The 144,179-nt window shown below is 30.3% G+C and overlaps 3 protein-coding genes and 1 long non-coding RNA gene across 5 annotated transcripts; 3 read left to right on the forward strand and 1 right to left on the reverse strand.

Annotated features, from left to right (window-relative positions):
• The first annotated feature begins 13,511 nt into the window (after window positions 1–13,511).
• LOC147816729 (uncharacterized) lies at window positions 13,512–14,390 on the forward strand. Its single transcript, XM_087157268.1, has one exon. The coding sequence runs from the start codon at window positions 13,512–13,514 to the stop codon at window positions 14,388–14,390; it is 879 nt and encodes a 292-aa protein (XP_087013394.1).
• Window positions 14,391–14,481: 91 nt separating this feature from the next.
• On the forward strand, window positions 14,482–15,444 carry LOC147816730 (uncharacterized). Its single transcript, XM_087157274.1, has one exon. It carries the CDS (start codon window positions 14,482–14,484, stop codon window positions 15,442–15,444), a length of 963 nt encoding a protein of 320 aa, XP_087013400.1.
• An 11,551-nt stretch (window positions 15,445–26,995) lies between these two features.
• LOC107448922 (uncharacterized) lies at window positions 26,996–56,188 on the reverse strand. Its single transcript, XR_015428860.1, has 13 exons — window positions 55,898–56,188; window positions 55,206–55,283; window positions 53,921–53,975; window positions 52,576–52,644; window positions 48,871–48,951; window positions 47,550–47,614; window positions 42,468–42,597; window positions 40,246–40,380; window positions 38,087–38,260; window positions 36,185–36,255; window positions 33,863–33,931; window positions 32,214–32,330; window positions 26,996–27,443 (listed from the first exon to the last, which is right to left on the reverse strand). It is a non-coding gene; the product is annotated as an uncharacterized LOC107448922 (long non-coding RNA).
• A 140-nt stretch (window positions 56,189–56,328) lies between these two features.
• Window positions 56,329–77,317, forward strand: LOC147816731 (dual specificity testis-specific protein kinase 2-like). Of its 2 annotated transcripts, none has more exons than XM_087150472.1 (8): window positions 56,329–56,734; window positions 57,302–57,404; window positions 58,720–58,802; window positions 60,660–60,744; window positions 64,298–64,408; window positions 68,446–68,584; window positions 70,893–70,949; window positions 76,778–77,317. In XM_087150472.1, the coding sequence occupies exons 3-5, from the start codon at window positions 58,735–58,737 to the stop codon at window positions 64,340–64,342; spliced, it is 198 nt and encodes a 65-aa protein (XP_087006598.1). In that variant the 5' UTR covers window positions 56,329–56,734; window positions 57,302–57,404; window positions 58,720–58,734; the 3' UTR covers window positions 64,343–64,408; window positions 68,446–68,584; window positions 70,893–70,949; window positions 76,778–77,317. The 2 variants fall into 2 exon arrangements, with proteins under 2 accessions (XP_087006598.1, XP_087006596.1); XM_087150470.1 differs by having other exon boundaries at window positions 56,329–56,524.
• The last annotated feature ends 66,862 nt before the right edge of the window (window positions 77,318–144,179 follow it).

The raw sequence follows: 144,179 nt of genomic DNA on the forward strand, positions 1-144,179 counted from the left end.
TTTTTACTCAAAATAAAATTTTACTGTTTTTTCACGGTTTAAACTCTTTAAAGAAAAACTTGAATGCTCTAAGAATTTCTATTTAGTTTAAATAATCAGGATATAATGTTTAAAAAATTGTTTTGTTAAAAACCTATATAATAGTCCATGCATGTGAAAAATCTGATCAAAAGGGTTTCAGAGTGTTCACATTTTCTTTTTTTGCACTGTACATAGCTGCTGTTGGTAACTTGAAAATTTGAATTGATATTTGAAAATTGATATTTGATTGAATTGATATTTGATTGAATTGATATTTGATTGAATTGATATTTTCAGAATTTTGTTGAATCTAACATAAATTCCACATCATAGTCAGATATTTAAACTTTTAATGTTCATAGATTTAATTTACGTTTTCTTAATATTGGTGATATTAGTTTAAGTACTTATTTTCATTTGCAGCGACCAATGGATTTATCAACTATTACTCGAAGGCTGTTGAGTCATTGTCATATTTCTGGTAATGATTTGGATACAAACAAATTGGTGTCGATTTCTCGTCTATATAATGGTGAACATGGTGGTAAGTTTTTCTTATAATGATTTATTATACTTTTAAACTTTTTTATTATCTTCTAAATTTTAATATCTTCAATAAGTTTGTACAGGGCTGACTTGCCTAAACCACTGTTTATTTAAACCTTTTTTTCAAATCAAGCTCTTTTAAGAGAAAATCTTTTAAAAAACTTAATTTTCTATTATATAAATACTTTATTTTAATATACCTAAATGGAAAATAGTTAATTTTTTCATTAAAATCTTTTAATACTTGAGTTCAATTGTTATTGTGAGTCTGAGTTACTTTAAATAAATGTGTGACTTGTCATTTTTAAATGTTTATGTATGATTGCTCTTCTGCAAAAATATATTTATGAAATAAATTTATGTGAGTAAAGTTAAAGCATGATGCCACAAAAATTCTTAAAATAATACCGACCATCACTAACAAATAATGCAACTATAGATTGCGTTGAGATAAAAAGCTTATCTGTTTATAATGTTGTTACATAATACGTTACATAATAATGATTATGCTTACTTCAATGAAAAGCAGTAATGGAAGTGCGGTGCTTTTCTGAATTTTTCAGTTTATTTTTTAGTTTACTTTTCCAATTTTTTTTCTTTTTAAATAATTTTAATTTAATAATTTCAATTACATAATTAATTTAATAATTTTAATAAATTTTAATTGTATGTATGTGAATTAGAATTTAATATTTTCCAAGTGTAATGCACTGCACATAGCTGCTGCACATAAAAGAGAATAGTTCGAAATATAAAATATTTTCAATGTATATTATTTAATTTGATGCAGTAATATATATTATAAGAATCGTAATGCTTAAGGCATTATCACGTTAAAATTAATATCTTAAAAATAATTTATTCGTTATTTATTTTTAACATAGTACTAAAATATTCCCTTACCTCATTTTAATTCATTTGTTTATATTTATTACTAAAATAACATTTTGATATTAAATTTTTATTTTTTGCTAATAATGTATAAGCATATTAAAAATCTTTAGTTATTCTTTTTTTTTTTTTGTTTACCATGTTGGCATGTTTTGAAAGATATTTTCTTATTGTTTATTATAAATATTAGTTAATAATTGAAAAAGTTTTCATGATTGCATTTCATTATAGCTTAATTACTTTAAATTTAAGGCAGAAAGTATTATTTTAAAATTTTTTTAAAAAAATAAACCAAAACAGCAGAAAAACAGGCTATCTGAATTTTTAATAAAGTAGTATTCAAATATATTAATAAAATATATGAAAGTTTATAATTATAATATTATTTTATTTTTGTATTTCTTTCTGACAGAGTTTTAAACTTATGTGAGACCAATTTATCTATGACAACTATTATCAATATGTCAGCCATTAGATTCTTTTCCAAATGTTAAAAAAAGTGCAATTAAAATTATGATTATAATATAATAGAGTTCTGTACTTTTATTGTTATTTATTGAGCAATTTTTTTCATAATTATTTATTACCTAACAAAAACTGTTCCTATTTCTAAATTTTTCCAACTAATTTTAAGTAAAATCATTAATAAATTATTAGATTTTCCTAATTTTTCCTTTTTTTGTGGGTTTATTCAAGTTTACTTAGTTGTTAAATGAACTTTAAAAAATTCCTAAAACAAGTGATCAATTTGAAGCTTATTTTAATATTTTGAATTTTTTATTATTTTAAGATATAAAACTCTTTATTTTAATGTCAATAAATAATTTGAATTTTTTATAAGTGAAGAATCAATTCAGAACTCTTAATTAAATTCAATATCTATCACTATTTAAAAGTAAATTCCAAGTATGATAGACTTGATAAAGTACTTAATATTCAAGACCATTATTAATATCAGTTATGAATAGAAAATATTGCAGTCATTTTAACTTTATTAATAAGTGCATGTTCATTTTTTTGGCATATTCATTTTATTGGCTTTGGAAGTTCTTAAAGTTATTCACTGTGCCTAGAATCTACTAGTATGTTATGAAACTGATCTGGTGATGTTGATTTTAATGAATTATCTGCAAAATGATAAAAATATGTCGCCTGCATATGTTTTTCAATAAATAATTTTAATTAATATTGAATATATTTAAAATGAAAAAAATATTATTTACACACGAAACTAAAAAGATTTTTAATTTCAGCTCATACACAATGGCATACTGTCTTTATAATATTTTCCTTTGTAGTCTTAATAAACTATCAGAGACCTTCGTGGCAGAATCGTTGTGACACGGCGACATTGTTGCAGAACGTTAGAGTTCTTGCTGAAAGGTTTTCTTTTCTATAGAAATTTTTATTCTATTTTTTTTAAGCAGCTGTTACTTTTGATTTCCTCATAGCTTTTTAAATCCGATACTTTTAATGCGATATTATTGATTATAAGTGAATCTCGAAATAAGTACACGGCCCTTTTTGAAGAGTCCGATTCGCTTGATTTTGCTGTCGATTTTTTTTTGGTAGTTAAAGCTACGGATTTCACGATTTTTGAAAAAAAAAATTTTTTTAGTGTTATTATGAATTGCAAAATGCGAAAAAGGAAATAATACGTGTGTTTTTCCCCTACAATGTAGGAGAATATTGCCCATAATATTAGAATAAAAAAATATTACATATTCAATTTTAAAAAAAATTTTTTCCTTTGATCTCAAAGGTTTTTTTTTTGAAGTTGACGCTTCTATTCCTTTAAATTAATAATATTTACATTTGTTATTTTAAAATTATCTTTCAGAAAGATATTAGTATTAGAGAGAAATGTCGAAGAAAGCACGAAAAATTCTGCCACAGGGGGACACAGCACTGTTGAGTGGTGGTACACTGTGATTTCTCTGAAAAGATTAATTTTTGACTTCGAAAAGTATTCGACATAAGATTTTGACAAGAAAATTTTCGACATATGAATTCAAATTCATATTAGATGAATATGTAATGCTAAGGGGAAAAATAATTTTTGACATACAAGGATTTTCGAAATATCACAGTATGTATCCACAACAGCTTTGTGGACGAAATAATAATTTCAATTTCATATGATGCAACAAAATTTGCTTCTGCAAAGAGTAAATTAACAAATAAGGAACATGGATATTAATTTTTAATTATACATTGAAAATTTAGGATAGCTGCAAACAATTAGGAAACAAAAAAAATCAATTATTTTGAAAAGGATCATACATTTCCATTCTGTCTTATTCTTAATCATAAAATATAGTATACTCTTGATATTTCGAAAACCCTTGTATGTCAAAAATTATTTTTCAAGGTCCTAGGTGAAAATGTTGCATAATTAACTGTAGTTACTGTAACTGTACATTAACTGTAGTTGAACAGCCGACCCAATTTTTTTGGGTGTACGACTACTAATGTTCAAGTACGTAGCCTTGTAATTTTGAACCCAGTCCAGAAGACAAGGGAACTCCTGGTTCAAGTATTGAGAGAAATTTGCCTTCGTGGAGGACTTTTTGATGGAACTGACCCGCATTTGCGTTACATGGAGAGGAAGACCACGAAAACCTTCCACGGTTAGCCCGACAAAAAGGGAACTCTAACCCATGATCCGTCAACCACTGTGGATATTTTACATCAGCACTGTGGTAGGTGCAAGCTGGATGCGGAATTCGTATCGACCAGACATCGCTGGGATTCGAACCCAGTTTGCCTTTTAGGAGAAAATGTTTGTAGTTATCATTTCCAGTAATTCGGTAAAGACTGAGTGTTTAATTGGATTGCGCATTGTATCTTCCAAGCCAACTCTAAAATGTAGTCGATAGTTCAGGTGCAGGTTTTGCAATCTGTTTTTTAACATCCTGCAACATAAAGAATAAATTTTTAAAGCCCCCTTACATCGCTTAGTTCTGTACGCCAAATCGTACCGTATTACCCCTAAAACCGTATAATGAGTAAAAAGCAATTTTCTCTTTTTAAAATATGTGTGTTTAATTCTTCTATTAAATAATTAATTTTCAAGATATTTGGATCAACTGAGAGTTTTAAGACAACGCATTACATTCTTATTTCTGAATAAATAATCCTAAACAAAAAGTTTCTCTCAATCCTGTACAATTTTACCAAAATGTTATATGAACTATCAGAAGTTTAATAGACAAACAAAGAAAGTTTTTTTTTTCAAAAGGTGAATATTTATAATGTACTTGGACTATAGTAAAATAAACAAAAATGAGCAAGAAAGAAAAATCTGTTATAGGTAGACTTGTTTGTATTGTAAATCACTGATTCAGAAACTAGATATAGAAATGGATATTAAAATATTTTAAGTCGTTCCAAGTTCAATAGATGTAAATACAAAACTAGTCCTTAGTTTCAAGTCTATAATGGTCTAATATATTTCTAGACAATGGTCTTAGAATGACTTTCGATATCGGACTGAGATTGGGGTGTTTAGTGTAAGTTTTGTATTAATAGATCCTAGAATGGCTTTATATTCCAGTCAAATATTTATTTTTATGTAGGACTTTTATAGTTTTGCAATATAGAGCGACTATTGGGGTGTCTGAAGGATTTAATATTGGTCCTTTACATGTAATGAAGAATAATGGTACTGCAGACACGAGAGTGGTTGCATAGAATATTTTTTCCTTTTCCATATAATGAATAGTTCGTTAAAATAAAAGAAATAATTTCCCGGAACAGTTCGAATGAGCTTTCACAAAAATGGGAAATTTTCGTTTCAAAAGTAAATCAGGGATAGAGCATTCGCCTTCCAATGAGGTGAACCGGGTTCGAATCCCAGCAATGGCTGTTCGATATCAATTCCGCTTGCACCGATCACAGTGCTGACGTAATGTATCCTCAGTGGTAGACGAATCACAACTTCGAGTCCCCTGCCAGGCTAACCCTCTGAGGTTTCTCTCTCCATGTAACGCAAATGCGGGTCAGTTCCATCAAAAAGTCCTCCACGAAGGCAAATTTCTCTCAATACTTGAACCAGGAGTTCCCTTGTCTTCTGGACTGGGTTCAAAATTACAAGGCTACGTACTTGAACATTAGTAGTCGTAAACTCAAAAAAATTGGGCCGGCTGTTCAACTACAGTTATAAAATTATGAAACATTTTCACCTAGGACCTTAGTGTCTCAGGGATAGAGCATTCGCCTTCCAATGAGGTGAACCGGGTTCGAATCCCAGCAATGGCTGTTCGATATCAATTCCACTTGCACCGATCACTGTGCTGACGTAATGTATCCTCAGTGGTTGACGGATCATGGGTTAGAGTTCCCTTTTTGTCGGGCTAACCGTGGAAGGTTTTCGTGGACTTTCTCTCCATGTAACGCAAATGCGGGTCAGTTCCATCAAAAAATCCTCAGAGAAGGCAAATTTCTCTCAATACTTGAACCAGGAGTTCCCTTGTCTTCTGGACTGGGTTCAAAATTACAAGGCTACGTACTTGAACATTAGTAGTCGTAAACCCAAAAAAATTGGGTCGGCTGTTCAACTACAGTTATAAAATTATGAAACATTTTCACCTAGGACCTTAGTGTCTCAGGGATAGAGCATTCGCCTTCCAATGAGGTGAACCGGGTTCGAATCCCAGCAATGGCTGTTCGATATCAATTCCGCTTGCACCGATCACAGTGCTGACGTAATGTATCCTCAGTGGTAGACGAATCACAAGTTAGAGTCCCCTGTCAGGCTAACCCTTTGAGGTTTCTCTCTCCATGTAACGCAAATGCGGGTCAGTTCCATCAAAAAGTCCTCCACGAAGGCAAATATCTCCCAATACTTGAACCAGGAGTTCCCTTGAAGAAAGGAGGAAAATTGAAATTCCAGGAGAAAAAATTGGAACCCCACCTATCTAGGAGGCTTTGGTCGTACCGAGTGCGAAGTGGCATAAAATATCCTCAGTGGTAGAGGTATCATGGTTTAGTTCCCTGACCGGCTCAATACTGGCAAAATAATGGCCCTTTAAAACTTCGTTGAGCCAAGATTGATGAATATTGGCCCAATGAGTTCCCAAGTTGCTCATTTATTTTACATTAATGTGTATAATACAATCTTTAAAAATTTTAGCATTAATAGATTTTGATTAATAGACATATTTAAATGTATTCCATTATCAGTTACTAGTTCATGTAGGAAAAAAAAATTAATGAATGTATTGATTTTTTACTCCTTTGTTTTGCAGGAAAATACTTTTCTCTTATTTATTATTGTGAAAATTTTATGTCTTTAGCATAGTTCTTACAAACTATCTGACGTAATCAAAATTTCATGTGCTATATGAATTTTATTTGTAATTAATTTTATATAGTATCTATAAAAACTAATTAATAGTTTTTCACTATAGTTCTTGAAAAATATTTCAAAAAAGTAACTAAGTGATCTGAAATTGCTCTTAAAGTGTCATATTTGTAAGATAAATTATGAATCCCAATACAAATTGTGCCAATTTCAAAGTTATAAATATATAAAACTGTCACTTTAAAAGCTATAAATGTTTTCTAAGTTACAATAAATGTTTAAAATGAAGAATTTTATCACGAGCAAATTTGAGCCTGAATCATTGTCTCAACTCTTTATTTCATGAATAAAATGTTCTTGTGGTAAAGTGCATTGATTATTATATTTATTCAAGACAATGTTTTTATTAGTTTAAAAATATTTCTTTAGTGATGTTTAATCTCTTAACTTAAAGAAAATATATATTTTTTATAGGTAAAGTATTTATGGAACTACAGTTGTGCGTATAATTTATTGGCAATTGAAAATTTCGTCTCCGGTGTTCTTAAATACCACTAATCTACATGGGAAACTCAAGCATCAGTACTGAAACACCACCAAGTATTTATAAAACGATTTTAATAAAAATAATTTTCCTTCTTAAGAGTGTAAAAGGATTCTCTCCAAATATCCTCCTGAACATTTCCAAAAATGGAATTTTCTTTTCTGCTTTTAGATTTTTATTTCATGAGCAGATGCTTATTTTTCAAATGAAAATGTTTATATTTTACTTTACAGTTAAAAATCTAAAAGATAAATTTCGAAAAGTTAATAATTTTGCAGTTGATTCACAACCATGACTAACTTTGCATCTTGGTGATGATCAACAATTTCTAGCATTGATTGGAGACTATAGTTCTGGGAGTTTAATGATAAAGTGCTTCTTATCTGTGAAGTCTGATTTGCGACCCATATATTGTTATGTTGTTAATTTGCTTATTTTTAATGAAATTACGTAAAAAAATTGTTTGCCTTTCTTTTTCCTCCGTCGCATACTGTAAATGCTTTCTTTTCTGTCTTGTGTAGTCTGTATTGCTTCTTGTTTTGCATCTGATACATACCGTTCTATAATTTACTGTTCTTAAAATAGGAATGACTTAATATGGAAGCGACGCTTACTCCATATTTCAATGTGTGGATTCAGAGCACAATTCAAATAAGCCTTCATTTAGTCTATTTGAATAACTATTGTATTTCATTTTCAGTTTATTTCCCTAATGTTTAATTTTTTTGTAAACATTTCATATGCTTTCATTTTTTTTTTTGTTGAAAATTGGAACTTTTTTAAAGTTACATTTTGATTTTACTCTACTTTTTCATCCATTGATGAAGGAAGTTTCTCTTTTCAATCCACTTCGCCTCTTTCTTCCTACTGTTTCCAAATTTTACAGAAATGTGTGTTCAATGTGACTACACGAATATTTTAATTTTTCAAGTTTTTTATGGCATAGAATTGCTGTTAAAAGTATGTTATTGTAAATAAATGTTTTATTTAAATACTTAAATTTTTTAATCATTCCATTTTGTCTAAAAAATTTTAAATTTTAACAGTTTTTTCTTGATTTATTTTGTTTTAACACTTAATTATGACGCCTTTTTTTACCAACTTTGTTAACTGAGTTAACTTTGTTACATAAAAAAATTAATACTGGTTTTGTTATATTTCCAATGTTTAATGCATTTATAACTCTTTTGCTAATTTGACATGGAACTTTTTCTTTAAAAAAAAGGATAGAGAGAGAGAGAAAGAAAGAAATCAGATATTAATATAACCATTCAAATAAGTGCACTGATTGTTCTACAATGTTTTAAGTGCATATTGAACTTTAAAAACATTTTCTTATGGGGAAAATTAAATATTTAGTCCGTTTTTCTTACCAATATTGCTTGAAGAAAATTTTATTAGTTCTCATTTCGTGTTTGAACATGAAATTATCAACACGCATTTTCTATAAAAGTTAAAATTTATTAAAAATGTTATTCAGAAAGATGTCCAACACATTTGTAACTAAAAGAGTTATTATTTTTTGTTTTAATGTTTGAAATCAACTATTTTAGCATCTAAAATAATTATAAATATATTTCTTTCTCTTTGATAAATTTTGTTCCTCTTGGAAAGAACGATAAAAGGATTAACTGATATCATAAATGCTTATAATTTTATTTTCAGATTTTATATGGCAAAAATAAATAAATAAAATGTCATGAATTTTGATTAATTTTGTCATGAAATTTCTTCAGAAAATTACTTTTAAGTAAAGTAAAAGTTTAAGAAAAATTCTTTTATGGTGTTTTCGGTTTTTAGATCAATCTTTAAGATCAGAAGATTTTTTTTCAAGAAAAAGATCAAAAGAATTTTTACTGTAAAAATGTATTTTAAAAGTATTGATTCAATAATTTTATTTCAGACTTGAATTTCACCTCCATATCTTTTCCCCTCTTCCTAGATTGTATTTTTAATTTTTGTTACTTGTTCATTTCCTTAATTATAGATAACAATCTGAGCTAATGTTTGTTTATTGTATAAAAATTGGAAAATACCACAAAGGCAATCAATAAGTATTTGAGAAACTCGTTCAATATTGATAATTCTATACATGAATCGCAATTTTTGAAATATATTTCGTGCATATTATTACATATTTGCTCAAATAAATTATTTCTTTTTTTAGTGTGGAGGTACTAAAGAAACATATATTGGATACTAAAAATTATCAGTTGAAGAATGAAGCAGTTCAGTCGATGACTTTACATCCAAGCTGGAGAATAAAAGGTATTTGTTGTGCTTGTATTTGTCATATAAATTATCTTGCAATCATTTTAGTACTTCATTTAAATAAATATTGAGTACTTAATTCAATGAATATTTACTAAACTAAAATACTAAAAATATGCATTCAAATTATTAGTACTAATTCAAAAACATGCGAAATATTGTTTTTAAAGTACATATAAATGTTTCAATAAACAAAACTAGTATGCAAAAAAAAAAAATAGCAAACAAAGTTAGCATTAAGCTAAAATAAAAATATTCTCAAACAAATATGCTAAAAATATTAATAGTAAACCTTTTAATTCAAAGAAATCCAAAACCTACAGTTCAGAAACAGTTAATTTTTCACTGAGAAATATAATTGTCTCTGTTTGCATTAAGAGCCAGTGATTTAACTTACATTTTGAGTTTTTAGTTTGACAAGATCTTAAATAAGCAACCAAAAAGCAGTAATTCAATAATTGCATTTTAATTTTTTTAATGAAGTGTGTCTTCGAAGAAGTTTAATTTCAAATGTATATTAATGTAAATTTAATAATTCATTAATGTGCTATTTAAATAAATAATCCAACATCTTAAAATACATGTAAGGAATCTTTATACCTAGTGCTAATTAATATATAATTCTATTTCTCAATTAATATACTTCTTTAGGGCTTTGACATAGACAGGTGAGTTTTCTCACTTAATTCAACAAAGGCTAATCCTTTGTAGTAAACAGTCTTCCAGTTAATGTCCTTGAAACCAGTTGTTCCAAATTTTTTTCTGACTGCAGTATCCTAAATGATTAACCTACTTTTGGCATAATGCTGAATTTAAGTTCATTGTCAATTAAAAACCTAATCAAAGAAACACTATTAATATCTTGAAATTTTAAGATTAAATTTTTTCATCCTTTTATATATAATATTTTTTAAAATTAGATTTTATGCTTAGACATTTGAATTCGCAGCTCTGCACTGTTGGAAATTTCTTGGAAAAGATGGTTAAATAACAATTTATTTCATTGTTATTTCACCATATTCAAACAAAACAGTCAAATCACCATAAATAATATGGTAATCAAACTGTTAACTGTGAAAAAAATCGTTAATTGACTGCTTTCACATAATATGGTCAAACAACCAGAATTTTATCGTACCAACTAAGCCAACCTACACTGTTAGAAATTTCTGAGAAAAATAGTTATAGAAAAATAGTTTCGATTATAATAGAGAAAAATAGCGATTCTTCTATTAAGTTGCTTACCGAAAGATTTGGTAGGCAAGATTTAATTATTAGTAGTCATATGAATAAACTTTTATCAATTAATTCTGTAAGAAATTCATATGATATTAAAGCTCTACGTAAGTTCTATGATGAATGTGAAGTCCACATTCGCAGTTTGCAATCAATGAATGCAACAAAAGTTATGGTAATTTACTCTGTCCTGTTATTTTACAAAAGCTACCAGAGGATATAAATTTAGATTATAATAAAAATAGAAAATCAAGTGTAGATTTTGACATTGATGAACTCATTTCATTTATTAGAAAAGAGGTAGAATGTAGAGAAGCCTCACATGTGTTGTCTAATAGTTCTAAAAAACAAAGTGTTCATTTTGAAACACAGCAACGATCGGAGAGCCATAGTAAACGTAATTATAATCGAAAGTTCTCATCTTCCTCAGCATTAGTTTCGGCATTTAACAACATATTTTGTTTGTTTTGTAATTCCAAAAATCACGAATCGAAAGATTGTTCTCTGACCATCGAAGAAAAAAAACAAACGCTGAAAGATCAATTTCGCTGTTTCCGGTGCTTAAAGAAATACCACACATCCAAAAAATGTTGGAATAAATGTATTTGCACATTATGTAAGAAACCGCATAGCGAATTAATTTGTGATAAATCAACAATAAATAATGAGTCGAAAGAGAAAAACGATACTTTGGCATCCGTTACAGCTTCATGTGTTTCGAAACGAAAACAAAATGAAATGATCTATTTACAGACTTCTTTAGCGTATTTGATTTATGGTAATGTAAAGAAGTTGGTTAGAATTTTATTTGACTCTGGTAGCCATCGCAGTTTTTTGAAACGGGATATTTGTAATGAGTTGAACCTCAGGACCATTAAAACTGAACGGTTGCATGTTTTCGGTTTTGGAGAAAAAATTTTCAAGGGGTGTTCTTATGATTTAGTGAAAGTGAATCTTCAGAACAAAAACGATAAAAAATTAAATGTGTGCATTGAAGCATTTGTAGTAGAAAAAATAACGTGTGGGAAAATAGCAGCACCCCATGAGAGAATTAAACAATTAGCAAGGAAAAATAATATTTTCCTTTCGGATACCGGAGAAATTGCTGATATAGACATTTTGATCGGCGCTGAATTCCTACATGACGTAATCTTTGATACGTCTTTGAGGCTGGGAAAAGGACTCGTTGCAACCGATAGTTTATTTGGTTTTGTGGTTCAAGGGAGATTCATGAATAATTGCCAATTAAGTAGGATTGTAAACAATACTATAATATCTGATGTTGATTATTCTTTGTTTTGGAACCTTGAAGGATTAGGAATAAATACTATGAACGAAGAAAATGTTGATAATAAAAGTGAATTGTTAAAAAGGTTTTAATTCTGATTTGCATTTTGAAAATAATAGGTATAGTGTACGACTTCTCTGGAGACCAAATACAAAATATTTGTTAAATGATAACTTTGAGCTGGCTTCAGAGAGGTTTGACAAATTAAAGAGGAGAATTAAAAATGATAAATCCTTGTTTGAAGAATATAAAAAAGTTATAAAAACTTACGAAAATGAAGGGATAATTCAGAAAGTTAAAAACACTGATCCCCAAAATTATAAACAATGTTATTTACCTCATAGGGTGGTTATAAGAAACGATAAACTAACTAGGAAATTAAGGATTGTATTTGACGGTTCCGTACATAAAGAAAATGAATTGTCTCTAAACGGCCAAATTTATACCTAGATATATATGAACTTATGCTAGCGTTTCGGGAAAACAAGATTACTTTTATAGGGGACGTTCAACAAGCTTTCTTACAAATAGGGATTAATGTAGAAGATCGAGATGTCACAAGATTTCTTTAGTCAGATGACCCCGATAATGATTCGTCTACAGTAATTTATAGATTTTGTCGCGTACTATTTGGTGTCAACTGTAGCCCTTTTCTCTTAGCGGCAACTATTAAAGAGCACATTAAAAAGTTTGCAAAATCAAAGCCTCTTGCGTATGAATTACTTAATGAAAGGGTATATGTCGATGACGTAATAGGGGGGAGTGACAGTACAGATACAGCATTTCAAATGAGTTCGGATTGTGTTGAAATATTTCGGGATGCGGGCATGGTATTGAGAAAGTTTCAAACAAATGATAAAAAATTACGTGAATTATGGAAGAATGCAGGAATAGATGTTCAGAATGAAAAGGAATCGTTAGGTCAATCAGGCTTTCCATTTAAAGTTTTGGGAGTTTGTTGGGATCCTAAAAAAGATGTATTTTACTTTGAGTCCAAATATCTGTTAAAATTGATAGACACAGGGCAAATAACAAAACGATTTATTTTGAAAATCATTGGGCGTATTTTTGATCCAGTAGGATTTTTGGGACCCTTTACAATGCTTCTAAAATCTCTAGTTCAAAGCATTTGGAAAAGCGGATTGGAGTGGGATCAAGAGCTACCCTTAGATATGGAAAATCAGTGGCGCGAAATATGTAAACAATTCGGTGAACTTAATGATTTGAAAATACCGCGTTATTATTTTTTCGAAGCAGGTAACAAAGAAATTATAAGTTCACAGTTACATATCTTCTCTGACGCCAGCTTAAAGGGTTTTAGTACAGTTGCATATATCAGATCAGAAACTAGTGATGGGCATATTTCTACATGTTTTGTTTCAGCTAAAAGTAGAATTGCGCCCCTCAAAATGATTACATTACCAAGACTTGAGCTAAAAGGTGCTCCCCTCTCTGTTAGATTATTTCGAACTATTACTAGAGCCATAAAAATTCCTTGTGACAGTTTCTTTTGTTGCGATTCCTCTATTGTGTGTTGTTGGATAAAAACTCCTGCCATTCGTTTTAAACAATTTGTGCGAAACCGATTGGAAGAAATTCAAGAGATTACTCAACCTAAGGACTGGTTCCACTGCCCCGGAATTGACAATCCTGCCGATCTTATTAGTAGAGGTGCTTCTATGAGTATATTGAAGAATTCCGACATTTGCTGGAAGGGGCCACCTTGGTTGTCCCTTCCGACCGAAATGTGGCCAGAATTGAAACTCTTCAAAGAAAATGATGAACAAATTGAGTATCGTAAAAATGAAATCACAGTTATGAAATGTGTAGATGGTGAAGAACTTGAGTTGATAAATATCGCTAACTTTAGCAACCTCGAAAAAGTTGTTAGAATCATAGCGTGGGTAGTGCGATATTTGAACTGTTTAAAGAAAGTTAAGCCGAATATGGCCATTTTGACTGCAGAAGAGCTCCGAAATTCTGAAGATATACTAGTTAAGCTTACTCAAGCAAAATTCTTTGAAAGTGAAATACGAACTCTCCAATCTAGTTTGCCTATTCCAGCTTCTTCTACTATTTTCAATTTAGCTCCTTATCTTGATGAAAAAGGTATCCTGAGAATCACGGGAAGATTGGACGAAGGAGATTGTTCTTTTGATGAGAAAAAGCCTATAATCATACCAAGACAGTCTAAATTTACAGAGTTGCTTGTTAAGCGAGAACACGAAAATGTATTTCATTCTGGAGTAGAGAGCACTCTAGTACAAAGAGAGCACTCTAGTACATAGATTTTGGGTGCCTAAAGGAAGACAATTAGTAAAAAAGGTTGTCTCGAAATGTTTGATTTGTCGCAGATACACAGCCAAGCCTTCTACCCAAATGACTGGACAGCTTCCAAAAGATCGAATTAGTGAAACTCCTGCTTTTACCGTATGCGGAATTGATTTTGCCGGACCAATCTACATCAAGGGTGAAAATGGAATAAAGAAATCATATATAGCTTTGTTCACATGTGCAGTCACGAGAGCAATACATCTTGAATTAGTCACAGACATGTCTACTTCAAATTTTCTGCTCGCATTCAAAAGATTTCTCTCTAGAAGAGGTGGTTGTCATACAATCTACTCCGACAACGCCAAGACTTTTAAATGTACCGATAAAGAGCTTCAAAGATTATTTGATATTTTGGAAAATTCCGAGTTCAAAAACTTTCTTGCTGCTAAAAGAATATCCTGGAAATTCATCGTCCAACTTGCCCCTTGGTGGGGAGGATTTTATGAAAGATTGGTAAAAAGTGTCAAAGAGCCTCTAAAGAAAATACTTCGAAAAGCTCTCTTAAATTTTGAAGAGATGACCACTATATTGACTGAAATCGAAACCATCGTTAATCTTCGACCCTTGTCCTACGTCACTAACGAAATTGGTGAACCGGAAATTCTTACCCCATCACAATTTTTAACCCCTGGTAAAGAAAAGGCAGATTATCCAGCCCATTTCATAGAAACCATCCATAGAGAATCCACCAAAAAGATTCTTATAAAAAGAAAAGAATACCAAGCTACATTATTGGCTAATTTATGGAAGTGCTGGAAGGAGCGCTATTTGTTTAATTTGAGATCTGCACACAACTTTACTTCTCCTAACCTAACAAAATGTTTGAAAGTGGGAGATGTGGTTTTGATGGAGGGCACCACAAAATCAAAACTATTATGGGACATAGGTATTATAACTAAAGTATTTCAAGGGCGTGATGGACTTGTAAGATCTCGCCTTATTCGCAAATCCAACGGCGAATATAAACGCCCAGTACAACCTATTTATCCTTTAGTACTCAATGACTGAAATGAACAATGATAAACTTTAATAGTTTATGTTTTTTTTATATTTTCTTTCAAGTGAATATTTGCATCTCATTTCAAATTTATTTGCATTTAAATGTTATTTTTTTAAATATGTTTATGTTATTTTTTGTCTAATTTTTATGTTTGAAATTTTGGTAAACTCAGAGGAGTTCAAGTGGGGAGTGTTGAGGATTCATGATACCAGATGGCGCTGAGCGCAAACAATTTTTTTATTATTTTTTCTTCACTTCTTAAGTTTCAGTTTGGATTTAACCACTGAACCACAATGAAATAAAATCCTTTTAAATATTACAATTTGTGTAATTATTGTTGAATTCGAATTACTTTATTATGTTCTAACACCAATCTAAACCAGACCCCGTAAATAGTCCTCTGGCTTTTGCTGGAAACTCGTGACATATAATCTGCAAAATAGAGTGTTTTATGTAAATTATTAAGCCGACCGGCCTGTGTAGGAGTTAGGGAACTGCCCTTGCATCAGAAAGGTTCTGGGTTCGAATCCCGAGCAAGGCATGGATGTTCTTTTCTTATCTGTCCTTACTGTGGGAGCAACGTTGGCCCACCTAATATGGTACCCCTGAAAGAGTGGCCAACAAATCTGCCCTTCACGTGCCTGTATGACCTAGTTCATTATCCAGGTGGGCATTGAAAAAAAAATGTAAATTATTAAGTCCCTTGTAAATTATTAGAAGAAATAGCCCGCCTGAAAGGATGCTTGACTAAACTATTTGATTGAGAGTAGCAACATTTTATCTGATAGACAGTGAAAATGCCGTGATACACTAGAGAGGGAGAAGAGAATTAAAATTAGCCAGATTTTCATCAGTTCTAACCAAACACATCAATTAATGTCGTTGATGATTTTCGATTATAACTCTAAGGCCACACATATGAGAACTATCGAAAGACAACTGTAATCAATGAAGTGCTAAAATGTGCAATTATAACGGTTGTACGCTTTCTGATGCGTACATTTTTGCAGGAAACAAAATCTATGGATGAATTGAAATAAATATAATAAAAATCCTTTTCTGCAATACCTTGTATGGCATTTTATGATAAAAATGTCTTAGTTTAACGTTTGTCACGTTTGTTTTCTTAGAAAATTTTGTTAGTGTTTACTAAGGAGTAAGAGAGATCGGAAAAAAAAGAAAAAGAAGAATATTGCCATTTCAATGTCGAATTTTTGCCTAAGCAAGAAAAAACTCCGGGTACTTATCCTCCCCCTCAGTTTTATTGCTGTTAGTAATATGAATAGAAAATATGTGAGAGGAGGACTAGGAGCAAAAAATAGGAACAAATTAAGGAAATAAAAACTGTAGCTAACAGCGCAGTATTTTACGACTCCTGTGTTTTCGGATAGAGACTAAAAACTTTTTTTTATACTTATAGAGATAAGAGCACTTAAAGTTTGACCTTATAGTATTTTTACTTATCTTTTCTTCTTGATTGATTAAATGTAAGGTTTAATGGCACAAAATCCAAAACAGGGCATGCTGCGCCGAAAAATACCGTAAAACATTTTAAACGGCAAAATGCACATAACACTTTAATTGATAAAATGGCATAAGTAAGTGAATAGAACCAGATAAAATGTATGAATACACTATAAAATACACGAATTAATTAAAATGGTATGAAGGTGGTAGGTTGTTTTCAAAAAGGAATATAATTTTCTGCTCTATACACAGTTAAGAATACCAAAATGCTCAATACTGTTACGATAATGATGCCATCCAACAAATCTTGCATCCATAAAATCGAACACCGAAAACACGTTAAACGATTGGTTATTGGAATGAGGAGGGGAGGTTCTCCAAACGACAAATGAAAGTGCGTCATCTGGGTGTGACCAATTCGATGACTGGAAAGTATTATGTCTGCACTACGCAAGCGCAGTACTGGCAAATGGCCGTAATTGGATTTAATAATCTTTTCTTTGTGATTTAGAGACAACCTGTTTATTTGTTGTTTTCCTTAGTATCCTCTTTAATCATCATTTTGCGTCTACCCGCATCTTCATATTTGATTCGTTTTTTGTTTTCTACTTCATATATAATATCAGTAGATGCTGGTATTTCATTTCCTCGCTGCATTAGCTTTATTGATTGGTTTATGTAGTTTACCTCCGCTTGTTTTTCCATTTCCTTTTTCATCCTGCTATTTAACAATGCTTCACTTTTAGCAAGCATGCTTTAATTTACTCTTTGTTGAAATTCAAAAAGAAAATAGTTCAAATAATGCCTAAAACTTTTACTTTCTTACTACATAATGTTGAAGATATTTTATCAATTTTTTTTGCATATTTATATTTCTTTTCATAGTTACTCTTTTGAGATTTCATGACTGATTTCACTTGCTTTAAACCAGACAATCTTGCTTGCCGACTTCAATATTTATATTTGATGCTTGATATAAAACTCTTTTGTGTTTTTTTAAGAGTGTTTTTATTTTTTTATTTGTCAGTCTCATTTCTATAGGGGAGAGTGGGGTCAATTGTAACAGGGTACGATTGTAACAGAGCAAAAATTTCGAGTGTCGGGTTCTAGATTTGGTTCCTAGGTGGCGCACAAGGTGTATTTAATAAATCTACATGTACACCCCTGCTGGCAACCATTTTTATGTACTTTTGAAAGAGTTACATCACAAAAGATATTTTCACGCTACGTAAATACTTTTTCTGGTATTAGAATATTATATTGCAGCAAAGTAATTTTGTTTAAACAAATAAAAATTATTAACCGAATATGTAAGTGGACACCTTAATTAACATTTCAAGAGAAAAAATATTAGTTTTGTTAATTAACTAGCATAGTTTTTAACAAATGAAGCTGAAATGGCGTCTTGGGGACGATTGTAACAGCTGAAAATAAAATTCATAATTTCAATTGCAATTGTTTAACCCCTTAGGTCCCATTTCTTATGTTTACAAGCCATTACTTAACTCTTTAAGAACCACCAATAGTTTCCTATATCATCTATATTAGGTTGCACGTGCATTATTTTATTTGTCACCTTTCACAGCATAAATTAAAATTTTTAACCCCTTAAAGTTAAAAGTTTAACCTTTTAGGTCTCTGCTCATTATTATTTTTATTCCTAAAATATCACTACTATTTTGATCAATAAAAAAATATATCACAACTACGATAATATGCATAATTAACTATGTTTTAGTTGAATTTATGAACTGTTACAATTGACCCCGTAAGTGGGGACAATTGTAACAAGTGCACGACTGTCAAAAATTGTTAATAACTAAAATAATAACATTTAAAATAAGGTATATATTTTTTTTTCTAGTAGAGGATAGTCTACTTTACTCGTCTTTCAATTAATACTAATAATATATTGGAATTTTTGTTTGTTAAAAATAGTTAAGTAAAAAATGTTACAATTGACCCCACTCTCCCCTACTTATCTAGATACTCGAAAGTGACTCGTTCAATTTAATTCTGTTTTTTCCTTCTTTGTATCGTATTGCATAGTCTTGAATAAAAGTTTTTGGAATTAATTAAAAACCAAACTTAAAATGTATATATATATATATTATCATTCGTCACTCTTTAATAAAAACTAGGGGGCTCCGCCCCCTGCTCGCTACGCTCGCCAACCCCCAGAACTGCTTCGCAGTTCCATTGCATATTACTTCGCCATCTTATAAAAACATTTTAACAAATTTAAATTTTAAAATAAAAATGCCAGATATTGAAATCAATTACTTAATGAAATTTATACACTTCTCTGCCCCCTTCACAATTTGATTATCTTTTCTTCATGTAGCTGAAAAATTTGGAGCTGTAGCAGAGAATATATCTCAATAAGAAATGCTTTCCCGTTTAGAATTCCGCCATTCATTTCTCTGACGTCTGCCAGAGATATTTCGACGCCTGATAGCAGGCATTTTATTTAGGCAGCAGGCACTAAATAAATAAAAATAGAACTAAATAACTAAGATATCGTTTTAAATCTCAAATCAAAATAATTGTAGAAAGTTTGTTTTGGTTTGAATATTCGCACGTTTGTTTTGGTTTGAATATTCGCACGATGCCATTGCCATTCTATTGTAACGAAACAAAAAATTTATCATGAAACTAAAAATTTATCAAAGGAACTAAAGATATTGAATTCTTTTTTAAAGAAATTCAGTTCCGTTTTTTTTATCCACTCTTATTTTTGTTTATCAATCTATTAATTCAGAAATGCTTTAAATCAAACGATGCTTACGGAAACAATGCTTATGCGAACCACCCGAAAAATGATTTGCTGAATTCTCATTGGTTGAAACTAAATTATTAATTTTATTAAATAATTAAAGGCAATTTTCATAATTTTAGACCTTATTGCACATCTACATAACAATACCTTTAAAACGACACCTTATTTGTTTAATTCTGTTGCGTAGTTTGGGAGTTTTTAGCGAGACAAAATATTGCTAGCCTATTAATATATAGATTTATTAATTAATTAAAGGAAATTTTCATAATTTAAGACCTTATTGCACATCTACATAACAATACCTTTAAAACGACACCTTATTTGTTTAATTCTGTTGCGTAGTTTGGGAGTTTTTAGCGAGACAAAATATTGCTAGCCTATTAATATATAGATGTCAAAATATTACGCCTTTCTTTTAACATGTTTTATCACATTTCTTTCTGTTCCCTTTTTTTTCGTTACTGATTTTAGTTTTTAAAAAATTGGTTCCGGATTCGCAGTTTATTACGTGCATCACAAGATATACCTTAAAAATGGTGCTTAAATTAATGGTTAACTTAAGTATTTATGGGGCAATTGGTCTATATGGGAGAAATCAAGTGTAGAATCTACAAATGAAAAAAATATTCGATTGGTTTAATTGATTAATTTAGGTAATTAAAACCTTCTTCCTCATCGTCTGTCGAAGTTTTTTACACACTGTTTTGATCAAATTTATTTCGTAATTTTTAATATGCTCTTTTTAAAAATGGATGAATTTTTTTAATTAGTAAAAAAATTCCTTTAACCATGAAAGATTTCATTATTTCGTGGAAAACAAGTCCTCTTTTATGGACAATTTGCTAACATTTTGTGGACAACAGCATTTCTTTTCAATAACTGACTGCAATATTTTCAATCAGAAATAATTTACTTCATTAGTTCTTTGTCATTGAATCATTACTTTTATTAACATTTATTCTGCCAACTACTCACTTCTACAATGTCTTAAAAATATTGCACCATTAATAAATGTACTATTAAAGAAGTTATTTGTCTGCAACGAGACATAATCCTGTGCGAATTTCTTTCTTAAATATGAAAACACAGGGCAGTGTTTCTTAAAATTTTTGGTGCAAAGGACCCCTTTTAAAACTTTGTAAGAAGTCACGAACCATCCCCCTGTGAGAAAAATAATTGCAAAAAACATCAATTATTAGAAAATTTTTAATTTTATTATTTTAATAGCACATAAATTTTTAATGTGGAGGCTGATGTTCCTTAATTTATAAATTTAATTGAGGAATGGTTTTCGACAAAGCAACGCACATTCAATCGATTTCGATGTTCCTGTAGCTAACGGAATTATAGCTCGATTTACAAGCAAGCTCTAACAGAAGACTCTCCGAGTGTTTTTGAATCGAAATCCATTTTTAGCGAGGATTTTGTTCTAAGATCGATAAGCTCATCTTTAGCAAGGTTCATATCATCGATACAGTCAATATCACAAAGAAAAGGATTACGAATCCCCAACTCATCTTTTATATTTATCTCATTCAAATTAAAATATTTTTTAAATAAAACTTGAAGTAATTCCAGGTGCTCAGATTTTATTTTTTAAGTTCTCCAGTAACAAATTATCTTGCCAAGATGCATTTTCAGAAAGTACTTCGTCCAACATTTGAAAGTTTGCATATATATCATATTATTTTTTCAAAGTGGCATTTTCAATAAGAATGCTTGTAATTTCTCAAGTGCATCCATAATGGTGATATCAGGCCCTTGAATTAAAAGACTTATATTGTTCACGTGGTTAAAAATATCTTTTATTTTTATGTGGTTGTAAAACCTTTTTTTTTTTTTAATATTTAAAGAGTGGGTTATCTTTTTCTTCTAGAAAAAGTGATACTTCTGTCGTCTACATGACAATTCGTTTCAAAACCTGCCCTCGTGACAGCCTGCGCACTTCCGTGTGGTACCTCATGTTCTGCGTCCATTTCTTGACACAGTGTTTTAAAAAGACGATGATTAAGAGCTCTACTTGGAATAAAATTAACAGTTTTAATAACTATTGATAATACACTGCTGGCCACCGTAAATGCGACACCATGAAGGAAGCTTGCAAATAACATGAAATTTACCACATGCTTTAGCGGAGGTGAGATATGCAAATGATTAGAATTTCAGCGCAGACACACATTGCGCGCGCCTGTGGCGCCACTTCAAAGCGCTATTTAAGGCTTGTAGATTTCGACGATTTCAAGTTCGGAAAACAGCGATCATCTTTTGATCTAGTATCAGAGTTCGACAGAGGAAGGATAGTGGCCTACCGAGATCGTGTATTATCTTTCAGAATCAGTAGGTCCCGCAGTGGACTGATTGTTAAGACACGGTTCCCAGTAGATCACCGAAGTCAAGCATCACTGGCTGCGGTCAGTGTGCGGGTGGGTGACCACTTGGATCAGTCTGCGTAGGGACCGAGAGTGTGCGGTATTGGTCCTCGTCAAACTGTTCTACCGTAAAGTGCTCGACTTCGCGCGCAGGTCGTCGGGCTACCGAAGCGGGGGTGCCATCCCCTCTGCTGAGGATCAAAATTGTGATGGCATGTCTTCGGATCATCCTCAGGGATGTTTCCCAGACCGTCGCCAATAGCCCATTGTGCAGCTCTAGTGCGACGTAAATGAACCAATCAATCAATCAGTAGTCGTGTTGGATGAAACTAAACAATTGTAATGCGGATATGTGATTGTTGGATGCAGGAGACGTGTTCGATTGCATCCACCTCAATGCAGCATTTCACGCGATGACGGGCGAATTGTGCACATGGCAATGACTGGTCGCTCAGTCACAACACAAACCATAGCACAGCACCCCAGCGGGCCGCTGTAAAATTATCAAACATTGACAGGTGATAAAAAGGTTGTAGAACACTGCTGTAAGGATCTCTTTTTTAAAAATTACTTTGAGGGAAAGTTGACATTGCTTGCACAGTTTGGAACTTCAGTAGCTTTCGAAAAAATTCGAAATTGTGTCCATAAGTTGCATTAAGTTCCTGATTGTCGAAGTTTTCATTTTTCATGCTCAGCTCTATCCTTAAATTTTCTTAGCCCCTAGATCAGTTTTGCTGCAACGATCTTTTTTCCTCCAGGCACAAAAATTTCCTTTTGGTGGAATGCTTATTCGTAAAACAACTAAGCGTAGTTAAGCATTTTATTTAAATCAAATGTTTGATCGCAAGATGAAGTAAGATAAAAATAGAATAGAATTCTACTCCATACTCAATTGGAATGTTCTTAACGGTCTGGAAAATGAATTTTAATTCGAATCGTCTAAATGAGTTTCAAAATGTTCATATCATCTATTGAATTTTCAGAATATTTAAAAAAAATTCCTAACAATTACAACTAATTTTCGGATCATTGATTTTCTTTTTGTGAAGATGAGTATCTATCATTGAACCTTCTGTTAAAACTGTTATAAACAAGCATAACAGCCTTTGACAACTAAGAAAAAATTATTAGATGTCATTGACACCTAATTTTTTCACGGGAATTTCTGTAACCCTGGATTAATTCCAAAAGTGAGGTCATTCATGAACATTCTGAACAATTCCAGCAAATTGGTCACCTAGATCACCGGACATAAATCGCATTAAAAACTCGTGGAATAAAATGGAGACGTCAGTTCGTAAAGAAAATCTTGCACCACTACTCTTTTGTAATCCTGGACATCTATTGAGGCTGCAGGGCTGAATACTTAATGAATAAATGCCACGTCGAGTTAATGTCAGAAAAGATCTAACAAAATATTTCAAAAATAGAGCATTGGTCGAGTTTTCTATATAATCACCACTTCATTCAGTGTTTTTTTTATGTTAAGCTGCGATAGTTATATCCCCATGTCATACATACCATCTATGAAAAAAGTGATAGTCCTCATCTGCCGTCACAGCAAAGAGTCGAAATAAGTTGCCTTTATTCATGCCAGACTGCAATAAACTCCAACAATTTTTGTCAAATACGAAATGGGAATCGTAAGAGAGTACGAATTCACCTCGATGACTCTCACTAAGATATTTCACAGCAGCTTCAATGGCCTGTAGCATGGAGTCAGTGACTGTGTTCCCTATTTTTCCGAGAAATGTGATTGGAGGTTTTAACTTTCAACTTTTACCAATTACTATTTTGGTGTCCAACTGTGTTTTTTTTCCATTTTATAAATTTCCCTGTTATTAAATTTTCATTACGGTGGCTTTTACTTACACTGCAATTTTAATAGGATCCTGTTTTTGATCTTAGCTAACTGGTTTTTAGATTGTATTGCTTTGGCGTCTTTTGGGTACAATTTTTACTTTTACATCATTTACTTTGTACACTTTTTACTTTTAGCTTAAATTTTTGAGCTTAATTTTCATTCTTATCTGCCTGTGTTTTATGATATGCAAGTGTGTAGAAGTTGAGAGGAAAATATAAGGGTCTGTTGACTTCCTTTCCTGAGCTCTGCTAAACATGTGAGGGTCCTTTGACCTAATTTTATTATATTGTTTGTTTGGTTGTTCTATTGTCATTGTCCCAAGTGGCTGAACTTGTACGTAACTATGTATCAAGCCATCTGATGTACTTAGATATAACCCTGTTGCCTGGAAATTCAATTTTGTAACCATTTTGAATATTAATAAATGCCACGGTGGGACTTCGCCGGGTTCCCCGACCGGCATGGACTGAGCCTGCGCCCCTCTCCTGAGTGGGCCTGCAGCGGCGACAGGCCAGATATTTGACGCATACCCTAAACAAATAGGGTGGGTCGTGCACAATACAACTTTTCCGAGAAACGTGATTCAATTCTTTTACCAGGTGCAATTCAAATTCAACCCTTTCTCGAGGACATGGCATGAAGCTGGTGTAACATGGCAGAACTGTCACAACATTTACAAAAATAAAAGCGTGATTCTGTAAAAAAATTGACAAATTTTCAACCTTTGGCTTGCATTAAATGTTATTAAAAACAAAGACATTTTTGTATTTCTAAAAAGAATATTTCACTTTTCTAAAAAAATATTTTACATTTTTATATTACGATTCTTTTTAATTCTGAAAAATATTTTCAACCCTAAGAATATTTTTATTTACATATTTTATGATCCTAAATGAGTGTCTAATTGAGTTCTTCTGAAAAATTATTTTACTTCATATTTTAGCTTAAGATTGCAGTATACTTTCATTATTGTACAGAAAATGAGTAAATATATTGATTTATAATTTATATCATTTGAGAATATTTTATTCGAAATGCCCTAGAGGGAATCTAAGAATAGTTCGGAAGATGTGATTGAAAGTAATGTGGAAGCATTCTAAATATTTTTAACAAGGTGGATAATACGAGGAGAATATTAATAAGTATTTCAATACAGTATAGAACCCGTTATCCGGAAATCAGAAAACCGGAACGAAATTCGATGAATTTTCTCGCCATTTTTTAAAAAAAAATTTTTTTTCCTCATAAGATTTTACGATTTTTCTTTCTTTTTTTAACGATGTTTACCTTACCATCATTTTGGAAATAATCATTAGTCTATTACTTCATCGTTTTTTCTTATTTTTAAGATTATTTCCAAATTTTTTTTTTCAGTTGGGTTTAACAATGAAAAAACGGCTTTTTGTAGCGATTCAGAAAACCGGAAAAATCAGTTATCCGGAATAGCGATGGTCCCGACCGTTCCGGATAATCGGTTCCCTACTGTACTTCTGAAAGAATGGACTTCATTCTCTTTATCAAAGTCGTTGCAAAAAAGCAAGTTCATTATGACCGTCATAGTCTAAGGTTTTTGTTTTCTGAAACTTTCTTGATAGGTCTTATGTTAGACAGTGTTCATATTTTTTAATTTTATTATCGTGAGAACTAACTATCGAAAGCTTCATTTTAACCTTGAGTTTGATGTAGCCATAACCTCACTTATTTGCCTTTTATTTTAAACAGCATCTTATTTCCCTTATTAGACAGATTTCTATCCCTTTCTTTGTTTTTTTTTTTTTTAAATAACTGTTACATTATAGTTAATTTTTTTAATAGAAGAAAACATAGTAATATTCTTAAAATTGTAGTTGGAAAGCAACTTTTCTGATGATTTTTAAGAGTAATTTGTTAGTATATTTTTCAACAAACCAGTATCAGTAACTTATTTTTACAAGTTCTTAAGATTCAAATGGATAGATAAGGTATATTTGAAAAATCTTGAAACCCCAATTTTCTAATTTTAGGACCTATATTGTTTATAAAATCTATTAATGCAAAAAAAAAAAAAATTTAACTTGATTAATCATTAATTTTTAGTTTAGAAAATTCTTGTGTACTTTTGAGGGGAAATAAATATTACATTAAAACAGTAGTTAGGTTTCAGCATAGCTTTTGAATTAAATATTAAAGAGCTATGTGATCATGTTATTAATTAAACATTAAAAAGCTATAATAAAAGCTGTTTGATGAAGATCATCTGATCAGTGAATTCTAAACAGCAATTGCTTTTGAATAAAAAGATAAAAACAATAAGTAATTAAAGTTTTTGAAATAGCAAATTTAAATTAGGTTATTTTTTACTGTTCATGCTTGATAAGCTCTACATTTGCACTTTTACTGTATTTGTACTGTGCAATTAATGGATGGCTCAATTTAAAATTTTAATTAAATTTTATCTTTATTTGATTAAAAAGTGAAATAAAAATTGCAAAGTGATGAAGATCTATCGTAGACTATCCTAAACCTAGATGTAAAACTTGAATAGTGAAGGATCCTTAAATTCAAGCTTATTATGGTACTCATCTATAAATAAAACAGTTTATCTACTCTTCTCAATTTCAAAATTGTAACGATTGGAAAATGAAGAAATTTTTGATGAAATTTTCCCTAAACACTACAGAGCATTCCTTTCCAAATACTTTTGAATCGCTCTTTTGGAGATGGTTATTATGGGTGGTGAGTGCAAATTGTGTTTTGTGACACATTGTTCTGTCTTTTTATAAAGAATGTTAAATTAATTTGTCTTTTTTAAGATAGTGAAAAAGTGCTCTCTGTTTAAGAGAGAAACCAGATGTCATATTAGAGATATCTCTAAATGCTGCGTCTGCTGTACTTCGGATACTCTAAAAAAACACACACACATCCAATAAATAAACTAATGGACAATAAAAATTTCTCACACAAATAATTAGAGGTAGGTGACAGTACTTTGAAACATTTACCAAGCATTTTTTTTTGTCATGTTATAGTTTAATTTCTCATTTCAATAAAAAAAATAAATGAAACACAGCTTAAATGTCATAAAACAAACATTAGAAAAATCAAGTTCATAAAATTTTATTTTATGGCTCTAAAGGAGAGTAAGATGTATAAAAAATAAAGCAAAATTTTGAAAGAACAAAAAACAGGGTATGATAAAAATGAATGGAGATGTACAGGAGATGTTAGTTTTTATATTTATATCAGCAGCAAATCGCAACACAGTGTCCTTCAGAAAAGAAACCTTAAGTGGTCAAAGCAAATATTCGTACAATGCATTAAATTATCCAATACCCTTTCTAAAATCTCACTGCTGATTCCTAAGCAAGGCTTTTTTTTCACTGTATAAAATTATGGTAGCATTTCTTCAGGAGACCAAACAATTGATTATTGCATGGTACTATATCAGATGTATATAGAGGACGGCTAAGAATTTCTCAGTTGATTTAAAACAGCGGAGTTCCGGGGAGTGTAAATGCTTGAGGCAAAAATCCTCCATCAACAATAATCCTGAAAGAGATAAGGAGATAATTTTCTGGAGGTGACAAAAAAGTTTAAAAAGAAGTATCATATTGGAACATACATACAGTAGGGGGACCGGAAAGTAATGTCGTTTTGGTGGATTTGATATTGGGTATCAAGATTTTATTTTTAATCAGTAATGTATTCATTCTCGTTAGCAACAACTTTTCAATGCCGGATCAAAAATAAATCTAAAAAAATGAATTGGTTTTTGAGACTAATGAATATCTAATGCACCGAAACGACATTACTTCCCGGTCCCCCTAAAACAAAAAAATTAAAATCGATATATTGAATTCAATTTTATGTAAATGTAAGTTATTGTTTTGTAATAAACGTATTATTTCATATAAAATAATTCTTAAATGTAAAATATTGAAATTTTAATCTTCAAATTCATTATTTAAGTTTCTCAAAAATTATATTTTATTCTTCAAAAAATGTTTAATGTAAGCCAAGTATTCAAATTCAATTTCCCAATAAAAATATATGCCAGTAATCTATTACTAGCTATTTACAAAGTTTTAGTGTAATACTAAATCGTTGGTTGAACTCCTATATGAACCACTGATTTGAAACCAAGCAGGTGTTTACACATTTTTTTATCTTTGGGTTGAATCCAACTACTCAACAGTCTTTTTTGAATTAATGGTTTAGTCAATGTGAGACATAGACTTGGTAGCAACATTTATAACAGGTTACATTCATAACAAGTCTTATTTTTGACTATGTACAAAAGAATTTAAAAAAAAAAAAAATGGCCCAGTATAGCTGAATATCATTTGCAGGTTCATGAAAGATTCAAGAAAACTAACCTTCGTTTGAAAGCCTTTTAACACAAGAAATACGAATCTTGGAAATTCAGTGCTATTGAAAAATAAAATAAGTTTCTTCATTCAAATATATTGACTTCATAGTTAACCAGATACCATAAGAGGAAGAAGTGGGTACTACTTTTCTAAAATCATATTTGTAAATAACACAATGATTCAGTTATAATTTTTTCATAATCCCAACAGCGAAGTAGGAAGATCAAATAAACTTTCCCTTTTATTTTGAAGAAAATTTCTTTATAGATAATATTCATTAACACAGAATAGAAATCGGATGAACTGTTTCTGAGGTCTAGGGACAAGTAAAGTAACCTTTTACAAAATCAAGTGTGACTTACAAGTAGTTTGTCTCAGTCTTGAACACACTTTCATCAGTATCAAAACAAATTGAAAACAATTTTAGAAATTGCTCAACTTAAAGATGACGAAGAATTCAAACATATATTTTGATAATTAGATTTCACATAGTTATTTTCATTCTTTCTTTTTTTATCTCAGATATTTAATGTATTAGAAGTAATAAATGGACATTGAATTTTACACTAAAAAGTCAGTAGAGCTATTCATGATTTTTAATGGATTGATTTTTGTTAAACAATCATGAAAATACAATGTTTTCTTACTTTTTCCTATAAAGCATCATTGCAACAATATGAAACAATAATATTTATACTTTTGAATTATTTAGATATATAATGATATTTAGAAATCAAGATGGTTTCTTAATGCAGTAAGAAGAATAAACAGTGATAAAAACTGAAATTAATTTCACAATTTTGTAATATAAAAATTTTTTGAAAACAAATCAGAGTGTAATATTTTGTTAAATCCTCTAACAATAACTGTATATTTAATTTTGATCATTAGAAAACACTTTAAATATTCCATAACTTTCTTTAACTGTACATTTTTCTTCTCTCATGACTATTTCTACTTCTGATCTCATTGTTTTCTTTGAACCTGGAATTCACCACACATACTGAGAATCAACAGAATTTCTTGAATTTTTGAAGAATATTGAAAGGGTATTTCAATTATTTTTTTCCAAATCTGTAAAAGGAGTGCATTATGGTGAAATATTGGGAAATAATATAGTGAAGAATGCATATTATTCTAACTATATCTAAGTTATATTTCCATTTTGTCACATAATTTATTAATAAGTGCAAAATTAAATCACTTTATTCTGTGCACTTCATTTGCACTTTTTGCAGAGCACCCTAAAATATACTGTAGGAATGCTTTCACTCACTACAGTTTTCCTTTTTATAAAAAAAATAGAGAACAATGTAACTAATGTGAATTATTCATAATAATATAATGAAATATTGTAATTGAGCAAAATTATCATAACATTATGAACAAAAACTTCTTTAAGGGCTCGTTTAAACATTTTGCAAAAATGCTAACTGACTGAATTTTAAGTTTTGAGAAACAATTAATGCAAATAATAATGTAACTTATAAATTGGTCAAATATAACATTTATTGCATTAATTAAGTTAATACATTACTACATAAAAACAGCAATTGCACAGAAATTAGTCAAAATAATTTACAGATTTGCACAGAATTTTTATTACAGATTTAATAACATATTTATGCAAATTTTTTATAAATCTTATAAATAAAAATAAATACTAGAAAGAAAAAAACGTTTTTCTGAAAATTGAAGTTATTACATATTATGTTTGTAGGGAGTGGATGTATTTTGAAGAGTTTCGTGACAAGTAAGAAAGATAGTATCTGAAATTAACAGTTATTGTTCACTTGTGACCTACTTAAGAATGAGAGATTATTAGGCAAGATTCCTTCATGTGCAGTAAGTTTCTCATTTGAAATATTTCATTACGTTTGAATGTTTTCTTTTAATAAACATGTCATAAAAGATCAATAATTAAAAAGTTCAATTGGTACTGATGCATTAAAAAATAATAAGTATCAATTATTTAATATTCTTTCATACCAATATTTATTTAAAATTTACAACTAAGTTCATGACTTCCTGAATAAATGTGACTTCCTTAATAAAGTGGGGTTGCAATAATTTTGAAACAAAAGCACAGTAAATATGCACATTTGTATTAAAAAGAAATTTTTTTCCTGAACTAAAGTAAAACAAATAATATTAAATTGAAAATACAAATCTTTCTATTATTCAAACTGATTACTTTAGAAACTGTATTAGTATTCATAGAAAATTGGATGTTCTTAGTACAAATAAATCAGGAATATCAGGACTAAAAGCTAAAAATAATGATAAACCATTTTTTTAGACAGGAATTCAGAAATTTGAGGACTACAGTCTTTGATATTATTAAACTTTATCATGTATTTAATCACATATTTAATCATGTATTAAATTTTATTATGTTAAAATTAATGAAAATAGTTTATACATTATTTATTATCAAACTATTAATGAACTATTTATTATCAAACTATTAATGAAAATAGTTTATACATTATTTATTATCAAACTATTATTATTAACACTTACTTTTAATATTTTACATGTAGTTCATGACATTTTTGTACCTTTTCATAAAATCATGATTATAAAATATATATGATATATTGCACTTAAAATATATTATAATTTGTATTGATTCAATGGATAAAAAAAAAGAAATATTTCATAAAATTTAATTAAATACTAATATTATAAATTTTATACAGCTAAATAATGATGCTAATTAAATAATACTTAAAAATATAGCATTTTATGTTACAGAAAAGTAAGGGGGAGGGGGAAATCATTCTTTAACTTATATTATTAAAATAAAATTTAAATGCTGCACTTATTTGCATGCTAAATGGATTTGTAAAATAATACTTTTTAAAGCATACTTAAATTATTCAGTTCGTCTTTTCCTTTTTTATTATTATTTTGTGAGCATATTTAAGGTGGATATTTTTGATTTGTTTATTAAAAACATTAATTAATATTTAATAGAATAGTTAAATGCTATGAAATACATTGAACTGATTCCCGAAATTTTAATTATGGGCTTAAGACATTGTTCCACAGATTGTTTTGTAAAAAATAACAAAACAAAAAAAAACATAGTTTAAACCAAGAAAATCATATTATATTTTTGATCCAGTTACAAAAAATAATAATTCCCTTTTTTGCACATATCTTCAGAGTTTATCAGGATATTTTTAAAAGATGTTCCCTAATTTTTATAAGAGAGCACTTTCATTTTGTGTCACTTGGCATACTTGAATTTGCTATGCATATTTCTAAATTGAAGTGGAAAAAATCCAAATATCTTGACACAAATTTTTTTCCCCATCTTTAAAACATATATTCTCCCTTAAAGCTTGATTTAATAAAAAGGTGATGATTTTATTCTCTGAAATTAGCTATTAAAAATCAGCCAATTGCATAATCCAGTTATTTTATCAGTGTTATCCCTGTATATATAAATATAGATATATATATATTTCCTACGGCAGGCACTGAACATTTGTTCTTCACCTTGGAAGAGGCTAGAAGTGTTGCTTATTCAACTTTACCCGGTGGGCACCTGTGAACCTAAGTCACGGAGGCGAGCAGCATTACCCACGCCACACTGCCACTATATATATATTATATATTTCTAAATCATTCAAAAGCTAGTTATAAAATCGGCAGCTTTTAAAAATTATAAGTCAAAATCGAATGAATTAAAATCGATAGTCAGTGGGTAATGTAATTACTGAAAGAATTACAGTAGAGTATGCTTTATAATGGAGAGAAATTTAAAATGCCTTTATAACAACAGTCTTCATAAGTTAAACGAAACTTTGTGCATTTCAGACAGCAAATTGGTCCATTCATCTACAACCCTTTTAAATTGCGTAAAAAAAATTAATTAATTAAAATTAAAAAATAAATTAAATGAAAAAAAGTAAAAAAAAAAGTGGATGGAGAAAATGACCTGTGACTAGCCATTCTGGTCAACTTCACTAAAATCTTTTTCACTTCCATTATGTTGTTGGAAAGGACCATAGACAATGTTACAGCATAATTATTTTTCTCTAAAATTTCTGCATCTCTAGAAATAATAAAATTAAAAAAGATTACATAAAGATTCATTATAGAGAGTACAATAGAAAGTAAAAATTAAACAATTTTAGTAAATATATTAGAGAAAGATAAATTTACAGATATTTCAGAAAAATCAATATGCAATATTATCATTATTGATAGTAACAAAACAGAATATGAAACTTAAGTAAATATATTAAAAAACAAAAAATTTAGAGAAGTTTCAGAAAAATCAGCATGGAACATTATGATTAATGCTTCAAAAGTATTGTTAGTTTGTTTTTAAAGTTTTTATATTTCTAAAAAAAAATAATTTTGTGCTTTTAAAATATTTTTCAAATTCTTAATAACTTTTTATATAACTTTATATAACTTTATATAACTTTTTATATATTAGAGAAAGATAAATTTACAGATATTTCAGAAAAATCAATATGCAATATTATTATTATTGATAGTAACAAAACAGAATATGAAACTTAAGTAAATATATTAAAAAACAAAAAATTTACAGAAGTTTCAGAAAAATCAGCATGGAACATTATGATTAATGCTTCAAAAGTATTGTTAGTTTGTTTTTAAAGTTTTTATATTTCTAAAAAAAAATAATTTTGTGCTTTTAAAATATTTTTCAAATTCTTAATAACTTTTTAAGCCATCATTGAAAGTATTTGTTACCTGTTTTTATAATTTTTTTTAACTAACATACAATGAGCAGAATTTTAAGCAGATGCATTTTAAAGAGTAATTAATTTTATTTGCAATAGCAATTTCATAAAAAAAAAAGATTAAATGTCTATTTCTGGTGTCATGAGTAATAAACTGCATAAAATGAAATCTACGATCGCATTAAATTTCTTCAAGAACCTGAGAATGCAAACATACTAATTTACTTTAAGCTGTACATAAACTTTTTTTAATGATATTTACATAGTTAACTGAATCAATATTTACCACATGTGTTTCTTCAAATCAGCTACACTTGATGGTAAGCTTCATAACTTACGATGCGTTCTGAAATAGAAGTCAGGTATTAGAAAAATAATGGTATAGGAGAGGTAAAAACTCAATAAAACATTTAAATATGTAACATCTATTTGAAACGCTAAAATATATAGCAAATTTTCTGTTATTATCTTTATTTTCCCATAAAAATACAGATTTGTTCATAGAATAATAGATTTCAGTAGTATACAAGCTGTTTCTAAAAGAAAAAAAATTCCTCTGATTGGAATGGAGAAAAGGAAAGTATCATTTAAAGAGATTAGAAAATTGACGAAAGTGACAGAAACTTATGAACTCATTACACCACTACATTTTTTGAGACAGAAATCCCATTGACTATAATATCTTCATTTTTTTTAAAACTATTTTTACAGAATATTAAATAGACATTTCATATACAATATGTATGAAGGAAAAAAACTTTAAAAAATGCAAACATTTCATTCTTTTACAAAATAAAACAAAGAAATAAATATGAAAGGGGGACTTGATGATAGAGATCTTTTAAAAATGATGTAACTTCAAGATACTTACTTGTTGAAGTAATCAGGCAATGTTAAAAGAATTTCATAAACAGCTGCAGCTTTATTTAACTTGTCAGTTCTAGGAAAAAAATAATAAGATTGATATAAAATGACACCAGATTTATGCATACATAATTTTAAAAAAACATTTCGATTCAATCAAATGTAAATTAACAAATTATAGCATAGAAATACATTAAAATTTATCACTAATAAAACTAGTTATCGATAATCAATCACTAAATAACTAAGTGTTAAAAATATTCAGTTAATTTACAAACTTTTAAATAAACTCATAATTATTACATGCATTTGCAATTTTGTTTGCAAACTGTAATGTACCTCTTTATTTCCTAATTTAAATTTCTAATCACGTATTTATAATATATGTGTAAATTTACCTACGACAAATCAAAAACATTTTGCTTCATTTACAGATATCTCTAAGATTTGTCTCTGATGAAACATGTTATAATCAGACTCACTCTAAATAAATAGGTGCAACACATATTTAATTAAAGTGCAAAAATTTTACCTAATTATGCTACACATATCCAGTTCAGTCTACAGACAATAAATTGTAACTAAATTTAACTCTATATTATACAAGTGGGAATTTATTTATGGATAATTTAAATATAAATTCTCACACAGATCATTCAGAGATAAATTATGATTTGTCTCTAGAAAGACAAGTAATTCTTATACAAGCTCTGAATAAGCAGGTATTGAACGATAAAATAAATTTAAAAATTAGTTAACAAACATCTATCATCTGTAAAGGTGTGAAAAATTTTATAATATTAATAAACATCCCTATATTTTTTTAAATTTAGTTTTTGCTATTTAGTAAAAGACACTCCACAGAACCTTCTTTTTTAATGAGATATTGGAAAATTCTGCTACTGGCCAATTGCAGCATTTTTATCAGTGGCCACTTTTTAAAACATGTGATCACTCTTTAAAAACTCAAAATGTTTAACTATAAAAAGAACTGTTGATATTAGTAATGTGAATGGAGAGCTGAGTGTAGTGAGTTCGATCCTGGAGGCAGACAAAACAACTGACGTATATATGTAGCAAGGTGCAAGTTAAATCTAGTGAGGCTGAAAGTCCGCTCGTCGGTTGTCGTGAGGACGTTTGGTGGAAAGGGTACCAGCTCAGAAAATGCCAAAGTCGCCTGATCATTACAAAATTACGTGCTATTCCTACCATGGCTATTAAAAGATAAAGCCCTGAAAATGGGTGAATGGGCATGGGTGGATGATGGTGAGGTTAATAAAGAAAGGCATTTTGAAACATTTCTCAAAATATAGTAAGTAGTACACAATCCATTTTTTAAAATATTTAAAAATTGTGAGAATCAAGCGAAATATAAAGTAATTTTCAGAAAAATATATTCATAATAATTTCATATTAAAGAGAGAAAAATTAAATGCACATAGGATGTAGCTTTGATGAATAAAGTTGCAATCGGTAGACAATTTTTCAATTGTCACTTGTTATATTTAGTTGCCTTCTGGCTGGTAGCAACTGTTAATTTTATCGTATACTATTGCCTATATTAATATTCAAGCTGAATCTCCTTAAAAATGCCTAGATTCAAATGTAATTTTTTAACAAGTAAATCACTTCAGAAATGAACATTTAATGCATTTCTTTAGAGTGACGCAATTAATAATATTGCCAATGTCGTAACACATTTAATTATGCTATTACATAATTAACCACTGTGTGCCATGACAAAGTTTTTACAGTGGCATATGCTAACTTATCAAAAAACTTAAAAACCTGAAAAAGTCATCTTCATTAACTATACCAAATTTTACATCATTAGGCTGTCAAATATTTTTGTAGACATTGACAAAATACATTTGTAAACAATTGTGATTGATTGAGAACAATCAAACTAGAACTAAATGCAACTAAGAACTCATCGCAATATAGATAAATTTTGCAGAAAAACTACTAAATCGAAAGCCATATTAATTCACCACTACTAGTTAATAATTATTTAAAATCAAATGTTTCAAGCATAAAGTGCTTTAGGTGTACCAGTGATCGTTTGGTTTTTAGGATACACAGCTCAGCTACTGTAGTATACACCCATCTTCAATAAGTTAAATGATTTCATAAAGAGTTTAAAATGTTTCATTAAATGTTTTTAACTTTATTTTAAGGTTAAAAAAAAACTTGCACAAAACTGTTTGTTTTTAGAGCTACCACACTTGTCTTAATCAAACACCTAAAATGAAGACATTTCATGGAAAACTTAATATGAATAAAAATATGAATAATATGAATAAATACGATATGAATAAAAAATACTTGCCTCTCGCGTGCATAAACACAGTGAAGTCCAAGAAAAACCATGTCATCCAATTCACACAAAATTGAACATGTCTAAAAAAGTATTCTAAGATAAGCATTTTTAGGTTAAAAAAAACAATTGCAAACTCATAAAAAATTACCTTACATTAAGTTGAAAAAGTTTCTTAAACTAAAATAAGATAAGAAAGCATTTAAAAACTTTGTATGGTAGACTCTCAATTGTCGGGGATGATCGGGGAATGCCATTTCTCTGATAAAGTTACATACCAAAGGATGTAATTGTATAAAAAATTTTAAAAAATGAATTACACAAAATACAACATTTTTTATGCATTAGGACAATAATAATTTAATTAATTTTAAAAGAAAAGAATACAAATTTGAAAGTAATTTATATTTTCTAGAGCAAACATTTATTCGAGATGAAGAAGAGGTAGCCAATGCAAAAAAAAAAAAAAAAAAAAAAAAAAATGTGTATAACTTTTTATAACAATTTTTAAACACATTGAAACATGTCAGTTTTGGTTGGTGAGAGACAATTAAAAATCCACTCTGATCGGTTTGAAAAAGTTCCCCATGAAAAAAAATTGCAATCGCCGAAAATTGATCACAGGTCACCCATTGGCAACAATGGTCTTGGCATCATTTTTTTTCTAGCTTCAACTCTAACCTTTGGAATCGTTCCATCAGTTTGGGACCCTCTTCATGTGTGATACTCACCTGAATTAGTATTGAAAACGATCCACTTTGAACTGTAGGTTAGAATTTCTAATTCTTAATTAAAACAAAAACATCATTCGAATTATGAAATTCTCTTTTATTCACAACTCAAGAAGTATTTAAGGGATCTCTCTGGTACTATATCTCAAAATTAAACTCACCAACTTAATGCATTTGAAAGTTAAAAGTGAAAAAAACAATTGTAAAAAATTATCAAACATCAGCAGTCGCCATAGCAACATGTTCACTATTACTCTTCAACACAGTTGAAAAATGTGATGACGTCCAAATAAGGTGCGCATGCCATCAAACCCAAAACAACATCCACTTTGCCAATGGGTAAAAATAAAAAGTGGGTTTTTTATCCTACATTCCTCATCTTTAAGGTCATCCCTAATAACTACTCATTTGAATAATCAAGATCATGGTTAACTGAGAATTATATTTATTACTTTAAGACAAATGTAATGTAAAATAATGTTTTCAAAATGGTGGTGGCTCAGAGAATAGATCACTCGCTTCCTAATGAGGTAACCCAGGCTTGAATCTCAGAATTAGAAATTTAATACGAGTACTGCTTCTAGTATGCACCAACTATGGTACAAACATTAACTATCCGCAGTGATGGTAGACCAATCATTTCCTCTACGTGTAATGCAAACATGGGTTAGTTGCATCAAGAAGTCCTCCACGAAAGCTAATTTGTCCAAATTCTTGATCCAAACCCTTATCTTCTGAATTAGTTTTAAAATTACAAAGAAAAAAAATAACAGAGTTAAAAATTGAAAGTCATAAACTCAGAATTGGACCTGCTATTCAACACCATATATAAAATAAAATATTCACGTCATTACTATTGTACAGATCTCAGGAGAATTTCTCCAGTCAAGTTTCACAATGCGAATGGCATTATGGCTACAAGAGAAAGTCACTTCCAAGAGGGGTGTGGGATGGATATTGTTATTTTGATCTTGGCACAGAATTGACACTTATGTTTCCCCACTGCACCCCATTGGAAATGTGCTCTCACATGTTACAATAGCAGCAGACTGCTCTAGACTTTTAGTCTGGAAGAGTTCTCTTGAAACCTGCACAGTATGAACAGTTTTAAAATAAACATAAATACATCAAGTTCAATGACCCAGTAATAATCATTAAAAGAAATATTAAAAACAAAAATTACCTCTGATTTTAAACTTTCGATAAACACCTTGCAGTAACTGAAATAATTACTTGACATATAGAGAATGCAATTTTTGAGGAGAGGTTTTGCAGATCCTGAACTATATTTTTCACACTAATTGACTTAAGGTACAAACCATGAATACAAATGAGCAATGAAGTTTTCTTTTGATGTCTAAAATTAAAAAAATACATAGCATATAAACCATTAAAAATAAATATAAAAATAAAGTAAACTATAGTTTTACTAACTAAGGCAAACAACGTTAAAGAGCACAAAAATATTTAGAGCACATAAATATTTTTGTGCTCTTTAACATTGTTTGCCTTAGTTTGTATTTTAGCACAAAGGTTGTCCACTTGTGTATTTATAGTTTTACTGCTGAAAATCAACATGGTTTTACTTGAATCTGGCTACAAACATTCAGAAAAAAAATTTCATTGACCTTTACTTCATTTCCTCAGACCGATATTAACAAATTTCATTAATTTTTATTATTGATAATAAATTTTATAATTGATTTTCCAGTTCTGCCTTATTTGTGCAGATAAATTACAAAGAAATTTTAGTTACTCTTGAAGTTTAAAATCTAAAATGTTGGAATCATCATGAAAAAATATCAAATAATAACAAATAACATGGCATATTAAAAAACAAAATCAATATATAATATAAGTTATTGAAATATCCACGTGAAAAACATTTGTTGATTCTTATCATAAATATCTGTAATGAAAATCAAGTTTCGGAAATTAAATATTTTAAATATAAAATATTTTAAATATTAAATAAAAAAAAAATACTTCCATGAATAAAGGAGTGCATCAGCAATTTTTGGAATAAAACCAAAAACATTTCTTACTAGTTTATTTATCAATACAAAGTGAAAAAAAAACCCATAGCTTCAGAAAATTTCCTAAGAAAAAATTCCCCTACTCTAACCCAAATAAAAGCTTGCCCTTGATTTTTGAATATTATAATAGAATTCCCTGTAGTTGTTTTTTCTAATTTTCTTGCTCTTTAGCCATCCCGTCTAATTAAAATTCTTAGTATCTTTACAGTTTTGCTTGATATATAATAAGTAAAAGAAATAATAACTGTACTTTTATTGTTGTAAATAAGAGACACTAAATGAACAATACCTAATTAAAGTAATTATTTCTTTGTTTCTCCTATTTGTCCCTTAAATTCTTAAAATTTATGTTTGTAAAATACAGGAATCCAAACCTACAATGGTTCTTTTCCTTTTAAGAGGAGCTACTTTATCTTAGTTTCCTGTAATGATATTTAAATACAAAATAAAGAAGTTTATCCCAAATTTATAAGTCAAATTTTTCTAGAATATAGATTAACTTTCTATACATTCAATTACAACGCAATTAATTTAATAATTCAATATATTTAATTGTAATATATAAGTTTCAGAACAAGGAAATTAATTTGTTCACAAAAAGAAATAATTTTTCAATAAAAATTGTTACATAATTTTTATAGATGATGTAATTTATTTTCAACTACATATTTGTTCCTATTTTTTTTTAATTGATTTTATAACTAAACTGAAAATTATTCTTAAAATTAAAAAGTACAGAGATTAAAATTTGCACTAAAATCACATTAATCATGTGAGACTTATCTCTAAATAAATTGAACAATTAAATATAACGGGTTCAACGAATATCTCATTACTGAAGTATTCTGCATCAATAAACTCGAAAGTTAATGATCATCCTATTAATGCTTTAAAATTTTAACTTTTAAATGCTCGACTAGAAATTTTTTTAGACTTCTAGAAAACTTTTTGTGCCGAACAAAAAGATTTTGCTAGACATTAATTTTGGCTGAATGAAAACAAAAAAGAAATTTTTTTGTCTTTTCTAATACTAATATAAAAATATTTTTCTTGATGTGATTCTGAAAGAATACAATGGATATCACAGGGTTAAGATAAAAATAATATAAATTGCTAAATGTTTGAAATAAAATATTTTTCACATTAAAATGATAAACAAAGAAAACAATTATGAATTGTAGTAAAGAAATAAAAAAGCAGTAGTAATAAATCTTAATCCAATCGAATAAATTATTATATAAATTCTTTTTCTTTCTAGGACGTAATTAATACATTTTTTAAAAAAAATAGCAAATTGATTACTTACTGTGGACATAATGAGCTTAACTTTTTCAGAGTCACTCAGTTTTTGAAAATCAGATAAATTTAGGTCTTTTTTTATTCCACAATCATAAATTAAAATTTCTGAAGTCTTCAAATCATCATACAATTTATCCACACCCTAAATGATGACAAAGATAATTTAGCATATGGTTGGGAAAAAAAAGTTCAGTCTTCTTCATTATAGTATCATTACAATTAAACAAATCGTGAATTGAAAATAAATATGGTTATAAGCATAAAAAAGTAACAAAGCTATTAAATATTATGTAAAAGTAATAAATATAATGTGACACGAAATTCACGTAAAACATATTTTAATATGTTTTCATACAAAAAAAAAGATTTTACATATTAAACTGAATTTAAGAAAAAAAATGTGACCACAATTCAGATGCTTTAAAAATCAACATTCAATGAAGTATTAAAACAACCATTTTTTTTCTCAAAAACACTTCCAGCTTTCATAACTAAAATTTATATCAGTTGTTTAAAGTTGATAACAAGAAAAATGTTAAATCATGTAACATTTGATCTATAATTATAAAATAAGAGGCACCTCTCTTAGAACTCCCGCTAACCTGAGAAACATTAAACTGCTAACAAAACAAAAAATTCTAAGACAACAAGAAACGTTTTACAGGAGCCTGATATCATATGACCCTTCCTAGGGCTATCAAGATTTTATGTTTCAGATTGGACACAAGTTTCTACAGATTCACTATATTGGACTTGTAGACTCTCCTAACTGCATTTTGAGTGAGAAACACGTTGACATGAATGATCTTTAGAACGGTTCCGCCACCCAGGAAGCCTGCTTTTATTGTATTTCAAGAAACACTCCAACCTTGAAGATATCTCTTTTGGCATTCAATTGAAAAACTTATGCTTCATAAGCAAATACAAGGTTGTAATTAAAAAAATAATTAAAAAATTAACTCGAAAGAAATTATGATACACGATTCATAATCTACTTTCACAAGCTACACAAAATAAAAGTTAAAGAAATAAAATATGGGAATAGAATTAATGTTAATGTAAATAATATTGCTTATTATCTGCACAAATAATGATGAATCTAAACAATATGCTAAATAATAACTCAGAAAGATATTATCAGTATGTAACTAACACATTTACATCAACCTTCTTCAATGGAATCTTCATCAAGGTATCCTTTTAAAATTTGAGAGGTCTCAAGTTTAGGCTTCACATATTTCTTTTTTGATCTAGTTACACACTTAAAGTAAATATTTACACTTAATTGTCGAAATATAAGATGATTGGGCTTCAATGAGTATGGTAAATCTTTCATAAAAGCATGCATGATTGCAATGCTTTTTCGTAATTATCCCTTGTTAGTGATAGTAAAACTGCCTTATGTTTTATTCTCAGATTTTAATGTTTTATTCTTGTCTTTCATAAAATATTTTGCTCACACCAAATATTTACCATTAAAAAAATTCCATTTTGTAACAATAAAAGCAATAGATTTAAAATTTTAATATCCTTAATTGAAGAGTTGAATGCCACCTTTGGCTACATGTCTGAGGCTGTAGCAAAATAGAAAAGAGAAGTCCAGCTCTTCGAATACCTAACTAAAGCATGAAACTGCTCAGTACGGTATGCTATACCAGAACATCAACTTCAAGGCAGAGCAACATACACTGATTAAGCAAAGCATCAAATGTACTAAGATCCTACGCATGAGTAGGCAAAATGCCGGGGTGTATATTACCTGAATCATTTGTTGTTTAGGTATGGAGACTCCCACTAACCACCCTTTTATTCTATTTCAATATGCACTAGCAGATATAACAGCATGAATGATATAACATAATTTTAAAAGAAATAATTTAATAAAAAGTACAGCACTGTTTATAAAAAAATGCAAAAACAAACCAAAAATAAAAAGAGAAAGCTTAAAAAAATCAGCAGTGGTTAAGGGTAGAGGCGGGTGTAAACCCGTTTCAAGAAGAGTTCCTACTGTTGTAACCCAAAATGTTTCCTCCTCTGCACTGTAAAACCATAAAGAGACTAGTTTATATTGTGTCTATAGAAGCTAGCCATTTTTTCCTATGTAGATTATTTGGCTGTAGACTCCTCACCCCTTCTGTGCACACCTTTGAGGGCGTTACGAGGGAAAAATTTCCCTAAAAATTAAACATTATTGATAATAAAAACATAAGAGTGTATTAAAATGTTTACTTGTATGCTCCTTTGCATTCCAAGTTTCAAAAGTTGAAGAGCATTATCTACAAGTCCAGATCTTGCTTCAATTTGCTGTGCTCTTTCAATAAACCATTCTGTAACTACTTCAGATAATAATGAATAATTTCTGGAAATAAAAATAAAATCACTTTTAAGTTAGTTAGAATTCTATAAAATAAAATTAATTACATCAGAGAAATTAGAAAAAGCTTTAATTCAATCTTTTCTTAATTAAATGTTAATTAAAAATTCACTAAGTTCTCATTATCTGTAGTAATTGTGATTGTACCTAGTTTAAGAAATCAAAATATTTGGATAATAGAAGTAACATTGTTTTTAAATCTATTTCTAGCAGTTAACAATAAAGATATTTTATTTTTAAATCTGTTTGCACTACTCTCCTAAATAGCAGCGTTCCTTCTCTCTTTTTTTTTTTTAAATAAAACATTTGTACAAAGCTGCATCCAATTCTGAATCATTAACTGATTTCAATGTTTTGTATTCCTTAGTAAGAACTTCTCCTGATTCCATTTGCACTATGATAATAAATTTTTTCTTGCACAAATAACACAACATTTTTTGACAGCAGAAGTAGGTGCCATAATGGTCAAAATAAACAAAGTAATATTATAGAAGAGTGTTGAAGCTTCAAATAATTTTCACTTAACTAAATTTTCATTTTCGATAATTACAATCAGATTTATCATATAAAGATAAGCGTTAAATACACAAATGTTTTTTCTCCATTTTTGAATCCTGATTTTTTCATCATAAAACAAGATTAATATGACAGTTAATTAAAGTAAAAATTGCAAAAAGTAGAATTGCAGTAACATCTTGTTGTTCCTCGGTACAATTTTACTTGAATCAATTTTATATCATAAAAAAAAATTTAATTCTTTAAGGCACTATATTAAGAAAATATACATTGCAGATACATTAATCTTAATTGGTTATAAAAACAGTCAATGTAGAATTGCAATAAATGAAGGAAATATGAGCTTTTACATCTGAAAATTCCCTGTAATATTTATTGGATATCAATTAATTAGGAATGCAAGAAGAAAGACAAGAATTAAAAAACCTTAATAAATTAGAAACTCCAATGTAATCTAACCAGTGAAATATTCTACTCTTTTAGAGAACAAACTAAAAGCATTTTCACTTCCAAATAAAAAATAACGTTATTCAGTACTGCCTCATCTTTACAAATTCTGACCAGGTCAGTTCATAATGCTTTAGTAGATCTGGTTTACTAGTAGAGATACGTCTGGTTGTGGTGCTAATGCACTACATAATGTATTTAGATTAGGACCATTCACTACACTTTATAAGTTAAAATAGGTAATTCCGTTTGGTCTTAAGGCAAAGAAACTGATTGTTTTAGAAAAAGAAAATTTTTTTATTGAAACCAAAAGACACATATCAAAATTTTATGTCATAGAACAAGTTTAATGCTTTTAAATTCAAGACATAAAAATATTGTAATAATACGTTTTGCTAAAATATACTTCTTGTGTTTTAAAAAGCATTCTTTTACAGCAAAAGACAAAAACATTAAAACATACGCAAATGTTAGAAAATATTCACAAACATCCTCTCTATACTATCCAAAGATACAATCATTTTTTTTAACAAATCTGAATCTTTATTTTCTTAAAACTAAAATATTTAAAACATTTTGTCTTTTACCAATTAAAATTCAGTTTTTTTTTCTTTAAAAAAAGAATTATTACTAAAAAATTTACTTTCTATCACAAAAACATTTGCTATGATGACATCCATAGCTTAGAAATAAAAGTAACACTCAGGGTGGCCACTCAAATCAGATTTCAAATTTCCCTGATTTTTCCAGATTAAAATCTTAAAATTTCCAGGTCCGTGTTTTCTTTTTTCTTTTATTATAAAGTGTAGGGTTTGTACAAGAAAAGTGTCTGTATTATAAAATATTTTATGCAAAATGTCATTTTTTAAAACATATAATCTTGAGGGAAAAAATTTTTTTTGACAAGATTTTGTTTTTTAATTTTTTAGTGCAACATTAATTTTTTAATAATTAAGACCGGTGGAGAAAATAATATGTTTAGCTGGTAGAATATATTGTTTTTATTGAATAAAAATTTTTTAATGTGTTACTTTAAGTAGTATTTGCTCAAAGTGTACCTGCAAAATGGCAAAAACAGAATGACCAATAAAACCTTGGATAAGCATTGTTTAATATATTTTCTTTAAGCAATGGAAAACCGTTTCAGGTTTTTATATATCAACAAATTTTTATAATTACAGTGGCTTCCAAAAGTGTTCGTTCACTTATAACTTTTATTGAAATGGGAAATAAAAATTCAATAATTAAAATGAATATTTCACAATGGGTATTTGATTATAAGATGTATAATCTAATCTTAGCAAAACGGCATGGAAAATTTTAAAAACAAAGCAAAATTAAATTTTTAAGATATCAATAGTCAAATAGCAACAAAAATTTTACCCCACGAAAGTCATCGTACAGTTAAATGTTTTCCGATTTCAGAATTAAAATTATCGTCAATTGCTTGAATTTTTTTATTTAATTGTTTTTCATTTAATTTTTTATTTATTTATTTGCAATTTAGTATGTAACTTATGATAGCAAACTTATAGCAAAATTATATTTTAATTTTTGCTCGCTAACTCCATAATATTTTATTTCATCATTTAAAAATGCCTCGTGGTCGTAATAAAACAATAGACCAAATTTGATTATATGTCATCATAAGAGGTATATCACTAATGAATACGTTAAATTAGTTTATTGTGTCCTATGGTAATATGTGATAAAATGCTTAAAAGAAGGACTTCATATCAGAGATTAAAATTATAAAATTGGTGGAAAAATTCATGAATTTCCAATTGAGTGTTATAAAAGTTTGGATAAAATTTTAAAAAAATATTCTGCACAAATTTCACCCGACAAAAAAAAAACTAGTTACACGTATTTACAAACTTATAAAAGCTATTGTAGATGCGAAAGGAAACTCTACTAAATGTTAAATTAAACGAAAAATTAGAATATTTACTAATAGACAGGTTTTTTTTTTTTTTTTTTTAGTGTGATAAAGTTTTTGTCATTTTTTGATGATTGATTTCTTAAAAATAAACTTTTCCTTTGTTTTTAAAATATTCCATACAGTTTTGTTAAGATAAGAATATATTTTTTATTATTAAATATTCATTCTGAAATATTCTTTTTAATTAATGGATAATCTTATTTCATTGACAGTCATAAGTGTACCAACACTTCTGAGAGTCACTGTAATTACATTTCAATATAAAGCTGTACTGTATACTGCATTATACTGTATTTTATCTTACCAATGCTTTTATAAAATTCATTGATCATATTTTCTTTAAGCCAATATTTCAAGTCAAATTTTTAAATAATGTTGTTTTGAGATAGCATTATTATTTTAAGAGATTCAGTATACAAAAATAAATGTCACAAATGTGAAATTGTCTAATTTTTTGTTCCATACACTATCGGGGGAGAAAAAGATAAAATTTCTTAATTTTATACTTTTTTGATTTTTTTTTCTTACTTGAAATTAAAACATTTAAAGAATTCCAATCTAAACACACAGCTTCTTAGTTTAGCGTTTAGCATAGTTAATTGTTTTTGTGTTTTAAGAACTAGAAACTTGTACAGCACGCAACTAAAACACTAAGTTTCATTTTCCTTCTTCCGACTAAACACATATGAATAAAAAAAATTATATTTTATGTTTATACATCATTTAATATGTTTCCTATATAGTACTTAGTCATTGTCAGCTTTTTAGGGATAGTTTGGGAAATATCATGTCTGGTATACAAGCAGCATTTACAAACTTTCGATATTGTGATAACCATACAATTCGAATTTTGAATCAAAAATCAAATATTTACCAACAAAAAAGTAAAATTAAAATATGCTATAAAAGGTTAAAATGAAATAGAAAAAATTAGCATTAATGCAACAACACTGCTGTCAGCAATTGTAAAAACATGTTTGATTGGTTGGTTTGCTGAGAAAAAATAATTTACAGGTTTCTTTGACTGGGAGTACAAAAGCTTTCAGAAAAAGAGTGCAATATAAAATCTATTATTATAAAATTATAATCAACTAATTTTTGGAGAATTTTATTAAGTTAAAAATACAAAAACATTTTGTCAAAATGGAAAAAAATTACCACCACAGCATCGGAACAAACTTGAGCCATAAAAAGATTCAGCCTACGGACAAAATTTAAAAACAGAAGGAAATATCTTTACCCCTTCTTCCACATCCAGCACAATCTTTGCTTTTCCTAAATTGCACAGTCCCATAGTGATCAAAGGTTTCTACATTTGTTTAGCAACCATGGGAGAATTTTATGTGACATTCTAGTTTAACAGGGTTATAATGGAGCAAATTTCAATGCAAGCAAAGTATAGCTAAGTTGAAGACATTTTAACTGTTTGGAGATACATTTCCGTCTAAAAAATGTGGGTATAATGGATGAAATAATTTAAATTAAGAAAAATAGTAAATAATTTAAATTAGTGAAATAAAAAAATATCTCAGAAAAAATTTCCAGCTCTTCTTTAAACTTCCCTAATTTTTCCAGGTTTTCATCCTAATTTCCCTGATTTTTTCCAGTACAAAAAAATTCCCTAATAATTCCAGGTTTTCAAGGTTTCTCAGGTGGATGGCTACCTGAACACTATAGTTAACACTAAGTTCTTATGGTTTCAATTATCAATATTATCAGTATATCAATGTAGTTAGTTAAATTTCTTCTTATCAAATTATTCATATAATTCTTCTTCGAAATTATATATAACAGCAGATGCAAAAAATTCTTTTTCTTCTACTTATGATAAGATCCGCTATTTATGGTAGTATACACTTTGAAAACCACAGAATTAAACCAATGCATAGTTTCGCATTTAACAAAAATAGTGTTTTTGAAAATTCTTGAATTTAACAGAATAAAAGTATAAAAGATATTAAATTATATTGACACATATGCGTAACATTATTAAGCGTATATATAATATAAGTAACCAAAAAAATTATAATACCTATATTTCACTAGCCCTTTGTTTTTTCATAAAATTCTTCTATGTATTCTTTGGGGTTAACAATCCTAGAAAAAATTTATCGGTATTAACAACACCACAACTGATTTTTTTAAAGTAAATAATAGCAAAAATAAATTAGTACAGTTAAAAATGCCTTATGTTTATTAGCATAGAAAAAAAGGAAAATGAAGCTTAAAATTTTATAAAATGGATTTCATTCTTCCTAATTAAAAATATTTTAAACTTATTTGAAAAAATTAAATAATTGAAATTTTCACTGAATAGAAGGACCAAAGTTTTTCTTTTAAAAATTTATGTAAGATCCATTTTAAATCTTAAAATTAAAGTTTATTTGCTGATTTGAACAGGAAATCTGACTTAGAAAGTACATTAATATTTATTATTTTGAAAATACTCATAATTAGTAATAACATAACAACAGAACAAAGTTTAAAGTAAATGAATACATTCTTAAAATAGTTTATGCATTTCGATTGAAAATTAAAAAATCAAAACATTTTTTGAATTAAAAAAAATGAAAATTCCAAATGAAATTTAATGTACATTTGCTTTAATTTATATACTTTAAATAAATAAATAAAAAAAAAACATTTTTCTGATTGATTGAAAAATTAGAAAGAGTCGCATCAAAACTGGGACTTAACGGCTACAAGACATACATTCTTACCACTAATTAATGTAAATAAGAATACATCAAAGTTACTTTAAACTTAAACTCTGAAATAAAAAATTTATCTTAAACAAACAAAAAAAAACAACTAACAAATATCAATACTTGGCAAAAGAGTAATCTAAAAAAGAAACACAAATGATTTGCAAATATTGGTTTCTTTTTTTATAACACTTTGTCAAGATAATACTTATTAGATAATTAAATTATAATTTGAATAAAATATGCACAGTGAAATTTTGTTTTTCAAAAAAGTTTTTTCCCCCTAAGTGGCTAAATTCATTTTAGCGAAAATATGTAAACATGTAACTTAAAGTGTGAAAGTACATTAAAATATGAATACCCATTAACACAAGTTTTCTTTGCAAATTTGCAACCAAGCAGTTTTTTTTATTGAATAATAAAGTAATATTCAGAAAAATGAAGAACAAGTTGAGCAAGGAAATAACCAAGTCTAATCTTAAACTAAAATCACACCGGGATGTATAAAAAGATGGATATAATAGCTTCATCTTTTGCAGAGCTTACAAGCAATTAAAAAAAATTGTTACAAATTAAAAACCTGGTTTATTTATTTTTTGATTTAAAAAATTTGAATTCAAATTAACAACTAATAAAGAGAACACTTACTTGTCAAATTCATTTTCACACCAGTCAGGCTCTCTAACTTTTTGTTCATGCCATTGATAAAAAACCATATCTAAATCACTGCTAAGAAAAAGATAATAGAATAAAACAATTCATTTCATTTATCATTACTTTGAAGAAATAATTTAGCTGAAAAGACAAATAGTTCCAAATGATGGGAAAAGACTAAAAAATCTTATAGTACAAAATAAAAACAATAACTTTTTAAGGACTATAAGTTGCACTACTCCGGTACAAAGTTTTCTTTTTAATAGAATTGATGGCAATGTAAAAAATTATAAAAGATTATAAATTTTTTAAGAAAGAAATATTAAGTACATAACATCGATCATGCCTTCTGCAATGTAAAATCTGATTTGTATATCATTTGAATACAGTATCTAAAACAATAATTAACTGTCATTAGAAGCATTTTTTGTCTTGAAAGCACAAATTGATTGCCACTTGTTAAGGCAAAGAGGCTAACTTGGAATCTGGCCTACAGCTTGGTAAAGCCTCCTTAGACAAATGCAATCTTTTAGTCAATGGTCCTTTGAATCAGTAACTAAATACTCTTAATTTTTCTTCTTCTAAAGAACTTAGACTAACATTAGTAGTTTCATACGAAAAGCAACAGTATAGTGTGCAAAATAAAATAAAAATGAACACCTCAATATCTTTTGGCCTAATGATTTTATCTTCATGTACTAAGATGCTAAATTAATAGAATTATTAAGATAACAACTTAGGGCATAAAAGACTATAAAGGTGATCGCTTCTATATTTTGCACATTGTATATAACACACTTGTAACAAACAAATTAATAAACATTAAATTTATAAATTTATGAGCAATCCACAATAGGAACTTACTTGTAATTTTTACTTTTTTTAAAGAACTTAGACCAATATTTGCAGCTTCATTCCTAAAGTAACAATATTAAGAAAGCAAACACTTCAATATTTTTTGACTTAATAATTGGATCTTTATTAGATAGCCTTGTAGAGATTATCTTAATGATTTGATTAAGATAGCTCCTTAGAGCCAACCTTTAGATCAAATGTTATTAAGGTACTTGCTTCTTTATATTGCACACCCTACATACCACACTATTAACAAACATTTAATCTATAAATTTATGAGGGATCCACAATAGGAATTTGTACAGAGGTAACAGAGACTCGGAAGGTGAAGTGGTCTCAGGAAAAATAACTGAGTATTCCCAGGCGGTGCTTTTGCTACCATATAAGTGAAAGGCGTTGCTACCGCTTCCCAATTAGAGTAAAAAGAAAACTGAAGGGTCGCTTTCGGGCCACAATGGGATCGGAATTGTTTGAAAAACTTGGGATCAAAATGCTGTTGTGCTGCAACAGCACCACCTAGGATTATCTAGAGAAAAAAAAACTTAAACAAAGTTAAAAGCTTGACGATGTTCACATTCACGAATTAAAATATAATAAACATCCCCATAGCAATCTTGCAAATTTTAGCTAAAAATTTGAAGCACCCTTAATTGATATTTTATTGTATCCTGATTGAATCCTAGGTAGTATTCCTCGGTCAGGTAAATCCTAGGTTTATGGTATTCTTATTGAACTATCTAGTCTAAAATATTTACATTCCTAGACATATATTTTCTACCTAAGTGAAATTTTTTTTTTCAAAATTAAAATTTTATCAAACCTAGGATATGCAGGGCAATATAATTTTTAATTCTTGAGGCCCGTGCACATAAAATATTCAGGAGTTGTTAGATGGTCTAGGGAAAAATTAAGAAACTTTGGCAACAGCCAGTTGCAGCATTTTTAACAGTAGAAACTTTTTCAAAAATAGAACATTTTAAATGGTTAAAAATTGTCAATAAATAATAATATCAGGCATTCTCTCGAAATATGGTAAATATTACAATTGTAAAATTTTTAAAAAACAAGTGTGAAATAAAATAATTTCCTAAGTGTTAGGAAATATTCATATTATTTCCATATTTATTTAAAAAAACAAAACCACATTCACATTTTTCATTCGTTTCCACATTTTTAATAAAAGGTGGCTACTGGCAAACAAGTTTTTAATCACTATTTGTAATAGTTAGCCACCCTGTGGCAATCGTTAATTTAGAAGTAAGCCCAACCAAAGATTAAATGTTATTGGCTTAATAGTTGTTAAATTTTGATTCATGAAAAAATTTGAATGAGAGATGACATCGATTGAGAACATAGTGAATATTTTATCTGGCATTATAGCCGCGTTGAACAGTGGACCCTTTTTTGGGATTATAATTACCAATGTTCAACTCCATAGCCTTGTAATTTTGATCCCAATCCAGAAGACAAGGGAACTCCTGGATCAGGTAATGGGAGAAATTTGCCTGGAGGACTTTTTTTGATGGTATTAACCCGAATTTGCATTACATGAAGAGAAAAAATACAAAATCTCCCACTGTTAGCCTGACAGTAAAGGGACTCTAACCCATGATCAATCTATCACTGAGGATATTTTACATCAGCACTGTGGTCGGTGTGAGTCGGGTGCAGAATTTGCATTGACCAGTCATTACCGGGATTCAAACCCGGTTCACCTCATTGGGAGGTGAGCGCTCTATCCCCTGAGCCACTGTGGCTATCTTGAGGGGCATACTTTAGATATTCTAAACAATAAGTGCTGAAAATATTTAAAATTACAAACACCAAAAGGTTACATACCCAGATTAAACCTTTCTCTATGAAATATGGTATCTTTGTATAATCATAAGATATTCAAGATGAGTACTTTTTGTGCTCCATACTCGAGCTTTATTTTATTTCAGAGAGTTAATTTTGCATTTTCTTAAACTTTCTCAAGAAATAAATTGTACATTATTTACCAAAGTAAAGCAGGAAAAAATATGTATGGCTTTGATTGGAATATTGATGCTTAGAGTCTCAAAATGAAAGAGACCAGTAAAACAAAAAATAGAGGAATATTTAATGCAAAATTTGGTTAAACTTTTTTAGTCATTTACATTTCTGCAGTAAATAAAAAAAAGTTAACTTGATTCCATGATTCTCAAAAGGAATATATGTACATAATTCAGCTACTGTAAATATAGCTAAATCTTACAAGAGATTGGCTAGTAAAGAGTACAAATTCTTTTTAATTGCTTCTTACGCTATTTTCATAGCAGTCGTATAACTAACAATAACACTGAATTAACAATTACACCCAAAAGTATATATCAATATTAAATTTTGACAAAGTGTAATGTCTTTCAGTAGAAAAGGGCTAAATTTCATTGATAAGAACATTAAAACAATTCAAATCTAAAAGTCAGACAAGAAAAGTTATATCATTCAACTTCGTAGTGCTCGTTAAAAGATTTTTTTAAGAATTTTAAATCCTTAGTTTACTTAATTTTAAAATATTGACATTGATTATTCTCGCATTAGGCTCTAGACATGATAACATATTATAACATGAGCATAAATATTAGTATACAAAAGTAGAAATAATTTGTTGAGTAATGTAAACATGTGTTTAATTGCCTTTAAACCACAGAGAGAAAAAAATGCTAAATGAAAACAAGAAAATTTTATTTTAATCAAACATTAAATGACACTTAAAAATTTATGAAACTCATTACTTCTTTAGAAATACATAAATTAAGAGACAAAACATTATGAGAAAAAAGTTTAAGAATAAATGTAGAAATAAAAGAAAACTAATGCTACCTCATAAATAGTTAGCCTGTCAACATAATTTAGAAGTAGTTGCATAGTTGCTTCTGTTCCAGATTAAGTCTGAAAATTAATAAGAGATATTTATTATTTTGCTACAAACTGATTATGTGTGGACCCTGTTGTAAAAAGTAATAATAGTTTAGAGATAAAGCAGATTTTCCTAAAATATATATTTATTACAACATATTTCTGCAAGGAAAACTTAATTGTTTAGAAATTGGAGAACATTACTGTAACAAAATGGATTAATCACTTTTTAACCTATGAGGTCTTCTCATATAATCAATTTATGTTATTTTATAGTAATTCTTAAAAATGTGTGCAAACAATGTTTTACTATGATTACTTCTACACCTTCTGAATAATACAACTTAACATAATTTTTTTACATTGTTTTCGTTAAAATGGTTACACAATTGTATGGATTTCAAAAATATGTGGACATTCATATTCAATGCCAAGATCAAAGAAAAGCCATGATCTCCAATGAAACTGTTGCTGAAAAATTTAGTGTTAAGGGATTCTGAGATTTGTACAGCATTGAATAAAAGAATGGTACAATCCTCTTCTCCCAATAAAGATAGTATTAACTCAACACATATTTTATTTTATATCATATTATATCATATTTATCATATTATATCATATTTATCATATTATATCATATCATTTTATATCATATTTTATTTTATAACTGGCATTGAGTAGTCAATCCAGTTTCAGGTTTACAACTATCAATGCTTAACTATGTTTTCTTGTAAATTTTGAACCTAACCCAGAAGACAAGACAACTCCAGGATCAAACATTGGGACTAACCAACCCTTGTGGTGCTCACAATTTTTGCACAGAACTTCCTTTATAACACCAAAATAGAAAAACTGTGTTTCAGAAGATATCATTTTTAACAATTGGAAAACATTTTCTTGAGAGTGTAGTGACAGATAAAACTAGTCCATCAAATTGAGAGAAAAAAAGTAATTAAAAACAAATTCCTCAAAAAAGACGATATTTTACAAGGTCTAATAAGCAAATATACTACATTAGAGAATAAAAGAAGGATAGTAAGTATGTAAGTACAAAGTATTAGTAATCATATGTGTTCACCTTTAAGACAAGTCAAAATTACTAATGCATATTTCTTCGAAACATATTTCACAATTTTGTTAAAAATATATAATTGATATGTTTTAAAACTAAATTAATAACGATAAAACCAAATTGAAGAGAATTTAATTATTTCAAAGAATAATTGACTTAATATAGCTTAATTAGTAGATTGTATCACTACAAGGTTTCAAAATTAAAAAATTAGAACATAAAATGATAATTAATTACCTAAAAAACTTTTTTACTTTCATAATTCCAAACTCCTTTGTTAGTGTCAACAAAGCTAAAAAAAAAAGAAATTAAAGTGTTAATACCAGCATTTAAATCTTTTAATTGCAATTTTGAAAGCTAAAGAACTAAGTGAACTTGTAGGTGTCTCACACTAAGAAAAGAACATGAAAAGAATATATAATACACTTAATTTATAAGCTACAAAAAATCCAAGATGTCTAATAAAATCAAAATTAAAAAGTTACCAACATTTCATAACCATAAATACTCATTTCAAAAACATATAAATGTAAATTTTGAATATTTTCGCTGGATCAAGGAATCTAGCATAAAATTCCGAAGTCTAAAAAAGTTAAAGCTTTCCAGAAAGATCAATGCTTCCTTATTATGAAAAGCTCCAGAAATATTTTCTCTCAGAATTTTAAGATATAGTAGCTGTTAGGATATTTTAAAAGATTTTGAGCACAATGAAACTTTCAAAAAAAATTATGTTATTTATGCCCACACAAATTTTATACCAACTATAATGCACAGAAGATTTAGTAGCTTTTGAAATGAGCTTTGGTTCCTTTTTGATTTGAGGCAATATGACATAGTATCTGTTTCAGTAGTAGAAAAAATAAAACTAGAAATGTTTTTCCAAAGAAAAAAAACTATTTTGCAAAAATTTAATGAATATTTTCAAGCAAGGAAGCATTGACTGCAAGGAAGCATTGATAAATTTTTTCAATAGCTTCTAAATAATGTAAGTCCAAAATAAAACAAACTTATTTAACCAAGATGACTTGAATTAATCAATAACTCAAAAAAATGGTAGGTTCTTCTTCTTGCCTAATAAAGTGTTCATAGTTTGTTCATTAGAAAACGAAACTAATTTCAACACAATCGAGCTACAGATCTAACCTCACTATCAGATCTTACCCTTTTCCTCCCATCATAAATTTAATTAAAAATATCACAACTTAAAATTTGCTTTACTGCAATTGAGTGAAAGGAAAAGCCTTTTCAATAAATACAAGAGGTGGATATTTCCGTATCATGATCTGTCGCGCCAACTAGAATTGACAAGGTGACAAATAGATTTGAAACTAGCAATTTAAAAAACAAAACATGTGGATGTTTGTCCAGGGATTGCTACGAGTTATACTTTACGAGTTGATCCCTTTTTGTGATGTTTTTATAAGTTTGTCGCGGGCCACTGATGGAAGTTCCCAAGACTTGAAAATTATTCTGTCACAGATTACAACACGGAAATCTACTCAACAAGGAAGAAAACACTTACTTTATTATGTTTATTAGTTGCATTCGGAATCCACACTTGTTCTTCAGAAACTTTTTATTTTATGAATTGCAAGCTCCTCTGGAAAAAAAATAGTTCATCAAACATCAAATTTAATTATTTTTTACCACAATACAATAACCAAATTAAGTGATATTGATTTTTATGTAAATAAGGGGATAGTGAGAAACCACAACACTGAGGAATAATATGAGCAATTGCTGGAAAATCTTTCTAAACAAAAGAAAAAAAATTTATTAAAATTTGAAATAATATACCAGGGTAAAAGAAACGAAAAAAAAACAAGGAAATTTTACTACTTTGAAAAATAGCTAATAGAACAAAGGATTGGTAAAAGGTTGAACTGTTAGAAACAAACAAATAGAGTAAAATAAAGCTGTAACAATAGTTTCAACTACTATTGATATTAAAATTAATTTGATATTGCAATATACTTCTTAGAAATTTTATATAACTCCATTTGGATCAAAAATTAGTAAACATAAAATAAACCACAAGATTATATTTTTCACAAGAATAAAGCTCAAAAATTCTAAAATAGGCAAGATCAAGAATAGACAGGAGTTCAAGATTTGCTGTGATATAAATCTACTTATAACATAGACATACAAAAAGAAATGAATAGTTTTAATTTCAAATAAAAAGCAGACGAGTTGTAGAATGTTTAATCTTACAACATTTGTCGGCGAAAATTCTTCAACCCATGCTCAAAATTATCTTTTCCGCACTGAAACAAATCTTCGTGTTTCCGCTTTTGTGAAGTCCATAATAAAGTGGAGTTATTATAATCAATGCAGTTTTAAGATTTCGCTTTTGCCCTAAAAGCTGTCTTAACCAAAATTATTATTTTGTTGTTTGTTTCACTTATTCTCTGCATGCTTGTGAGTTCAATTATATAATTACGGCTTAAAAGCCATAAAGTATTAAGACTTTATTACGGCTTCCACAGCAGTCATTTGTATTTGTTTATTTTATGCAAGAGCTATAACAATTTTTGAGCTTTATGCTGCAAAATTATGAGCTTTTGGCTTTTTAACGCATTGCAGAGATTTTAACTGTACTACTATGTAAGCTATAATTTAATGTTATATTTTTTTTTTTGATCACAGCCAGTGGGGAATACAGCCAGCCAGTATTTAGCCTGTTTACACATTTTAGCAAGTCAATAATTAAAATATTTGCAACACAAAACACATTGTAAAGTACAAATAATGTTATTATAATGTGTTGTGAAAGAGTCAAATATCTTAAATCTCATCACCATCAAAACAGAAAGGGGAAAAAAGACAAGACAGTTTTCTGTAATGCATAGCTTTAGTGTTTTTATTGAGAATAAAAACATTATTCAGTGCTAATAATATGCTGAAATTGAGGATTTCTAAATAATATGTTATCTCAGTAATAACGACCTCACTTTTGTATTTGATTTTTAATTAAGAATCACTATTGGGAACATAACAGGAACAAGTTCCCTGGAAACATCATGCTTATTTTGCTGCTAACGACTATTGGTACTCAAAACAGCAATAAGTTGATCTATATATTTCTCACTATGTTTATTCAAAAGTTTTTTGTGGATGTATAATGTAATGAAAAATTTAATGTTCTTTTATTTAAATACTTATACGTTAGCGTATAGCGTTTTTAATAAGTGCTTAAAAGTTCATGTTTTTTATTTGTTTTTTTAAAAGCTCTTAAAGGTGGTTTTTCTATTCAGGATTTGAAAAAAATGTGAAAATAATTCTATCTTTTGAAAGGAGATTTTTTCTTTGCCGTTTTAAATTACGAAAAAAGCATGATTTTCACAATTTTCTCTGCAATATTTATCAAAAACTAGTTATTTTATTATGTTTATGGTAAGTTTTTTAAAAATTTTATTCAATTTTATTGATTTTGTGTTTATAAATTAGGAACTTAAGCGATAGAAATTTTTTTTTTATGACTGTGCAGATCCTAATTATGATTTTTTTTAAAGTGATTAAAAATATTTTTTGAGTGCTTGAAAAGTATTGAAAAGGTGCTTATTTTTTGTTGAAAAATGTGGTTACGCACCCTAAAATAAAATATTGTTTATGCAGGTTGATGAGGACCTTGAAATCAAAGCTTTTTATGCTGGGCATGTGTTGGGTGCAGCAATGTTTTTGATGTTTTGAAGTAGGGTCACAATCAGTAGTCTACACAGTAAGTCTTTTTTTTACTTCTCAATTATTGTCATCGTAAATAATTAATTGGATTATTGTTACTTATATTTATTTTGATTGAGCTTTTGTGTTTTTGAAATGAGAGAAAAGATAGGTTTTAAGTGTCATCAATTTTGGACACTTAAAACCTATCTTTCTCTCATCAATCATTTTGGAAGGCTGTAATAAATTTATTTTATTCACATTAATTTGCATTTCTACAACACAATACTTACCCATACTTGTCAGATGTATTTCAGTTTCTTTTTTATACAGTAAAGCCTACTAAGTTTATGTTAGGTCTAAGTTGACCTCTTATCAGGAACAAACAGGATATTTTTTATTCTTTGGTATTAATTTAGGTCAAAATGAGTGAAAAATATTATATTTAGCGCTTTAATAATTCATGATTATGATATACAACTGTATCTTTTCTTGTGTTAAAGATTAAATCTTCCAAACACTGCTCCCTTCCGAACAATAATTTTTCAAGTTTGCACTTAATTGCAATTATTTATATTTAAGAGGAAGTTATTTATCATTGAAATTTCTTTAATTTACAAAATAAATTATTGATCAATTTTCATATGATTAAAAAGAAATTCAAACTACTTTTTTTGGATTTTATATTTTAGTGTAAATATAATTGTGATAATCTTCTAACAATTTGTTTTCGTAACTATTACTGATTTTCATAGTTGAAAAATAACAAAATATATGTATTTGTAATTAGTGAGTTTGTAATTAGAATATATATATGAAAGGGACACTGGCGTCCCTCCTGCATCAAAGAGTCTGAGATGAATTGAGCTTAAACTGTGCCCGGCACAAGTTCAGTTTAGTTAAAAGGTTTTAGGTTAAGGCTAAATTTCTCTTTCACTCAAGTTCTCTTTTTCTGAAAGTTAAGGAATTATACAGAAATCCTCTTTGTTCTTCTCTTAATAAGTATGGAAAAAGGTAATGACATATAAACATTTAAAAAGAATTAAATCTTTTCGTATGATCCCAAAATCTATAGTCTTTAATATAGCTCTTTGTTTCTCTCATTGCAAATTATGGCTTTAATTTGACATATCGTTCAGCATGCAACTGTAATTCTTTCAAATTAAAGTTTTTTTACTTCAAACATTTGAAATCTTTTATCTTCATAAGTTACTATAATGTTCTAATTTTGCTGTGCATTTTTAATATATGAGACATAAAATTTTTTTATCATTTTAATTTTAATATTCATTTTATTTATAAAGAAAATTTGAAAGTTTTGACTTATATTATTATTGTATTTGATTTGTAAATAGTGATACTTTGTTCTACAGAATGTCCTCATCAAAATGAATGAAGATGAGATGACTGCAGCTGTTGGTGATTTTGGCTTAGCAAAGAAAATACCAGATTCAAGGTAAACACTAACTGCCCACGAGCCTGTATATATTTGAATGTTTATAGAACATTATTTTAATATATTTTCTGTATTAATCTGTTAACTGGGTGCGAAACAAAATAGCCAAACTTCATAAGGACTTCAGCAATAGATTATTCTTTTGAAAAAATTGAATTCTTGTCTCCACCTTTTATACAATTGCTAGTCCATCTTAATTTAAACAACTTTCCAAAACTTTGAAAAGACTAACTGTTTAAAGTTAATTTTTAATTAGCTTAAGATAAATCTGATTAGTTGTAACTGTCCTTCTTAATGCTAAAAAACTTGTAACCATTTTGATAAGGTACCCAGCTAATGGATAAATACCTATTTTTCAATTCAAAACTACCGTTTGAATTTCTGGTTTCCCATATATGATGTTAGCACTTTTTGATTTGTTGATTCCACTGATGAAAGTACCAACAGATGGCGATAATTTTAGTTTTTTTTTATTGTTACAGTAAAGCACATTTTATCTGTATCACATTTATCCGTAATTTATTTGCAGTCCCAGTTTATTCTTAATATATGCTTTGTTAAAATAATTTGTTTATATGACTGAAAAACATAAAATATTGATTGTAGGTTTTTTTCTGTACTTTTTTTTTTTTTTTTCTATGTAATCTCTGAATATTTGCCATGGATTTCAGAAACTCTCAAGGCTTTCTCAACTCTAAAATACAATTTTTTCCCCTTCAAATTTTTTTTCTTCTTAATTGCCTATGTGTATGGAAAGAATTGTATATTTTTGTGTGTTCAAATTATTAAGTCATCACCAGCATTGGCATGACAGCCCTTTGTGAGCCTGGGCCTTCCTCAGAAGCTTTTCCCATTCTGCCCTTCTCCCAGTAATTGATTTCCAGTTCTTTATTTTAAGGTTTTAGGATGGCAAAATCCACATCCACATATTCTTTCCATCTCTTTTTGGGCCTTCCTCTTGGCCTTTTATCATTAAATGTCATCTTAACAATGGCTATTGCATTGTCAAAATTAGTGTTCTTATGAAATATTAAATTTAAATTGTTTGATTTTCTGTTATACATCAATTCACTTCGGTCCCCTGAAAAAAATGCTTTGTTGTATTATTAAAATTTAAAAAGATGAAGGAAGGATAGTCATTTTAGAAGTCCTCTTTTATCCTGTAGTGTTCTTGGTGATCATGAATGCTGTATTTATCCTAGTGGTAGTAAACTAAAGCAGAAATTTTAAAAGAAATAGAATTTTTGTTAAATGTTAATGAGCTTTTGTGTATCAGACTTTTCATACATCAATTTAAATCATTTGCATGTAGTGGTGAAAAATTTTATTTTAAATTTAGTTAGTTAAAATATTAATACTTTACAATTGCTACCATTAAAAATATTTTCTGTAACTATGAAAATTCTGTAATTGTTAAAGGGTTTGCACATTTGTGACACAAACTTCTATGTTGCGCAATAACTGTTGCAGCATAACCGCTAAGTGTCTATGAAGAAAAAAAGATCTGATTTTTCTCTTTTTTTAAATTAGAATTTTTTTGTAGAATTTGTTTAATTACAATCAAAATTAGCATGTCTCAAAAATATATAACAGTTTTAAAAGCATTTTAATAATTCAATATAAGCTTAATGTGTATATATATATTTTTAATAAAAGTGTAAATATCTTTTTAGCAAAGTCTAAATTATGCATGCTAGTATTTCAACTTCTTTTGTCCTTATTTTGAGACTTTTTCTGTTGAATTATAAATTTAAATGGTTTTTATAATTAAGCTTAATTATTTTTTCTAAAATATTATGATGTTATTTGTTCATTTAGATATTAGGACGTTATTAAGGAATTATTTGTTTATTTTAGGGATCGTAGTCAACGTTTACTAATTGTTGGTTCACCTTATTGGATGACATCTGAGTCTTTAAAGGGAAAGTGGTATAATAAAAAGGTAAATATTTTTTAATGAAATTAGCTCTACTTTGTAATTTTCAGTGTTTCAATGACACTATTTTTCCCTGTCTATTTTATTGCTCTGTAATTAAAAAAAGTTACTGATAATATTTAGTATTTCGAACTTTTCATAATTTGATTAAATTTAAGTGCTTATTTAATCATTCATATGTTAGCCTTATGGTAACATACTTATAGAACCTTATACCTAAAATGATGGGAGGAGACAGTTATCTTGGTAGGCAGTGCCTGACTAAGGCATGGGCGTACGGGGCAGTTGCCCCGGGCCCCACATATGAGGGCCCCCCAAATAGAATAGAAAGTTTATTTTAGGTTTCCTTCTTTAAGGAACTTTTTTTAAACAAAATATCAGTACAGTGTAAAATCCGTCATTTTTATGTTAGCTTCTTCATTAATCTATCGTATGATCACAAAAATGAATTTTTCGTTGATCCATGGCTTTCTAGCGCGGAATTTAAGTAAATTTCGCCATTACGATGGACAAATTTTGCCAATCAAAAGACTGTATTCTTACATATCGCAAAATGGGATATGTTTACTAAAATACAGGATTCTGATTGGCTTAATTGAGCCATCGTAATTGCAAAAATTTAACTGAATTCCGCCCTAATGTCAGCAAGGATATAAATTTTTTGCAGCTAGATGACAAAGTTTACAATTAGAAAACTGCATTCGGCATAATGGACATAGAATCGTCAGAAAATCACTAAAATGGGCAGAACGATATTTCGTCAGACCATTGGAGGAGGGGGGGACTTAATAGCTTTTTTAAGATTTTAGTTAATTTTCTTGCTTATATGTGTAGAATGAGGTGAAAATTTAAATACCTCCATAAAGTTCGGTTCTTCTTTACTAAAGTTGTGAAGCTGAGGGGGGGGGGAAACCCAAAGAAGTTTTTGCCCCGGGCCCCAATTAGGCTAAGTCGGGCCCTGTTGGTAGGTATCCCATTAATCCAGGTAGTTAGGGTATGAAATACCCTTTAGTATGTATGAGGTGTCTCAGTTTCATTATGGAAAGGGTATTTCAAAATATCAATTATTAAAAAAAACTTGATTATCTAAACAATTAATGTATAAGTATAAAGTGCTCAGTGCCCCTTTTTTGTAGATCAAATTGAATAAAATATAGTTTTTGATATATTTCTTATTAAATTGATTATGATTATATTTCAGGTGTCTAATTGATTTAACGTACAATCTGGGAATGTCTTTACTTCCTAATGAGTTACTAATATTTAGCTAGGGAAAAAATGTTACAAATTAATGTCAGCTCATATTTGTAACTCTTTATTGCTATAAACATTAAAAGCTGTCATACACTAACATGTAGTATGCTTTTCTAATACAAAATGAATACTAGTGGTCTATTCTATTTAAAGGGCTAACTATGTTACTCTGATGATCATTGTAAAAACCTGTTTACTGTATATCATATTATATTACAGCATTGTTATAAGTAGAAGATATTCAAACAGATTTCATGTGTGTCTATTTTGTTTATATATTATGTCAGGATTTTTTCAGATCAACGTAAGTAACAATTTTAAAAAATAGTGTATTTGTTCTTGAGCTATGATTAATTATAACTTTTTATGATGCTTAGTTTTTAAATTGTTGTAATCCTTATCAGTTACTGAATCATATGTTCAAGTGTCAAAGAAAAGTTAAAATATTCAAATGGAGAGCTAATAATTTGTAATTTTATACAGTTTTTTTTCTTCTTTTTTTTTCCATTTCAAAAACTATGGCATGAGCATAATCAATTAAAGGATTTAAGACAGTATAGTGCAAAGTCTCACTTTTTCTAAATATATTTTTCTATGTGACAGTTCTTTAGTATTGTTTCCAGAATTTCTGAAATTTCTTTTAAATAATAGCACAATTCACTTAAATATCGTGTTGTCTGTCTATTCAGAAATCACTTTAGTTGCATTCTTCCAAAAACTCTAATTTGGCTTACTATATTCTCCCAAGCTCTTCAGCTTTACAATGTGAAAAAATAAAATTTATAGATGAGCCTATTTCCAAAGTTCTATTTTAAGTGCTTCCCTGTGCCTTCACTTACCTGTTTAAAAAGAAAAAAAGGAAGAAGAAAAAAAAGGTTAAGACAGCAAAGTGTTTTGTTGGCACGGGTTCGAGTTCTGCTGGGAGCTCCATCTTGGTAACAAATTGAACAACTTGATTGTTTATTCTGCAAGGTGCATGTTAAACCTGTCATGAATAAAAAGTAATTATGTGGTATGAGTTAATAAAGAAGTTTTCCAGATATTTAGGGTTCACACCAGCAATGAAAATTTAATGGCCAATAGAACCACCTAGTTAAAAAAATTTTAAGTTTTTAAAAAAAATTTTAATGATGGACAAACTTGAGAAAAAAGTCAATCTGTACAATTTACACATCAAAAATTATTGCCATCTATAACACCCCAAAACTAATTAGATTCATTAGCCCATAATGATTGAAGGTAAGTATTTATTAAAATTAAGTATAAGGAAGCTAAAGATCGATTAAAGTCAGATCGATAGATTAAAGTCATATTTCATAGATGGATATATTAAAGTCAGGTGCAAGCAATTTAGATTTTAAATATTTTCTTATTTGTCAATTAATTCCTTTATTAGTTTTTTGCAAGTTGTAAGTGTTTGTCAATTTAATTTCAGTTTCTATGCTCAGCTTTGTTTTTTTATTAATATTCATTGTGTCTGTATGCAATACTTAAATGTTATTCAATTTAAACTTATAAGATTCCAAAGATAATTCAGTTCACTAAATCTCAAAATGAAAACACGCGTTTAGTAACCCCTTTTTGAAGAGTCCGATTCGCATGATTTCGTCGTCTATCTTTTTTATCGGCAGTTACTGCTACAGATTTTATTTTTTTTATGCGATTATGAATTATAAAGTGCGAAAAAGGAAATATTAGTGTGTTATCTTTCTACAAAGGGCTAGAATATCGCTTATAATATTAGAATGAGAAAAATCACATATTCAATTAAAAAAAAATTTTATTTGCACCAATTTTCATTTATATATTTAATTAATTTAACTTTTTTGAAGTTACAGTTATTTATTTTCTTTGAAGTCTGTACATTTGTTATTGTTAAATATCTTGTATATTTGTTGTTGTCAAATATCTATATGATATTGTTAAATATCATATTAGTATTAAAGAGGTATGTCTCAGAAAGCCTGAAAAAAATTCTGCCACACCGGATACTACTAACATAACTTATGTTATTTAAACTGTGTACCCTAATTTGGTTCATTTTGACCACTGGCTAATTTAATCTTGATACTTAATTATGCTTGGTTTCACTTGAATGATTTTACAAGAATTATCTCTCTTTTTTTTTTTTTTTTCAAGTATAACAATGTGTCAGATTTTCATTATCTTTAAGAAGAAGAAACATATCAGAAGTGCTTGATACTAAAAGTACCTATTTATTCTTTAATATCTGAAACTAATGCTTGTTTTTAAAAAACTTAATTTTAATTAGCATAAGTTATTCAGAAATATTTTCAATTTTCAGTATGATGAAGATGTAGGATGCAAAACGAATTGTTTTTTAGAATGATTCAACTGAAATTCCACCACCTTTTCATAGCCATAAGATTGTTTCTGAGTCTTTTCTTTCTAAAAGGTAAATTTTCATTCCTAATCTAAGCATAGAAAACCTGTGCTCAGAACTCTCTCTCATACCGATTATTTACTATGCATTTTTATTTACATTTTTATCATTCAATTTGCAACATAGATTTAAACAACAGTAATTATAAGAACTAGTTAGATTCTTGATAAATATGAGAACTAAATTATTTTCTTTTCTAAATTTTTAATTCTGTGATAAATTTTTTCTTCTAATATTACAGAATTAGAACATGTTTTGTATACTACATAATTAATGTGAAATATACATTACCTGCTGTAAATATTTTTAGTAATTCATATAAATATTTATAAAATCAGATCAATTAACTAGAAGTGCTGTTAAGCATATTATTTGTTTTAGTGTTTTAAATATTATTTTTTTTTTTAATTTTAAATTTTTTTTTAACTGGTCTTAACTGATGCTAATTCATTTTACTTTATATTAAAGATTAATTCACTACTTTATTTTATCTAACTGTAAAATTTATTTAATGCATTCAATAAATTATTTATTAAGATGCAGTGAAGTTAATAAGTATAACTTTTATCCGTTAAAAAAACTTTCAATGTATCTTTATTAATTATTTCTTGATATAATTCAGTTCAAATAATAGTTTTTTTTTTTTAAGGAAAGAAAATAATCCAATATTTTTCTTCTAAAAAATATTTTTCTTTTATTGTTTATATCTGTATGTCTTAAAAGTTTGTTTTTATTCTGTTCATAAAGTTAGTTGTGTTATGATAAAAAAAAAAAAATTAAAATTCTTTTCACAGTACTTTTATTAATTTTTCATTGTAATAATATTTTTAAACATAGTCATATTTTTTTAATTGTATTTCAAATTTTAAAAAAATCTATATTTCAAATCATCAGTTCCCAAAAAGTGAGATTTGACTGCAACTATACAATTCATGTCCCAGATGAGTATGGGTCTCAGAACCTTTAGTAATCTTTCTTTTTTCAATTTTTGTAATAAACAGCAAAACTGGTTTGATTACAGGAGGAATCTGAAAGGAGTTGAAAGATGATTGTTTAAAGGAAACCTGCAAATTTCAGCCTCAAATTAGACCTGTTATGGTGTTTATTACCCGCACCATTGTGTAGTTTCTCAGATTTGATAGCATTTTTTACTCATTTAAATATCAATTTTCAACCCAGGTGTGTGTTGTTTACATGTTTTAATTTCACTTTTGATGAGGTTTCTAAAAGTACATGTCAATGAGGCCTTATGAAGCACTGAATGAGCATGTAAAATATTTTTTTAAATACCACTATAATACTTGAAAAATTCATTCAACTAATTTTGGAAAATTAGTTGAATTTATTTTTATTGATAGAATTATATATCAAAATAAATCAAAGACTTAATCTTTTAAAATGATGCGGAAAAGTATTAATAACAATAGGAAAAATTTTTGGTAAATGAAATGATTTTGCAAATTATGCTTGTTACTGATAAAGTTTTCTCAAATTCACGAAAGGAATGACAATGCTCAGCCTGTTCAGGTGATGACAATGCTCAGCTAATTTTACATCAACATAAGATTTAAGAACATGAGTATTGAAAATATATTTTTGAAGTATAACTGTATGTCTAAAATTGTTTTGAATAATAATTTTGCTTTAATATTTAACAATACATAAGTGTATATTTAATATTTTGTTCCTTCTTCTTCTTCTACTTTCAAATCCCCATTTCTAGCCTAGCTAGACAAGGTCCATGAGATTGTTCACCTTCAAAAAGTTTAAAACAAGTAAGGGTCTTTCAATAAGGTCTTGTTTTAAAAGACAGAGGCAGTCCAGTAGATGTTCAGGGGATGCCTGGGCCAAAGAGCACTTGGTGCAGAGGGCAAAGCACTTTTCTCCTCCAGAGTATATATTCCGGTTTTCATTTTTAAGTGTTATTTTCATCATCCCCTGATTTCAGCATCAATCTTCAATTGGTCAAGTATTCCATAAACTTCCAACCTACACCGAAATTTCCATCTCAACATAAATGGGACCAGAAATATAACATCTCCATAGCGACTATGTGATCGTTGATATCCGCCAATGAAAACCGACATTCTCTTGATTTCGGTCATTCACTGTATCATACTTTTGCTTTTCTTCTTGCTTTTGTCCCTCTCTTTTTGTAAATATTCTGCCTACTTACGGGATTTTCTTTAATATTTTATAGTTATTCATTTCTATTTATTCTTCTGCACAAGAAAATGTATTTAACAAGTGCCCTGCAACAGGAACATGTCACACCCCCAATACTTAACTATTATTAAAATATAAAATAATTTTTTTGTGTCAGTAATTCACTGTATCTTAATAAGCTATTTTTGAATACAAAATTTCATAACTTGGTCATGCTTAATTTAAATTTTTCTGTTAAGGTATAAATGTAACTTTTTGTTGCAGGTGTAACTATAAGAGTAAAATGAAATAAATTTACCTTTTGTAATGAAGATTAATAAGCACTTTTCTACAAGCAAACACTCAATAATTAAGATTATTTATATAAGATTATTTATATAAGTTCAGAGTTTTGCTGAATAATTTCCTCAGCTGTACAAGACCATGAAACATAAAGATTTTTGACACAGTCTTTTTCACACATACATAGTGTCTCTTTATAAATTGAAATAGACAAGTTGATGACAAAAATTTCATTAAAATATGGAATAGTATGCACTTTACAGTAAATATGCTATATTTCAACCATATTTAAAGAAATTTAAATTTACATACTTATATCTTGTGGATAGAGCAACTTATGATATTTTTTAATGTTATATTTTTTTGTATATAAAGATTTAAAGCATATTAACTGTACAAATATAAAGATACTATACATATATAAAGATTAAAGTAATATATGTCTATCTTACCATCTCAAGTGTTTTCTGATAATTATTTTGTTTCAGAAATATGCTCATCATCTGAAGGTAGAATCGAATGAAGATAGTTTTTAAAAATGATTCATAATTATGATTCTTTTTTTTACTGACCTTTTTATTTATTTTCATTTAAAATTTACTTTTTGTATTTAAAAACTTGTTTTATTTTCTTTTTTTGAACAAAAGATTATTTTTTAATTTTCATCATTAGTAGTTATTTTGTTTCCCTGTGAATTGCTTGACAAATAGCATTAAAAACAGTTCAAAACCCAAAATAATTTTTATTTTATCTTACAGAATATAAAGATATGTGTCATTTACAAATCTGGTAAATACTTCATATTCTCCATGTAAACTTAACTGAACCAGCTGTTGTTATAAATCTTAAAATAAAATAAAAATTATTATAGTTGTTTTCCAATAATATTATTCAATTTTTCTAATGTGTAATATCAACACATTAGCAGTTTTTACTTAAATGAACTTTTATTTAAACATAGAAAAGAGAGATTTTTAAATTGTAAAAATTTGCAATTGTTTAACTATATAACATTTAAAATTGTTGTCAATCCGCTACCTACTTTCTGTTAATTTTTTTTAATACATATATTTTTTAATCTTTTAATGAGATACTCTCAGCTAAATTACCTTTCTTCAAATGATATTATTATTATTTGTCATAACCAATAAATAGTTGCTTACTTTTTACTGATTTAAAGCAACATATTTTTTTATATTTCAGTTTATTTTTGATACCTTTTAAATATTTAATATTCTTTTATAACTTACTTATATGTTTAGGTATATTTTGCATGACAAAACTTTTTTTTTTCTATTTTTGTATTAAATAAACTGACGATTGATTATATTGCTATCCATATCAACATTAGTCAATATACTTGAACACTTTTGTCCAAAAAAAGCCCCGCTAGTCATAGTTTTTCACAGTATATTATTTAGGGAACATTTTTCCTGTAAAGAAAAACTATCATATCCTATTGACTTGATTGAAATGATCATTTAAGTGATAATGATAATTACAAGAAATTAAACACTTACAAAAAAATAGAAATACCAATTTTTTAATCAAACATTTATTATTTTGAATGCCTATAATTTTTTTATTCTCTATTTTTTCAGTTCATAATTCGAGGACCCATATTGACACAACTTATTTAAAAAAACGCTAGTGAAACAGATTTTGGAAGATTCAAAAAGTCCATCTAGTCCCCAACTTCTTTTGAAACCAAGTATGGAAAATATGTGTTCCTTTCAAATGGTGAATATATATGGTGATAAAGTTTATTATTATCCTTTTTTTTAATGCTAGTTGTAAACAACTTTTGACTTATTGAGTACTTGCAATGCCTAAAGGTTTTTTTTTAATCTATTTTACTCTCTCTTAAACTCTTTTCTTCTTTATTACTCAATATGAAAGATGTATATTGAGGAGAAATGTCAATAAAAATTGACTCAGAAGCAAAATACTTTCCCTGTATAGATTATATAAACTGCGAACAAAGAATTGTAAGTTATTAATTTGTAACATAAGACCAAAAGAGTATATTGCTTAACTGTCAACTCTATTGGATTTAACATAATTACTAACATAGTACTAACATAACTTACGTTAATTTAAACTATGTATCCTAATTTAGTTCTTGATCATTTTTACTACTGGCTAAATTAATCTAGATGGTAATATATTAAATATCAGGCTGTTCCTAAATTGTTTCTCTCTTTCTTTTTGCACAGAATAATGAAATGAATTTTAAGATAATCTTATCATTTGTGTGTATGTGAACTTCAGACAGCAGATAGAAATACTGTTGTTATTCACTATGTATAACAAAATAACATTAAATCAAATGAATAAGGATGTAAAAAAATACTTATTTAACCATATAGCCTACAGATTTACTTATCTGAAAGTAAACAAATAATTTTTTAAATATATAAAAGTTTACTTCTTGCCTGTTACTCTTGATTAAACTGCCAGACTCTACACAAAATAAAAATTAAAAGTAAGAGCATACAATAATTTTTGATTGACCAGCCATAAAAACTTAAAAATACAATGTTGATGTTAATACGAAGCTGTTATTCTAAGAGGGAAGCTTGTTTTTAAATTCCATTTGAAAGTAAGATGAAGGTATTACTAATAAATAGTTTTTTTCACTCAGCAGCAGGTCTAAGAGATATTAAAATAAAAAAATAGAAAGAATTTAATGTGAATATGTTATGACAGACTTAATTACAAAATAGTTGTACCAAATTTATATCTTTTAAAGTTGTAATAGTAACTATATATAATAGTATAATATAATAATATATAATATATATATAAAATATATAATAGTATCATATAATAGTATAATAGTAAAGTATAAAATTAAAAGTTATATTATGTAAAGTTATAATATATAAAGTTATAATATATTTAAAGATTAATAATATCTTATATCTTTGAAATCCCTTTCCTAAAATTATGATTAAACAGAATAAGTGTTCATGTTCATTTAATGTGAAATCATAACTGTAAAGTATTGCAATTTTTTCTATTTTCATTACTATAAAAAGTCCTAAAATTCCCTATGTGTAAAATATTTAGTTCATTATGCAACAATTATCATGAAGTTTGTATCATTTTGTAAAATCTACTGGATTTTTTTCTATCCATGTTGGAATCTATGTCTTAATGTTCACTTTTAAATTTGTGTCCCATTCATTTTGTCCAGAAACAGCCTTTCACTAAAAGAAAGTGGGAAAAACTTTCATAAAAAAAAAATGAAAAAGTGGATGGAATGAATAAAGAAAATAACTATTTTCAATTTATTTATTTTAGTTTTCTGCAGAATTTTAAAATACATGAATCATTTAGATTTAGTTGCATACTAAACAACATTCAATTACAAAAATAAGAATGGTATTTAATTTGTAATTGTGAATAACTTTTGTTATTTGCAGTAGTATGCAATCTTTAGTATGTGATTTCTTAATTCAAAAGCATTAAAAAAATTGAATATGATATTTTAGCAGTTTATGGCATAAACTGTTGAAATATCATAATAACTGCCTTTTTAAAAAATATAAAAATTTATATTTCATTTCTAACTTTTAAGTAAAATATTAAAACTCTACAATCATTTTAATTTCTTTAGAAATGCATTAAATTTTTTTTATTCCTAAGTGTTGCTTTTTTATTATATTGATGTATTAAACAGCTTGGAAATTAATACTATTATTTAAACTTCATTGCAATTAAAAACTGTTTTTTCCAATTCGGTTGTAAGAAGCATAATTTATTTCTTACTGAATCTAGAAACTTGAAACAACAACATTTCTTCTTTATTTATATGTTAATTTTAAATTACTTTAATCTCTATTAAGTTATATTTATTTAAAACTAGCATGAAATTTAAATTCTTCTATGATTCATTATATTTTGGTAAAAAAAATTGCATTCAAAAAATAAATGTTTTAATTTTTTTTCTTTTAGGTCTGGTAAAAAATACATTTCTTTTACATACTTTTCTTTTACATACATACATACATTTCTTTTACATAATACGTGCATTTTCTTTTAGGTTAGGTCTTATAAAAAATACAAGATGTCTTGCCATGACAAACAACAAAATCTTATTGTAGGTAACATTTAAATTGTTTTCTAATTGCACATTTTATCTGTATAGGTTTTATTTTTTGGTTTTATCATAGCAGTTGTTAATTAATGTATTTATTTCCTAATGCTTCATACTACAAACATGTAAAAGTTATATTAAAAACTTCATGTGAGTTTTATGGAGCAGCTAAGGTTTTATTTTGCAATGAGGGATAGCAAAATTCAATCTCAGAAACAAACTTTTCAAATTAAGTTTGATGTTTGAATTAATCCTAGAATGATCTTTTTTTATATAGAGGCTTTTCAATTATTGTGCTATGAGAGTTGAATTTTAGTCTATCAAAAACAAATGCTTCATAGTGGCTATATTCTGTTTTGTAACATTTTTGTCTAAAGTACAAATACCACAAAACGGAATTGTTTATATTTAATTTCATTAATAACACTTGAGAGAAATTTTCCATTGCATGAAATTTTTGAAGGATTATTCGATACTTTTGTATCGAATACAGCTTTTCTATAGACAACCTTTTTAGTCTATTTTTTGTCGAAATGTGCAAATTTAAAAATGTTGTTTAAAACATGAGATACGTTATACATGGTGTGTAGCGTTTTTAAAAAGTCCTTAAATGTGCTTACTTTCGATTTTTGTTTTTTAAAAGTGCTTTTTTCAATGGATGTTTTTAAAAAGTGCTTAATTTTCCCTTTTCGAAAATGAGATTTTTTTTAATTTACCATCTCGATTTCCGCCACGTATGCAAAAGCGTGGTTTCCACATTGTTCTATTCAATGTTTTCACAATTCAATCTAACATAATGCATTTCGGCGTACCCTCAGTCCGTAGCGTATGAAGGCGACAATCATTTTACATGTTTGCTGAAATACTTGCGGGTCAGCATTTGCGTATCTTGAGCTGGGTTCTGTGAGATTCTTGCACTCTTATGTACATATCTGCTGCAATTGGCAAAAGATTCCCAAGTGCAGGCTTCATTTTCCACCTTCTGAAATCGAACTGAAAAATCTCTCCATCTTTTTATGGTGGTTTATATAATCAAGAAAAGAGTTGTTGTTTTTTTTTTATCAGAAACTTAGTTATTTTATCATGATCATGTAAAGTCTCTTTAAACTATTTTGCATTTTGTTAATGTATATAGTGCTTAATGTTCTTTTAGTGCTTAAAATGTGCTTATTTTTTGTTGAAAGATTTGTCTATGCACCCTGTTATATATTTCATGCAACAGAAAAAAAATTTCTTATTTTCTGTTGCATGGAACTTTTGAATGATTCTTTCATACTTTTGTATTGCTATATCAGGGTGGCTACCCACCTGGAATTATCAGGGAATTTTTTTTATACTGGTGAAAACCTGAAAAAATCAGTGAAATTTGGGTAAAAGCCTAGAAAAATCAGGGAATTTTAAAGAAAAGCAGGAATTTTTTTTTTTTCAATTTAAATTAATTTTACCATCGGTTATACCCCCTTTTTTTAGATGGACATTTATTGCCAAACAGTTGGAATATCATCAACTTAGCAATACTTTACTTGTATCAAAATTTGCTCCATTATAACCCTGTTAAACCTTTGACCTCTTTGGAGAATATAGGACTGTACAGTTTAGAATGGGCAATGATTGTAGGGAAAGAGGTTAGGATATTTGCTTCTGATAATAAAAGTAGAATTTTTTACCCTTCTAGTCTGTGGTCTGAATCCATTTGATGTTCTAGTTTGTTCCTATGCTTTTGGGATATTTCTTTTTTGACAAAATGTTTTAGTATTTTTAACCTAATAAAATTCTCCGGAAATTACTTGGTTACAACTTAATAACAAAAGATTTTATATAGCACTAGCTTTTTTACTCTCATTCAATGAAATCAGTGGATTATTTCTCGGCAAAGCCAATCAATTGCACATTTTCTTGCAATCACTAACAGCAATGTTTGACAATAAATCGTTTCAATTGTTGCATAAATTCTAATTTTCTCAATTTCATTTTAGCCTCTTATTACATATTTTAATTATAAAAAGGTTCTTTTAAGTACCAGCTACAGTAGAGAACCATTTATCTGGGAAATGAGAAAATGGGGAAGAATTTTGCTTGGTTTTCCTGCTATTTTGAAGTACAGTAGAGAACCATTAAACTATTTCTCCTTTTACCTTAAAAATCTGGCAAAGACTGAGAAATGTATAAGAAATAATTTAAACGATGTATTAACATAAAATCTCAAAGGATTTTATTCATGTGCAGGCCAATAAATGAGCCAAACAATTAAGGTCCAAATATAAAAAGTGTTAATCGAAGGAAAGAGTTCTGTCGCATGATATTGCTTAATACAGCAACAGACATGTGATCTATATTTTTTTTCCTTTACTTTTTTGTTGCTTAAATTATCTGAACTTAATATAATTCTAATTAGTTATGTGACATATCCGTAAGAAATTACTGTAATCGAATAAAATAATCAAGATTTATTAAAAAAAAACTCATATTTATGTAATTTTCATGTTCAACGAGAATATATATTTTTCTTAACTATAGAAAAATTGTTAGCCAAAACACTATTACTTTCGCTGAATTTACAATTTATCGCATTCGGCAAATATTTTGCTTGGGCTCTACGTGTGTATTTCTTGGAACGAAGGAGAATGATACTTTGTTAGGGACAGGTTTCTAGTTGTAAAAACAATAAACTAATTTAAACTAAAAAACTATGTGGTTAGATCAGAATTATTTAAATATTTTTATTTCAAATAAGAAAGCGAAATGAATAAAATTTAAAGAATTTTATCATCTTTTTTTATAGAGTGTGCAAGAAGAAATTTGACAATTCTGCATTTGCAACATTCATTTGTGTATTCTGACTATCTCTTATAATAATGCTAATTCCAAACAAACTACATTATCTATACATTGATTTAACTTTAGATACTGATTTAATTAAAATATGATCAATGAATTTTATAAAGAGCACTGTTTAGATAAAATAAAGTACAAAATAGCTTTTTATTGAAATATAAATATAGTATCTCTCAAAAAAGTTCATACACTAATGACTTTCAATGAAATAGGGCTCTGTCTATTAATTAAAATGAATATTTCAGAATGGATATATATATATATATATATATATATATATATATATATATATATATATATATATATATATATATATATATATATCAATAAAGAATATACTCTATTCTTGGCAAAACTGCGTGGAATATTTTAAAAACAAAGCAAAAGTTAATTTTTAAGAAAGTCGTCATACACATTAAAAAAAACTCTGGCTATTGGTAAATATTCTAATTTTTAGTATAATTGGAATATTTACCAATTAAATTTACCAGTAGCAATTTTAATATAAAACAAAGTTACAATAACCAAATTTTTGGCTCATAATTGTAAATTATATTTTAAAATATTTAAATAAACAGGTTTATTCATTATGCCATTAATAAATGACTAATTACCTTATCCTTATGATCTGCACCAACATACAAAGACACCACCACCATGCTTAACTGTTCCAACTGTTTTGGATAAAGTTCCTCTCTGCTTTATAATGCACATCAAAACCCAATGTATTAAGTTTGTTTCCATTCCGATTAAACATTATTACTACGTTAGGAATCTATTTATCATTGAATTTGCAAAGTATAGCCTCATCGAAAATGAAATTTAAGTAGAATATTTTTATTAAATTTTGCAGAAATTCTTACAACTTTCAAATCTGAATTTATGAATTTTTTCGCAAATTTTATAATTTTAATCTCAGGTCACGCTGATATGAAGTACCTCTTTCAAGCATTTTACCTCATGTTGCACAATGGAATGGGACAAAATAGACTAATTTAGCAATATTCATTACTGATTTACCTCTTATGATGACAAATAATCATGTTTCAAAGGTTGTCAGTTATATAATTATGACTACGAGCCACTTATAAATGGTAAAAGAAAATATTATGGAGTTAGCCAGCAAAAATTAAAATGTAATTTTTCTAACAAAAGTTTGATACTAAATTGCAAATAAATAAATAAATGAAAATTAAATGAAAATAATTAAATAAAACAAATTAAAGTGATAGACAATAATTTTAATTCTGAAATCCTAAAGCATTTAAGTGTACAATGATTGTAAAGTAAAATTTTTGTTACTTTTTTTATTGAGTTCTTAAAAATAAACTTTTGCTTTGTTTTTAAAATATTCCATGAAGTTTTGCTAAGAATAGATTATGCATCTCTTTATTAAATACCCATTCTGAAATATTCATTTTAATTAGTGAAAAGAGCCATATTTCAATAAAAGTCATAAGTGTGCGAACACTTTTGGAAGCCACTGTAAAAAAAAAATTTTTTTGAAGTATAATTGCTTACAATCCTTTTCTCTTGCTTAATGAAAATATATTAAACAATACTTATTCAAGGTTTTTTTTTTTTTGGTCACTCTTTATTTTACATTTGGTACCTACTTAATGTATTATATTAAAACATTTTTTATTCAATAAAAACAATGTATTCTACTAGTTAAAAATATTTTCTCCACATCTGTCTTAATTTTTTAGAAATTTTTCCAAACATTAAAAAATAAAAAACAATATCTTACTAAGTTACAAATTCTAGGAAACAATATCTTATTTACGAATTAATTTAGTACGATTATTTTTTCTCGGTGATATATTAAATATATAAAATTTTAAATAAAATATTTCATAATATGGATACTTTTCTTGTACCTATCCTACACTTTATGAGAAAAAAACATGACGACCTGGAAATTTTAATATGTTTACATGAAAAAACCTGAAGAAATTCAGGGAAATTTAAAACTGGATTGAAGTGACCACCCTGCTCAGTGTTGGTTGATGTAAATATAATTGTATTTAATGTAAATTTTTGTCATGTAAAGGTTTGTTTAATTTCAATTTAATCCATTCTACAGTATTTTCCTGATTTTAAACTGGGTCTTATTATTATTATTATTGTTGTTTATTTAACCTTATTTTTCATCTTCTCTAATTATAATTTCCTATTTACAATACCAGTTTGCTTTTTACATTTATATAACTATTCTGCTTTAGATATTTGAATAATATTTATGTCATTTCCCTGAAAATGCTCATACGTCATGAATTTTGCAGAAAATTTCCTAAATTGTAAAGGCATATTTTACAATAAAAAAATTTCGAAGGATAAAAATATTTTTTTAAGATTTATTGCAGTTTTATATTATTATTAGTTTTAAATCTAAAAGATTTTAATAAAATTTACTGGGGTTTATTACTTTTTTATTTACTTTATCAAGTATTTTTCCAAAAAATCTATTCTCAGCTCTTAAGCTTTTTAACTTATTGTAAATATTTTGGGAATGTATTATTTAATATTTGGCCTTGGTTTTACAGACTACTGTAGTGTTGCTACAGCTTACTAGTTATGCAGCCTGTTCTCTCTTTTTTATAATATCTAATCTTTTCCTTTTACAGTCTCTAATTTTAGATTGATTTTTTTTTCTTTCTATTTTTATATTTCAAATCTTTGAATGTTTGCATTTTTAAGTCCAGGGGGAAATTTATAATTTAAGTGAAAAAATTGAAAGTTGTATGGATTAAGAAAGGTATTTATTAGTAAAAGACTATTATCATGAAAAATAAACAAATGACTTTGAACTGACAGAGAGTAAATATAAACTATTAAAATCTTTTTTAAAAAAATTCATTTAATTAAAAAGTAGGCCTACAAAGATTTATCTGCAGATAATTGTGTGTTAATTTTTTTGTCATTTTTACAATAGTGTGTTTTTTATAATTCTTATTTTATATATTTTTATATATAATTCTTATTTTTATATATAGGGGTGCAGCATAGATCTACCTCCTAGTGGTGCACCCTGGTAACGCTTTGTGGCTAATTGATCTATAACTTTGGCTAGTACAGACATCAAAGAAAGCTGTCCCTCTCACTAATGCCAAGCGCCTAACCAAGAAAAAGATGATGGCTCTCACTTTAAACCAATACACAGAGAAAAATTCTGATGGAATAATCTCAAAAATCTTCCTACGTGGCCAAAACGTAGGGCAGTTGGTGAGTTTCGACTGACTACCGGACACGACTGCCACCTCTAACATTTCCATCAAATTCATGTTGCTCGAGAGCCTTTCTGTACGCTTTGTGACCTTCAAGCAGAGATGGATGCAAACCACGTTCGTCTTTGCCCGGCACTAGGGGATATCCCTTTGTGTGACTGTTGCTGGCGCGCAAGAGACTTATTGGGGTCATGGACTTTTCTTGCCACGTTTGTTTTCTGTTTGTTTATTTTGTTCCTCCATTGTGGTGAGTGGTCTTTTGTAACCTTGGCCATTGGAAATAAAAATAAAAAAATTATATATTGCTTGTATATTAAGATTATAAATTGTATTCTTTTCATGTTAATTGTGCTTCTAACATAGGGAAAGTATTGTAAATAGAGAATAATTTTTTATACATTTTTAGATGGTTATACAAATGTTTCACTGAAAAGTCTCACTTTTTCTGCAAATCAAAAGATCTTTCCTCTTTGCCTTAAATGCCAACAAAACCAGGCATCACCTGAGCACATCTTGATCTGTTTAGGGCTGGACTGGAACGATATTCATTCCTCTCCCATTCTGGTTTCGGATTTTCTCAATGTCAACGGATTCATTGATCTGGTCTGACCCCGTCAGACCAGATGGGAATTAGCAACAACAACAACAAATGTTTCAGGAAAGTGGACTGCATCATAAAAAGCTTTAATCTTTTTATGTTATTTTATTATCTAAATCTTTTTCTTAATTTATTATTCAAAACTAAACATTTTCTCACACTTAATTATTCACTCATAATTTTATTCACACATATAAATTTTATTCTTTTCATGTTCATTGTGCTTCTAACATAGGGAAAACATTGTAAATATAGAATAATTTTTTATAAATTTGCCTGGAACTTTAATATATATATATACATGTATATATTATTGCCATTCATAAATTTCATGTTTGAAGTACTTATTGATTTTAATTTTATAGCTGTTGATTTGAAGAAGAAAAACAACATTGTAAAAACTTACAAATGTTAGATTTCTGACTTTAATGTTTTCTTGCTGTTGGATTATTATCATGAACTATTTTCTTTTGCATAAGTTATAATTTTACAGCTTTGCTTTTCTTATTAATCATTCATTTAAATAACTATATTTAAATTTCCGTTCACAATTTTTTTTTATAATACAGTTTATCTTGAAATTCAATTTCATAATATGTGAGTTGCTAAAAATGAAGTTTTTTTCCAGATTATTTTTAATGTTCTAAGCATGAAAGTACTCTTTTCCAAAATTATCATTCCTAAATGATTTATTATATGCTAAATATTTGTTTCCATTAGAAAAGGTAACATCGAAAACTTTACATAAACCAATTTAGTGCTTAGAAATAAAGTTTCTTGTAATATAAAGTTTCTTTACAATATGAATCCAATTATTAAATTATTCTCTCCTTGCAAACTTGTAATTTTGCAACTGAACTTGCACTTTTTTTCTTGCTCTTTAAATATTTCTTCTTACAATTGTATTTCTACATATAATGATTTTTTAGCAAGGATTTTTATTATTAGTTAGCTCTGATGGTTATTTATTTTTAAGTTCGTAAATATATCTTACAGCTTGATTTAATTATTTTAAATTACTTCAAATGTTTTGGGTCTTAGAGCACTTTTTTCTTATAATAAGTGTGTGAAGTATCATCCTTTGAGTCATCAAAAAAGATATGGCTAAATAACTGACTCCATTGAAGTTGATGTTAGTAAAACTATGCAACTCTTTGGAGTCAGTGATATTTGGCAAAGAGTTAATGAACCAGAAGCAAGAGAGTTCTTTTGATGAAAATTGATTTAATTGACTTTGCCTGGGTATGACTTTTTTTTCCTGTTAATATAAAGCAATCCAACATATTTGGTCAAATTTAAAGATATTGAGATTTCTTATTGTAAGATTTCTTTTTAATGTTCCTAAATAAAGTTTCTATAATGTTTTTCTAAACTTTTTATACTTGCCTTTTTTATACAAAAAAAAAATTTTTTTTTGGACAATATAGTTTATTAAAAGTAGAGATAATAGATTACAGATTGGAAATCATAATGAACAGATTCTTTTCTAAAATTAATTATTTGACAGAGGCAGAATTTTCTAGAATATTGCATCAAAAGACTAATAAAGCATAATTTTTATTTGAAAGGTTTTAATGAAAAAACAGTTTTAATACAGTTCTTTCAAAGTTTAACATTCAATTAATTGAAATCAATAGCTCTCCAAATGAATCTATAATAAACTTTTATTTTACGTTTGATTAATTTTTGAACTACTAAAATATTATGTAACTTTGCGAATTTGTTTTGAAAAAATTTAATAAAGGGAAAAATAAAAAAATAACTTCTCTTTTACTAAAAAACTAAAATAATAAATGTTTGTTTTTGCATGATATATGTTTAGTACGTTTAGCCCCGGTAAATTCCATAACATCACTCTAAAACAAAATAGAGATCAAGCAATTTTTTAAAAATGCCCTCATTTTATGGGTTTGTTTCAAAGAATTAAATTAATCATCAAACAATTTTTCTCTCAAAAAATATACTTTCCTGCTCTATCTTCTGGAAATTCTTTAAAATCACGGAAAAATCAATACACTCAATTACGTTTTAAAAAAAACTCAGCAGATTCTTTAATTTTTTTAACGATATGCTAAAAACTGACTATTTTGCTTTTTTTAAGATGTTTTTACAGTATTTAAAATTATTTTATCTAAATCCTCTTTGATAAATCGCAAAACTGTTTAATTAATCTGTTACTTTACTCCCCAGAAACAGAAAGTGCCTAAAACTGTGACGTCCGTCGCAGAACAAACGAAATCCTGCAGAACAATTTGTATCTTGAATAGAATTCTCTTTAGCTTTGACCACTTGCTGTTTCCCTGGAGTGATGTTGCTTTAAAAGAGGAACGTTTATCAGTATTCTCCCTCTCCCATATCTTTGCCATTCTGAGGAGGAAATTAAAGAATAAGCTTTTGGCTATAACATTTTTATAAAATGGGTGTATCAGTGTTTAGCAGACAGCAGGAGAAATCGATCACCTATTTTATCGAGAAAGCTTCTAAATCAAGCCGTAAAAGATTTAAATTCCGAGATTTCCAATTTCATAAAGTTTATGACTTTTATATTTTCCATTCCCATTTCAGAAGCAATTTGTGAATCGTGGGGATCCACGATTGACAGAATTGTTTCTGAAAGACCATATGCTTTTGATGGAGATGAAGAAGTTGTTGGAACAACAGCCAGCGAATGTTTGTGTTTGCAAATGGTGCACCATTTGGGCACTTGTCCCTTCGAAAGATTTTTAAGGCAGCCCTTATTTTAATGTTCGGACCTTCATATCATAGGTATTTTATTAATAATTCATCATTGTCGTCATTAACAAAATTTGTACTTCAAAAGTGATTGAAAAAGTAACAAATCTAGAATGTTTGCCTTGGTTTAAAAAATAATGTAGTGTATTTGTGTATGATCCTGTATTTTAATAAGTGAAAATATAGTATTTTAACTTAAAGTTGACTTTTTTTCGCAGTGAAATGCTTGCAGAACATTTGTATAAATTAATGAGTCCTGTTGCAGAACATTTGAAAATATTCTGCTTATGGGCTTTACTCTGTCCAGTTATAAATTAAAATTTTTATCACGCCTAAATAAAAATTTAAATTGCCGTTTTTTATTTTTACATAGATTAACTGAGGATGATTTTTGAGATCACGACGGGAAATAAGAAATTATTATTTTCTTTACATAAATTGATTTTCTAACAATTTGTAATATTTAATCTGCCATAATTACTAAGAATGATTTCGACCGGCATTTCATGAACACTTGCTTAACTGCTTCCCTGATTATAATGAGTTATATTGCAAATTATTTATCATACCGAGAAAACTCGGGCTTAGCACAATTTGTCAGTACATTTTGTTTTATCACTTTTTTACTCGGTCGGAAGCGAAAAACTTAACCTGCTGTTTGCCAAGTTTTATTTGTATGTTGGACTGCACGCGTGTTTTGTGCGATTGTATAAACCAAGGATGGGCAAACTACGGCCCGCGGGCCAACTGTGGCCCGCCGGAAGGTTTTATCCGGCCCGCGGATATAATTTTAATTTGACGATCAGTGGCAATATACATAAACAATATACATCCATTTTCTTGTCAACTATTTAAAATTATTTCTGTTTTTCCTTTTTTAACAAAGCACTGATGACCTTTTTACTTTCTCTATTTTTGTTCTACAAAACATAAATTGATGGAAATAGTTAGCACAGACAGCTTCAATTGGTAAAATGTTGAAAGCAGAAGTTCTTCATAGAATAGCCTTAGATTGGCTCTAACTAGCGTTTGTCTTTCTCGAGGAATCTAATATAGGTAAATTGTACTTCACATTTGGCAGACTACGCATTTTAAGATCCAACGAGCGGACAATCTAACAATCATCTGAAGCAGTTGTTTCTAAATATGTCAAAGTTTTACAAATCATTACCAAAAGCTAGTTTCCAAAATTTAATATTTCATGCCCAGAAAATCAGCTCAGAATAATTTTTATTAAAAAAAAATTAGCTAGTGAGAACATTTTTATGTGCGAGTAATTAAGGTTCTTGAGGTTGGGGAACGAAGCGAGCTGAGGTCGAAACCTCTTAGTATTCTTATGCAGCTCAAACACCGCACCAACATTAAAATATCGAAGACAGTTCCTACTGATTTTTACACACCAGCGGGTGACCGAACGCCGCTCGGAGAAAACAGGTATCGAAGCTAACTCGAAGATTTAAATTTTCAATTGTTATTTATCAAAACAATACATGCCATAAGAAAATTTGTGAAACCATTGGTGAAAAGATAACCGTTTAAAGTGCACCATTGTAAACTATCTAAACAAAGTTAGAGTTTGGAAAGGGAACTATTCTATACAAAGGTAAAGTTTGAAAAGTCATAGGAAATAAAATGTAATTGATAACAAAAAATTATACAATTAAAGACACTGTTCACAACGAATTCGTAAGTTTGCTTCCGTTCATCCGCTTCTTGAAAATTCTTGTCCAGGAAAAGGCGTCGACGAGAGAGGTATTGTCGAGCATAAAAGACGATGTAAACTCGGCAGGAAGACGCGTCATCTTGGTGGTTGTAAGCGTTGCGAGGTTTCACGATGCATCCTTTCAGCTTTTCATTCGTAACAACGGTATTCAAAACGCGTCGCAGTATTTTTCTCAAAACAGCATCGATGGGCAGCGGGTTGTCGACTGGATCGCAGACTAATAGTTGACGTTCTCCATAGCTTCGTAAATTCCTAGCATCCAGTGCCAGCCTCTATCCATTTGAGCTCTCTTGTGAATGGGAATGAGAAGCACGTCGAATCCTTGTTGAACGCCGTATAGATAGTTGGAAGCCTTGTTCTGATCGCTGATATCGTTGAGAAGAGCCATTCCTTCATAAGCGCCATCCGCTGTTGTAACGTAGAAGCGTGCGACAAATTCAGTGTGAAGTACGGCAACTTTGACGGTCGGGTAAGCTTGTTCGGCGTAATGGAGAAGCATTCTGACAATGACGGTATCTTCTAGTTGTCCATTTGCGGGTAGAATTGAGTTGATCGCTTGTTGTTCCAAAATTCCGGCTCCTTGAAGAATTTCATGTAGAGGTGCGTTCTGCATGTTGAAAATGTAGCTTGAAATCTGACGAATGTTGAAATGTCGGACTTTGTTGACGGTGATTTTAACACAAAAGTTAAACTTTTCTCCACTTTGATAAATGTAAACTAATGCGAACCTTACAATTAAATTATTAATTCCTTCGTATATTATTGGTTTAAGTTGTCGAAAATTAATATTTCAATTGTAAGGTTCGCATAAGCATACATTTATAAGAGTGGAGAAAAGTATCTATAGCCATTATGGCGAACTAATAAAGTTTGAAAATATCCTATCTGTAACTCCGAACTGCTCGACCATAGCGCTTCAAAACCGGCGCCAATCGATTCCTCGTGGCCAAAAACCCCAGCCCCCCAAGTTTACCGGAGTTTATTAATTCTGGGGCGATTTTCGACTTGGCAACCATTCCTCGTATTATAGTATAAGATAAAAATCATTACCAAGAGCTAGTTTCCAAAATTTAATATTTCATGCCCAGAAAATCAGCTCTATGTTTGCTTAATCTTATATATTTGAACAAGAGTTTTCAGCTTTGAACCTTAGAAAGAATCATTTCAGAAGTGGACTAACAGAAAAGCATTTAGCCTTGTTCCGTAAAATAGGCACATCTCGCTTCGAACCTTAATATAAGGAACTTTTAAAAACGAAATCGCAATTTCATTCATCTCACTAAATATTTAAATTAAAACTTGTATATCGATTTTTTTTTTAAATTTTGAAAATTTTATTTGTCCCACCAAACATTTTTTTTCTTGATTTTTGGCCCTCGACCAAAAAAGTTTGCCCATCCCTGGTATAAACGATGGTTACTGAATTTACATAGCAATAACAGTAAAAAAAAATTATGTATTCCTTCACTGACGTTTGAAAAATATCACGATGTGTTGTGTTAAGAACTATCATACATAGACTAATATTTAACTTTCCCCGAAATAACTCTGGATAGTGAACTGATTTTAAATTAAAGGTTTCTTACACATGAAAAAACTCAAATAACAATTTAAAACCTGTGCAATATCTTTTGTTTTAGTTACTTGTATTTATTAATAAAATAAAAAGAAATATGTTAATTTTTTAGCATTTTTTTTTCTTCAAAATAATTGGTATGGGAAGTAGTTAAACGATGGGGGCTATATCTATTTTAGTTGTTCCCAATTAACGCAATCAATGGATTTTTAATCTGCTCATATCACATTTGCCGATGTTTTCGCTAACTGTTTGGCAAACTCAACCAAGATTTGCAGTCAGAGCTTTCTTTGTCATCCCCAGATGAGGAGAGAACGGAGAAGTTCTGCAACTAGGAGCAATGTTTGTTTGGTAGGTTTAAAAAGATCTGATCCCGCTTTCTATGCGCTAGCTAGTAATTCTACCTCTTCTAAAACAATGGTTAGAATAAAGATCATCTTCATGATTAAAAAAATATAAATCTCAAAACTATTAAAAAAAAGTGAAGAAAATAGTAGAAAGTGAAAGTTAAATAAAATTATTGCAATCTCAAATGAAATGTGTTCTTGTTCCTGTTTAATTTATCTGGTTTTAAATCGGCATTGCCGTTTTAAAATGGAAAATAAAGTTATTTAATTGGCAAATTATAATTTTGATGGTCAGATAAATTCTTTTCCTCCCTCAGCAGTATTCAAAGTGTTTAGCATTAAAATTTTCACAAATACATAACTTAAACATTTTTAAAAATAATGCATAAAAAAAGTTTCCAAAAAGTTAATTACCACAATTACTTTGATTATCCTATTTGATTTTGATTAAAAACAACTGGATAAATTTTGCTATTCCCTTCTCAAAATGTTATGGAAACAAATTGTCCCAATTTTAAAAATATGTTGTTGTTTTTTTCTAATTAAAGTAGTTTTTATTACTGATAATAAAATTTTATAGAATTTTTTTATGAAACTTTTGTATTAAAAATATTTTTTCGTTATTTTAGTTGTTTAAACTTTAATTTGAGGTTAATTATTTGTATTGGAATAAAAATTACCTTTGTTTATATAAATTATGGTTGTTGAATAAATGATATTTTATATGGTTTATTTCAAATAAAAAAGAATCAATATGTTACGGATTAAGTGTTTCAGCTCTGCTCTACATAATATCGTTATCCTATAAGATGAGAATAAAACAATGAATTTAAATGAAGATTAATTACTCAACCCAATCGCGTCATTTCCCTGTTCCCAGTTTCTTTTTTTAAGTATATAAACCTGTAATATATACCATTTTTTTGTCAATAAAAGCAAAGGACTTATAAGAAGAAAAAAAATTGAAATTAAAAATAAAAAAAAGGTGAGTGAGGAAGGAACAAATAAGGCATAAGTTTCACATTAGAAAAAAATATTTTTGAAAAAAAATAAGGAAAAATTAGATCTTAAATAATAGCACACAGAAGAGAGTTTTGTACTGCCTGATACTTTGAAAGTCTCATTGGGCTACCGTACCTCTACCAAGGTGGGGCACCATCGTACACAGCCACAATGAACTTTCTTTCGCCCCACCCAGACAAAAGCATTGCAGGCAACAAAGTGGATATTAGTTAGAAGGAAAAAAAACTTTGAAATTAAAAAAAAAGGTGAGTAAGGAAGGAACAAATAAGGCATAATTTTCACAGTGGAAAAGAATATTTTTAAAAAAATGAGGAAACGTTAGATCTTAAATAATAGCACACAGAAGAGAGGTTTGTGCTGCCTGATACTTTGAAAGTCTCATTCCTACCTCTACCGAGGTGGGACACCATCGTACACCACCACAATGAATTTTTTTCGCCCCACCCAGACAAAAGCATTGCAGGCAAAACAAAATGGATATTAGTTAGAAGGAAAAAAAACATTGAAATAAAAAATAAAAAAAGGTGAGTAAAGAAGGAACAAATAAGGTATAAGTTCCATATTAGAAAAAAATATTTTTAAAAAAATGAGGAAACGTTAGATCTTAAATAATAGCACACAGAAGAGAGGTTTGTACTGCCTGATACTTTGAAAGTCTCATTCCTACCTCTACCGAGGTGGGACACCATCGTGCACCACCACAATGAATATTTTTCGCCCCACCCAGACAAAAGCATTGCAGGCAAAACAAAATGGATATTAGTTAGAAGGAAAAAAAACATTGAAATAAAAAAAGGTGAGTAAAGAAGGAACAAATAAGGTATAAGTTCCACATTAGAAAAAAATATTTTTAAAAAAATGAGGAAACGTTAGATCTTAAATAATAGCACACAGAAGAGAGGTTTGTACTGCCTGATACTTTGAAAGTCTCATTCCTACCTCTACCGAGGTGGGACACCATCGTACACCACCACAATGAATTTTTTTCGCCCCACCCACACAAAAGCATTGCAGGCAAAACAAAATGGATATTAGTTAGAAGGAAAAAAAAACATTGAAATAAAAAAGTAAAAAAAGGTGAGTAAAGAAGGAACAAATAAGGTATAAGTTCCATATTAGAAAAAAATATTTTTAAAAAAATGAGGAAACTTTAGATCTTAAATAATAGCACACATAAGAGAGGTTTGTACTGCCTGATACTTTGAAAGTCTCATTCCTACCTCTACCGAGGTGGGACACCATCGTACACCACCGCAATGAATTTTTTTCGCCCCACCCAGACAAAAGCATTGCAGGCAAAACAAAATGGATATTAGTTAGAAGGAAAAAAAAAGAATGAAATAAAAAAAGGTGAGTATAGAAGGAACAAATAAGGTATAAGTTCCACATTAGAAAAAAATACTTTTTAAAAAATGAGGAAACGTTAGATCTTAAATAATAGCACACAGAAGAGAGGTTTGTACTGCCTGATACTTTGAAAGTCTCATTCCTACCTCTGCCGAGGTGGGACACCATCGTACACCACCACAATGAATTTTTTTCGCCCCACCCAGACAAAAGCATTGCAGGCAAAACAAAATGGATATTAGTTAGAAGGAAAAAAAGCATTGAAATAAAAAATAAAAAAAGGTGAGTAAAGAAGGAACAAATAAGGTATAAGTTCCATATTAGAAAAAAATATTCTTAAAAAAATGAGGAAACGTTAGATCTTAAATAATAGCACACAGAAGAGAGGTTTGTACTGCCTGATACTTTGAAAGTCTCATTCCTACCTCTAGCGAGGTGGGGCACCATCGTACACCACCACAATGAATTTTTTTCGCCCCACCCAGACAAAAGCATTGCAGGCAAAACAAAGTGGATATTAGTTAGAAGAAAAAAAAAACATTGAAATTAAAAATAAAAAAAGGTGAGTAAAGAAGGAACAAATAAGGTATAAGTTCCACATTAGAAAAAATTATTTTTAAAAAAATGATGAAACGTTAGATCTTAAATAATAGCACACAGAAGAGAGGTTTGTACTGCCTGATACTTTGAAAGTCTCATTCCTACCTCTACCGAGGTGGGACACCATCGTACACCACCACAATGAATTTTTTTCGCCCCACCCAGACAAAAGCATTGCAGGCAAAACAAAGTGGATATTAGTTAGAAGAAAAAAAACATTGAAATAAAAAATAAAAAAAGGTGAGTAAAGAAGGAACAAATAAGGTATAAGTTCCACATTAGAAAAAAATATTTTTAAAAAAATGAGGAAACGTTAGATCTTAAATAATAGCACACAGAAGAGAGGTTTGTACTGCCTGATACTTTGAAAGTCTCATTCCTACCTCTACCGAGGTGGGACACCGTCGTACACCACCACAATGAATTTTCTTTCGCCTCACCTCGTCGAAATATAATTGGAACGTAAATGAATACTATAATTCACCTTCACATAAAATAAATACAAAGAAATATAACAATTTACATTTACAATATCTAAAAACTGAAGCTAACCAGAATCTTTTTTTTTTTTTTTTTATCAAAATGCTTATTTTTAGCTTGATGCCACCAGTTTCAAATCCAAACAATATATTTAAGACTTTTTAACTTCACATAAATCGATCGAAACTCAATTTTATTAATATTTAGATACATAATTAAGAAAATAAAATAGTTTAAGAACAGTAATAGTTTTCTCTACAATCAAACTCATTTCACACCGATGTTTCATTAAGTATAATCATTTTAAGCTTTCTCAAAATATAATCATTAATGATTAAGTATAATCATTTTAAACTTCCTTTAGGCTGGTTAAATTTCACAAACTTCAATAGTAAACTAATCTCTGAAAGAATTAATTTTGTCCTTTTTTTTTCAAAGTAAATCATACATATAAATAAGAAAATAGAAATAAACTGTACAAAACTTCACAACATACTTTTTACAATTAAATAAACAATGTTTAAAACAAACCAGAGGACTAAAGAAATAACAACAACAAAAATCCTATTACACTGAAATAAAAATAATTTGAAGTGAAATAATTCACAGAGCCTTTCTTCAATAATATTTAAACTTTTATTCAATTTTCTAGTTTAACAATAATTAACTTAAGTCTTAACGATCCTTATACTTTTTTTATAGGCGGTTAAAGATTATATTTTCATTATCATTTTTACTTATTCTCTTAAACCGTTAGTGAAATTCGAGGTAATTGACGAATTTCGAGATGCAATAACTTCTGTAGATTTGTAGATGTCAATATTCTTTAACCATTTTTTTGCATTATCATAAATGAATGCTTGCCTTTAGTTTTAGAATCAGGTTACAGAATTAGAACGTACTTTTCTTTATAATGCCCATGTCTGTGTGAGAATTCTTGTCATATTTTAAAATATTTTTTCTTTTTAGAAGTTTAGTTTCCTTATATCATCAATAGAGCATTTAATTAAAATACAGAAATAGTAAGAAACAAGTTGTATGATATTACTTAATTAAACACTTTATTTGCTTTAAAACTATACTGATTGGAAATAACAGTCGACATATTTCATGCGCTCAAAAATAGGCGCTCATTTGCAAGACTTGCCAGACAGGAATGAAAAGAAACGAAGCTGATTTCAATTAACATTAAGTTGCCAACGTAAAATGAAAAATAAAGTGGAGAAATAAAACTACAAAAACCGAAATATTTTGTATAAACAGCGAACTATTTCAGTGACATTTTGCTTGAATAATTTAGTAGAAATAATCAAAATATTAAATAAATAATGATTAGGTATAAATACAATTGTAGCGTTCAAAAATTATTACTAATTGAATTTTATTTTATAAACGCCGTCGCAAACTTCGTAACCTTGCAATTTTGAACCTAATCCAGACAACAAGAGACTTCTTTGAACCATCCAGAATATCGAAAAACACATTCAAAAATAATATAATTTCAAATAAAAAACAAAAAAAAATTTTGAAAAAGTGTCTATCCCTGGGATTTGAACCCAGGACCCCTCCCACAGCAGCGAACTTGCTTGCCTGGTGGCCTACCATCCAGTCCACGGTGATACGTGAAGCCTTTCCACAGTTTCACTTCAAAAGCTCTCTCCTCTCATCTTCGCAATATACATTTAAGGGCCCACTGAGACCTCCCTAATGGGCCTATGAAAATTTTCTTCTGCAGCTATGTTTTGACCATAGATCCCTACGTAAAATCTGAGTTTGAAAATTATAACTTAATAATTAAGGGAGTTAGACGGCTTCGAAATTCGAACCCAACGCCGCCATTTTTATTTTTTTAATTTTTTTTTTATTCCATTATGAGTTCTTTAACAAAGAAAGATGCATGGTTCTTCTCATACAGCACCTTACGCATGATAAACTGTCGAATATATTGTAAATATAGGAACCCCGATTTTACGTTGTCCGTTTCGTACGTTATCCCGCTTCTTACGTCATTTTCTGCTGATCCCTGAAAATTGCCTATACCGATAATGTTAAAAAATCCCGGATTTTGCGTTACTCCTTTTATGAAAATCCCGTTTGATGCGTTTTTCTACAAACAGATCAAAAAAATTTTTTTATTCTATTCGAAATGGTTTTACTCATTTTTCCGTGCTAGCATACCAAATGAGATTTTCAGTCGGTTTTGTTTCAGCTTGAAAGCTATAGCATTTTTTCTCATTTTCGAAACCTCAGTCATCGTGTTCTTTTCTCGAAAGAAGATGTCGAAACTAAAATGCTTTTCTCTGGCCGAAAAGGCTGAAATCATCTAAAAAGCTAAAGAATTTCATGTCACTAAAGTTGATCTTGCTAAATCTTTGGGTATTGCTTATTCAACTTTACAAATGATGTTAAAGCAAGAAGCTTCAGTAGAACTAAACGCTGAAAAACTCGGAAAATATGCCAAGAAGAGAAAAACCCTTTAAACATTTCCGTATGATGAGTTAGAAAACATTTTAATGAACTGGTTCAAGGAAGCCAGAGCAGCAAAGAGTCCTATAATTGGGTCCATCCTGAGAGAAAGGGCGGTTGAAATTGCTGAAAGGCTTAAACTCCAAGGCTTCAGTGCATCAAATGGCTGGATCGATCGATTAAAAAAAAGGAACAATTTATGCTTCAAATCTATCTGTTGCGAATCCGATAGTGTGGATATGACAATTGTGTAACAGTGGAAAGAAGAAACTCTGCCAAATTTATTAAAGGGCTATAATCCAAGTGACATATTTAATGCGGACGAAACGGGATTGATTTTAGCTTTCAAAAATGGGCTCTACTGTTTTGCTCTGTGCAAATGCCGATGGAAGCCAAAAGTTGACACCTCTTGTGATCGGTAGAGCAGAGAAACCACGGTGTTTCAAAAATATCAAAAGTTTTTCTACCGATTGCACTTCAAACAAAAAAGCATGGATGAAGCAAACATTATTTAAAAATTTTCTTCGAAAACTGGATAAGAAAATGAATTTTCAAAAGCGCAACATAATTTTATTCCTAGACCAATGCACTGCTCATTTAAACCCTAAATTGAAAAACATGCGTGCGAAAAACGTGCCAACAGCTGATCAAGCGATACAAAGTATAAAACTCTAAAACAATTTTTACTTGCAAATGTAAATCAAGAAGCAAATTTGCAAAAAAATTGTTAGTATTGAACGAGCTGTATACGAAATTGTAGCTAGAAACGAAAAGCAAGTAAAGATTACTCATTTTTTCCATTAATTTAACTGGTAGGTGTCAATTTTTAAAAATATGCATAGATTTTTCTTAACCCCGATTTTACGTTATTCCGCTTCGAACGTTTTTTATCGCTAGTCCGACAGAAAACGTAAAATCGGGGTTTCACTGTAATTTAAAACAATAGAAATAAACAAATTTTCCTGGATTTGCCCAGTTTTTATCCATTATTTGCCATTTATCCTATTTAAAAAAATATTTCCTATATGTAGGACCCTCTAAAATATAGAAAAACACATTGAAAAAATAATATAATGCAAAATAAGCGGAAGAAAAAAAAATTTTTTTTGGAAAAGTTGCCGCTGCTGGGATTTGAACCTGCGCTCCCTTGCCCCACCCGTCAGTTACTACTCCGGTGTCTTGACCACCAGACCAGTCGAACACGAGAAGCCTGTCACAATTTCGCTTCAAAAGCCCACTCACGATCAGCTGTGCATTAGACCTTTGAGGGGCTCCCTGCATCCCCTAATTCACCTATAAATTTTTCCTTCAGCAGACATGTGGGGACTATAGACCCGTTATAAGGGTAAGAGTTTGAAAATTATAACTTAATATTTAAGGGAGTTAGACGACTTCGAATTTCGAACCCCACCCAGTCATTTTATTATTTATTTACATTTTTATCATTATTCCGTTATGCGCTCTTTAACAAAGAAATATGCACGATTCTACTCATAGAACAACTTAAGCATGATAAACTGTCGAATATATTATGAAAACAATTTGAAACAATGGAAATAAGCCAATTTTTCCTGGATTTCTCCAGTTTTTATCCATTATTCGCCATTTATCCTATTTAAAAAAATATTTCCTATATGTAAGACCCTCCAAAACATAGAAAAACACATTGAAAAAATAATATAATGCAGAATAAGCGGAAGAAGAAAAAAAATTTTTGTGGAAAAGTTATCGCTGCTGGGATTTGAACCTGCGCTCCCTTGCTCCACATGTCAGTTACTACTCCGGTGTCTTGACCACCAGACCAGTCGAACACGAGGAGCCTGTCAAAATTTCGCTTCAAAAGCCCTCTCACGATCAGCTGTGCATTAGACCTTTGAGGGGCCCCCTGCATCCCCTAATTCACCTATAAATTTTTCCTTCAGCAGACGTGTGTGGACCATAGACCCCTTCTAAAGGTTCGAGTTTGAAAATTATAACTTAATATTTAAGGGAGTTAGACGACTTCGAATTTCGAACCCCACCCAGTCATTTTATTATTTATTTACATTTTTATCATTATTCCGTTATGCGCTCTTTAACAAAGAAATATGCACGATTCTACTCATAGAACAACTTAAGCATGATAAACTGTCGAATATATTATGAAAACAATTTGAAACAATGGAAATAAGCCAATTTTTCCTGGATTTCTCCAGTTTTTATCCATTATTCGCCATTTATCCTATTTAAAAAAATATTTCCTATATGTAAGACCCTCCAAAACATAGAAAAACACATTGAAAAAATAATATAATGCAGAATAAGCGGAAGAAGAAAAAAAATTTTTGTGGAAAAGTTATCGCTGCTGGGATTTGAACCTGCGCTCCCTTGCTCCACATGTCAGTTACTACTCCGGTGTCTTGACCACCAGACCAGTCGAACACGAGGAGCCTGTCAAAATTTCGCTTCAAAAGCCCTCTCACGATCAGCTGTGCATTAGACCTTTGAGGGGCCCCCTGCATCCCCTAATTCACCTATAAATTTTTCCTTCAGCAGACGTGTCTGGACCATAGACCCCTTCTAAAGGTTCGAGTTTGAAAATTATAACTTAATATTTAAGGGAGTTAGACGACTTCGAATTTCGAACCCCACCCAGTCATTTTATTATTTATTTACATTTTTATTATTATTCCGTTATGCGCTCTTTAACAAAGAAATATGCACGATTCTACTCATAGAACAACTTAAGCATGATAAACTGTCGAACATATTATAAAAACAATTTGAAACAATGGAAATAAGCCAATTTTTCCTGGATTTTTCCAGTTTTTAGCCATTATTCGCCATTTATCCTATTTAAAAAAATATTTCCTATATGTAAGACCCTCCAAAACATAGAAAAACACATTGAAAAAATAATATAATGCAGAATAAGCGGAAGAAGAAAAAACATTTTTTGGAAAAGTTATCGCTGCTGGGATTTGAACCTGCGCTCCCTTGCTCCACATGTCAGTTACTACTCCGGTGTCTTGACCACCAGACCAGTCAAACACGAGAAGCCTGTCACAATTTCGCTTCAAAAGCCCTCTCACGATCAGCTGTGCATTAGACCTTTGAGAGGCCCCCTGCATCCCCTAATTCACCTATAAATTTTTCCTTCAGCAGACGTGTGTGGACCATAGACCTCTTCTAAAGGTTCGAGTTTGAAAATTATAACTTAATAATTAAGGGAGTTAGACGGCTTCGAATTTCGAACCCCACCCCGTCATTTTATTATTTCTTTACATTTTTATTATTATTCCGTTATGCACTCTTTAACAAAGAAATATGCACGATTCTACTCATAGAACAACTTAAGCATGATAAACTGTCGAATATATTATAAAAACAATTTGAAACAATGGAAAAAAGGCAATTTTTCCTGGATTTTTCCAGTTTTTAGCCATTATTCGCCATTTATCCTATTTAAAAAAATATTTCCTATATGTAAGACCCTCTAAAACATAGAAAAACACATTGAAAAAATAATATAATGCAGAATAAGCGGAAGAAAAAAAAAAACATTTTTTGGAAAAGTTATCGCTGCTGGGACTTGAACCTGCGCTCCCTTGCTCCACATGTCAGTTACTACTCCGGTGTCTTGACCACCAGACCAGTCGAACACGAGAAGCCTGTCACAAATTCGCTTCAAAAGCCCTCTTACGATCAGCTGTGCATTAGACCTTTGAGGGGCCCCCTGCATCCCCTAATTCACCTATAAATTTTTCCTTCAGCAGACGTGTGTGGACCATAGACCCCTTCTAAAGGTTCGAGTTTGAAAATTATAACTTAATATTTAAGGGAGTTAGACGACTTCGAATTTCGAACCCCACCCAGTCATTTTATTATTTATTTACATTTTTATTATTGTTCCGTTATGCGCTCTTTAACAAAGAAATATGCACGATTCTACTCATAGAACAACTTAAGCATGATAAACTGTCGAACATATTATAAAAACAATTTGAAACAATGGAAATAAGCCAATTTTTCCTGGATTTTTCCAGTTTTTAGCCATTATTCGCCATTTATCCTATTTAAAAAAATATTTCCTATATGTAAGACCCTCCAAAACATAGAAAAACACATTGAAAAAATAATATAATGCAGAATAAGCGGAAGAAGAAAAAAAATTTTTGTGGAAAAGTTATCGCTGCTGGGATTTGAACCTGCGCTCCCTTGCTCCACATGTCAGTTACTACTCCGGTGTCTTGACCACCAGACCAGTCGAACACGAGGAGCCTGTCAAAATTTCGCTTCAAAAGCCCTCTCACGATCAGCTGTGCATTAGACCTTTGAGGGGCCCCCTGCATCCCCTAATTCACCTATAAATTTTTCCTTCAGCAGACGTGTGTGGACCATAGACCCCTTCTAAAGGTTCGAGTTTGAAAATTATAACTTAATATTTAAGGGAGTTAGACGACTTCGAATTTCGAACCCCACCCAGTCATTTTATTATTTATTTACATTTTTATCATTATTCCGTTATGCGCTCTTTAACAAAGAAATATGCACGATTCTACTCATAGAACAACTTAAGCATGATAAACTGTCGAATATATTATGAAAACAATTTGAAACAATGGAAATAAGCCAATTTTTCCTGGATTTCTCCAGTTTTTATCCATTATTCGCCATTTATCCTATTTAAAAAAATATTTCCTATATGTAAGACCCTCCAAAACATAGAAAAACACATTGAAAAAATAATATAATGCAGAATAAGCGGAAGAAGAAAAAAAATTTTTGTGGAAAAGTTATCGCTGCTGGGATTTGAACCTGCGCTCCCTTGCTCCACATGTCAGTTACTACTCCGGTGTCTTGACCACCAGACCAGTCGAACACGAGGAGCCTGTCAAAATTTCGCTTCAAAAGCCCTCTCACGATCAGCTGTGCATTAGACCTTTGAGGGGCCCCCTGCATCCCCTAATTCACCTATAAATTTTTCCTTCAGCAGACGTGTCTGGACCATAGACCCCTTCTAAAGGTTCGAGTTTGAAAATTATAACTTAATATTTAAGGGAGTTAGACGACTTCGAATTTCGAACCCCACCCAGTCATTTTATTATTTATTTACATTTTTATTATTATTCCGTTATGCGCTCTTTAACAAAGAAATATGCACGATTCTACTCATAGAACAACTTAAGCATGATAAACTGTCGAACATATTATAAAAACAATTTGAAACAATGGAAATAAGCCAATTTTTCCTGGATTTTTCCAGTTTTTAGCCATTATTCGCCATTTATCCTATTTAAAAAAATATTTCCTATATGTAAGACCCTCCAAAACATAGAAAAACACATTGAAAAAATAATATAATGCAGAATAAGCGGAAGAAGAAAAAACATTTTTTGGAAAAGTTATCGCTGCTGGGATTTGAACCTGCGCTCCCTTGCTCCACATGTCAGTTACTACTCCGGTGTCTTGACCACCAGACCAGTCAAACACGAGAAGCCTGTCACAATTTCGCTTCAAAAGCCCTCTCACGATCAGCTGTGCATTAGACCTTTGAGAGGCCCCCTGCATCCCCTAATTCACCTATAAATTTTTCCTTCAGCAGACGTGTGTGGACCATAGACCTCTTCTAAAGGTTCGAGTTTGAAAATTATAACTTAATAATTAAGGGAGTTAGACGGCTTCGAATTTCGAACCCCACCCCGTCATTTTATTATTTCTTTACATTTTTATTATTATTCCGTTATGCACTCTTTAACAAAGAAATATGCACGATTCTACTCATAGAACAACTTAAGCATGATAAACTGTCGAATATATTATAAAAACAATTTGAAACAATGGAAAAAAGGCAATTTTTCCTGGATTTTTCCAGTTTTTAGCCATTATTCGCCATTTATCCTATTTAAAAAAATATTTCCTATATGTAAGACCCTCTAAAACATAGAAAAACACATTGAAAAAATAATATAATGCAGAATAAGCGGAAGAAAAAAAAAAACATTTTTTGGAAAAGTTATCGCTGCTGGGACTTGAACCTGCGCTCCCTTGCTCCACATGTCAGTTACTACTCCGGTGTCTTGACCACCAGACCAGTCGAACACGAGAAGCCTGTCACAAATTCGCTTCAAAAGCCCTCTTACGATCAGCTGTGCATTAGACCTTTGAGGGGCCCCCTGCATCCCCTAATTCACCTATAAATTTTTCCTTCAGCAGACGTGTGTGGACCATAGACCCCTTCTAAAGGTTCGAGTTTGAAAATTATAACTTAATATTTAAGGGAGTTAGACGACTTCGAATTTCGAACCCCACCCAGTCATTTTATTATTTATTTACATTTTTATTATTGTTCCGTTATGCGCTCTTTAACAAAGAAATATGCACGATTCTACTCATAGAACAACTTAAGCATGATAAACTGTCGAACATATTATAAAAACAATTTGAAACAATGGAAATAAGCCAATTTTTCCTGGATTTTTCCAGTTTTTAGCCATTATTCGCCATTTATCCTATTTAAAAAAATATTTCCTATATGTAAGACCCTCCAAAACATAGAAAAACACATTGAAAAAATAATATAATGCAGAATAAGCGGAAGAAGAAAAAACATTTTTTGGAAAAGTTATCGCTGCTGGGATTTGAACCTGCGCTCCCTTGCTCCACATGTCAGTTACTACTCCGGTGTCTTGACCACCAGACCAGTCAAACACGAGAAGCCTGTCACAATTTCGCTTCAAAAGCCCTCTCACGATCAGCTGTGCATTAGACCTTTGAGAGGCCCCCTGCATCCCCTAATTCACCTATAAATTTTTCCTTCAGCAGACGTGTGTGGACCATAGACCCTTTCTAAAGGTTCGAGTTTGAAAATTATAACTTAATATTTAAGGGAGTTAGACGGCTTCGAATTTCGAACCCCACAACGTCATTTTATTATTTATTTACATTTTTATTATTATTCCGTTATGCGCTCTTTAACAAAGAAATATGCACGATTCTACTCATAGAACAACTTAAGCATGATAAACTGTCGAATATATTACAAAAACAATTTGAAACAATGGAAATAAGCCAATTTTTCCTGGAATTTTCCAGTTTTTATCCATTATTCGCCATTTATCCTATTTAAAAAAATATTTCCTATATGTAAGACCCTCTAAAACATAGAAAAACACATTGAAAAAATAATATAATGCAGAATAAGCGGAAGAAAAAAAAAAACATTTTTTGGAAAAGATATCGCTGCTGGGATTTGAACCTGCGCTTCCTTGCTCCACATGTCAGTTACTACTCCGGTGTCTTGACCATCAGACCAGTCGAACACGAGAAGCCTGTCACAAATTCGCTTCAAAAGCCCTCTCACGATCAGCTGTGCATTAGACCTTTGAGGGGCCCCCTGCATCCCCTAATTCACCTATAAATTTTTCCTTCAGCAGACGTGTGTGGACCATAGACCCCTTCTAAAGGTTCGCGTTTGAAAATTATAACTTAATATTTAAGGGAGTTAGACGGCTTCGAATTTCGAACCCCACACTGTCATTTTATTATTTATTTACATTTTTATTATTATTCCGTTATGCGCTCTTTAACAAAGAAATATGCACGATTCTACTCATAGAACAACTTAAGCATGATAAACTGACGATTATATTATAAAAACAGTTTGAAACGATGGAAATAAGCCAATTTTTCCTGGATTTTTCCAGTTTTTAGCCATTATTCGCCATTTATCTTATTTAAAAAAATATTTCCTATATGTAAGACCCTCTAAAACATAGAAAAACACATTGAAAAAATAATGTAATGCAGAATAAGCGAAAGAAAAAAAAAACATTTTTTGGAAAAGTTATCGCTGCTGGGATTTGAACCTGCGCTCCCTTGCTCCACATGTCAGTTACAACTCCGGTGTCTTGACCACCAGACCAGTCGAACACGAGAAGCCTGTCACAATTTCGCTTCAAAAGCCCTCTCACGATCAGCTGTGCATTAGACCTTTGAGGGGCCCCCTGCATCCCCTAATTCACCTATAAATTTTTCCTTCAGCAGACGTGTGTGGACCATAGACCCCTTCTAAAGGTTCGAGTTTGAAAATTATAACGTAATATTTAAGGGAGTAAGACTGCTTCGAATTTCGAACCCCACCCCGTGATTTTATTATTTATTTACATTTTTATTATTATTCCGTTATGCGCTCTTTAACAAAGAAATATGCACGATTCTACTCATAGAACAACATAAGCATGATAAACTGTCGAATATATTATAAAAACAATTTGAAACAATGGAAATAAGCCGATTTTTGATGGATTTTTCCAGTTTTTAGCCATTATTCGCCATTTATCCTATTTAAAAAAATATTTCCTATATATAAGACCCTCTAAAACATAGAAAAACACATTGAAAAAATAATATAATGCAGAATAAGCGGAAGGAAAAAAAACATTTTTTGGAAAAGTTATCGCTGCTGGGATTTGAACCTGCGCTCCCTTGCTCCACATGTCAGTTACTACTCCGGTGTCTTGACCACCAGACCAGTCGAACACGAGAAGCCTGTCACAATTTCGCTTCAAAAGCCCTCTTACGATCAGCTGTGCATTAGACCTTTGAGGGGCCCCCTGCATCCCCTAATTCATGTATAAATTTTTCCTTCAGCCTACGTGTGTGGACCATAGACCCCTTCTAAAAGTTCGAGTTTGAAAATTATAACTTAATATTTAAGGGAGTTAGACGGCCTCGAATTTCGAACCCCACCCCGTCATTTTATTATTTATTTACATTTTTATTATTATTCCGTTATGCGCTCTTTAACAAAGAAATATGCACGATTCTACTCATAGAACAACTTAAGCATGATAAACAGTCGAATATATTATAAAAACAATTTGAAACAATGGAAATAAACCAATTTTTCCTGGATTTTTCCAGTTTTTATCCATTATTCGCCTTTTATCCTATTTAAAAAAATATTTCCTATATGTAAGACCCTCTAAAACATAGAAAAACACATTGAAAAAATAATATAATGCAGAATAAGCGGAAGGAAAAAAAACATTTTTTGGAAAAGTTATCGCTGCTGGGATTTGAACCTGCGCTCCCTTGCTCCACATGTCAGTTACTACTCCGGTGTCTTGATCACCAGACCAGTCGAACACGAGAAGCCTGTCACAAATTCGCTTCAAAAGCCCTCTTACGATCAGCTGTGCATTAGACCTTTGAGGGGCCCCCTGCATCCCCTAATTCATGTATAAATTTTTCCTTCAGCCTACGTGTGTGGACCATAGACCCCTTCTAAAAGTTCGAGTTTGAAAATTATAACTTAATATTTAAGGGAGTTAGACGGCCTCGAATTTCGAACCCCACCCCGTCATTTTATTCTTTATTTACATTTTTATTATTATTCCGTTATGAGCCCTTTAACAAAGAAATATGCACGATTCTTCTCATAGAACAACTTGCGCATGATAAACTGTCGAATATATTATAAAAACAATTTGAAACAATGGAAATAAACCAATTTTTCCTGGATTTTTCCAGTTTTTATCCATTATTCGCCTTTTATCCTATTTAAAAAAATATTTCCTATATGTAAGACCCTCTAAAACATAGAAAAACACATTGAAAAAATAATATAATGCAGAATAAGCAGAAGGAAAAAAAACATTTTTTGGAAAAGTTATCGCTGCTGGGATTTGAACCTGCGCTCCCTTGCTCCACCTGTCAGTTACTACTCCGGTGTCTTGACCACCAGACCAGTCAAACACGAGAAGCCTGTCACAATTTCGCTTCAAAAGCCCTCTCACGATCAGCTGTGCAATAGACTTTTGAGGGGCCCCCTGCATCCCCTAATTCACCTATAACTTTTTCCTTCAGCAGACGTGTGTGGACCATAGACCCCTTCTAAAGGTTCGAGTTTGAAAATTATAACTTAATATTTAAGGGAGTTAGACGGCTTCGAATTTCGAATCCCACCCCGTCATTTTATTATTTATTTATATTTTTATTATTATTCCGTTATGCGCTCTTTAACAAAGAAATATGCACGATTCTACTCAGAGAACAACTTACGCATGATAAACAGTCGAATATATTATAAAAACAATTTGAAACAATGGAAATAAGCCAATTTTTCCAGGATTTTTCCAGTTTTTATCCATTATTCGCCATTTATCCTATTTAAAAAAAATTTTCCTATATGTAAGACCCTCTAAAACATAGAAAAACACATTGAAAAAATAATATAATGCAGGATAAGCGGAAGAAAAAAAAACATTTTTTGGAAAAGTAATCGCTGCTGGCATTTGAACCTGCGCTCCCTTGCTCCACATGTCAGTTACTACTCCGGTGTCTTGACCACCAGACCAGTCGAACACGAGAAGCCTGTCACAATTTCTCTTCAAAAGCCCTCTCACGATCAGCTGTGCATTAGACCTTTGAGGGGCCCCCTGCATCCCCTAATTCACCTATAAATTTTTCCTTCAGCAGACGTGTGTGGACCATAGTCCCCTTCTAAAGGTTCGAGTTTGAAAATTATAACTTAATATTTAAGGGAGTTAGACGGCTTCGAATTTCGAACCCCACCCCGTCATTTTATTATTTATTTACATTTTTATTATTATTCCGTTATGCGCTCTTTAACAAAGAAATATGCACGATTCTTCTCATAGAACAACTTGCGCATGATAAACTGTCGAATATATTATAAAAACAATTTGAAACAATGGAAATAAACCAATTTTTCCTGGATTTTTCCAGTTTTTATCCATTATTCGCCATTTATCCTATTTAAAAAAATATTTCCTATATGTAAGACCCTCTAAAACATAGAAAAACACATTGAAAAAATAATATAATGCAGAGTAAGCGGAAGAAAAAAAAACATTTTTTGGAAAAGTTATCGCTGCGGGGATTTGAACCTGCGCTCCCTTGCTCCACATGTCAGTTACTACTCCGGTGTCTTGACCACCAGACCAGTCGAACACGAGAAGCCTGTCACAAATTCGCTTCAAAAGCCCTGTTACGATCAGCTGTGCATTAGACCTTTGAGGGGCCCCCTGCATCCCCTAATTCAAGTATAAATTTTTCCTTCAGCCTACGAGTGTGGACCATAGACCCCTTCTAAAGGTTCGAGTTTGAAAATTATAACTTAATATTTAAGGTAGTTAGACGGCTTCGAATTTCGAATCCCACCCCGTCATTTTATTATTTATTTACATTTTTATTATTATTCCGTTATGAGGTCTTTAACAAAGAAATATGCACGATTCTTCTCATAGAACAACTTGCGCATGATAAACTGTCGAATATATTATAAAAACAATTTGAAACAATGGAAATAAGCCAATTTTTCCTGGATTTTTCCTGTTTTTATCCATTATTCGCCATTTATCCTATTTAAGAAAAATTTTCCTATATGTAAGACCCTCTAAAACATAGAAAAACACATTGAAAAAATAATATAATGCAGGATAAGCGGAAGAAAAAAAAACATTTTTTGGAAAAGTTGTCGCTGCTGGGATTTGAACCTGCGCTCCCTTGCTCCACATGTCAGTTACTACACCGGTGTCTTGACCACCAGACCAGTCGAACACGAGAAGCCTGTCACAATTTCTCTTCAAAAGCCCTCTCACGATCAGCTGTGCATTAGACCTTTGAGGGGCCCCCTGCATCCCCTAATTCACCTATAAATTTTTCCTTCAGCAGACGTGTGTGGACTATAGTCCCCTTCTAAAGGTTCGAGTTTGAAAATTATAACTTAATATTTAAGGGAGTTAGACGGCTTCGAATTTCGAACCCCACCCCGTCATTTTATTCTTTATTTACATTTTTATTATTATTCCGTTATGAGCTCTTTAACAAAGAAATATGCACGATTCTTCTCATAGAACAACTTACGCATGATAAACTGTCGAATATATTATAAAAACAATTTGAAACAATGGAAATAAACCAATTTTTCCTGGATTTTTCCAGTTTTTATGCATTATTCGCCATTTATCCTATTTAAAAAAATATTTCCTATATGTAAGACCCTCTATAACATAGAAAAACACATTGAAAAAATAATATAATGCAGAATAAGCGGAAGAAAAAAAAACATTTTTTGGAAAAGTTATCGCTGCTGGGATTTGAACCTGCGCTCCCTTGCTCCACATGTCAGTTTCTACTCCGGTGTCTTGACCACCAGACCGGTCGAACACGAGAAGCCTGTCACAATTTCGCTTCAAAAGCCCTCTCACGATCAGCTGTGCATTAGACCTTTGAGTTGCCCCCTGCATCCCCTAATTCAACTATAAATTTTTCCTTCTGCAAACTTGTGTGGACCAAAGACCCCTTCTAAAGGTTCGAGTTTGAAAATTATAACTTAATATTTAAGGGAGGTAGACGGCTTCGAATTTCGAACCCCACCCCGTCATTTTATTATTTATTTACATTTTTAATATTATTCCGTTATGCGCTCTTTAACAAAGAAATATGCACGATTCTTCTCATAGAACAACTTACGCATGATAAACTGTCGAATATATTATAAAAACAATTTGAAACAATGGAAATAAACCAATTTTTCCTGGATTTTTCCAGTTTTTTCCATTATTCGCCATTTATCCTATTTAAAAAAATATTTCCTATATGTAAGACCCTCTAAAACATAGAAAAACACATTGAAAAAATAATATAATGCAGAATAAGCGGAAGAAAAAAAAACATTTTTTGGAAAAGTTATCTTTGCTGGGATTTGAACCTGCGCTCCCTTGCTCCACATGTCAGTTTCTACTCCGGTGTCTTGACCACCAGACCGGTCGAACACGAGAAGCCTGTCACAATTTCGCTTCAAAAGCCCTCTCACGATCAGCTGTGCATTAGACCTTTGAGGGGCCCCCTGCATCCCCTAATTCACCTATTAATTTTTCCTTCTGCAGACGTGTGTGGACCAAAGACCCCTTCTAAAGGTTCGAGTTTGAAAATTATAACTTAATATTTAAGGGAGGTAGACGGCTTCGAATTTCGAACCCCACCCCGTCATTTTATTATTTATTTACATTTTTAATATTATTCCGTTATGCGCTCTTTAACAAAGAAATATGCACGATTCTTCTCATAGAACAACTTACGCATGATAAACTGTCGAATATATTATAAAAACAATTTGAAACAATGGAAATAAACCAATTTTTCCTGGATTTTTCCAGTTTTTTCCAGTTTTTTCCATTATTCGCCATTTATCCTATTTAAAAAAATATTTCCTATATGTAAGACCCTCTAAAACATAGAAAAACACATTGAAAAAATAATATAATGCAGAATAAGCGGAAGAAAAAAAAACATTTTTTGGAAAAGTTATCTTTGCTGGGATTTGAACCTGCGCTCCCTTGCTCCACATGTCAGTTTCTACTCCGGTGTCTTGACCACCAGACCGGTCGAACACGAGAAGCCTGTCACAATTTCGCTTCAAAAGCCCTCTCACGATCAGCTGTGCATTAGACCTTTGAGGGGCCCCCTGCATCCCCTAATTCAAGTATAAATTTTTCCTTCAGCCTACGAGTGTGGACCATAGACCCCTTCTAAAGGTTCGAGTTTGAAAATTATAACTTAATATTTAAGGTAGTTAGACGGCTTCGAATTTCGAATCCCACCCCGTCATTTTATTATTTATTTACATTTTTATTATTATTCCGTTATGAGCTCTTTAACAAAGAAATATGCACGATTCTTCTCATAGAACAACTTGCGCATGATAAACTGTCGAATATATTATAAAAACAATTTGAAACAATGGATATAAGCCAATTTTTCCTGGATTTTTCCTGTTTTTATCCATTATTCGCCATTTATCCTATTTAAGAAAAATTTTCCTATATGTAAGACCCTCTAAAACATAGAAAAACACATTGAAAAAATAATATAATGCAGGATAAGCGGAAGAAAAAAAAACATTTTTTGGAAAAGTTATCTTTGCTGGGATTTGAACCTGCGCTCCCTTGCTCCACATGTCAGTTTCAACTCCGGTGTCTTGACCACCAGACCGGTCGAACACGAGAAGCCTGTCACAATTTCGCTTCAAAAGCCCTCTCACGATCAGCTGTGCATTAGACCTTTGAGGGGCCCCCTGCATCCCCTAATTCAACTATAAATTTTTCCTTCTGCAAACTTGTGTGGACCAAAGACCCCTTCTAAAGGTTCGAGTTTGAAAATTATAACTTAATATTTAAGGGAGGTAGACGGCTTCGAATTTCGAACCCCACCCCGTCATTTTATTATTTATTTACATTTTTAATATTATTCCGTTATGCGCTCTTTAACAAAGAAATATGCACGATTCTTCTCATAGAACAACTTACGCATGATAAACTGTCGAATATATTATAAAAACAATTTGAAACAATGGAAATAAACCAATTTTTCCTGGATTTTTCCAGTTTTTTCCATTATTCGCCATTTATCCTATTTAAAAAAATATTTCCTATATGTAAGACCCTCTAAAACATAGAAAAACACATTGAAAAAATAATATAATGCAGAATAAGCGGAAGAAAAAAAAACATTTTTTGGAAAAGTTATCTTTGCTGGGATTTGAACCTGCGCTCCCTTGCTCCACATGTCAGTTTCTACTCCGGTGTCTTGACCACCAGACCGGTCGAACACGAGAAGCCTGTCACAATTTCGCTTCAAAAGCCCTCTCACGATCAGCTGTGCATTAGACCTTTGAGGGGCCCCCTGCATCCCCTAATTCACCTATTAATTTTTCCTTCTGCAGACGTGTGTGGACCAAAGACCCCTTCTAAAGGTTCGAGTTTGAAAATTATAACTTAATATTTAAGGGAGGTAGACGGCTTCGAATTTCGAACCCCACCCCGTCATTTTATTATTTATTTACATTTTTAATATTATTCCGTTATGCGCTCTTTAACAAAGAAATATGCACGATTCTTCTCATAGAACAACTTACGCATGATAAACTGTCGAATATATTATAAAAACAATTTGAAACAATGGAAATAAACCAATTTTTCCTGGATTTTTCCAGTTTTTTCCATTATTCGCCATTTATCCTATTTAAAAAAATATTTCCTATATGTAAGACCCTCTAAAACATAGAAAAACACATTGAAAAAATAATATAATGCAGAATAAGCGGAAGAAAAAAAAACATTTTTTGGAAAAGTTATCTTTGCTGGGATTTGAACCTGCGCTCCCTTGCTCCACATGTCAGTTTCTACTCCGGTGTCTTGACCACCAGACCGGTCGAACACGAGAAGCCTGTCACAATTTCGCTTCAAAAGCCCTCTCACGATCAGCTGTGCATTAGACCTTTGAGGGGCCCCCTGCATCCCCTAATTCAAGTATAAATTTTTCCTTCAGCCTACGAGTGTGGACCATAGACCCCTTCTAAAGGTTCGAGTTTGAAAATTATAACTTAATATTTAAGGTAGTTAGACGGCTTCGAATTTCGAATCCCACCCCGTCATTTTATTATTTATTTACATTTTTATTATTATTCCGTTATGAGCTCTTTAACAAAGAAATATGCACGATTCTTCTCATAGAACAACTTGCGCATGATAAACTGTCGAATATATTATAAAAACAATTTGAAACAATGGATATAAGCCAATTTTTCCTGGATTTTTCCTGTTTTTATCCATTATTCGCCATTTATCCTATTTAAGAAAAATTTTCCTATATGTAAGACCCTCTAAAACATAGAAAAACACATTGAAAAAATAATATAATGCAGGATAAGCGGAAGAAAAAAAAACATTTTTTGGAAAAGTTGTCGCTGCTGGGATTTGAACCTGCGCTCCCTTGCTCCACATGTCAGTTACTACACCGGTGTCTTGACCACCAGACCAGTCGAACACGAGAAGCCTGTCACAATTTCTCTTCAAAAGCCCTCTCACGATCAGCTGTGCATTAGACCTTTCAGGGGCCCCCTGCATCCCCTAATTCACCTATAAATTTTTCCTTCAGCAGACGTGTGTGGACTATAGTCCCCTTCTAAAGGTTCGAGTTTGAAAATTATAACTTAATATTTAAGGGAGTTAGACGGCTTCGAATTTCGAACCCCACCCCGTCATTTTATTCTTTATTTACATTTTTATTATTATTCCGTTATGAGCTCTTTAACAAAGAAATATGCACGATTCTTCTCATAGAACAACTTACGCATGATAAACTGTCGAATATATTATAAAAGCAATTTGAAACAATGGAAATAAACCACTTTTTCCTGGATTTTTCCAGTTTTTATGCATTATTCGCCATTTATCCTATTTAAAAAAATATTTCCTATATGTAAGACCCTCTAAAACATAGAAAAACACATTGAAAAAATAATATAATGCAGAATAAGCGGAAGAAAATAAAACATTTTTTGGAAAAGTTATCTTTGCTGGGATTTGAACCTGCGCTCCCTTGCTCCACATGTCAGTTTCTACTCCGGTGTCTTGACCACCAGACCGGTCGAACACGAGAAGCCTGTCACAATTTCGCTTCAAAAGCCCTCTTACGATCAGCTGTGCATTAGACCTTTGAGGGGCCCCCTGCATCCCCTAATTCATGTATAAATTTTTCCTTCAGCCTACGTGTGTGGACCATAGACCCCTTCTAAAAGTTCGAGTTTGAAAATTATAACTTAATATTTAAGGGAGGTAGACGGCTTCGAATTTCGAACCCCACCCCGTCATTTTATTATTTATTTACATTTTTAATATTATTCCGTTATGCGCTCTTTAACAAAGAAATATGCACGATTCTTCTCATAGAACAACTTACGCATGATAAACTGTCGAATATATTATAAAAACAATTTGAAACAATGGAAATAAACCAATTTTTCCTGGATTTTTCCAGTTTTTTCCATTATTCGCCATTTATCCTATTTAAAAAAATATTTCCTATATGTAAGACCCTCTAAAACATAGAAAAACACATTGAAAAAATAATATAATGCAGAATAAGCGGAAGAAAAAAAAACATTTTTTGGAAAAGTTATCTTTGCTGGGATTTGAACCTGCGCTCCCTTGCTCCACATGTCAGTTTCTACTCCGGTGTCTTGACCACCAGACCGGTCGAACACGAGAAGCCTGTCACAATTTCGCTTCAAAAGCCCTCTCACGATCAGCTGTGCATTAGACCTTTGAGGGGCCCCCTGCATCCCCTAATTCACCTATTAATTTTTCCTTCTGCAGACGTGTGTGGACCAAAGACCCCTTCTAAAGGTTCGAGTTTGAAAATTATAACTTAATATTTAAGGGAGGTAGACGGCTTCGAATTTCGAACCCCACCCCGTCATTTTATTATTTATTTACATTTTTAATATTATTCCGTTATGCGCTCTTTAACAAAGAAATATGCACGATTCTTCTCATAGAACAACTTACGCATGATAAACTGTCGAATATATTATAAAAACAATTTGAAACAATGGAAATAAACCAATTTTTCCTGGATTTTTCCAGTTTTTTCCATTATTCGCCATTTATCCTATTTAAAAAAATATTTCCTATATGTAAGACCCTCTAAAACATAGAAAAACACATTGAAAAAATAATATAATGCAGAATAAGCGGAAGAAAAAAAAACATTTTTTGGAAAAGTTATCTTTGCTGGGATTTGAACCTGCGCTCCCTTGCTCCACATGTCAGTTTCTACTCCGGTGTCTTGACCACCAGACCGGTCGAACACGAGAAGCCTGTCACAATTTCGCTTCAAAAGCCCTCTCACGATCAGCTGTGCATTAGACCTTTGAGGGGCCCCCTGCATCCCCTAATTCAAGTATAAATTTTTCCTTCAGCCTACGAGTGTGGACCATAGACCCCTTCTAAAGGTTCGAGTTTGAAAATTATAACTTAATATTTAAGGTAGTTAGACGGCTTCGAATTTCGAATCCCACCCCGTCATTTTATTATTTATTTACATTTTTATTATTATTCCGTTATGAGCTCTTTAACAAAGAAATATGCACGATTCTTCTCATAGAACAACTTGCGCATGATAAACTGTCGAATATATTATAAAAACAATTTGAAACAATGGATATAAGCCAATTTTTCCTGGATTTTTCCTGTTTTTATCCATTATTCGCCATTTATCCTATTTAAGAAAAATTTTCCTATATGTAAGACCCTCTAAAACATAGAAAAACACATTGAAAAAATAATATAATGCAGGATAAGCGGAAGAAAAAAAAACATTTTTTGGAAAAGTTGTCGCTGCTGGGATTTGAACCTGCGCTCCCTTGCTCCACATGTCAGTTACTACACCGGTGTCTTGACCACCAGACCAGTCGAACACGAGAAGCCTGTCACAATTTCTCTTCAAAAGCCCTCTCACGATCAGCTGTGCATTAGACCTTTGAGGGGCCCCCTGCATCCCCTAATTCACCTATAAATTTTTCCTTCAGCAGACGTGTGTGGACTATAGTCCCCTTCTAAAGGTTCGAGTTTGAAAATTATAACTTAATATTTAAGGGAGTTAGACGGCTTCGAATTTCGAACCCCACCCCGTCATTTTATTCTTTATTTACATTTTTATTATTATTCCGTTATGAGCTCTTTAACAAAGAAATATGCACGATTCTTCTCATAGAACAACTTACGCATGATAAACTGTCGAATATATTATAAAAGCAATTTGAAACAATGGAAATAAACCACTTTTTCCTGGATTTTTCCAGTTTTTATGCATTATTCGCCATTTATCCTATTTAAAAAAATATTTCCTATATGTAAGACCCTCTAAAACATAGAAAAACACATTGAAAAAATAATATAATGCAGAATAAGCGGAAGAAAATAAAACATTTTTTGGAAAAGTTATCTTTGCTGGGATTTGAACCTGCGCTCCCTTGCTCCACATGTCAGTTTCTACTCCGGTGTCTTGACCACCAGACCGGTCGAACACGAGAAGCCTGTCACAATTTCGCTTCAAAAGCCCTCTCACGATCAGCTGTGCATTAGACCTTTGAGGGGCCCCCTGCATCCCCTAATTCACCTATTAATTTTTCCTTCTGCAGACGTGTGTGGACCAAAGACCCCTTCTAAAGGTTCGAGTTTGAAAATTATAACTTAATATTTAAGGGAGGTAGACGGCTTCGAATTTCGAACCCCACCCCGTCATTTTATTATTTATTTACATTTTTAATATTATTCCGTTATGCGCTCTTTAACAAAGAAATATGCACGATTCTTCTCATAGAACAACTTACGCATAATAAACTGTCGAATATATTATAAAAACAATTTGAAACAATGGAAATAAACCAATTTTTCCTGGATTTTTCCAGTTTTTATCCATTATTCGCCATTTATCCTATTTAAAAAAATATTTCCTATATGTAAGACCCTCTAAAACATAGAAAAACACATTGAAAAAATAATATAATGCAGAATAAGCGGAAGAAAAAAAAACATTTTTTGGAAAAGTTATCGCTACGGGGATTTGAACCTGCGCTCCCTTGCTCCACATGTCAGTTACTACACCGGTGTCTTGACCACCAGACCAGTCGAACACGAGAAGCCTGTCACAATTTCGCTTCAAAAGCCCTCTCACGATCAGCTGTGCATTAGACCTTTGAGGGGCCCCCTGCATCCCCTTATTCACCTATAAATTTTTCCTTCAACAGACGTGTGTGGACCATAGACCCCTTCTAAAGGTTCGAGTTTGAAAATTATAACTTAATATTTAAGGAAGTTAGACGGCTTCGAATTTCGAACCCGACCCCGTCATTTTATTATTTATTTACATTTTTATTATTATTCCGTTATGCGCTCTTTAACAAAGAAATATGCACGATTCTATTCATAGAACAACTTACGCATGATAAACTGTCGAATATATTATAAAAACAATTTGAAACAATAGAAATAAGCCAATTTTTCCTGGATTTTTCCAGTTTTTATCCATTATTCGCCATTTATCCTATTTCAAAAAATATTTCCTATATGTAAGACCCTCTAAAACATAGAAAAACACATTGAAAAAATAATATAATGCAAAATAAGCGGAAGGAAAAAAAAACATTTTTTGGAAAAGTTGCCGCTGTTGGGATTTGAATCTGCGCTCCCTTGCCCCACCCGTCAGTTACTACTCCGGTGTCTTGACCACCAGACCAGTCGAACACGAGAAGCCTGTCACAATTTCGCTTCAAAAGCCCTCTTACGATCAACTGAGCATTAGACCTTTGAGGGGCCCCCTGCACCCCCTAATTCACCTATAAAAATTTCCTTCAGCAGACGTGTGCGGACCATAGACACCTTCTAAGGGTTCGAGTTTGAAAATTATATCTTAATATTTAAGGGAGTTAGACGGCTTCGAATTTCGAGCCCCAATCCGTCATTAATTATTTTTTATTCTTTTATTATTATTCCGTTATGCGTTCTTTAACAAAGAAAGATGTACGATTCTACTAATAGAACACCTTACGCATGATAAACTGTCGTATACATATTGCAGAAATAATTTTTTTATTGGGAAAATAGGAAAAACTGGAAAAATCCAGTAAAATCAGTTTATTTGCTCTTTTTCGACTTCTTTTGTAATATTTAGGATATTCTATCATGCTTGGGGTGTTTTCTGTGTGTGAAATACAGCAGAGAAAGCGTAATGGAATAAAATAAAAAGAATAAAAAAATAAAATGTCTCGAATGAGGTTCAAATTTCAAGACACCCTAGCTTCCTTTAATATCAAGGTATAATTTTCAAACTCGGACCCTACGTAGGGGTCTATAGTCCAAACAAGACTGCCGAAGAGAATTTTTATAGGCCAATTAGGGGGGTCACAGTGGGCCTCTAAAGGTATATTGCGAAGATGAGAGGAGAGAACTTTTGAAGCGAAACTGTGGTAGGCTTTATGCATCATAGTGGACTGGAAGGCTTTAAGTATCATAGTGGACTGGAAGGCAGGCCACCAGACAAAGAAGTTCGCTGCTGGAGGGAGAGGTCCTGGGTTCGAATCCCAGGGACGGACAAACTGTCAAAAAAAAAATTTTGTTTTTGTTTTTTTCTTTAAATTATATTTTTTTTATTGTATTTTTCGATATTCTGGAGGGTCCTGCATGTAGGAAATACTTTTTCTTTGTTAGGAAAATGGGAAAAAACTGGAAAAATTCATGATATCAGTTTATTTGCTCTTTTTCGACTTCTTTTGTAACATTTTGGATATTCCAGCATGCATGGGGTGTTTTCTGTGTGTGAAATCCAGCAAAGAAAGCGTAATGGAATAATAAAAAAAAGAAAAATAATTAAAAAAAATTGCTTGAGAAAGGTTCAAATTTCGAGACCCCCTAGCTCCCTTTAATATCAAGGTATAATTTTCAAACTCGGACCCTAAGTAGGGGTCCACAGTCCAAATATGACTGCTAAAGAGAATTTTTATAGGCCAGTTAGGGGGTCACAGCGGGCCCCTAAAGGTATATTGCGAAGATGAGAGGAGAGAGCTTTTGAAGCGAAACTGTGGTAGGCTTCACGTATCACCGTGGACTCGACGGTAGGCCACCAGACAAGCAAGTTCGCTGCTCGAGGGAGGGGTCCTGGGTTCAAATCCCAGGGACGGACAAATTTTCAAAAAATTTTCTTTCTTTTTTTTTATTTTAAACTATATTATTTTTTTAGTGTGTTTTTCGATATTCTAGAGGGACCTGCATGTAGGAAATAAGTGTCTTTTTATTGGGAAAATGGGAAAAAACTGGAAAAATCCATGTAAATCAGTTTACTTGCTCTTTTTCGATTTCTTTTGAAACATTTTGGATATTCTAGCTTGCATGGGGTGTTTTCTGTGTGTGAAATCCAGCAAAGAAAACGTAATGGAATATTAAAAAAAAGAATTAAAAAATAAAATGGCTTCCGCCGATTTTTCTCGTAATGCACGGCTCAAATAAATCAATTGTAGCCTATACCCATCGCCCGTAATGGAATCACTAGTTTGTAGCATTTCACAGTATACAAAACTATTCACCGTTTATCATTCACCATTCTTTATTCACCATTAACCATTCTTGAAACGTCGAAACAATTCCCTACATGATTTATCAATTGGAGCATTGTCAACATAAACTTCTACAAGCATTTGATGCGCTTCAGCTGCACTTTTCTTCCAATTAAAGCAGAAACATAAAACCTCCCGCAAATGGTGCTTCATTACCGCAAAATTCAACATATTCAACAAAGTAAAAAACAAGGTTTTTGTATGAAACTCAAAGCGATATAAACTGGATACAGATGTTTAACCTCACTGAAACCAGCAGTCACTATGTAACATTCATAACAGCAGGTCATTTTTTAAAAACGTTCTGAACTAAGTTGTACACCCAATAATTAATTACATGTAACAGTTAATTATATATAATATGTTACGAATAAATAAATTTATAAAACAAGGCTGCTATTAGATGCTTATAAGATGCTAAGTATTAGATGTTATTAGATGCTGTTATGTTTTTAGATGTTATTAGAGGCTGTTATTAGATGCTAAGTACTATAAAATTGTCCTGCCAAATTTTGTTATTTAGAAGTTGTGAAGCAAGCTTGTTTCTAAAAAAAAAGTAATGTCTTCTTTGAATGTAAAAATAACTGTTTTTTCAAAAAATTAAGATATCAATTTTTTTCCAGCTATGACTTGTCATGGGGGCTTTTCATTAGCAGATCATCAAATCCTAATATAATGATAACTAGCACATAAATTGCAATATCCAGATGTATGGAGAACCAAAATTTATTTCTCAGTGAACAACTAAGCGTAAATCTGAACTTTCAAAGTGTAATCAAATTTCAGAATTTTGTTTTATTCAGCTCAGTTGTTATCAATGAACTGGTTAATTGAAAATTTGATTTGCGCAGAACGATTAAATAATCGATTAAGCAGAAAGACATTGTAATCCATTTAAAGCAGCAATTTTGCTAAAAATTGCAAACATGAAAACAATATATTAGACGCTTTATAAAATCTTATTCAATTGTGTATAAAAATATGTTGAAAGAAAAAAATTCGTTGTTTCTGTGTACATTCTTTAAGGGCTGCCATAACGCAAGCAGGGGATAGACATAATCGTTTTTAAACATAATTCATGCAGAATTTTCTCTCGTCAAGACATTGTTTACTAACTGAGTTGTTTATTTTTATAAATTTTAACTTAAAAATTTCTGTCTGACAATTAGTTTTTCGCTAATCATGACAAAATCGAATATTTAGTTGAACAAAGACTGGTTAAAAAAAGGTCAACTCAGGGGTCTGTCCAGATATTTTGTGAAAGGTCCGGTTTTCGTGAAATTGTGAAAAAATTACGCACATTCTTTCAACTGGGGTCCGCTTTTATGAATTCGGTTATTGCAAAAACCTTTTTCAAGGAGTTTTTAAATTGTAAATAGTTACAAGATTCTGCTCAACACTGCAAAATTTAATTAAAAAAATTAAATTTTCAAAAATAAACTGCAATTGTTGCTTTTAAATTAGAGACGCAACATACAAATATTTGGTATTTAGCCTATGCTGAACGCAGAATATTCATTTCGGGCGAATGATGGAAGAATCGTCTGCCGAAGATAAAACTTAATTCGTTTACATCCATCTTTCTTGTTTTCTGTCCTGGGAAAGGTTTATTCAATTAACAAAACAATAATGAAGATAAGCAAATTTGTGAAGGGTCCGATTAAGAGAAAAATCATTTTGTGAAGAGTCCGTTTTTAAGTTAAAATATTTTGTGAAGGGTCCGTTAACGGACCCAAATTCCTTCTAAACAGACTGTCTAATTCGCTTTGGGAATTTCATCCATACTTTAGGTAAAATACTACATTTTGTGAAATTTAATTTATTCTATCATTAAAAATCCCTAATTGTGCAGCCCACAAATAAATGACTAATATGGTTTGGCTTTATATTTCAAACACAATCAATTTCCCAATTTGCGCTCAAAATTATTATGTTATCTGAAATTGTTTCTAAAGCTACAAATTGGTTTTTAAAATACTTTTGGTCGAAATGTACAAAAGCTATATATAACAGGGGTTCATGTAACTGCTGCGACAAAATTCTAAGGAAGTTCATAGCCAGGATTAAAATTGCATAAGAACTCATGCCTAGAAATGTCATCGTACGCAGTTAGGGGGGCTATTATGGCCTGTTTCTCAAGAACACAAAGAAATAATTCATAATAGGGAAATTCTCCTAGTGGTGGACATTTCCGGGTATTGGTTCCTATGTAATCCTGATCCACCGGAAGCCCCATCAAAACATTTTGATGGTTCGTTTCAGTGTGATTCATGATGGTCTAAGATGATTTCATGGTCACCATCATTTAACATTTTCCATTATGCGTTAATGGTATAGAGATCCTGGGTCTTCTTGCCGTTAGGCTACCTAGGGAGGTTTTCCTCTCCATGGAACGCAAATGCTGGTTACTTCCCTCAAAAAAGTCCCCGACGAAGGCTGATTTCTCCCATTACATGATCCAGGAGTTCCCTTGTCTTCTGGATTGGGTTCAAAATGACAAGGCTTCGGAATTGAACATTAGTATTCGTAAACCCAAAAAATTGGGTTGGCTGTTCAACGACGATTATGAAATAAAATAATATAAACGATGAGTGGACCAGGATAGCCTGGTTGGTAGGGTATTAGGCCCATATCCAAGAGGTCGTGGGTACGATCCCCACAGGCCAAAGGACTTTCCGTGTAGTAAATGGTGACTGAAGCACGTTAAATCTGTCGGGTCACAAAGTCCTCCATGTTCCCATAACAAATCAAACCTCTGGGGGTACTGATTCAGGAGTTTCCTTGTCTTCTGAAATGACTCAAAATTACAAGGCTAGGGAGATGAACATTAGTAGTAAACTCAAAATTGAATCTGCTGTTCAATAACGGTTATAAAATAAACTAATAATTGGGCCGAGAAGTGGTTGGTAGGGCGTTGGACTCGTATTCGGTTGAATGGGATTTCAAATATAGCCAACCGAAAAATATCCGCGTATAAAGTGGTGACTGGGGCACGGTACATCTATCGGGGTCATAAAGTCCTCCGAGTTCCCGTAACAAATCAATACCTCTGGGTATTCTTCCAGAATTTCTTTTATCTTCCGGAGTATGTTCAAAATTACAAGGCTACGGGATTAATTATTGGTTTACTTAATTAAAAGTGTGTAATTAAATAAAATAAAATTAAAATTAATTAAACTTAAAATTGGGCTTAACGACGGTTATAGAAAAAAATATATAATAAAATAACAGTAATATTCGAATTGTATTTTTTTGCATTCTTTCAAACTCATTGCATATGTTCAACGCGTCTTCATGACTTTAAGTTTCTAAATCTTACAGATTATAAGCAGCAAATCAAAATGTAATGTAAAAAAAAACAGTTAAAAAAATCGCAAAAAAATGCATTTAAAATTGAAAATAACTTATATTCAATATTTCGAAAAACAATAAATAAATAAACTTTGTTAGACATGTAATGGCTCATCCAGCTTACCAAATTTTTACTCTGTGCTTCAAATGTGCTTATGAGCTTAAAATGTGTTCCTCTTTCAAAATATATGTGTAATTAAAAAATCTCATCACAATCACTATATTTAACAATCGAGTAATATTATAAAATTTTTTAATAATTTAATTTTAATACTCATCAATAAAAAATGACTGTTTTCTTTGTTGTTGTTGTAGTTTATTTACGTCACACCCCCCTAGAGCTGCACATTGAGCTATTGGCGACGGTCTGGAAAGCATCCATGAGGATGTTCCGAAGACATACCATCACAATTTTGATCCTCGGTAGAAGGGATGACCCCCCCCCCTCCGCTTCGGTAGCTCGACGACCTGCATTACGGTAGAACAGTTTAACATGGACCCATACCCCACACCCTCAGTCCCTACGCAGACTGATCCAAGTGGTCACCCACTGATTGTAGCCAGTGATGCTTGATCTGCTGGGAACCGTGTCTTAACGATCAGTCCACTGCGGGACCTTTTAATTTTACCTTTTTTCATGTACTTTTTACTTACTTTGTTATTGCCTAATAATGGCAAAGCGCCATTTCGTTTTCTCCCCAAACTTTAATTTTGTCATGCCTTACTTTCATTTCAGGATGAATGGGTAAAGGGCATAGAGTTGAAATACTGGGTAGAGAGAGTAGAATAACCCCCGACCCGTGGACAAGATAAAGTCACGTGACTGTAGCCCAAACTTGCCGTTCACTGAGACCGCTTCGATTCCCGTCCATTCGTTTAGCATTGCGATCGTCTGATGCAATTAACTGTCTGTCTTTTGAATTCAGAAATAAGAATGGTACAAAAGTCCTGAGCATTTTGCTGCACGGAGAAGTTTTCTAGGGACTGTCCGATAACTTTTTACAAGAAAGGGCGACATTTTTTTTCACTTTTTCTATTTTAAAATTTTTCCGATACTCAGTCATGCTCTGATAATCATGTTTTATTTGCTTTAATAATCAATTACGCTCGTTTTTGCTCACTTTTTTTGCATTTAACATAAGTTTTTATTGTTTCTTAAACTTTAAACTTATAATGTTTAAGTATATTTCAATATATATTCTATTTTTAGCTGAAATAGCTGCAAAGCTTTGTTGGCTTCCTTGGCGAGATACTTTAGCGCCAAGGAACAGTTGAGTAAACTTTCGGTTTTGTTTTAGTTCTCTTTAAATGTCGATATCATTTCTGTATATTCTGAAGATTTTGTATATCTTTACCTCTTGATTACTAAAACCCAATATTTATCTTGTTCTAAAATGTTTCCTTTAAATATATATATTTAAATAAAAAATATGGTACATAAGAAGTTGTGTTTTTTAAATTACATAGGAATGCTTAAAAACCAAATTATTTGTATATTCTTATATGTTTGATGAATAATTAAATTCTATGAAATATTTTTAGTATTTAAATATAAAATAGTGTATAGTAGTTTTAGTGTTAATTTTTAATAAAATTATATAATTCTGTTACTATACATAAAATGAATACAAATTATATACTATTTAGAAAATAAATTAAGGTATATTTAATATAATCATTAAGTACTTGTTTATCTTCTTTTTATTTAAAAATAGTTGCTTTATTGGAAATACTTTATTTTACTAGTATATTAAAGCGTAGAATTAGTTTGATTTAGTGCAACAAATTTAGAAAACATAACATAGAAGTGGATAAGTTGTATAGGAGTAAATTAGTGCAGTAAATTAGCGCATGTTATGCATTGGTATGGAATAAACTGCTCAGACGGCCAAGGCTAACAGCTGGCTGTGGTGCAAAGATTTAGCATCGTGAACCTTTCTTGTAAAATTTCAACTGTTTTTACCTTTATCTAGATTGTATATATTTAATTTGCAGCTGGCTAAAAGATATAGTTTTAAATGCACTTACTATTTTAAAGAAAATTACATTTTTTATGGATGGGCATTGTAATTTTCTTAATGTCCATAAAATGATTATGGTTCTTTTATTTGTAAAGTAAAATATTTTTAACTGCTACTTTTTAAGATACTGGTTTTCTGTATAAAAATTATTAAATATACATTGACCTATAATAGTTGCATAAATTTACCTCATAAAAAGTTGCATAAATTGCAATTTCTATCACAAATAAAAGTAAGATATTTTAATTATAAGTTCGTCATTAGTTTCAATCTACATTTAGTACAAAGTAAAAATTCTAATTGCTTTCTCTTTTATTTAAGTATTTTTTGTTTAAATTTCGAAAGCTTTTCTACTAGTCTCTTTGTGTGTACAATTTAAACTTCCTAGTAATTTATGGAATTAGATTGTACATGAAATACAAAGTAAAATTTCTAATTAAACTCTTTTATTATTTTCTTTGATTAGTTTAATGCTTTTAATCTTATATTTTTCTCTATTCGGAGCTGAAAACTTTTATATTAGAATAAATATTTTATTTCATATTTAGACAAATTGTTGAGTATTAAATTAAAATGCAACAGCAGTTTATTTTTGAAAATATCTATTTTAAGTGTCAGGAAAAAAAGACGTCAAAATTCTAAATTAATAATGTAAATAATCTTTATTGTATAAATAATTTAATGTATTCAATATATAAATAAAATTCTAAACGTAATTAAATTTAATCAAAAATATGTTTTCTAACTAATCTGTTCTACTAAAAACGGGTTTTATTTCCCCCGAAATTTGATATTACCTCTCGAGCAGTCTCTTGGTGAGCATAAATAAAAATGATAAAAGTGTTGCAACATTAACGTTATTTCTAAGCATCGAACTTTTTTCAGACAATCTGTTTAATTTTACAATTTATTTTATCTAACAGTGATAAAACTTTTAAAACGTAAAGATTAAATTAATTTTTTAAACGAACTTGTGTTTCATTAAAAAAGAAGGGCAACATTTTCAAATTCACATTTTAAGCCCTGGTAGATTTAAAAAAAATCCTGATTTTTGTATCGAAGTTATTATTATTTTTTAAAAAAATAACAATAGTTATTACAATATATATTAGTAATTTTTTTTTAAATAGGTCTTTGCAATAAAAACATTTAAAAAAAAATTTCTGAATATAGTAATAAATATAAGTGATGCAGAATATCGTTTTTTATTTTTATATAATGAATAAATTTTAAGAATTTTTTTGAATTCTTAGTTCAGAATTAGCAGGTTCAGAATTTTTTTTACTGAATTTTTTTAAATAAAGGCAGTACTTTAATTAAAAATTATTTGTTAAGAGAAAAAAACTCCTCATGTTTTAAAAACCCATTTAATAATATTAAAGAAATATGATTAACGAAAATATTTTTTTTCTCTCTTTCAAATGCTCCGATTATTTGCGCATCGGTAATATCGAAATAAAGCTGTTTAAAAACTTAGTGCGCCAACATTTGTGATACTGCGCCAAGTATTGCACTCTTTCCATCACGTGATTGTAACTCTTTGCTTGCTATCTGTGGCGTGTCTTTTCGGAAGGAATAAAGCGGACTTGGTTCCTCTACCTACTATATCAACTCTATGGTAAAGGGCCCCTCAGACGCCCACTTCCACTACAACGAACCCAACCAAAGCCGGCTAAATACCTCAGATCCGATTTTTTTCTTTTTAAAGTTTTATTTGGAGTTTGGGCCCTCTGAATCTAATCGAAGTGTTTGCAAATATAAAATAATTGTTTATTCCTCACTTTTCTAACCAAAAGAGCACTTTTTCCACTGATGAAAATATCAACGTATCATTCACAGAATCGTGAAATAACCGCCTCACTGATTACCTTCTTTCAATTGCCTCTTTTGTCCTTACTTCGGATATCAACACCCTTTTGTCTCATTTCTGGTCATAAATTGCTTGGAACAAAAAATTTCTAAGGCTGTAAATATGATGTGAGTCTTATTAATATTTCTTTTGTTGACTCTTAAGATTTCCGTTGTGTCTGTCGTTTAATTCAAATTCTTCTTTCTTACATAATTAAGGTATTTTTTTAGTTTATTATAAAAGTTTTTTATCCCTTTTAACTATCTGAATTTTTTTCAATTAGCCTAATTGTTTTATTTACCTTAATTGATTTTATTTTATTATTTTTCCTATTAAACGTATTCATTGCATCAAAATTTTACTTGAATATTAAGGAGACTTATAAATTTATCACCTTTGGAAGTAAGCAAATGTTTTAATTAAATAAACTTATGGGTGTAGTTAGGAAAAACATGGAAGGCATGCACAGTTTTTTATTGATAAATTTTTTTTAACGTAATATAATTTCAAAGCTCAAATTATCTAGTAGCTTATAATATATGCCCTCTGCTTACATCAATATTTTTTTACCTAAATTACAAACTTTGACAAATTAAAAACTATGTTTTATAAATAATTTTTTATGAGCAATGACCTTTCATCATGAGGGTAGTTTGACCCGAATTTGTTCTGAAGGAGGAGTTTTTAAGCCAACAAAGTAACAACTACAATCCCTGGCCATATTATTAGATTCTATGTTGAATCTTAATTACCAGGTGTTACTATACAGCTGTATTGTTTTTACGTGACTAAAACCGGTTTATACTTGCTTACGGTCCCGCAGTAGACTGATGGTTAAGACACGGTTCCCAGCAGATCACCGAAGTCAAGCATCACTGGCTGCGGTCAGTGTGCGGGTGGGTGACCCACTTGGATCAGTCTGCGTAGGGACCGAGGGTGTGCGGTATTGGTCCTCGTTAAACTGTGCTACCGTAAAGTGCTCGACTTCGCGCGCAGGTCGTCGGGCTACCGAAGCGGGGGTGCCATCCCCTCTGCAAAGGATCAAAATTGTGATGGCTTGTCTTCGGATCATCCTCCGGGATGTTTCCCAGACCGTCGCCAATAGCCCATTGTGCAGCTCTAGTGCGACGTAAATTAACAACAACAACAACAAATACTTGTTTACGTTTGTGTATCAATTGGTGAAATTAGACGATATATAATGAAAAATTCGACAATTGGATATATTTGATGATATATTACATAAATATAGAATATTTATTATATCAGGCATTATATTAGTATATTATAACAATGAGATCAAATTATTAGACGCACTGTACTGTTTTAATAATGACATGTTTTGCACGAGTTTACAGGCAATACTTATATACTTAAACATACATCTAATGAGTTTTTATACAGGATATTTTTTTTATATACTTCCTATTTGTATTTATTTTTAACGTATTGCATTACAGTGTTAACCAATTAATACACGAACGTAAACAACTGTAAACCGGTTTCATCCGAACACTAAAGTTCACCTGATACTTAAGATTTTACATAGAATCTTACAGTGTATCTAATAATTTGACCAGGAATTGTAAATCCTTCTTTTTATTTATTTCTTCTTCTTCTTCTTCATAAGCGCAACAGCCTTTCACAGGCCAAGGCTGACTCGCAGATTTTCCTCCATCTGGCCCTGTCCGGTGCGACGGCCCGCTATCGGTTGACTCCCAATAGCTTGAGGTCCTTTTCAACGTCGTCTATCCATCTTGTAGGTGGTCGTCCCCTACGTCTCCTCCCTTCAATTGTGGAAAAAGTCACTTTTTTGGCAGGGACGGCATCAGAATTCTCACAATGTCGGTCCCACCGAATTTGTCATATTTTTTGTAAATTTCGTGGTTGTAAAGAATTCTCCATACGTTATTCTCTTGAAGAGATCCAAAGATTTTCCTCAAAATTTTTCTTTCAAAAATTAGCAGTTTTTCCTCCTCTGTTTTGCTTAGAGTCCAGCACTCACTTCCATACGTAGCTATAGGCCTGATTAAAGTTTTGTAGATGTTTAACTTTGTCTTCACACTGATGAACTTGGATTTCAGTTGGTTTCTGAGGCCGTAGAAACTTCTGTTAGCCATGGAAATTCTGTTATTTATTTCGATTTTCAGGTTGTTGTGGCTAGAGATCAAGGTTCCTAGGTACTTGAACTGGTTAACAGTTTCAAAAGAGTAAGTCAATTATTCATTTTTATTTATTTAGTTTTGTATATTTTGTGATTTTTTGTTCATTTATTTTAATGATGGGTCACTTATCATTCCACTCTTTGACCGTGCTATCTGTCAAAGATTTTAGGGCTATTTCTGATTCGTTAGATTTTAATATAGGTTATGTTTTTTCATTGATTAAATATTAAACATGAACAGATCTTTTTAAAATATTTCATTCTATAATAAAAGAAATTAATAATAATTATTTTGTGTCAATTAACTAACAATAATTATTTAGGGTTCCCTCTAAATTCGGCTTTATATCCAAAAGTTAAATTTTCAGATCGAATCTAGTTTTAAATTTGCGTATATAAATAAGCTGAAAATGAATAAAATAAGCTAAATTATAATTTATTTCGAAATGAACTTATAAGAGCTTTTATAAGCAGTGAAAATAGTAATTTGGAAAGCATTTTTTTTATAAAAGAATTTAGTTATTTTAATTTGATTTGAAAGGCGCGATATATAATATTAACGCAACAGTTTTTAAATGCTTGTTCTTTTCATAATTTGTTCAACATATCGTTATTGGAAATATATTTTCCTTTAAAAAATTTCATTTCTATTTAATAAGTATATTTCTTGTATGTATTTAACATTTTAAAATAAAGTTGACAATATAATGTAAATTGCTTGAAAGTTAACTTTAATGCTAAAATAACATAATCACAAACCGATTTAACTTAAAGAGCAAAAAACTTTTTTTAAAAGAAAATTGTTATTGTTGGTAATATACAACAATATTTTTTACTGAAAAAATTCTAAGAAAAAATTGGAAGCCCTTACAAGCTCGAGTTGGGGTTCTGGGAACGAATACCCTCCTGTAAATCAGTTCCTGTTAACAAATAATAATAAAATAAATGTTTTTTAAAACCACTTTATATAGGTAGACTAAAAAGTTTAAAGTTTTAAATTTTTATAACACTTTAACTTTAAATAAAAAACGGTATGTGTATCACATTAAAAACAAAAAAAGAAAAGAAAAACGACGATGAATTGCTTGAGGTAATAGAAGCTTATGGCAAAAACGAATTTATATGTCATGGCGGCCAAAATTATTTAAAATCAAATTCAGAGCATTATTTGTGGTACATCCGAAACAGATTTTAAGAAGTTTTACTTCAGAAATTCCGTGGGAATTGAAGGGTAAGATATCTTGACAAGGAAAAAAAATTATTTGCTTATTAGTTTTCTTCTTCCCTTTTTTTTTTTTTTTTTTTTTTTTTTTTTTGAAACCATATTCTCATCCTTGGCGACTATTTTTAATTCCATTTTGCATCAAATTTTGTTCCAATTCAAAACGGGGTCTACATATCTTTATAAAAGGGTAATTACAATAACGCCTCTTTTGTTAGCAGATGTTTTACTTATCAAATTTTACAGCTGTAGTCAGGAGTCTATAAAAAGATGTTTAAAAAAATCGTTTTCATTCGCGAACAAAATTTTTCTTTTACTTTTTTCTTTCCATGAAACAGTTTTAAAACGATTTTATAACTCTAAAGACCGTATACTTTTCTTTAACATTACATTTAAAAATAATTGTATTTAAATCACAGTTTTTAAAAGTGCTTGCTTGAAAAGAGAATTTAAAGTCATTAAAAAAGAACTCAAATAGTATATATATCCCTCACTTTTAAAGTATTAAAATTTAATTACATTTATTTAAAAATTACACAACATACACTCTTAGTTCTTCGAAAGCAGAAGGGAAGGTAAAAAATCTTCGAATTATCAAAATTTCTAATTTAGAATGAATACTTGGAAGACGGTGATTTTACGAAGTTATTTAAAAAGAAATAAACGTTCTTTAAAATTGTTTATTTTTAATGATTACCTGCCAGTTGTTTCATATTAAATTAATTGTTAATCTGATAAATAAGGTGGGTACACTAAATCAGAAACGAATCGACACTTTTGAGAGCAATGGATGATTGCTTTTCTGGGGCCATCTCTTTAAAAACAATATTCACACACTGTTGAAATTTTTACTTTTTAAATTATAAATTAATGATTAATTTATACATACTTTAAGTATTAATTCTTAGTTAAAATTAAAAGTAACAAAAGCATTTATCTACCTACATCTAGGATAAAGTACAGCGACAAACAAAAGTTAAGCACTAAAACCTCCTGTTCGCAGTGGCGGATTCAGCGGGGGAGGTCATGACCCCCCCCCCCTAAAAAAAAGGTGAAATATAAAATAAAAAAATTTTTTTTAATAGTTTACAAAAGAAATAAAATATTTTAAAAATTATTTAAGGGGGCATGTAAACCTAGGTAGGTCGGAAAAATCGATTTTTTTTCCCCAACTATCTTTCCAAGATTAATAATGCCTGTGACATTGATTTGCACCCATCAATCAATATGTTGTTGAGAATTTGAATAACTCTGCCAGTTAGTGCAGCAACAGCAGAACGTTCCTTTCCAACTCTTCGACGTCTCAAAACTTGACATAGAGCAACTCAAAATCAAGAACGATTAAATGGACTCGCATTATTTATCGAGAAATTGATTTGGATGTTGAAAAAAATCATTGATAGATTTGCCAAAGTTTCTAAAAAGCGCATTACATTTATTATTTAAAGATTTTGAATACTTGAATTATTTATGTATTGTTCTATTGTTCATTATGAAAAAAATAAATGAGAAGATTAGCATTAAAAACCCCAGTTTCTTTTTTTTTAAAAAAACATTCGAAAAAAATATTTTATAAAAAAAAATTAATTGGGGAGGGGGTGGCGGAAATCTGAGTCTATGACCCTCCCCCGGAAAAAATTTTGGATCCGCCCTGGCGATTTAAACCCATTTAGATTTTTTACGAAAATTGTCCGCAAAAAAATGACAACTAATTTCGCGGGCCGCCAGTTGGAAAACCCTGGGATAGAGCGTTTGCCTTCCAATGAGCTGAACCGGGGTTCGATCCCGGCGATGGTCAATACGGATTCCGGCTTGCACCGACTTGAAATATCCTCAGTGGTAGACGGATCATGGGTTAGAGTCCCCTTACCGTCAGGCTAACCGTGGGAGGTTCTCGTGGTCTTCCTCTCCATGCAACGCACATGAGGGTTAATTCCATCAAAAAGTCCATATACAGTCCCTGGATCCAGGAGTTCCCTTGTCTTCCGGATTGGGTTCAAAATGACAAGGCTACGTTCACCCAAAAATTGGATCTTCTGTTCGACGATGGTTATAAAAAAATAAATATTATCATTTGCTATTATAATTAAATCAAATGATCAAAAGAATTCATTCGCCCTTAGACTCCGTGGGTGATTATTCATGGTTTCCCTCTCCATATAACGCAAATGTTAACTTTCTTCATCAAAAATTTCTTCTAGTTTACCCCAATGCTAAATCTGGGAGTTTTCTAGTCTTCTGTGCTGGTTTCGGTATTACAAAACCAAGAATCGAACATTGATAGCAGTAAACCAATGCCTGATTACACATTAGGCCATGGCCTTACAGGTAAAATGGATTTTTTGAAAATAAATTTTAAAAAATTAGGAAAAAACAATGATTTTTTTTTTTAAAAAAGAAATCAATTTCAAATATATATTAATAAAATACGATAATTTTTTTTTTACATAATGTAAATCATATTTATTTATTACTTATTTTAGTTATTATTTATAAGTATTATTACAGTTTATTCTTTTTTTCATTTTCATTTTAAATATGCTTTCTTAAATGAAAAGATATATAAATACTTTTATATTTAAATAAATAAAAATTATATGAGAGAAAAAAGGTTAAACCTAAGGGTCCCAAAAATTTGAATAGCATAGGGCCCCTGCCTACGCTTAATCCCGCACTGCCCATACATGGGTCGGCTTTTTAGCCCCGAACATATAATATAATTAAAATTATATTCTGACTTATAGACACGATTATAATAATTAAATTTTTAAAAATTTCGTAAAATTTTAGTAACGAAACAGGTTTGAATGCTGCTCCCTCCTCAATCCAATGCGAACAAAGTACAATTCATATATATTAACTTTAATAATAGCCTGCATACAAAGAACGTCGAACTGGAAGTAGTGAAACTACTGTAGCCGCTACTTTTTCGTAGATTGTAGTCTACAGTACTACATTCTTTTTTTAAAGAAAAGTAATGTATCATTTTTGTTTTAAATTCCTTAAAAATTAATTAATTTCTTATACTTAAGACGATTCTAAAAGTCTTTTAAGCCACGTTATCAGTGAAAAATGTTAATAATAGGGGGAATATCGAAATAGGAACTAGTTGGCGTATTAGTATTTGTCTTATTATTAATACAGTCAAACCCCGCTATAGTGAACCATCAAGGGACCGAAATTTCAATTCATTATAACCGGGAGTTCATTATATCCATTGCGCAGGCAATTTCACTAATGGTTCCCAAACTCCTCCCTTTTATTACATTATATTCATATAAATGACTGAAAAATATTATGTAGTAGCAAAAAATGTGTTATTTTTTTCATCACTCTTCGTCTTGCGTACAAATAAAAATTTGTAATCTTTAGCTGATGAGCAATCCTCAACATCAGATATGGAAACACTTCCCGCCTCTCAGATAATTTTTCCTGAATTTCTGTTATTCCGCTTTTTAAACCTGTCTAACCTGCCATTCAAGCACATAAAAGTAGTTTCTATAGATGGTTTTAAAAATCGGCATACGTATTTATTTTTGAAGTAGATATTTCAAAATTATTACAAAGAAAATGGGGGAGGGAATCAGTCGAAGACAGAAAAAAGTTCATTATATCCAACTTCCTCACTTTTTTGGTTCACTATATCCACTAAAAATAACATTATACGTGCATAGCAGGGCACAGGACCGAGAATTTCGTTCACTATATCCGAGAGTTCACTATAAGCCGTGTTCACTATAGTGGGGTTTGACTGTAATACCTTTAATACTAATTATAATAGCAATTAATAATAGTATAGTACCTTTTCATAGAATTGAAAAGTATCACGATTATTTTAAGTGGTTGGACATCATTATAACAATCAAAGCCCCGTTTAAATCTTTATCATGTTTAGGATATTTATAATGTTTAGGATATTTATAATGTTTAGGATATTTATAATGTTTATAATCGTCGTTGAACAGCCGACCCAATTTTTAGTTTACGGCTACCCATGTTCCGTATCCTTTACCATTTTGAACCCAATCCAGAAGACGAGGGAACTCCAGGATCAAGTAGTGGTAGAAATTTGCTTTCGTGAAGGACTTTTTGATGAAAATAACCCGCATTTGCGTTGCATGGCGAGGAAGACAACGAGAAACATCCAACGGTTAGCCTGACGGCAAGGAGACTCTAACCCATGATCCGTCTACCACTGGTCCCGTAGTGGACTGATCGTTAAGACTCGGTTCCCAGCAGATCACCGAAGTCAAGCATCACTGACTGCCGTCAGTGTACGGGTGGGTGATCGCTTGGATCAGTCTGCGTAGGGACCGAGGGTGTGCGGTATAGGTCCTCGTTAAACTGTTCTATCGTAAAGTGCTCGACTTCGCGTGCTGGTCGTCGGGCTACCGAAGCGGGGGTGCCATCCCCTCTGCAGAGGATCAAAATTGTGATGGCATGTCTTCGGATGATCCTCAGGGATGTTTCCCAGACCGTCGCCAATAGCCCATTGTGCAGCTCTAGTGCGACGTAAATGAACAAATCAATCAACCGTCTACCACTGAGGATATTTCGCGTCAGCACTGTAGTCGCTGCAAGCCGGAATTCGAATCGACCAGACTAGGAGTCGAACCCGGTCCACCTCCATGGATGGTGATCGCTCTATCCCCTGAGTCATCACTGCTCTGTATAAAGGAAAGGCGAGGCCAAATTATTAGGCGATACTATACAGCTTTATTGTTTTTATGCGACTGAAACCGGTTTGCACTTGCCGTGTATCAATGGGTCAGCATTGTAATGCAATATGTTACAAATAGGAAGTGAATCCCCCGAATAAAAACATATTACATGTATGTCTAAATATAAAAGTATTGCCTCGTGCAAAACACAGCAGCGTGTCTCATAATTAGGTCTAATTATTATAATATAATAAATATTCTACGTTTACATAATATATCGTCGAATTTACCCAATTGAACGAACGTAAATATCTACAAACTGGTTTTAATCGCATAAAAACAGTAAAGCTCTATAGTAACACCTGATGTTGTATGCTGCTAGATCTGTTGTTTCCTGCAATATTTTTGACAAGTTAACCAGCTAAATTAGTTCAGCTTATTAATTTTAGAAACAAATAAGATTGTGAAAATTTGGTAAAAAAATCTTATTTCATTCGTTACGATATGAAAAATAGTGATTTTTAATCAATATTAGTTTAGCTTGTGAATATAATATGTATGAAAAAAAAATAAATTTGTGCAAAAATTATTTTTAACTTTTTTATAAAATGATTCATTTTTTTTATAGGCTATGAAAAGATTGCAACCATTTTTGTAAAATCGTCTGCTTTAAAATCATCGAACTAAACCTTCCATTATTAACCCTAAAAAAATAAGAGTAAAATTTTATATTCGTTTTTAGCTATGCCTATTTTTTATTTCTTTTCTCACGGCAGATGAAATTTTTTTGCAGGTGCAATTAAGCCTCGTGTTTTACTGTTTCAGTAATCAACTAATCAGGTTACATCTGTACGTTAAAGACAGCTGAAACTCCGATTTGTACAATTTCGCACCTTCAAAATCTTCTGATTGGTTATAAGAAAATTGTCTATTAATTCGTCGCCTAACGGTCGCCAATATTGAAAATAAAAATTTTTTTTTTTCCGATTTCTTTTCATTATTTAAGTATTTGTGATAGTTAGAGTTAGTTTATCTCGCCCTTATCCAAATTTGCTTACTTGCTTATCGAAGCCTATATTTTGCTGTTATAGACAAAAAAAAGTTCACTCAGGTAATTAAATCACTGCATTTATTCCAATTTTTATTTTAATTATTGATATATAGCAGAGTCAATTTATTATTCCAAGGAAAAAAAACTTTTTTTGGAATTTGTTCATTTAAATTTCAACTTTGAATGCCGAACTCGTTAAGTAAGCGATTCGACTGTATTTCAAAACTTATTAGAGGTGTTAGTATTGCAGGCCCCCCTAAAATTAAATTTTAATTTAATTTCCCCCTGAATTTAAAAACTAAGAATATTTCACCACAGTTTGTGCTGTGCATTCTGCTTGGTTACCATTAAATGTTCTATATTTTGAAGGATTCAAAAGTTATTTTCTGAGAATATAACGCGCAGATTTCAACATGAAACCAGGTTTCAACTCATTACAAAAATATTTTCTTTATTGTTTATTTAATATTTACAATGGAAATATCGTGTTTTGGATGTAATTAATCTGTTTATTCTTTGAGTATTTTTGGAACATTAACTCGAACATTAGGAAGGAACATTAAACCAGTTGTAAAAGAATCGCACTTTTCAAAAAAAATTTTATAAAAAATCGAAATTTGTCCTTTTATTGTTCCTTCAGTAGACTACTGGATTTTGCCTGTTTCTAATGGTTTAGTTAAAATTCTCCTGGTTTTAGAATATTTTAAAAAATTACCTAAAATTGGAGTTTTCTAAAAAAAAATCCTTATTGAAATAGGATTTTTGTGCAGATTATTGCTTGCTTGAATATTTAAATAAGTATTACTGATACAAAATAAAGAGAAACTCATTCAATGAAATCAGTTCACAACTTTTTCGTTCTAAAATGTTCCAACTTTTTTGCTCTAAAATGTTCAGTTTATTTTTATTCTCAGCTCACTTTTCAAATGAAATAAAAAAAATATTATAACTACGTTTGATGAATTAAATGCCTATTAATATTCGAAATTATGAGTAAACATAATACATAACATTTCAAGTTATGTTAAGTCTTAAATCATAACTGGAAAAAAGTGCAGTTTTCCTATTATGTGTAGAATATTTAGGACAATGTGCATGCAATTTCATGAAATTTATGCTATTTTATAAATTCTGCTGGATTTATACCAATCCATGTTGACAGCTATGTGTTTATTTTTTGTTGTGTTTATTTTCAGAATTCTATGTGTTTATTCTATGTGTTAATTTCTATGTGTTAATTATCAGAACTATCTTTTTAAATTAAAAAAAATCTTTTAACTATTTTTGATAAATCAAATAAATATTGCTATTCGAAATAATGAACAAATTGTTTATGTTGCGAAAATTGTAATTGTTTACATTGTTATGTATAATGTCAATCATATCGGGAAAATATTGCTGTCTTTCTATTTTGATGACTATAAAAATCCCTAAAATTCCATATGCGTAAAATATTTAGTACATTGTGCAGCAATCATCATGAGATTTATATTATCGGGTTGGAGGGAAAGTTCTGTCGTATATTAAAGAAAATATTTGAATTCATTTATAAAAATATGCGTTTAATATTAATCAATTTTATATGCTTCGTTATTTGTTACAACCTGTTGCCATCTTTCACGTAACCTGTGAATTTCTGTTTTGTAGAAGTTCTCGTCCTTAGAATTGAAATTGTCAGCAACTGCCTTAGAAACACTTACAAAAGACTTGAATTTTTTACCCGTTAGATAATTTTGCAGAGATCTGAACAGATAACAATCTGATGGTGCAATGTCAGGTGAATACGGTGGGTGACTAAGGATTTCCCATCCTAACGCATTCAGTTTTTGAAGTGTTTCATTGCAGTATGCGGACGAGCATTATCGTGGTGGAACACTATTCCTTTTCTGGACGCTAATGTTGGCCTTTTTTCTTTGATAGCTGCTTTTAATTTATCTAGCTGATTGCAGTACAGAACCGCGTTGATGGTTTTCCCCCGTTTCTGCAACTCGCAGTACACTGGACCTTTCCTGTCCCACCACAAACAAAGCAGTACTTTTCGCTGATGGATACTTCGTTTTGGAACTGTTGCTGACGATGTTCCTGGTTTGCAGTAGGATTTTTTTCTCTTAATATTCTCGTAAAGATTCCACTTTTCATCTCCAGCAACCAGCCTGTCCAAAAACGGCTCCACGTTGTCTCTAATCAGATGTGATGAACACATTCTTACACGATCAGATAAATTCTTTTCCGTTATTTCATGTGGAACCCTAACACTTTGCTTTAACACAAACCCAAGAGATTTAATGTGATCTCCAACAGTTGTATGATGAATGCCAAACTCTTCTGCAATTTGTCAACTTGTTAAATGTGGATTATTTTCCAACATGGAATGCAAAACATCACTATTGATAGACGACAGAACTTTCCCTCCAACCCAATATTTCGTAAAATCTACTGGATTTTTTCCTATCCATGTTGGCAGCTATGTATACACTAAATTTTGCTAAATATTAATTCCTGATTCAAGCAAATTATTCAATGATCTTTTTTTTTAAATTTTCATTCGCCTTTTATTTCTGCAATCATAATCAATGCCTGTCTTTCATTTCTAATAACTGCAACTATGAGACATTATATATTAGCAGCGCACAACCTTTTTGAGTGAAGGGCCACATGTCAAAGTATTTAGACAGGCATATTGACAGCATTTGTTGGTAGTAATTGTTATATAAACATCATTGTTCTAGGCATTAAAGTTTTTATGTCTCTTAACCTTGTGATATCTTTGCATAAAATTAAATACTTTTAAATGTTTAAAATTAGAAACTTCAAAACTGATTACTTAAAAAAAATTTAAAAAAATAACAGAATCCGAAAATTCAAATTAATTTATCAAATTTTTTTTAGACAAATTGAAATAATTAAAATCTATTGGAAAATTCATGTTTTTTTATCATATTACATAATACAAAAGTCCATTTAAACATAAATTTTAACATTAAAAATTTGTTCATAGAATTTAAAAAATAAATAAAAATTCTAGTTACGAAAATAAATGCAGGTTAAGGAAATTTTATAGAGTTAAGAATGATTAAAATTAAAACAAAACCCTTTCAGCAGAAAATAATATTTAGCATGCAGTAGAGAAAAAAATTTTTACTGTAAAAATTTAATGATATACAAATCATTTCCCAGCATATAATCAATCATAAATGATATAAAATGGTCCAAAGTAGGTAAAAAATAGTTTAAAAAATTTCCTAATGGTTATCCTGTAATTTGCAAAATTTTTAAATATTGTGATAGTTTTATTCATTTGATCATGAGATAGCTTTTTCGAGCCCTTATTTAAAATCGAATGATTTTGTTTAATTCTTGATCGCAATATTGAACCGGCAAAACGTAATAGAATTAAAACGCAAAATTGTTAAAACCCGTTAATACGAATCCCGACATGTGATTTTTTAAATCATGCGACAACAAAAAGAATAGGTTGAGTGTGTGCTGTAAAACTTGCACGTGTTCTTGGGACTAAAGAAATATGCACTTGTTTTGAATAGTTTTTTTTTTTTTTTTTTTTTTTTTTTTTTTTTTTTTTTTTCAAAAGGGACGTGTTTAATATAGATATACACATCTCGTTTTCTTTCTTTCTTTTTTTCTTTCTTTTTTTTCTTTCATTCTCTTCAGGATGGTGTCGATTTTGTTAAGATACGTAATTACTAGAGCCCGGATTTTGATGACCTAAAAAATCTCAACTAATGCCCTTAAAAAGTGTAAAAAATGCCCTTAAAAAGGGCAAAAAATGCCCTTAAAAATGCAAAAATTGCGCAAAAAATGCCTTAAATAAAGTAAAAATATTGAATTTAAAAAAATGTATTGCTCTTTAAAATTATTATGAGTCATTTAAAAAATATAAAACAATGCAATACTTGTTCTACGCTCATTAAAGTTTGAAAAATATGTTTTATATCCTAAAATAACAAAAAAAGGAAAATATATTGACACCAAAATATTTTTATTTTGTATAGAAACTTTAATGGATATAGCAACTTCCATCTCATAATATTACTAAATATCAGAATTACATTGGATTATTAAGTGTTTTTTGATAATTTAAAATGTAAACGAGCGTCTCTTGTCTGAAAGTAAATTTTCATTCCTGCAGAAGCTTCTTTCAACGTCTACTGATGTTATAGGCGTGTACTTGAAGAAGACGGTCTCACTTACTGACAATTCTTAGATTTTGCTTCACCTGTTAATATCCTATAGATTTTCTTCATTGTTTGGAAGCCAGTGTAATAATGAAAATTGATAAAAAATAATAAAAATTGGAAAAATTAACAAAAAACTTTAAAAAATGCATTAAAATGCAAAATACGCCCCAAAATTTAAAGAAAAATGCCCTATAAATCTAAAAAAATGCTCTAAAAGACAAAAAATGTCCAAAAATGCAAAAAAAAATGCAAATGTCATCAAAATCCGGGCCTTAGTAATTACTTTTTAAGTTACAAATTTTTTTTCAAACAGAATCTAATATCACGAATTGTAATATTGTGTTAAAATATCAGGATATTCTGAATCACAAGTAAAAATGGAGCAATAACGGAAAAGAAAACACGTTCGAAAAAACTCTTATATTTATGTTCAAATCGGCACAAATAGAACATGTAAAGAGTAATTATTTTAGTGCGCGATTCAAAACTCGTGTGCGGTCAAATTATAGTATTAAAAATATTAGATTTTTTTTAAATCACTAGGGAAAGAATAGTAATAACTACCAAAAAAATTATTAAAATTCCTTCATATTTACGATAAAATTCGTGTAAATAAAGTGCATCAAAATGTTATATATATATAAATGCAGGATTCGAAGTTAAAGTAAAGCAAAGCGTATATAAAATATTGGGACTTTCAAAACCTTTTGGAAATGTGTAGCGATAATTAAAAAAATAACAAAAAAATAATTAGATTTGCGATAAAATCGATACAAATAAACCACATTAAATTTTTTTTTATCTAAATGAGCGATTCTTTACTCGTAATAATATCGTGCGATAATATTGAAATTTTAAAATCCATGCCGAAAAAAAGATCAAAAGTCATTCAGATTTTCCATGAAGTTTGCACAAAAAAACGTTTTCATAACTTCCAAAAATTGCGATTTCAGAAACTACGTAAAAATGAATAGTAATTAACTGCCGAAAAGTCATTGGATTTACGATGAAATCGGCACACACGAAGAGCGATAACTCGAATTCGAAATTCGCCTATTGTAATAATGATGTATTGAAAATATTGAGATTTTCAAAACTGTGCTTAAATCTGCAGCGTTAAGCATCGAAAAACTACCTTGATTGAAATTGGGTGCGTCAAAAACTTAAATGCAAACATTTCATATTTCCGATTATTTTTTTTTTTTTTTCTAAATTTTTTTTTTCTCTAATGGCAGGCATTGAATTTGAATCTTTGCCTATACTATGCCAGAATTGTTGCTCATTTCGCGTTACCCAGTGGGCACCTGTGAACCAAAGTCACGGAGGCGAGCAACATTGCCCACGCCACCACACTGCCACAAACCCGTTTATAGGGTGGGCCACATTCACACATCATACACACACACAACAGAGGACAGCACAAAGAGAGAGAAACATCCATGCCCAGAGCGGGATTCGAACCCGCTGCCTATGGCTTCGCAGTCAGGCAAGCTAACCGCTCGGCCACCTGGCCGGCATTTTTCGAAAATAAAATAGAATTTTTTTCATTTTCTACGGATAGCGTCCGCGGGCCGCAGGTTGTGCACCCCTATTGTATATCCCTAATTCAAATGTTCATTGTGCTATTTTCCTCTTTATTACATTTTGAGTCGTGGTGGCTCAGGAGCTCTCGCGTCCCAATGAGGTAAATCGGGTTCGATTCCCAATGATGGCTGCTCGAACCGAATTCCGCACCCGGCTAGCATAGGCGACAGTGCTGACTTCAAAAGTATAATATTCAGTGGTAGGCGATTTAAGTTCCCTTACCCTCAAACCGTGAGAGATTTTCGCAAGTTTCCTCTCCATGAGAGTTCCATCAAAAAGTAAAGGCAAATTTCCCCCTATACTTAATACAAGAGTTCCCTTGTCTTTTGAATTGGGTTCAAAACTGTGGAGTTGAACAATACTTATCAAATTTAAATGGGTCAGCTGTTTAATGAGGGTTATACGTGGTGCGTAGCATTTTTAAAAAGTGCTTAAAGGTGCTTATTTTTGATTTTCGTTTTTTAACAGCCTTTAAAGGTGCTTTTTTCATTGAGTGTTTTTAAAAAGTGCTTCATTTTCCTTTTTAGATTTTATTTTTTCCCTTTATTTTATAGTTGTATTGTCTTTGAAAATTATTTTACATTTTGATAATGTATATACTGCTTAAAATATATTTTGTGCTTATTTTTTGTTGAAAGATTTGGCTACCCACCCTGTTATAATATAAAATGTTAAATTTTATTTGTTATTGAACAATTCATTTATGCTGATCTCGAATTTCGGTATTTTTATTAAATTTATTAACTAAGGAAAAAAAGCGAAACTTTAAAATTAGAGTTTGTTTCTGGAATGGGTCCAGAGATGATTGTGCTCTGGAAAAAATCCGGATTTCCAGATTTTTCGCTATCCGCGATCCGGAAGTTTTCGGGACTCCAAGGCCAAAAAGTTTCAAGAAATCATCGGTCACATTTATGTATAAAATTTCTTCTATATTTTATTTAGAAATATTAGATCTAGCATTTATACTTGGCATCGCTTTCATTTGTAAATATTTTTTCTGGTAGAATAAAAGTAATAGACATGAAAGTAATAATTATCCATTTGAATTATGCTGCATATAATTGATTTAGAATTTCATGACTTGAAATTTTCAATAATTTAAATTTGTATATTCATTAATTTTTTAAAATGCGTCATTCATGATTTTATTCAAGAAAGATTCAGGATTTTTGATTTGGGCTCACAATCACCTCTGTAAAGATGCTTATTTTCAATTTTCGTTCTTTTAAAGCCCTCTAAGGTGCTTTGTTATTGTGGGTGTTTTTAAAAAGAGCTTCATGTTCCCTTTACGAAAAATATTTTTTCTTTACCTCGTCGATTTTCTGTGCGTATTATGCAAAAGCGTGTTTTTCACATTTTTCTATTCAACGTTTTCACAATTTATTGAACCACAATCCATGTTGGTCTAAAGACACGAATTTTTTGTTTCATTCGAAAACGCTTTCCCGAAATAAACTCAAGGTCTATTAAAATAGAAAAAGTCAAACATGCAATGCCTTCAGTTGATCCGTTATCTAATTAGTATGCCAAGCTTGCCTAAATGTGAATTAATGAAGCACACATATTTCTTTTTTATTTCCTTATCAGCAATTTTTCGAGAACATTTCCGCCACTCCCTTTCAACAACAACTCGTAGTTTTGAATGGATGTTCACTTACTTTAGTTTCGAATTTCTAGTTTATTTAATTTGAAATAAACATTGGATCGACTTAATTCGTGGGATAATCTTTCTCACTTTTGTTTGAAAGAATTCTTTGGTCAACTTCTATGGTTGTTAAAATAGATTCCTTTCAGTTTTGTATCAATTATGATTAATTCATTATTCAAACAGAGCGGATATTCAACAAATAATATATTGAAAAACCTGTTTTTTTATTTTAAGACGAAACATTTAGCTGAAATTATAGAAAAATAGATTTAAAAAAATATAGTATACAGTCCCTGGCCAAATTATAAGAGTCAAGATAAAATCTTAATTTTCAAGTGATTGCTTTTAACCGACTGAAATCGGTTTTCTCTTGATTACGTTTGTGTTTCAATTTCATAAATTAAACGATATATTATATAAATATAGAATATTTATTATATCGGGTATTATATTAGTATATTTTAATAATTAGATTTAATTATTAGACGCACTGCATTATTTTAATTATGGCATGTTTTGCACGAGTTTATGGACACTTTCATATTTAAACATGAATGTAATGGGTTTTTATTCAGGAGATTTTTTAAGTACTTTGCATTCATTAGGCCACTGAACTGAAGTATTCTTTTTAAATTACCTGTTTCAGGGGTCTGTTTAGAAGAAATTTGGGTCCGTTAACGGACCCTTCACAAAATATCTTTTCATAAAAACGGACCCTTCACAGAATATCTTTTCATAAAAACAGACCCTTCACAGAATATCTTTTCATAAAAACGGACCCTTCACAAAATATCTTTTCATAAAAACGGACCCTTCACAAAATATCTTTTCATAAAAACGGACCCTTCACAAAATATCTTTTCATAAAAACGGACCCTTCACAAAATATTTTAACTTGAAAACGGACCCTTCACAGAATATTTTAACTTGAAAACGGACCCTTCACAAAATGATTTTCTTTTAATCGGACCCTTCACAAATTTGTTTATCTTCATTATTTTGTTAATCGAATAAACCCTTCCCAGGGCAGAAAACAAGAAAGATGGATGTAAACGAATTGAGTTTTGTCTTCGGCAGACGATTCTTCCATTATTCGTCCGAATTTAATATTCTGCGTACAGCAGTATAGGCGAAATACCAAATATTTGTATATTGCATCTCTAATTTAGAAACAGCAATTGTTGTTTTTTTTTTTTTAATTTAATTTTTTTAAATTACAATTTCACAGTGTTGATCATAATCTTGTATGTCTATACAATTTAAAAACTCCTTGAAAAATTTTTATTTTTGCAATAAATGGACCCTGGTTGAAAGAATGAGTAATTTTTTCACAATTTCACGAAAAACGGACCTTTCACAAAATGTCTGGACAGATCCCTGTGTTTTCTCCGAAAAGCTCATAAAAAATGTTTCATAATTTCTTATCTTCCGTCATGGGATTGACTTTTTCTAAATCACCAAAATGCGACTGTCGAAATTATATTTAAAAATTATATCCAACATAGCTGCCAACTCTACTGGATTTTGCCAGTTTCGCCTGATCACTGGTTTAATTAAAATTCAGAAAAAGTTTCCTGAAGAAAAAAAAAAATCCCTATTGAAATAGGATTTCTGTACAGATTATTGTTTGAATATTAAAATGAGTATTACTAATACATAATGAAGCGACCCTCATTTATTGAAGCCAGTTCAAAGCTTTCGTAGTTGCTCATTTTACAAGCTTTCGTAATGCTTCATTCATTTACGTCGCACTAGAGCTGCACAATGGGCTATTGGCGACGGTCTGAGAAACATCCTTGAGGATGATCCGAAGACATCTTGCCATCACAATTTTGATCCTCTGTAGAGAGGATGGCATCCCCTCTTCGGTAGTCCTACGGCCTGCACGCGAAGTCGAGCACTTTACAGTAGAACAGTTAAACGAGGACCCATACCGCATATCCTCGGTCCCTACGCAGATTGACGCAAGTGGTCACCCTCGCTCACTCTGACCGCAAGCAATGCTGCTTAACTTCGGTGATCTGTTGGGAACCGTGTTTAATGATCTTGACCACTGCGGGACTTTTTTTTGTTCTAAAATGTTCAGTTTATTTTTATTCAGAACTCTCTTCTTAAATTAATTTTAAAAAAATCTGTTAACTATCTTTGATGAATAAAGTAAATATTAATATTTGAAATTATGAGAAAATTGTAATTGTTAATATTGTTTTGTATAATTTACTTAGGTTGAAAAACTGTTGTAAAAAAAATGAACAGACGCATACGATACCTACCAGAGGTTCCACCTCCCAGCAGCTCGGTTGCCACTCAAACTGAGGAGGTAAGTTTTTTTGACCACTTTATCATAAGTATCAAATTGTTATTTCATAAAAAAAAATTGAAAATTTTGAGTGTGCAAATGTTGCAAATTTGAGTCTTCACTTTTTAATTCTTTCAATCTGCAGAATCTTCCTTCGTAAGTCTATTTCGTTTCTCGGTCGCATTTTCAATGGTTATTGTTTCGAAATTCCGCATAATTTAAAAATAATAAAAAAAATTTAATACAATATTACGATGCATGAATTTCGAATTTAAGTAATCACTTTTCACAATATGTATGTATATATATATACATACACTTAGATAAATTATTGATAAAAGGGAAAATTGTGCTAGAACATTAACGTGTATATAAAAATTATCATATTTGCCACCAACTTGACTAAATGGATCATGGTATATGGCAATTAAGTCATTAATTAAATTTTAGTCATGTTTGTGATGAATTTTTATTCTTATTTAGGTAACTATTTTCATAGTTTAAGGCAACTATTTTCATGCTTTAGGCTACTAAAAGTAACTATTTCATCCATTTTTTTTCTGTGGCAACCCTGAAAACTTAAAAAGTCTGTATGCATTATTATTTTTAGTAAACTGATTTCTTATATATTCTTCTTATATAATATATTCTTCTGCTTATAAATTTTATTTAATAACCGAATTTATTAAAAAATAATTTTATTTTTGATCCAAAAATTTTTTTATTACATGAAATGTACTTTAATATATATTTTTTAGTTTGTACAACTGAAATATATAATTAAATTCGCTTGAAATTATTAAGGAAAAATTATTTCAACGCATCAATGTAAGTAATAGAGCGAAAATAAAAAGCTATTTATTGGCCGGAAAAAAAATGCGCCAATTCCGATGCACTTGCTTCATCGAAAAAACAGTAAAAATGTCAGAATATTTATGTCAATATGAAATTTAAATTGTTATAAAAATACCTACAAATGTTAACTACATTATGATCTATTAATTTAAATAAAAATGTAAAAAAATAATAGCTATTTTGCTAGTTAAAAACCAATTTAATTCATTAAATAACCTCACGTGCTAACGTACAAATTGCAAATAAATGTTCAAAAGTTAATGTAAAAGAATAAAAATCTTAATTGTGAAATGTAAAAAGTCCTCATTTTATGAATTTTTCTTCATATCAGTATGCACAGCAGTATTCGACTATTTTTATTGTTTAAAACAAAGCTCAGCAGTCCACCGTCATTGGAAGATACAGGGGATGGGGTTTACAAGAGCGAAAATCGTCCGGGAATCATGTGTAGGTGTATCTGCGCACCTGGAAAGTCATGAATTTCGGCATTGAACAAAATTTGTCATGAAATGGCATGATTTGTAACGATTTTTTAAAAAAAAAATCATAGTAAGTAATGAATTTAGGTCGCCGAAAAACCTTATTTCTAAAATGGAATTTACCCCCCCCCCTATTTCATGTTCCGAATATCTGAATTTGTAACCAAACAGTTATATTTAATTAAAGTATAATTTTTTTTCCTGTTCTTTAAAAATTATGGTGTTCTTACAAAAAATGAAAGAAAAAAACATTTCTAGAGCGAATTATCTTTTGAACTTCAGTGATTTCAGAATTTTCGTTTTTTTTATTTTTTTATTTTATCAATTTAAAATTCTAGCTGTGAAGCAAGCCCATCATTGTCAATTTTGTTTTTTTTTTTTAATTCCGAAAAGAGAACAGAAAAATCGGGAGTATTTCTTTCCTTTCCGATTAACAAGAAAAGTATCTTTAGAATATAATTCTGCAGCGAAAAAAAAAAATTATTTGCTTTTGTATATTTTTCAACTATAACTTGTTATAACTCTTTTACTCTGTTTTTTAATTTTAAAATCTATAAATATGAAGATGCAGAGTACAGTTTTGGTTATGCCTATCATTTCAATGAATGTTATTATAATGTTTTTAAATTTATTGTTGTGTTTTTGTCGGAGAAAATAGTAACTTCATTAATCATGAAAAACTCTTCGAATTAGTCATGGAAAATCATCTATAATGTGGCATCACGTGACAATGTTCTTTGTGTCAAGGAAAGGGGGAGTGGTTCTCTCTACGTAAATCACTCCTCTAATAACCTTAGAGGAGTTATTTACGTAGAGGGAACCACTCCCCTTTTCTTCCTTCGCCCCGCCCAGTCCTCAAGTTTCAATCTTTGGCCTTGATTTAGATGACATTTTACCGAATGCTTGTTTAATTGCATCACTTTTTTTGATTGAATTGCAATTAACCATAAAAGAAAAGAAAAAAGCTTGACTCTCCTTTCTTGAACATTACTTATACAGTAGAGTCCCGATTATCCGAGTTAATTTGGACCACAACTAACTCGGATAACTGAAAAACTCGGTTAAAACGAAGAGTATAAAAAAAGAAAGAAAAAGAGTTGGTATAAATGTAATATATTTAAGAAATATAAAATTTTTCGAATATACCACATATATTTAAAGAGTTTTTACTTAAAAAAAGTCCTTAATCGTTTTTTGTTTTATATAACTTTGGTGCTTTTCTGCAGCAATGTTTCATCATTTTTTAGGGATAACAGGAAGGCTGGTGTCGCCTCTTTTTGTTGTTCTATGTATTCAGTAGCATTTTCGACAGTTGTGAGAGATTTTTATATGTTGATTCTCATCTTCACTCATCTTCGCTAGGTTCATTTTCATTATTGACGATATTGACGATCATTTCATGGGATCAAGTTGTTAGATTTTGTTTTCCCGAGTGATTGGAAGATAAAATTCAGATTTATTTTTCGGCGGTATTTTTAAAAATAAACTAGAACAAATAAATTCTTAAAATATTTGATAGCTCGGTTAAAGCGTAAACTCGGATTATCGGGACTCTACTGTATTGCAAATATTTTTTTTTATTTTGGAATTGAAAAATGTTAAGATGATTACATAAGTTTTGTGAAGAAAACTTATTAAATTCATTTAGGGAAGAAAATACAGTCAAACCCCGCTATAGAGTACAACGTTTATAGTGAACTCCCGGATATAGTGAACGAAATGTTCTGTCCCGTGTCTTTCTATACACGTATAATGTAATTATTTGTGGATATAGTGAACTAAAAAAGTGAGGAAGTTGGTTATTATGAACTTTTTTCTGTCTTCGACTATTTTTTTTCCTCCTTTTTTTTAAATAATTTTGAAATGTCTTCTTCACAGAAAAAATACTTAATACTGATTTTTAAAACCGTCTATAGAGTGTAATGTAGCGATAAGCATTTTCTCTTGTTTACTTCTTTTATCACACTTTTCCATCTTTAAACAAAGGCCTACCCAGGCACATGTATGGACTAATTAAATTTTTTCTCTGCATCAGCTAAAGATTACTCATTTTTTTTTTCTGTACACAAGACTAAGAGTAATAAAAAATAAAAGCAAATTAACACATTTTTTGTTACTAAATAATATTTTTTAGTCATTTTTATATTTCATTTTATGGGTCATTTATTTAAATAATGTGCAATAAAAGAAAGGAGTTCTTAATCATTTTTTGAAGAACGAATATAGTGAACTCCGGTTACAGCGAACCGAAATTTCGGTCCCATGAAGGTTCACAATTGTACATGCCTTAACATTTATTTATTTATTTATTTATTTGAAGAAATTTGAAGGAAAAACGTATTTTTCTTTGTCATTTTATAGCATTGTGCATCGAAAATATTTACTATGATAACAAGGAGGTTAGCAGGGAGCGTAGCGCTTTTAAAAAGTGCTTAAAGGTGCTTATTTTCAATTTTCGTTTCTTAAAAGTCCTTAAATGTGCTTTTCTTATTGGGTATTTTTAAAAAGTGCTTGAATTTTCTTTTTCGAAAATGAGATTTTTTTCTTTACCATGTCGTTTTTTGCCACGTATTATGCAATAGCTTGGTTTTCACATTATACTAATCAACATTTTTGCAATGCAATACCCCCAGAGGTATGATTAGTTATGGGAACATGTAGGACTTAGTGACTCAACAGATTTAACGTGCGCCAGTCTCCATTTACTACACTGGGAGTCTTCGGCAAACGGGGATCGAACCCTTGCCCTCTTGGACGTGGGCCCAGTGCCCTATCAGCCAGGCTATCCCCTCCCTCATTCATTACTATTTTATTTTATAATCGCCGTTGAACAGCCGACCCAATTTTATGGATTTACGATATGGATTATTATGTTCAACTCCGTAGCCTTGTTATTTTGAACCTAATCCAGAAGACACTTGGATCAAGTATTGGGAGAAATTTGCCTTCGTGGAGGACTTTTAGATAAAGATAACCCTCATTTGCGCTACATGGAGAGGAAGACCACGAGAAACCCCCACAGTTAGCCTAACGGCAAGGGGGCTATAACCCATGATCAGTCTACTACTGAGGATATTTCACGTCAGCATTGTGATCGGTGCAAGCCGGATGCGGAATTCGCATCAGCTGGGATTCGAACCCGGTCCGCCTCATTTGACTCATGGCTGTTATGGCTCACACTTATAAAAATGTCTTATGAATGTTATTACTCTATGTTTGCAATGATCTAGAAACGATTGAAAATCTATCTACTACCGCTAATTCTCGATTCCATCATTAAAGACGGTTAAACGAGTGAATAAAAGATAAAAAAAAAAAAAAAAGAATAAATTAAAAAACAAATGCTCGTTATAAAAAATTAAATCCTTAGAAAGAGATCATCCATGAGTTTTAAAATTTGCATGATTATTTTAATTGTTAAAAAATGTTAAGTGAATAAAATATTAAATTGATTGTTCTCTCTTTTAGTTGGTGGAGGCCACGTCCCGAAAACGACCCAGGGTAAGTTATTAAAATAAGTCGTTTTTATTAAAATAAGTCGATATTATGTATATAACGGACCCTTCACAAAATAATTTATCTTTTAATCGGACCCTGCACAAATTTGTTCATCTTCATTATTGTTTTGTTAATCGAATAAATCCTTCCCAGGAAGGGGGGAGGGAAGAAAGACAGACGAACTAAATTTTGTCTTCGGCAGACGCTTCTTCCTTTATTCGTCGGAAATGAATATTCTGCTAAATACCAAATATTTGTATGTTGCATCGCTAATTTAATAGTTGCAATTGCTGTTTTTTTTTTTTAATTTAATTTTTTTAATTATAATTTTACAGTGTTGAGCATAATCTTGTATGTCTTTACAGTTTAAAAACTCCTTGAAAAATTTTTTCAACAATAACTGACCCTATTTGCACAAATTCTCAAAAGCGGACCCTGGTTGAAAAATGTGACTTAACGTTTATTTTATATTCACAAATTACGAGTCATTTCTTCACAATTTTACAAAAACGAACCTTTCACAAAATGTCTGGACAGACCCCTAGTATATAGTGCTTAAAAATATTTTTTGAGTGCATAGGAAGTACTTAAAAGGTGCTTATTTTTTGTTGAAAAATTTGGCTACGCACCCTGTAATTTTATTTTTGCAATAAGAAACCGTTTTCTAACTATTATAGTACTATAAAGAACAAAATAAAGTCAAAAAAAATTTCTATTTTTGGTCCTTTTTTAAGTGTTAAGGGGTTAAAAATGCATTTTACTATAAAATGTTCTTTTATTTCTCTAAGAAGCGTGTTTTTATTTACTTTTTTTTATACTTTCAGGACTGTGAGAGTTCAGTTGGTCCCAGTGCCAAGTAAGTAAAAAAAAATTTGAATTTTAATTGTTATACTACTTTGTATTTTATAAACAAGCAAAACAACGATAATTGAAAAATAATCCCATGTACAGAAATAATTATTATTTTGCATTGGTCAAAGCTTATTGCATGCAGATTTTTACATTATTTTAAACTGTGTAACTTTGAATGGTAAAATACATATTTGTAGCTAAATTTTGAACTAGTTTGGAGAAGGAAAATTTAAAAACAACCTTTTTTGAAATTTTCTGTCTTAGAAACTATTTGACCGTTTATAGGTTTATACGATTTAAACATACATGTAACGGTTTTTTATTCAGGAGATTTTTATATAGTTCAGATTTATGTTTATTTTTACCGTATTGCATTACAATGTCTACCAATTGATACACGAACGTAAAGAAGTGCGAACCGCTTAAAAACAATAAAACTGCGTTCTATTTTATTTTGTATGCGTTGTTGAACAGCTGACCCAATTTTTGGGTTTACGACTACTAATGTTCAACTCCGTAGCCTTGTCATTTTGAACTCAATCCAGAAGACAAGGAAACTCCTGGATCAATAGGACCAGACGCATGGT

This window comes from Parasteatoda tepidariorum, chromosome 1 (genome assembly GCF_982258835.1).
Source record: "Parasteatoda tepidariorum strain Cologne lab strain chromosome 1, Ptep-v5.0, whole genome shotgun sequence".
NCBI classification, from domain to species: Eukaryota; Metazoa; Arthropoda; class Arachnida; order Araneae; family Theridiidae; genus Parasteatoda; species Parasteatoda tepidariorum.

What these genes read in the sequence shown, in the direction of transcription:
- LOC147816729 (XM_087157268.1), top strand. Translation starts at nt 13,512, where the DNA reads ATGATTACATTACCAAGACTTGAGCTAAAAGGTGCTCCCCTCTCTGTT.
- LOC147816730 (XM_087157274.1), top strand. Translation starts at nt 14,482, where the DNA reads ATGACTGGACAGCTTCCAAAAGATCGAATTAGTGAAACTCCTGCTTTT.
- LOC147816731 (XM_087150472.1), top strand. Translation starts at nt 58,735, where the DNA reads ATGAATGAAGATGAGATGACTGCAGCTGTTGGTGATTTTGGCTTAGCA. An exon ending in AAGAAAATACCAGATTCAAG is followed by an intron (nt 58,803 to 60,659) that starts GTAAACACTAAC and finishes TGTTTATTTTAG; the next exon opens with GGATCGTAGTCAACGTTTAC. An exon ending in GAAAGTGGTATAATAAAAAG is followed by an intron (nt 60,745 to 64,297) that starts GTAAATATTTTT and finishes TTCAATTTTCAG; the next exon opens with TATGATGAAGATGTAGGATG.